Below are 128,980 nucleotides of genomic sequence, written 5' to 3'. Positions count from 1 at the left end.
TCAATAACATGCATGGCAAGTTCTAGACTAAGATGTAAAACATGGAATATATGTAAGAAATCTTCACCCCACATGTCACAAGTATCAATCAAGATGGATCAATTCTACTCTAGGACAGACATGATCACAGCGAGCGACAAAATAAGAATAAGCTATATACAGAGTCACAACCCTGAGCTTAGGTGTCAGAAAGTTTGTTATTTTATTCATTACTCAAGAACTCACAGGAAAGTACTTCCCAAGTTTAGGCCTAAATATTCTAGTATCAAACAAGTCACAAAGATTTTCCTTATCCCTCTTTTACTACTCCTAAAAAAATAATTCTAATCCTAAAAATAAAAAAAATTACTCGGTTCAATTTACATCCACTGAAAAAGAACCGATGCACAAAGAAAACCCAAGGGGGGTTATTATCTAACTAAAACTAACTAGAAAAAAAAAGAAAATATTTTTTGGAATTTTTTTCATTGGAACTTAGTCCCTCATGAAAGCTGTCTACAAAATCCATCATCGGGAAAATTCCAAATTTTCTAAATTTTTTTATCTTTTCATTTTTTTTCTATTTTGTTTTTTAACAAAATCCATTATATTACACTAAGAAAGAATACTACAACTAAGCTAGGTTAGCAAAGAAAATCACTCAGACAATCTCCTCATCCCTCACTTAAAATTGTGCAATGTCCTCAATGCATATAATAAATAACAAGAGGGTAAAAGAGACTCCCTGGTAGGGCAAAGGCCGAAGTATTAGCAGCTCACATGATACTCAGACTTCTCCCATGTACGATCCTTTGTGCGGGCACCTCACACTTAATTCCAACCATCTTCTCGATTTTTCATATGCCTATTGGCTTTGACTCCATGTTTCTACTCCTACAAAATACAAAAATAACACTACAAAAATAAACAAAAATAAAAAGGAGTAGAATGGGGTTGCCTCCCAATAAGCACTTGATTCAACGCTGCAACACGGCGACATCACTTTCAATACTTTTCCTTCTACTTTGAGGATATGAATTGCGCCCCCAATTATGCATCACTTTTTTCTGTCACATTCCTAGGGCGGTGGTACAAATACAAAGAACCAAACAATAGATATCACATCTTGTACTTCTTGGCCTTTAAGTGATGTATGTCATTTTGTCTTTTTGGTGTGGTAAACTTTACAATGTATGGGTCTTGTTTTTTTATCTATGCATCTCTCCAAAGGCTTGATCTCCATGCATCCATCCAAACATAATGTAGAAAAATGTTTAGAATGAGTACCAACACTCCCCAACTCCAAAACTGCATTATTTTTTACATCCTCAATAATATATACTCCTTCAACCTCAGCATCATCAACAAGAACATGGTCTAATGATTGGTATTCTCGTTTTATCTCCTCAAAGGTTGATTTTTCACCAATGTTGTTAGTAAACAACGTCATTTCACATATTCCCTTAATTGATAATATTTTTCACAATACCACCCCTTACTCCCGTATTCAAATTCAGACTTCCAAGAGGACATGTCATGACAAGCCCAAAAATACGGGCCATAAAAGTCTTCTGTCGACCAAGCTTCTTCATCAATCATCCTATTTCCAAATATTTCATCCCCAGATGTCATGATTAGAAAACTAGAAACGCACTAGAGAAAATATCAAATAATGATAAAAATAGAAAAAATTACAAACAAAAAAAACCTGTAAAGATAAAAGTAAAATTCTAATATAGATTTAGATTTTAGCTTTTCTCTCTTTTTAATAGCTAGTAGCTTCATGCAACTTCTATCTTGGTTTGGACATCTTGTAAGCTTTGGACCCATTTTGGGATTTTATTTATATATTAGCCACTAGGCAAGTGCTGTCGAGTGGTATAGTTGCTTAAAAATAATTCTAATCTAGAAAACAGCTAATTTCTAAGTCCCCGGCAACGGCACCAAAAACCTTGTTCCTTCAAAACGCACATGCAAGTATATGTGGTCGACAAGTAATATAGGATTATAAGTCCAGATATCATACCCACAGGGACTTGTGATTAACTATTTGATAAATTAAACTAGGACGATTAATCTATTCAAACACTTTTCTAAAGATTATTATCTACAACTAATCTAGAGTCGAAAACTAAGAAATTATAGAAAATACGTCGACAAGCTTAGATACAAATTCAATGGGAGAAAATATTCCAAAGCTATGGGTTAGTTAGCTAACCTGATTGAGTCTTCCACTTAAATTGTCCAATTAATTTATCTGGTTTATTAGTTTACATGGTTAATATTACTCGTAGTATTCTCCCGAAGTACTACTCACCTATTCAAACTAACCTAATGCCTATATTCCTATGGAATTAGGATTAACAAGAATACATTAAACGTTTCTGTATAGTAACCAAGAAAGACGATTAGGTATATCCCTATCCTAACTGCAAATCTGTTCCCGATACTCATGCTCAAGATCTCGCTCTACTCAATCTTATATGCAATCTAGAATTCCCTCTCCCGAGTTCAATCTTATATTCGTAGATAATATTCAATTGGTGATCAAGCAATCAAATAATTAAGTACAAAATTGAATAAATAAACCAATACGATAACATAATAAGAACACTTCAAGTTTCAAACTACAACGTTCATGTAGCACCCAAAACTCTAGAACTAATAAACTATGAGAGTAAAGGAAGAGAAGAGAAGAAAAACTAGTTGAAAGCCTCCTCCAAGCATGGCTTATGTTCTCCCCTCCAAAGTAGAGTGTTCTCCACCCAAAAATATATTAGCTCCTCTCCAAATTAGGTTTAGAACATCTTTTATACAAGTTGGTACGTGTAGAGTCAAAATAACATTGTCTCGGATAAAATAGGAAAATCTTGCAACCGCAGCGTCCAAACCAGCACGAAGCGCTGGCCCTGGAGCGGAAACAGGAAACGTTTTCAACTTTTTCTTTGCTTGCTAATTCTATTTCCTTATTTTTTCTTTTCTTCCACTAGGGAGTACAAACACCAAGGGGTGTCCCCCCTTTGTCTCCCTCATTTTCATTCTTTTTTCTTTTTTGTTCTTCCGCATTTTATATTAATTTTGCTCCAAATATCTTCATCTTCACATCACTTTATTCCCACACAATTAAAATATAATATTAAGCACAAAGTAATGTAATTAATATTCAAAGGATGATTTAAACTACTACAATGTGAGGTAATAATGGGTAAATATATATATTTTTTGTCGAATATCACTTATTAGTCGACTGAATGGTAAGAATAGAAAATATGTAAAGCCGAATAAAATTGAGGAATTAATGATACCAGGATTCTTATACTAGTTCGGATTCAATGTGCATCCTACGTCTAGTCTCTTTGAGTTACAAGGGTATTCGCGTTCAGTATTGAAGTTTCTTGATTACAAGAGAATTGATGTAGTTTTACACCAAATCACAATGTTACTTATTGCTTCTTCTTCTTGATACAATGTCACACTAGTATTTATCTTTTTTTCTTCTTTCACTAATTACACAACAGATCTAAAGTGAACTAAAATGCTTATTTGGAGTAGAATAAAAAGAGTGATAGTGATTCGTTCAAAGTATATTTTTCCAAAGCTGGTGAAGTATGTATTTATACTTCGTGAGGCCTTCATGTCTTGTAAATCTTTTGAGAGATTGCAAACCCAAGGGAGGTGTTCTCAAAAGGAATGGTAGATTGATTCTTTCCAAGAGTAATTCTTCTGTTGATTTTTCTTGACTCGTGGGCTTGATTTATTTATTCCTTTAATGAGAATATTCCCGTTATCAAATTCCTTGATTTTTGCTTTAATTGATGTCTTTATGTGGAAGAATCTTCAGCGAATGATTTTGTGCCCTTGACCTCATTTAATTAAGATCCTTCTTATAATATCCTCCTCATTGATTTTTCTAGCTCTTTGATTGATTTTTCCGCCCCTCTTTCCTTTTTCCTTTTTCCTTTTTCCTTTTGATTCATTTATGCCTCCATTCGATTCCTAAAAAATTATTCCTGCACATAAAGAGTAATTCATTATTTTGCATCATTAAAATCAACTTAGATCTAACAATCTCTCCCTTTTTTATGGTGACAAAATAACAAAGAAAATACTTCCATGTTGATTAGTTGGGTTGAGTGTGTTGTAGTCGACTCCCCCTCAATCTGTATTTCTTGTTAAATATGTCTAGTCGACTCTCCCTCAGCTGGACATTCTGTTATGCCTCAGTTGTAGTCGACTCCATCTCAATTATATACCGTATGATGTACCTGCAAGTTAAACATCTGTAGGAAAACAGAACACAGAACACAGAACAGGGAATACATAGAAATGCAGGCCCTTAAGCCTTGCTTACTATTTCTCCCCCTTTGTAATCAAAATAATAATAATAATGGCACGCAGGAAAGAAGTATTTGTCCTAATAGAATGACCCATGACTGAACCATCAATCTCAATACAAAGCAAAAATATAAGTGTCTTAAACATCCATGCATCATCAGCACAGAAAGTAAGTAAGGGTGTTGCAAACCGCCTCCTTAAGGCGATCAAACCTAGCATTCACTGTGATAGATACCCCATTAATTCTATCGTCCAATCTCTTGAAAGGCCTTTACTGCTTTTTCTATAGTCTTGAGAATCTACACTCGAATCTTGGACACGTCAGAACCTGTCTCCTTTGTTATTCCATGAACATATTCAATTTTGCCTTGCATGGAAATTAAGCAGTCCTTGATGACAGACAATTTTTCGTTGATAGAGACTAGCTTTTCTAAGAGGTCATGATCACTTGAACTGGGGTGAGACACAGAAGCTTTAGCTTTAGAGTCGGAGGGGACATTCTTGGTTTCACCTTATTATTTCTTGACCCAAGCTCCCTTTACATAAATAAAGTCCATGCTATCAAATCCCTTGGAATTGTAAGACTTGGTGACAGTGATATAGGGATAGTTGACAAGGGATATGTTGTTTGCTTCTAGCAGATGGGTGATGAGCATACCATAGGGAAGACTTGTGGGATCATCGGCATTCTCTATCATAAAATTGATGACCCAAGAAGACAACTTGACCTTGTGTTTAGTCAGAAGATAGTAAACTAGGAAGGTATCATGATAGGAGAAGGTAGAGAAGGATCATGTTCTTGGAAGAAGAGTGGTTGCCACAATATGTTCTAAGACACGAGTTTCTAAATAAACGTCACTAGGTCCTAGTTGACTGGGAAGGGAGTCAGAGGGTGATTCAGCTATACACCTTTTAGCTTGATCAAAAGAGATTTAAAAATCCTCAAGCCAGGTATTCTTAAAAATCATTAAAAAAAACCAGAACAACTACACTAAAAAATAGAATAAAACAGAGCACAATCCAGTATAATCCAATTTCCAAGAACTAAGGTTTCTAACTTGTCAGGTTTGCTAGAGTGAAGATTAGCATAGAACATTCTAACAATGGGTTCATATACCTTTGGATGAGGCAAGCAGAGAGTTTTTCCAACCCTGGAAGTGGAAGAGCTCCTTCACTTTGTAGTTGAGACTATCCATGACATTTCAATCAACAACTCTTTCATGGGCGACATGCTTGTCTTTGAAGGCAATGAAGGAATCTCGGTTGGATGTGTCCCAGAAAGTTAGATCACACTCAAGAGAACTAGAGATATCAATTTTGGGCTTTTGGGGAGTGAAAGTTTCAGGGGGATCTACCATGGGTCGTTTTCTTAGAGCTTTTTCATTGAGACTGCGCGCATCATTTGAGAGGTCTTGATAAGAGACAAAATCCTTAGAGTGGTTTGATCCTAGATTGACTAGTTTAGGAGGTTAAGAGGAGGGTTTTTCTCTTGAATGAGTGCTTTTGCAGGTTGAAGCAGGGGGGGTTTTGAAATTTTTCGCCATGGTAGGGTTTGGAACAGAGGAATGGAGATACAAACAATGTGAGAAGGATTGATGAAATTTGGACTTAAAAGGATGAGAAACGGCAGTTGAATACAAAAGAAAAGGTGTCAGTGATTCGACACTATGATTGACTGGTCTCTAAAAAGGTATGAAAAGGTGTGAAAAGGGAAAAGTAACAGACACACAATTAATGCAACTTACACACATAAAGAATTATTCAGATAAAGAGACGGTAACAATTAAAAAATTTCACAAAGGCCCTAAAATTATGAATTAATAGAAATAATGCCAAGAGAGTCTCGTAATACACAAATTTGTCTTTAAGCAAAGGTTTTGTAAAAATATCTGCCAATTGATAAGTGAAACTTACAAACAATAATTCTATGTTGCCTTTAAGAACATGATCTCGAATAAAATGATGATTAATATCTATATGCTTATCTCTAGAATGATGCACAAGATTTTCTGACAGATAAATAGCACTAGAATTATCATAGAATATTTGAACAGGTTTAAAAGATAATTCATAGTAACTCCATTGATGAGACATTCAGAGTAATTGACCACAATATTGTCCAATTGCAATGTATTCTACTTCAGTTGTGTAAAGAGCTATTGGTCCTTGTTTCTTACTGTTCCAGGAGATTAGTGCCTTTCCCAGTAATTGACAAGTCCCACTTGTGCTTTTAATGTCTTCCTTGTCACCTGCAAGATTAGCATCTGAAAATCCCTCAAGTTTAAAATTGTTATAGCGAGGATACCAAAGTCCGTAAGAAGTGGTTCTAATGAGATAGCGAATTATTCACTTTACTACAGTTAAGTGAGACTCCTTATGAGCTGACTGAAACCTGATACATATACAAACACTGAACATGATATCTGGTTGACTAGCCGTTAGATATAATAGAGATCCAATCATTCCACGATACTTGGTTTAGTCTATTGATTTTTCCTGTTCTTCCCTATCTAAACTTGTAGAGGGACTCATAGGAGTTCCAATTGATTTGGCATTACTCATTCCAAATTTTTGAATCAATTCCTTCATATACTTGGTTTGGCAAATTAATATTCCACTTTCTAATTGATGGATTTCAAGTCCAAGGAAGAATGTCAGCTCTCTCATCATACTTATTTCGAACTCACTTTGCGTGAGATTCGAGAAACCCTTGCACAAAAGAAGATAAGTACTACCAAATATGATATCATCTACATAAATTTGAATAATTAGATTACCTTTAGTAGATTTTTTGATAAATAAAGTAGTATCCACCTTACCTCTGATGAACCCATAATTGGTTAAAAAGGAACTCAATCTTTCATACCAAGCTCGAGGAGCTTGTTTGAGCCCATGGAGAGCTTTAGCTAACTTATACACATGGTAAGGAAATTGTGAGTTTTCAAAGCCAGGAGTTTGTTTTACATATACCTTCTCATCAATGAAACCGTTTAGAAAAGAACTTTTGACATCCATTTGAAATAGTTTAAAACCTTTAAAAGATGCATAGTCAAGAAGTATACGAATTTATTCTAACTGTGCTATCGGTGCAAAGGTTTCATCATAATTGACTCCTTCCTGTTGTGAGTAGCCTTGAGCTACTAGTCTGGCTTCGTTTATCACTACCTTTTCTTCTTTATTTAGCTTGATTCTGAATACCCACTTTGTTACGACTACAATAGCATTTGTTGGTTTAGGTACTAATTCCCAAACTTGATACTTGTTGAATTGATCAAGTTCGTCCTGCATAGCTTGTATCCAACTGGAGTCCTTTAGGGATTCATCTACTTTTTTGGTTCTACTTGAGAGATGAGTGCAATATTTGCTTTCTTTTTTAGAGATCCTCTAGTTTTCATCCCTTCATTTGGACCCCCTATGATAAAATTTTGAGGATATTCAGGTTTGCTTCTCCATTCATTTGGCCAGGTTCCAACTGTAGAAGTAATTGACTCCTTTTGTGGTTCAGCAGGATTATTCACAGGTTCACTAGTCGATTCTGTGACTAAGACTGTGTTATCAGTCGACTTTCGTGGATTGTTTGTTTGTGATACTTCTTGGCTGATATCTTCATCACCTACAATGATACCTTTCTCGGCCATAGTTTTATTTTCATCAAACATAACATGCACTGATTCTTTTACGGATAAAGTACGTTTGTTGTAAACTCTAAATGATCTATTATTAATTGAATAACCAAGAAAAATACCTTCGTCACTCCTTGGATCAAATTTTCCTAGGTTATCGTTACCATTATTGTGAATGAAACACTTACTTCCGAACGGATGAAAGTAGCCTATATTAGGAATATTACATTTTCATAATTCATATGGAGTCTTCTTCAAAATATGTCTTATGAGACAACTGTTGAGAATATGACATGATGTACTTACTGTTTCTGCCCAAAAATGATTTGGCAATGAATGTTCTAATATCATTGTTCTGTCCATATCTTGTAGAGTTCGATTCTTGTACTCAACTACCCCATTATGTTGGGGTGATCTTGGGGATGAGAAGTTGTGGGTATAACCTTGATCGTTACAGAATTCTTCAAAGGATCTGCATTCAAATTCTCCTCCATGGTCGCCTTGGATGGTTGTGATAAGATACCCTTTTTCTCCTTCAATTCTTTTGCAGAAAATCTAAAAATATTTCAATGCTTCATCTTTATGAGATGAAGAAAATTACCTATGTAAAACGTGAATAGTCATCAATAATAACAAAAGTATATCGTTTATCTCTTATGTTGGCAGTTCTAGTGGGCCCAAACAAGTCCATATGAAGAAATGGCAAAGGCTTGGTAGTAGACATAATGTCCTTAGTTTTGAAAGAGTTTCTAGTTTGTTTATTAATCTCACATGCATCACATACATGATTTCAAGAAAACTTTAGTTTGGGAAGACTAATAACTAAATCATGCTTGGAGAGGTTTTCAATTAGATGCATGCTTCCATGACCAAGTTTTGTATGCAAAACAAATGGATGACTATCTAGATTTTCATTTCCATCAAGAATATTGTTATACGCCATATTTTCGTACATGAAAGTACGCCATAAGTATATTGATGAAAGCTCGAAAATGAGATATTATATCCCGCATTTTCGTACGTTAAAGTTTCGTCGAAAGTTAATCGACGTAAGTTTGAGAATGAGATTATTTTGAGATTATAAGCATTATGCTATTTCAAATAAGTGACGAGTAAATTCGTGAAGATGAGAGGGTATGCAAATCGAAGAAAATAAATTTCGTCGAAATTTGACATTTTGGGATAAAATACGGCCCGAGCTAAAATACCTAGTATTTATGGACTAGTACCATACAAGGTACCACATGGCCATGATAGTAAGGTGTATAAGGTATGTTAAAAGTGAGTAGTATTTTAGGTAAGTTGAGATAATTCTTAATTATGTGGGTAATTGATTAATTATTGGGTAATGGGATATTACCTAATTAATTGGGGATATATTGGATAAGTATTAAAGAGCATGAGGTGACAGCCCCCATGCAAACCAAGTGACTCACAGCTTAAAATGGAAGGTGGCTATCTTAAATGTCATACACATGACACCTACGTGGGTATATTAAAAGTTTGGCATCTTTGGCTTCATTTGCCTTAAAATAATCAAGGTAAGCTTATAGCTTTCTTTATAAACTCAAACATGTGCAAGAACGAAAGTTAATCACACTCCAACAAGAACGGACATTAATCTTGAAACAAAACAATTCCAACGAGATTTCTTAGCAACATGAGATTTTGCGATTCTAAAGGAATACGATGCAACCTTTTTCAAGAATATCATACGGATTTTTCCCTAATCCAGGTATGTTAAGGCTAGCCCTTCTTTTCTTTTGGCATGATCTATACGACATGAACGAAATGAGCAAATCCATAATATCCATAAATGACTTTATTCATAGAAATATTATGGGTGTATATATTTTTGATTCCCCATGTGAATTATTATTATATCTTCTATTCATGAATCTCAGAAAAATACGTATTTGATCAAATTAATCCGACAGGCATATTATTTTTATGACCTTCCGAGAAAATCTTATTAACGTATTTCTTAAGGCATATTATTTTTATGACATTTTGAGAAAATATTATTAACGTATTTCTTATGCATTTCATGTATTTATACATATACATTGACCCATGACCATATGATGTTATATATGTGTATATATGTATATTATATGTATATGGAATATGGAAAAAGGTTATGGCGTTATATACCACCACCTGATCAGTTGGTATACGTTGATGATTTGCCCACAGTGGCTGAAATAATATGATGGGATGCCCTCAAAGGCTTGATGATGCTATGAACGCATATACATATGCATGGTATGATATTTATACGCATATGCATGACATTATAAAAATGAAATGACTCACAGAGCTATGCAGACGTACGTGTCGAGTCTTTTACTCTATGTTTCTCTCATGTCTATTATTTACTGTTTTTATTCCTTACATACTCGGTACATTATTTTACTGATGTCTCTTTTACCTGGGGACGCTGCGTTTCATGTCCGCAGGTCTCGATAGACAAGTTGAGAGTCCTCCAAGTAGGCGATCAGCTTAGTAGAAGATATTGGTGCACTCCATTTGCTCCGGAGTTGCTTGTTTGGTCAGTATGATTTAGATGTATATAGTTTGGTATGGCGAGGCTCTGTCCTGAACTTTATGACAATTATATGCTCTTAGAGGCTTTTAGACAAATGTCGTGTACGTGAAAGATTGTATGGCCTTGTCGGCCTATGTTTTGAATTTATAAATGATCATGTTGGCATATTAGGCCCGTATGTCACATGTATATGATGAAGTAATAAGAAAGATACGTTACATTGATACTCTGTTGAGTAAGAACGGGATATCAGAATCCAGCTGGGGTTAGAGTAACCCAAAATGGTGAATTGATTGTTTGCGTTAATTGACATTTCCGAAGGATATTGTAAATGTGCTAATAGGTCTCCTTATGAGACACCCAAATGGGGCACTCTAAAATAGTGCAGCTAGATGCGAGTGCTACAAAGATAGGCACTGGAAGCCTGAAAAGGATAAATATTATATTAGTATGGCTCCCGTCCCTAGTAGTGAGATAATGCTAGGCAACCCGAAGAGCCAGTGGATGGAGCAAAGGGGAGCTAAAAGCAAAAGAATATCTTGTTGAAGTTTTCAGAATAAAGTGATAGACAAAAATGTTAGTAGGAAATAAGAAGAGAGCTAATGAAGCATTAAGAGTAAGATATGATACATGGATGACAACGGTAGATCAAAAGATGACAGTATTACAGAATCTATAGTCAAGTGAAGGAAGAGACGAGAGGTGACAGGCCTTAAGACAACAAAAGAGTATAGCCATAAAGTCATATCCTCACTTCGAGATATAAGTTCGTGACTCCAACGCAACTACCTGAAGGAAAAGTTAGACCCCGGAATAATAGGAATTAGTATGGGCTGGTGAACAAGATAGACTAAACATAAATTAAGGACTGAGTGATTGGTTAATAGTCGGCATCATGAGAGTTTCAGATTTCGTTTCGGAGATAATAAAATGGACAACAGAAGAAGATTCATGAGAAATTCAGAGAATGGTCGTTCAGGAAGACGTTTCCCTAAAGCAAGCAATGTGAGAAAAGTTAAGCTTAAGGGAATGTATGTGCCAGTTATACTAGGTGCCTTCCTCGTGAGTAAGGAATTTATTTATCCTTGGTAAAGAAGGATTACCGCAAGGCGAGTAAGGGTCATCGATGATGTGAAAGGACGCCAAAGATGAAAAGGTAAAATATCTATAGGTAGATCGTCATAACTCCAACTCTTAGTACTCCCCTAAAGGGGGGAATATGGAGTGATGTGGCATTAAGTCAGAATTAAGTGGTTATAGTAATTATGGTATGGTAAAGGAAGAATGCGACAAAAATAAAAAAGGGATGAGATTGCACTTATTCAAAGACTACAGACAGGCTAAGATTCCAGAACATTATGCAAACACAATGTCAAGGAGAGGAAGTAAGGGTTCCTGCTCGAGATGTTATTGATAAATAAGGAGCCAGTACGAGACGTAAGTTAAAACAAAGAAAATAACCCAAGAAAGATTACGCGGAGTATTGATATTAGACTGGGCCAACAATTAGTTAGTAGGTGATTCAAGAAGATCCTAGTTATGGCTAGACAAGAGGATACAGAAAAATTAATAGATCGTGCAAGATAAACAGAGTGAACCCCAACATGGGGAATTCAGTCTCGTAGATATGACATCGCGACCTTGAGAAATATTCAGATAAGAGTTGGGGTAGTTAAAGATACCGTATGAGTGTTATGGAAATAAAAGAGAGTCTCACTGGGAAAATAATCAAAACATCAGTTCAGAAGATACTGTACGAGTACATGAGCGTGGAGGAAAGTAACTAAGGATAATTATATATGAGTACGTACATCAAATATTCTATCGGGTATATGATGTAATAAGCTCACAACTTTACAAGAGTCGGAGGGTCCTCCCTAAATACTATAATGAAAGACTAGTTGAGAAAGTAAGGAAGAAGGTTTCAACCTAAGCTCAGTGACCTAAGGAGGGAATGGTCTTATAACAACAGTCTCACAACAACATTGTATGCACTCCATAAGAAAATGGCACCTACCGTGGCTAATGAACGGGAAGTAAAATCAGAAGTCATATCCAAGATCATATGAGTTGTATGGAATTCCAATATGCGTGGGCACTAAGATAAGCTAAGTATGCACATGAAAGAAGGAAGAAAGACCAGGAAAAGTAAAAGCCTACGTTTAAAGAAAGCTGAGAAGGAACAAAAGGAATTATTAGATCAATGATCCGAAGTTAGTTACGTTATGGACACACTTAAGAGTTGGAGTTTTATACATGCAGCGTATATAGACGTGGAAGATTCAGGTATAAGTTAAAAGAAAGAATTGAGCCCAGGTCATAGATCAAATTGTTAAAAGATTATATCATGGATATTCCACAGCGCCCATGAAAGGCTAAACATAATAACTAATACCATGAACCGCAGATCAGGAGATAACTTAAGCCTACATAAAGGCTGATTAGAAAGAGGAGGAAACTAAAGAGTTACATCAATGAAATAAATCAGGAATCTGATTATTGGACCCGAAAAATTATAGAAATCTGATTGAGCACATTACAGGGTCACTCTTAATGTCAGAGGTACAAGAGTGATAGTATAACAACCGTATTCCATAACGGCTCTACGAGAAAATAGTTAGAAGAGTACCAACCTCATAAGAAGTCAGTATGAAGCTCCCACCGGATTGTGTATGCGCTAGAGGTACAAGTATTATAATAGAGCTACAAGTTGTGGATGTGAATCATACATATATGGAAGGGAGGTCATGAAGGAAATAAAACATGTGACGCGAGATTTTAAGGCAAGTAAGGTAAAGGTGAAGAACGTACGAGATACTCGGGTGCAGAAGATTGTGAATAATCTATAACTTCAAGATGAAGGTCTAGAAGCATTGGGATTCAGTATCCAGGAATGATAGCAGTGTCGTTAGTGGCATATCTTCCAGCCTATGGTTTCTAGGTATCGAGAAGCCTGATTAAGAGAATAAAGAAGAGTTAGAGACGATGTGATGTCTCGCTTGATGTTCCAGAATAACATAAGGAAATCTATAATGTGAACAAGTTTAAGGAAGGTTGCGAGCAGTATAAATGGATACGTGTAGGTCGCAAGCTAAAGTATGGTAAAGTGACAAAGTTTTAGGAAGACAGGAGTAAGGATAAGGAAGGGCGAGTGAGAAGGTGACGAGAATGGATAAGTCCCCGGGATTAAGCCCATGAAAACAAGAGAGCTGATGGTTTCTCTAAGTTATGGAAAGTTCAGTATAGCCTGAATGAACTCAAAGGAATCTAAGACTAGTAGCATTAAAAGAGATGGAATGTTGCCCTGGTAATAGAATAAGGGTGTAATTGTGATAGATAAAGGATGATATTTGGTCCTTCGATTGAGTAATGATTTGATGAATTGTAAAGGATTAAAATACCCTCATAAGGAGAATCACATTGGGATGCTACAAAATACGATTATGGAAGTATAGTATCGCCCCTAGGTGGATCAATCTAATTACTCCAGATGTCCCCGATAAGACGTGAACCCTAGCGGCAGTGTTACATAAGAAGTTTCAAGTTATTAGTGGTATATTGTAAATCAATATTGAGGTGAATCAATAATGGATGGACAAAAGTCACAAAGTATGAGATGCTATTAGGCTATCATTCTGAAGATGAACAGTAATAAGGAAGCATTAAAAGACCTGGATTTATATATATGGGATAAGCAACAAGAGTAAGCTGGAATTTGGTAGCAGACCTCAACAACGATAAGTCTAAGTAAGAGTTATGGTATAGTATGACCTACCTAGATGCAGTAAAGTCACACGTGTGGATAACTGGGACCATGAAGTAAGGTATAATAATATTCTTAAGTTCAACAAAGTACCAAGAAAAGAACTTCAGTACACCTATAGATGTCCAAAGGGACATCTTGTCAAGTTTTGTATATGTTCCCAAAATGAGGCTTAGATATTGGCTAAAAGTTGGAGGAAAAAGGAGAGAGGTGTCGCATAGGCGCACTTACAAGGTCAGTATAAAGTTGCATGATAGAAGGTAGCAACAGTTACGAAATTGGAAGGAAGCCATGGTGTGGGAAGGAGGCCGAAAGGGGGGAATGCCCTAGCCTTTGAATTTATTCGCAAAACAGTTACCTAAATGGCAAGAAGAGTATTAAAGTATTCGTGAGAGCTATGGATTATGAGAATGATAAATGCATCAGTCAACATTCGAGGACGAATGTCCCAAAGGGGGGAATGAAAGTACATCATAAGTAAATTAATGAAAGCTCGGAAATGAGATATTACATCCCGTATTTTTGTACGTTAAAGTTTGGTCGCAAGTTAATCGACATAAGTTAGGGAATGAGATTAATTTGAGATTATAAGCATTATGCTATTTCAAACAAGTGACGAGTAATTTCGTGAAGGTGAGAGGATAAGAAAATCGAAGAAAATAAATTTCGTCGAAATTTGACATTTTGGGATAAAATACGGCCCGAGCTAAAATACCTAGTATTTATGGACTAGTACCATACAAGGTACCACATGGCCATGATAGTAAGGTGTATAAGGTATGTTAAAAGTGAGTAGTATTTTAGGTAAGTTGAGATAATTCTTAATTATGTGGGTAATTGATTAATTATTGGGTAATGGGATATTACCTAATTAATTGGGGATATATTGGATAAGTATTAAAGAGCATGAGGTGACAGCCCCCATGCAAACCAAGTGACTCACAGCTTAAAATGGAAGGTGGCTATCTTAAATGTCATACACATGACACCTACGTGGGTATATTAAAAGTTTGGCATCTTTGGCTTCATTTGCCTTAAAATTATCAAGGTAAGCTTATAGCTTTCTTTATAAACTCAAACATTTGCAAGAACGAAAGTTAATCACACTCCAACAAGAACGGACATTAATCTTGAAACAAAACAATTCCAGCGAGATTTCTTAGCAACGTGAGATTTTGCGATTCTAAAGGAATACGATGCAACCTTTTCCAAGAATATCATACGAATTTTTTCCTAATCCAGGTATGTTAAGGCTATTCCTTATTTCCTTTTGGCATGATCTATACGACACGAATAAAATGAGCAAATGCACAATTTCCATAAATGACTCTATTCATAGAAATATTAGGGGTGTCTATATTCTTGATTCCCCATGTGAATTATTATTATATCTTCTGTTCATGCGTCTCAGAAAAATACGTATTTGATAAAATTTATCCGACAGGCATAAAATTTTTATGACCTTCAGAGAAAATCTTATTAACGTATTTCTTAAGGCATATTATTTTTATGACATTCCGAGAAAATATTATTAACGTATTTCTTATGCATTTCATGCATTTATACATATACATTGACCCATGACCAGAAGGCGTTATATACGCATATATATGTATATTATATGTATATGGAATATGAGAAAAGGTTATGACATTATATACGCACTACCACCTGATCAGTTAGTATACGTTGATGACTTGTCCACAGTGGCTGAAATGATATGATGGGATGCCCTTTGAGGCTTGATGATACTATGAACGCATATACCTATGTATGGTATGATATTTATATGCATATGCATGACATTATAAAAATAAAATGACTCACAAAGCTATACAGACGTACATATTGAGTCCTTTAATCTATGTTTATCTCATGTCTATTATTTACTGATTTTTATTCCTTACATACTAGGTACATTATTTGTACTGACATCCCTTTTTCCTAGGGACGTTGCGTTTCATGAACGCAGGTCTCGATAGACAGATCAAGAGTCCTCCAAGTTGGCGATCAGCTCAGCAGAAGATATTGGTGCACTCCATTTGCTCCGGAGTTGCTTGTTTGGTCAGTATGATTTAGATATGTATGGTTTTGTATGGTGGGGCTCTGTCCCGACCTTTATGACAATTATGTGCTCTTAGTGGCTTGTAGATAAATATCGTGTACGTGAAAGATTGTACGGCCTTTTCGGCCTATGTTTTGAATTTATAAATAATCATGTTGGCCTATTAGGCCCGTATGTCACGTGTATATGATGAAGTAATAAGAAAGATACGTTACGTTGGTACTTGGTTGAGTAAGGTACCGGGTGCCCGTCGCGGCCCATCGGTTTGGGTCGTGACAAATATAAATATTTTCATACTTTTTTCCTAGAAGAATGATTTTACATGACTCATCTTCAATGACACATCTTGTTTTCTTGAATTTTACTTCGTATCCCGAATCACATAGCTGACTTATACTCAAGAGATTATAGTTTAGTCCATCTACAAGATAAACCTCTAAGATATTACAATTATTTCTGAATGGAACAGTGTTGATACCAACTATCTTTCCTTTTGAATCATCACCAAATTTGACATTTTCTCCATGTATTTTTGTGACTTCTTTGAATAGATTTTTGTCACCTGTCATGTGACTGGAGCACGCACTGTCGAAATACCATTTTCTTTTGCAGCTCTTTCTGTGGTGTTCCTCGCTTGCTTCACCTCATGCCATGAAACATTTTTCAATGTCTTCTTTGCATTCATCGTCTGATGTATCTTCATTAGTACAGCATCCAGAATATTTGTTCATATCATTTTCCAAAATAATCATGAAGCACAGATTTTTTATTTCTTCATGTTCTGAGCTATCTTTATCACTTCAGCTTCCGAAAGATTTACTTTTATTGAATCCTCTAGAGACTTTTCTTTTAAGGTCTGGGCATGGAGACTTCTTTTAAGGTCTGGAAATTCATCTTGAACATGGCCATACCTTCCACACCCATAGCACTTCCCGTCATTCTTGTCTTGTTCATTGTATTGACAAGTTCGTCTCGATGACATTCTCCCCTTTTTTGTGTTTCTATACCTTCTCATCAATTCATTCATGTTTCTTGATATCAAGGTAATTTCCTCTTAAAGATCTTCTGGATCGTCAATAATATCATCTTCAGGTCCTTCAGTTGTTGTTTTGAAAGCAACTATTTTCTTCTTGACTTTTTTTCTTAAGATGAGTTTTATCGAATGCTATAAGATCTCCTTGTAGTTTGTCATATGAAAGTTTGTTTAGATCTTGAGATTCAAGTGTAACTACTTTAATCTGCCATGTGGTAGGCAAACTCCTAAGGATTTTTCGAACTTGATCACCACTTGAGTAGGGTTTACCAAAGGCTTTCAGATCACCAATGATTTTGCTGAAACGCAAATATTTCCTCAATGGATTCTCCTTCTTTCATATGGAAGAGATCATAATCATGAACCAACATGTTTATCCGAGTTTCTTTCACTTAGCTGGTTCCTTCATAAGTAAATTCCAATTTGTCCCACATTTCTTTGGCAGTATCATAGCTTGAAATGTTTTCATACTCTTCTCCACTAATAATATTATAGAACAAGTTTTGTGCCTTAGCGTTAACCTAAATAACAACCTATTTGCTCGTCTGTGTATTCATATATATCTTCAAGATCAGCGGGTGGTTGAGCAACTACTGGTAGTGGATAGTTCACCTTATTTATGACGCGCTATACTGTGACATTATAGGATTTCGCATAAATTTCCATGTGTATTTTTCAGTGGGAGAAGTATTGTCCATTGAAGTATGGTGACCTTACTTGTGATGTCCTTTCTTGAAAGAGTACTCCAATTTTCACTTGGTTTGACATGAACTTTTCTCGCTAGCTGTTAAGCAAAAGATAAAAAGTGGGAGACCTGCTCTGATACCAATTGTAAGTACAAGAGAGGGGTGAATTGTCGATTTTTTTTTCTTTTGTACCCTAGGTAGTTGACTAGTTTGCTTATTAGTCGACGGAATGATAAAAATAGAAAATAACTAAAGCAAAATAAAATGCAGGAATTAAAGACTCTAGGATTTTTATACTGGTTCGGATTCAATTTGAATCCTACGTCCAGTCCCCTTGGGTTGCAAGGGTGTTCTCTTTCAGTATTGAAGTTTCTTGATTACAAGAGAGTTGATGCAGCTTTACACCAACAGCTTAATCACAATGTCACTTATTGCTTCTTCTTCTTGATACAATGTCTCGCCAGTGTTTATCTCTTTTTCTTCTCTCACTAAATACACAATAGATCTAAAGTGAACTACAATGCTTGTTTAGAGTAGAACAAAAGGAGTGATAGTGGTTCGTTCAAAGTATGTTTTTCCAAACCTGGTGCAGTAGGTATTTATACTTCGTGAGGCATTCATGTCTTGTAAATATTTTGAGAGATTGCAAACCCAAGGGAGTTGTTCTTAGAAGGAATGGGAGATTGATTCTTTCCAAGAGTAATTCTTCTGTTGATTTGCCTTGACTGGGCTTGATTTATTTCTTTCTTTAATAAGAGAATATTCTCATTGTCAAATCCCTTGATTTATGCTTCTATTGATGTATTTATGTGGAAGAACCTTCAGCGGATGATTTTGTGCCCTTGACCTCCTTTAATTAAGTTCCTTCCTATAATATCCTCCTTGATTGATTTTTCCAGCTTCCTTGATTGATTTTCCGCTCCTCTTTCCTTTTTCGTTTTGATTATTTTATTCCCTCATTCCATTGCTCAAAAACTGTTCCTACGCATAAGGAGTAATTCATTATTTTGCATCATTAAAATCAACTTAGATCTAACATCTTTTTCAAGTTTAGTTCAAGATTCAGAATTTAATTGGTGATCAAGCAGTTTTTGCACCTAGTGAACACAACACTTTACAAGACAAGATTTATATGTTTTGCTCGCTTAGATTTTTGCCTCCTAACATGATTTTGACATTGTTTTCAACTGCATCATTTTGTTCCTAAAACATCAAATTATAACGCCCAACTTGTCGTTTCAACAATTAACGTCTCATTCAGCCACTTAAGGTCTCGAGCAGCTTCGTAATGTGTATTATGACTTGTGTGTCTTGGTTTTCAGATGATTCGGGATTAAACTGAAAGAACAATTCTTATTTTTGAAGCTTAAATGAAAAGAGTTGACCGAAGTTTGACCTCTGAGCAAAGGAATCTGGAATGGAATTTTTATAGTTTCAATAGCTTCGTATGGTGGTTTCAGACTTATATGTATGTCCGTATTTGGATTTGGAAGTCCGTAGAGAAATTCAGTGCATTTTGGCGAAATTGGAAAAGTTAGAGATTTGAAATATTTATAAGTTTGATCGAAGATTGACTTGATTGGTATCGGGTTCGGATTTCGATTCCGGGTATTGGAACAACTCCAATATGTCAACTATGCCTCGTGTGCAAAATTTGAAGTCACTCCAGATTGATTTGATACGTGTCATGACCCGAAATTCCCACCTTCGGGACTGTGATGGCGCCTAACATTTCACTTGATAGGCAAGTCAACGTTAGAATAATTTAAACCATTTTTATAATTCATTTTAATTAAATAATAAAGAAACCAACAAGTGAAATAATATCTGAATTTAAAAGTGCAAACCAAAAATAATACGATGTCTAAATACCATCCCAGAACTGGAGTCATAAATGCACGAGTTTCTAGAATAATACAAACAAGGGTCTAAATAAAATTAAAGCTATCTGAAAGAAAGCACACGGCCAAGATAAGGTAGAAGGGGACTTCAGAGTTGCGAACGTCGTGCAACTATACGTCCGAGCGAATCTACAGTACGCCACTGGGAGCAACTCTGGTATCTGCACAAGAAGTACAGAGTGTAGTATGAGTATGTAACGACCTGGCCGGTCGTTTTGAGTATTATAATCTCGTTCCCCCATTTACTGCTCAAGTTATTCTTTATAGTTGTTTTATTACTTACCGGGTTAGTTGGTTCGGGTCCGGAAGGATTTCGGAGTGAAACGAGACACTTCTCTTAATTGAAAACTTAAGTTGGAAAAGTTGACCGGATATTGACTTATGTTTAAACGACTTCGGAATTGAATTCTGATGATTCCAATAGCTCCGTATGGTGATTTTGGACTTAGGAGCGTGTCCGGTCCGTAGTGAAATTAGGCTTGAAATGGCGAAAGTCGAATTTTTGAAAAGTTTGACCGGGGGTTGACTTTTTGATATCGGGTTCCGAATCCGATTATGAAAATTGGAATACCTCTGTTATGTCATTTATGACTTGTGTGCAAAATTTGACATAAATCGGACGTGATTTGATAGGTTTCGGCGTTGTTTGTAGAAATTTGAAATTTCAAAGTTTATTAGGCTTGAATTGGTGTATGATTCAAGATTTTAGCGTTGTTTGAGGTGATTTTAGATGTTTTGGGAATTGATGGTATATTTAGTTGAGGTCCCGGGGGGCTCGGGTGAGTTTTGGGAGGTTAACGGATCATTTTTAGACTTGGCATATTGGCTGAAGACTGCTGGTGTGTTTTTCTGGTTTCCTTCTTCGCGTTCGCGAGTGGGCCCGCATGTTCGCGAAGGGGAATTTGAGGCAAACAAGATTTTCCCTTCGCGTTCACGAAGACGAGCTGGTGTTAAAGTTTCGCGTTGAAGAGAAGGCAGCTGGGGATCCCGTGCGTTTGGCCTTCACGTTCGCGTGGGGTGTGTCCCGTTCACGAAGTGAGGGGAGAGAAAAACTTCGCATTTACGAGGCTTGTGTCGCGTTCGCGAAGGGTTAATTCTGGGCAGTCGAGTTTGTGCTTCGCGAATGCGAGGCTCCTTCCGCGTTTGCGATGAAGGCATATCTGGGCAGAATTAAAGTCCCAAAACGGGGGTTTTGAGTTCATAACACAAAATTTAATTGGGAGCTCAGTAGAAGGCGATTTTTGGAGAGATTCTTGCGTGGGTGTTTGGGGTAAGTGATTCTTATCCAGTTTTGATTAATTTTCATGATTATGCCTTTGAATCCATCATTTAATGGGTGAATTAAGTTGAAATTTTGGAAAACCCTCTCGTTTAATTTGAAGATTTGAGGGTCGAGTTGAGGTCGGATTTTGGTAAAATTGGTATGGTTAGACTCGTGGTTGAATAGGCTTTTGGATTTTGTAACTTTTGTCGGGTTCCGAGACATGGGCCCCATGGGCAATATTTTGAGCTAAATTTCGAATTTTGTTGGAAAATTAGTACTTTCTTATGGAATTAATTCCAATAAATTTTATTGACCGAATCGAATTATTTGTGGCTAGATTCGAGGCGTTTGGAGGCCAATCCACGAGGCAAAGACATTGCAGAATAAATAATTGCACGGCTTGAGGTAAGTAACAGTTTTAAATTTGGTCCCGAGAATATGAAACCCCGGATTATGTGTTATGTGATTGGTTTTGAGGTGACACACATGCTAGGTGACGGGCATGTGGGCTTTCACCGTAGGAATTGTGACTTGGTCAAATTCCTTGGAACTACGTAGCTGAATTATTTATTGATATCCATACATTCTCTACGTGTTAGGGAAAATTGAGCTGAGACTCGTATTAAAAATCATGCTTAGAGATATGTTGTTATTATTGGTACCCACTGGGGTCGTTTCTGTGGTTGAATTATATGTTAAAATTATAATTTCATACTCAGTCATGTTTATTCATTTCATATCCTATCTCAGTCTCTGTTTCCATTTATTAAAACATCATATTATCAATTTTGGGCTAATTATCATGATTTTTGAGAGCCCGAGAGACTATAGAGGTTGATGACTGAGTAAGGCCGAGGGCCTAATTGTGAGGATATTTATGGAGCGGGCTGCACGCCGCAGCATATTTTATTGATTTATGCCATAATTGGATTGATATAGCGCTTGGGCTGAAGGAGCTCCTCTGGAGTCTGTACACACCCCTAGTGAGCGTAGGTACCTACTGAGTGCGAGTGTCGAGTGACGAGTGATAAGTAATTGTGAAGAATGAGCGATTGTTAGGAAAGAGTGATTGTGAGGTTGGAGCGAATGGGAGGACTAAGCGACTGTTACTCTGAGAGGATGCATTGATTGCATTATTTGCTGCATTTCAGCTATTATATATCACTATTTTGGAAATTTCGAAAAAACATTATTTTCTGTGTCAGTCAAATTTGATATGAAATTTCTGTGAAATTTTAAATACTAAACTTGAAAGCATGCATACCATTTTATATTGGAAAGTACTGTATTTGGACTTAGCTGAGAAGCTCGTCACTACTTCCAGTTCTTTATTTATTATTATTACTTACTGAGTTGGTTATACTCATACTACACCATGCACTTCGTGTACAGATCTAAGTGGTCCCGGATATAGTGGGTGTTGATTCTTTCACACCGTTGATTTTTCCAGAGATTCAGAGGTAGCTGCTATGTTTCACAGACCTTGTCTCTCCTTCCATATCCTTTTGTTTATTGTATTTGGTCTCGGATTATTATAGATCGGGTTTCCCAGACTCATAATGTATAGATGCTCATGTACTCAATGACACCAGGTTTTGGGAGTATATTTATATCAGCATGTGTGGGGTTTTATCTTAAATTTAATTATTATATTTTCCGCATTTAAAAAAAATTCTGGTTTATTGAGGTTGTCGGCTTGCCTAGTACTAAGATAGGCGTCATCACGACGAGTGTGATTTTGGGTCGTGACAGTACAACCAACCTCATGTACTCTGTAAGTGCCGAGCCTAACCTCGACGAAATAGTGACGAGGCTAAGGCATGTCGCTTACATTAACCTGTATGCAATAATACTAATAACAGAAAAAAAGCTAAGACTGCTAAATCATATCAATAATTGAAGTCAATTCAGCAGTCATAAACCTTCAATTAATTTTCGTTGCGGCGTAGAACCCACTCCAACAATATAAACATAGAATAAAATCTGTTGCGGCGTGCAACCCAATCCAACAATATAATCTTTCAAAATTATCTCTGATTCAAATTCAGTTTTTTATATGTGTATATATATATATATATATATATATATATATATATATATATATATATATATATATTTGTATTTGACTAATATAGTCAAATATAGAATAAAGTTACCATATACTATTGGCATTTATTAGCTTGCCACTTGGCTTAACTATAATGCCAATTATATATGGTAACTTTATTCCTTATATATATATATATATATATATATATATATATATATATATGAAACGCGATAATTCATTTCTTAAAAATAGTAAGATTAGATATATTGTCACGACCCAAACTCCCTCTGTATAACGTCGTGACGGCACCTAGTCTCTATGACTAGGTAAGCCTAACAAATTGCGAAAAATAACAAAACGAAAGTAAAACTTGGCAACTAACAGTAGTGGATAACTGAATAACTAGTAACAATATCGCTCGGCATGTACAATAACCAATACTCTATAAATACACAGTCTTCCCAAAATCCGGAACATCGTAAGTCACAAGCTACAGAAGGAAAATAGCATTTCTATACAATAGAATCAATTAAAGGAATACATGAAGTGTTTGACATATGGGAGAATAGAGGGGGAATCCTAGGTCTGCGGATGTAGCAGATGTACCTTGAAGTCTCCGTACAATAGCAAGCACTCTCAGCTAATAGCGGGGCTGATAAGAAGTACCTGGATCTGCACACAAAAAACATGTGCATAAGAGTAGCATGAGTACACCACAACGGTACCCACTAGGTGCCAAGCCTAACTTCGGTCGAGTAGTGACGAGGTTCGGTCAGGCCCACTGGTATTTAATAAATAAAGCAGGGGAATATAACAGTATATTAAGAAACTAGAATTTAACAAAAGGAAAACACAGCAAAAATAGCAGTACAACACAGGGGTAAACAGCAGGGGATCTCCCGAGATACCGTCTCGTAGTCCCGAAGTAAAAAAGCAAAAAGATCTCCCAAAGTACCGTCTCGTAGTCTCAAAGTAAATGTGCAGGGAGAACTCCCGAGGTACCGCCTCGTAGTCTCAAAAGTTAATATGCAGGGAGAACTCCCAAGGTACCGCCCTGGCGTCTTAAAAGTAAATGTGCAGGGAGAACTCCCGAGGAACCGCCTCGTACTTTTAAAAGTAAACACACAGCTTAACTGATAAATACGATAGTTAACAACAAGATTTCTACAGTTATACTGATAAAGAATAAGGAAAAGTAGGAAATTAACTAGGCATTCTTCACAGAATTCAAATAAGCAGTTAAAGCACGTAGACATGCGATATTAGACTAAAAAGGATAATTACACATATTGGAATAGCTCAATTAAGAATGAAAACAGACTAATACTCATGTAAATAGTATAACTCAAATTAAAGGAAAAACAGGTTACTACTCAGTAAAATTAATCGGGTTTTACAACAAATAGCTCGTGTACGTACTCGTCACCTCACGTACACGGCACTTACATATCACAACAGTACAAAATCCTAAGGGGATTTCCCCCACACAAGGTTTGGCATGCCACTTACCTCGAACCAAGCTCAATCAATCAGTAAGAATACCCTTTCCTCGATTATCTGACTCTGAATGGCCCAAATCTAGACAAAAACAATTTCATACAATAAATACCACTATAATAGACTAATTTATTAATAAAATCAAAACTTTAACAAGAATTACAAAAATCGCCCTAAAAATCCTCCCCGGGCCCACCTCTCTGAATCAGGTAAAAGTCACAAAAATATGAACACCCATTCACTCAAGAGTTCACTTGTACTAAAATTATCCAAATCCAATATCAAAATCTCAATCAAAACCCAAAATCTTAGTTGAAGAACTTCTTCCCATTTTCCCAAATTTTTCACCGAAATCCGAAATTAAAATATAAAATTAGTGATAGATTAGTGGGATATAACAAAAAATAAGTGAAGAATCATTACCCAATCGATGTCTCTGAAAATCTCTCAAAATCTCGTCCAAATCCGAGCTCTCTATCTCAAGTTTTGATAAAAATGGCTAACCCTCATTTTTATAAAAATGGCTAACTCTCTGAAAATCCCTCAAAATCTCATCCAAATCCACTTCCTCTACACGAACGCGTAGACCATTTGCCTTAGAACTTCTCGAACGTGAAGAAAGAAACCAGCAATTGGAAAACCAGGAAATTCTGCAATTCTTCACAAGTCCAAAATGATCTGTTAAGCATCCGAAACTCACCCGAGGCCCCCGGGACCTCAACCAAACATACCAACAAGTTCTAAAATGCCATACGAACTTAGTCGAGCCCTCCAACTATATCAAACAATGCTAAAAATATAAATCACCCTCAAATTCAAACTTAATAAAATTTGAAACTTCAAACTTCTACAACCGATGCCGAAACATACCAACCCTCGCCCGATTGACCTCAAATTTTACACACAAGTCATATTTGACATTATAGACCTACTTCAACTTTCAGAATCGGAATCGAAATTCGACCCCGATATCAAAAGGTCTACTTCCGGTCAAAATCTCCAAAATTTTGACTTTCACCATTTCAAGCCTAAATCAGCTACAGACCTCCAAAACACAATTCGGACATGCCCCAAAGTCCAAAATCACCCAACGGAGCTAATGGAACTTCATTCCGGAGTCGTCTTCACACAGTTCTGACTACGGTCAAAATTCTAAGGCTTAAGCTTCCGTTTAGGGACTAAGTGTCCTAAAACACTCTGAAACCAAAAAAAAAAAAAAACTCTCGGCAAGTCACATAAGCAGAAAAAGATATGGGAGAAGTAGTTAATAAGGGATCGGGACTATTACTCTCAAAACGACCGGTCGGATCGTTATATATATAGACTAATTTTATTTACTTTTACACCCAATAAATATTGAAGTAAATCAAAGGGGTGGAGAAAGCAAAGAAAGGAAAACCATCAAAAGTTATGGTTGGATGGATAGAATGTCTCCATCGTTAATCAAGAGTTATGAAAGGAAACAAAATAAACCTTTATTATAGGAGTAGATAATTATTTATTGGAAAGAATATCTAAATATTGGAAAGATAATTATACTTTTCAATATCAAAATATCGGAAAGAAAATTATACTTTCCAATATCAAAATATCGGAAAGAATATAATTATATACTCCTATATTCTTTTTCCCCTTTGTACACTAGCCATATTCCTGATGTTGCAAAAATTTAACGACTTTAATATCATGAAATATGGATTATGTACATCAAGATAAATAGCAACATTTAGCTAATAAATTAAAATATGATCAGCTAAATTTTATCCGTTTATTTTTGAAATCAAAGTAGATCAATATTTCGAACCAATAAACTCTAAATTTTTATAAATCTAGGAAAACGTGTATAAAGATATTTACTTTAGTAACTAAATGAATATAATTAACATGCTATACTTGTTTGGTGAAAACTCTTTCAAACTGAAAAAACAATTGGTTGGATGACTCATATCAACTCCTAATAATTTGTAATATGGTTGATTTTAGTTCTAAGTTAGATGATCTTGCTGCTGAAGTTTGTAGCAATTATTAGTTCTATGGCTTGAATTATTAGTTATGATATATGTTGTCCTTGTAACTGTACTGTGGTGCTTGTAAGGTAGATGTGGGAATAAAACGAAGAGAGTGAGAATTATCCTGTTGACGCATTATAAATCAATTGGCTAGGCTTGTAAAATAAAACTAGAAGAGTGAGCCTTAAGCATTTTTTTAATGTGCTGCTAAATACAACAATGTCTTTAAGTTCTTTCTACATGCTTGTTTCTTGGTAAGGACAGTACTATACATGAAGTGTATTTTTTGGTATTGTTACAAGGACAAAAAAGATGAAGTATGCATCACTTGATCAAACTTCAGAAGAATATCTTGATGTTATTGTCTGAGACTTTGGGAAGACTAAGAAGAAACTTTTAGCCAAAGCATGAGATGATAAACTGATCTATTCCAAAATATGGAGAAAATGAATGAGATGCATGCTGGACCACCTTCTTATCATATATACTTCACCAACCATTCCAAGCTCTGTCAAGTATGAACAATATGCCATCACAAAACTTCTTTGATCGATAGGATAAAAAGAATAACTTCATTAAACTAGTATCATAACTTAGATTATGCAAAATAAGAAAAGGAGTGACTTTAGAGTTGTATTAGTTGTCTGGCTCGAGTTTCTGCACAGAAACAGAAAGATGAGTTTAATATTGGTAGGTTGGCATATTGTACCTTTATGCAATCAGGTAAATCGTCGTCTTTTATTCTCGCATGAGTCTGCAAATGAAGAGATGAAGAAACATGTGGATTAGAGTTCAAATGCACTTCCTGTTTAACCAAAAATAGATTTCTCGTTCAAAGTCAATATCTAAAAGAAATCGGGTTACTGATAACTAAGATTTACTTCACTTTTCCAGCAATTTTGGAAGAATAGATTAAAGAATGGAAATGATTGATAAACGAAAATGAGAAATGAACTGATAATCACTCCCCAAAATCAAGGCTTAAAACTTAGAAAATAAAGTAAAGAATAATAGTGTGGATTTCAATAATAATCGTAACTTTCCCTTGAAATATGAGATTTCTGTCCATATATAGGAACATACAATTATAACGGTTCCCACACTTAATTTAGCTCACTAATGTATTAATCATATTGATTGTCCGTTACCATATGTTACCGTAACAGATATATTTATGACTAAAGATTTCTTGTAACTGTCCTGACTTCCCTTACTTTTATTGGGTCCTTACATTGATGTTCCACATGTCATTCCCCATCAGCTTGTTGATAATCTACGTGTCATATCTTTTTTCCACCAATAGGGATAGTCCCCCCACTTTCTAAATATCCTCAACTGAATATTCGAGAAGTGGTAATCTAATGACCTAATATGTCATCTTTAATTTTAAATATTCATTCTTGTGTTTTGAGATATCGAGAAGCACTATTCAATATTTCTCGACTTGCGTGCGCAGTCCGTAAACTTTTTCGGAAAATTTTTATATAAAAAATTGATTAAAATTTGAAATAGAGCTTTAAAACTCAACTGAGTTGACTTCGGTCAACGTTTTGAGCCAATGGACCCGGATCAGTATTTTGATAGTTTCAGTAGGTCTGTATCATGATTTGGGATTTGTGCGTATGCATGGAATTGAATTCGAAGATCCCTAACTCAAATTATTGGCATTTAACAGACACTAGAAATTTAAAGGTTTAAGAATTCCTAAATTTGGTCATAATTGGCTTTTTATTGATACCGGGTCTCGATTTAGATTCCGAAAGTTTGATCAGTTTCATAATAATATTTATGACTTATGTACAAAATTTGAAGTTATTCCGAGGTACGTAGGCACGTTTTTCGTTTTTGAAAAAAATAAAAAGTTTGATTTTATAAAACTTAAATTTCTAAAAGTTTGACCCGAGACTTGACTTTTGAGCAAACGATCCCGGAATAAAATTTGGATGATTCTAATAGTTTCGTATGGTGATTTCAGACTTAGAAGCATGTTCGGATTTGGATTTGAATGTCCGTAGGACAATTCGGCGCATTTTGGCGAAAGTTGAAAAATAGAAGATTTTTGGAAAGTTTGACCGGGAGTTGACTTTAAAAATATCGGGGTCGGAATTCGATTCTAGAAATTGGAACAGCTCCATTATGTCATTTATGACTTGCATGCAAAATTTGAGTTTATTCTGAATTGATTTGGCGTGTTTCGGCGCGAGTTTATAGAATTAAAAATTTCATAAACTCATAAATCTGAATCGACACGCGAAGTTTCACCATTGTTATGTGTGATTTGAGACCTCGAGTAGGTCCATAATATGTTTTGAGAGTTGGTCTGTTCGTACGGGCTCCCGAGTGGCTCATGTGAGTTTCGGAGTGGTTTCAGACCATTTTTAGGTCATTTTTAACTGCTAGTTTTTTACAGCAGTGTGCGAAATTTCTGATGCACAGAACTGACTTTGGAAGCTTATATCTCGCAATATATAAGAAATGTGGACATTATCAAAATATGAAAGTTGTAGCCCTTTGATTCTAGTTTCCAAAAAGATAAACCATTTATTATTTGGATATTTGTACATAAAGTTACGATCGATTGACTGAAGGCTGGTAATGCAATTTTTGCTTGCCTGACAGTGTGCTCTAGAAATTTCTGATGCGCAGAGCTCACTTTGGAAGCTTATATCTTGCAAAATCTGTAAGGAATATGGAAATTATCAAAACATGAAAGTTGTAGCCCTTTGATTCTAGTTTCCAGAAAGAAACCATTCATCATTTGGATATTTGTACATAAAGTTATACTCGATTGACTGAAGGCTGGTACCGCAAATTTTGGCTTGAAATTTTTTAGACAAGTCGCATCGCCTGGACAGAATATATATGTCCAGAGTCCGACATTTTTCTTCATTTTTAGAGTTTTAGACCTCGGTTTTGGGTGATTTGGAGGCATGTTTCACGAGTTTGAGTTGGGTAAGTATTCTTTATCCGAAATTAGTTATATTTCATGATTTCATACTCATTTACATCATGAATCCGTGAATTTATGGAAGAAAAATCAGATTTTTATAAGATCTTCCCAAAACAAAAAATTTAGATTTGAAAGCCAATCCGATGTCGGAATTCAATAATTTTTATATGGTTGAACTCGTATCGGAACGGATGTTCGGATTTTGTGAGTTTTTTTGGGATTCGAGACGTGGGTCCCACTGTCAGTTTTTAAATGAATTTTTGGTTTTAATCCGGAAAAGTAGTAATTTCATATGGAATTAATTCCTACAATTCGTGTTGAGAATATTGAATTGTTTGTGACTAAATTTAAAGCTTTCGTACATCAATTCGTGAGACAGAGATTTATTGGAATCTTGAATTTGGTTGCGAAGCGAGGTAAGTGTCGTGGTTAACCTTAACTTGAGGGAATAGAACCTTTGAATTATTGTTACGTGAATTTCATGTGTAACGACGTATAAGCGAGGTGATGAGTGCCTATACGTTGTCAAATTGATTGTTTGCACATTTATCTGGAAATCATAAATTATTTTAAATTATAAATTAATTATTATATTAATTATTTCTCTCATATTCCTTGCTCAATATTATGCCTTGAATCCATGCTATATTTGCTACATGCTTATTTAATTTATGTGACTTAATTGTTACTTGACATTTAGCATACTAAATATTAAATTGCCTATTTTCTCCTTAATTTCCAAAATTAATTGCTACTTGCCATCACCTGTTTCTAAATAAATCATAATTATAATATGCTTGTTGTCTTACAATTTCATACTAATTGTTGCATTTATTGGAATAATTACTTTTATAAGAATTGGTAAATTATATTATTGAGGAGCGGGTTGCACGCCGCAACAAAATTAATTGAAAGTGAATATATTAGAGGAGAGGGTTGCACGCCGCAACAGAATTGATTAAAAAGATATATTGAGGATCGGGTTGCACGCCGCATCGGAATTAAATGAAAATAAATATAGGATGGGATCGGGTTGCACGCAGCAAGGGAATTGAATATGAATATATTGTGGGGATCGGGTTGAACGTCGCAACAGAAAGTGATTTAAGAAATAATTGGTTATGACTGACAAGTTGCCTTGTTTGTTGATATGATTTACTGGTTTAATTTCTATTCATGTTCTCCTATATTGTTGTTATTATTATTGCGTACAGGTTAATGTAAGTGACTTGCCTTAGTCTCGTCACTACTTCGTCGAGGTTAGGCTCGACACTTACAGGGTACATGGGGTCGGTTGTACTCATACTACACTCTACACTTCTTGTGTAGATACCAGAGTTGGCCCCAGCGGCGTACAGTAGATTTGCTCGGATTCAGCTATCCACATGAGACTTGTGGTATAGCTGCATGTTGTTCACAACTATGAAGTCCCCATCTACTTTATTTTAGCTGTGTATTTCTGTCAGACAACATTATTTTCATTCAGACCCTTATTTGTATTATTCTAGTAGCTCGTGCACTTGTGACACCAGTTCTGGGATGGTATTTAGACATCGCTATTATTATGGTTTACTCACTTTATTTCAGATTTTATTCCAGTTATTAGTTGCTTTATTATTAATTAAATTAAATTGTTAAAATAAAAAAAATGGTTAAAATTATTCTAACGTTGGCTTGACTAGCAAGTGAAATGTTAGGCGCTATCACGGTCCCAAAAGTGGGAATTTCGGGTTGCGACAAATTGGTATCAGAGCACTAGGTTACATAGGTCTCATGAGTCACGAGCAAGCTTAGTAGAGTCTGAAGGATCGGTGCGGAGACGTTTGTACTTACATTCCAAAGGCTATGGAGTTTAGGAATAATTTCACTTCTATTCAACTCTGTTATGCGATTTTATTCTATCATTGACGATTGAACGCTTCTATTCTTAACCTCTCACAGACGGAAAGGAGCCAGAGCCCCCAGTGACAGCTATGACTAGGGGAAGAGGCCGAGGTCGAGGTCGCGCCATAGGCCGAGGTAGAGGCAGAGGCAGACCTCAATCTAGAGCTCGAGCAACAACACATGTTGTAGAAACTCAGGTGGATTTAGAAGCGGAGGTTCCAACTCAGACAGTACCTGTTGGACCAGTTCAGGTTCAGGAGGATTCATAGCTACTCCTGTACTTCAGGATACTCTAGACCATTTGGTGAGTCTTGTGGAGGGTGTGGCCTAAAATGGTACATTTCTAGTGGCACCAACCGTCTCACAAACTGGGGGAGGAGCACAAACTCCCACTATTCCCGCTTCGGGGCAGACAACTCCCCAGTAACTGGCTCCAATAGCCCATCCAGTTAGGGTAGTTCAACCAGTTGTTGCAGTACAGGCCGATGATAGGTCTTTTTTGTCTTCTGAGGATTTGTTGAGGTTGGACAAGTTTACCAAGCTATTTCCAATCCATTTCAGTGGTACACCTTCTAAGGACCCACGGGATTTTCTTGACCGCTTCTATGAAGTATTGCAGAACATGGGGATAGTCAAAAGCAATGGGGTTGATTTTTCTTTGTTTCAGATGATTGGTTCTGCCAAGAGGTGGTGGAAAGATTATGTATTTACTAAACCAGTTGGTTTACCTGCACTTACCTAGGAGCAGTTCTCGTAGCTTTTTCTAGAGAAGTTCCTTCCTATCACACTGAGGGAGAATTACCGCAAGCAGTTATAGCATCTCCAGCAGGGAAGTATGTCAATCACTCAGTATGAGACCCGTTTTGTAGATCTATCCCATCATGATTTTCTTTTGCTTCCTACCGATAGAGAGACAGAGGGGGGGATGAGGAGGTTCATTGATGGACTCGTTCAACCTATCAAGCTACAGATAGCCAAGGAGACCGGTGTGAGATTTATTTTCAGATGGCTGCTAATATCGCCAGGCGGATCGAGATGGATCTTTCACAAGAGAGACAACTAGTGTTAGATAAGAGGCCCCGTCATTCCGGTAATTTCAGAGGCGCCTTATCTGGAGGCAGGAGTACTTATGGTAGGGGTCATCCTCCTAGGTCATTTTATTCAGCACTTCAGACTTCTCACTATGCTTCAGGGAGTCAAGGTCCTTATGTTCCTTACCCTGGACAGCTAACATTTAGTGCGCATTCAGCTCCTATTAGTGCACCACCACTCTAGAGTCACTATGGCGGCTGTCTGACTCGTTCGGGTCAACTTCAGCCTTAGCAGCCACGACAGCAGGATGGGTATTATGAGAGTGGGAACATTGGTCACATCAGGAGGCATTGCCCTAGGTTGTTGAGCAACAGATCTAAGCAGAATTCACGTGCCATCATACCAGCAGTGGTTGCTCCACTGCCCGACCGACCAGCTAGGGGCAGGGGTACTGTTAGAGGTGGAGGTCAGACTACTAGAGGTGGATGTCGGACTATTAGAGGTGGAGGTCAACGAGCTATGTCCTGTCCCAGAGATGTAGTTCAGACTGGTGGGGCCCAGCCCCGATTCTATGCTTTCCCAACTAGGCCTGAGGCCGAGTTATCCAACGCCATGATCATAGGTATTGTTCCAGTTTTCCATAGAGATGCCTCAGTTTTATTTGATCTGGGATCTACTTACTCCTATGTGTCCTCCTACTTTGCTTCATATATGGTTATTCCTCGTGATTCTCTGAGTGTGTTTGTATATGTGTCCACGCCGGAGGGAGATTCTGTTATGGTAGATCATGTCTATTATTCGTGCGTGGTTATTATTGGGAGTCTTGAGACTAGTGTGGATCTTCTACTTCTCAACATGGTAGATTTGACCTCATACTGGGTATGGATTGGCTGTCACCTTATCATGCTAAATTGGATTGTCATGCCAAGATGATGACCTTAGCCATGCTAGTGTTACCTCGATTGGAGTGGAAAGGAACTCCTGGTCATTCTACCAGTAGGGTTATTTCTTATATGAAGGTTCGGCGTATGGTCGAGAAGGGGTGTCTATCCTATTTGGCTTATATTTGCGATCCCAGTGCGGATATAGACTCAGTACCAGTTGTTCATGAATTTTTAGAAGTATTTCATGCAGATTTGTTGGGGATGCCACCCGACAGAGATATTGACTTCTGTATTGATTTAGCTCTGGGCACTCAGCCCATTTCTATTCCACCATACCGTATTGCCCCACTAGAGTTGAAAGACTTGAAGGAACAGTTACAAGAATTGCTTGATCAGGGATTCATTAGACCTAGTGTCTGGCTCTGGGGTGCACCAGTGTTGTTTGTGAAGAAGAAAGATGGTTCAATATGGATGTGTATAGATTATTGGCAGTTGAACAGGGCTACTATCAAGAACAAGTATTTGTTGCCAAGAATTGATGACTTATTCTATCAGTTTTATGGTACTAAGATATTTTCGAAGATTGACTTGAGGTCTGGCTATCATCAGTTGAAGATTAGGGCATTTGATGTCCCTAAGACAGCTTTTCAGACTCGGTATGAGCATTATGAATTTTTAGTGATGTCATTTGGGCTGACAAATGCCCCAACAGCATTTATGAATTTGATGAACAGTGTGTTCAAGCCCTATCTGGATCACTTTATGGTTGTATTCATTCATGACATCTTGATTTACTCCAACAGTCGAGAAAAACATGAGAAACATCTTCGGATTGTGCTTCAGACATTGAGGGATAATCAATTATATGCCAAATTTTCAAAATGCAAGTTCTGGTTAGACTTAGTTGCCTTTTTGGGGCATGTTGCATCGCCAGAAGGCATAAAAGTGGACCCTATGAAGATTGAGGCAGTTTAGAACTGGCCTAGACCTACTTCAGCTACAGAGATTCAGAGTTTTCTAGGTCTGGCAGGTTATTATCACCGGTTTGTGGAAGTGTTTTCATCTATAGCAAACCTATTGACCAAAATGACCCATAAGGGTGCTCCATTCAGATGGTCAGACGAGTGTGAGTTAAGCTTTCAGAAGCTCAAGACTGCTTTGACTACAGAGCCAGTGTTGGTGTTGCCCACATGTTCAGGATCGTACATGGTGTATTGTGATGTATCTCGTATCGGATTCAGTGCAGTATTGATGCAAGATGTCAGGGTGATTGCATATGCATCATGACAGTTGAAAGTTCACGAGAAGAATTATCATGTTCATGACATAGAATTAGCAGCCATTGTTCATGTGCTGAAGATTTGGAGGCAGTACCATTACGGCGTGTCATGTGAAGTATCACAGATCATCATAGTCTACAGTATCTATTCAAACAAAAATATCTCAATTTGAGGTAGAGAAGATGGTTGGAGCTATTGAACGACTATGATATCACCATTTTGTATCACCCGAGAAAGGCCAATGTGGTGGCTGATGCTTTGAGTAGAAAGGTTGTGAGTATGGGCAGCCTTGCGTATATTCCAGTTGGTGAGAGGCCGCTAGCTGTAGATGTTCAGACTTTGGCCAATCAGTTTATGAGGTTAGATATTTCGGAGCCAGTTGGGTTCTAGCTTGCACAATTGCTCAGTCTTCTTTATATGAGCGCATAAGAGAGCGACAATATGATGATCCTCATTTGCTTGTCCTTAAGGACACGGTGCAGCCCGATGGTGCCAAGCAGGTTGTTGTGGGAGATGATGGAGTTTTGCAGATGCATGGTCGTATTTGTGTTCCTAATGTGGATGGGCTTCGTGAATTAATTCTTGAAGAGGCCCACAGTTCCTGGTATTCTATTCATCTGGGTGCCGGCAAAATTTATCAAGATTTGCGGCAATATTATTGGTGAAGAAGAATGAAAAAGGATATAATTTCATATGTAGCCCGGTGTTTGAATTGTCAGCAAGTTAAATACGAGCATCAGAGACCTGGTGGTTTGATTCAGAAGTTAGAAATTCCTGAGTGGAAGTCGGAGCATATCACTATGGATTTTGTTGTTGGACTCCCACAGACTCAGAAGAAGTTCGACGCAGTGTGCGTCATTGTGGACAGGTTGACCAAGTCAGCACATTTCATTCCAGTGGCAATTACCTATTCTTCAGAGCGGTTAGCTGAAATTTACATTCGTGAGATTGTCCGCCTTCACGGTGTGCCCGTGTCTATTATTTCAGATCGAGGTACGCAGTTCACCTCGCACTTTTGGAGGGTTGTACAGCGTGAGTTAGGAACGCAGGTTGAGTTGAGTACAACATTTCATCCACAGACAGACGGACAATCAGAGCGCACTATTCATATATTGGAAGATATGTTTCGCGCTTGTATTATAGATTTTGGAGGTTCTTGGGATCAGTTCTTTCCACTTGCAGAGTTTGCCTATAATAACAACTATCAGTCGAGCATTCAGATGGCTCTGTATAAAGTATTATACGGGAGGAGATGTCGTTCGCTAGTTAGCTGGTTTGAACCGGGAGAGGCTCGGTTGTTGGGTACTGATTTGGTACATGATGCCTTGGATAAGGTCAAGGTTATCAAGGATCGACTTCGCACAGCTCAGTCTAGGCAAAAGATTTATGCCAACCATGAGGTTCGTGATGTTGCATTCATGACTGGAGAAAGAGTATTCCTCCGGGTTTCACCTATGAAAGGTGAAATGAGATTCGGAAAGAATGAAAAGTTAAGCCCTAGGTATATCGGACACTTTGAAATTCTTGAAAGGGTGGGTGAAGTATCCTACAAGCTTGCACTACCACCTAGTTTATCAGCAGTTCATCCGTGTTCCATGTATCTATGCTCCGAAAATATCATGGTGATCTGTCCCATGTGTTAGAATTTAACTTAGTCCAATTGGACAAATATTTGACTTACGAGGAGCAGCCGGTAACTATCCTAGCCCGACAGGTCCAACAGTTAAGGTCTAAAAGCTATCCCTTGGTTCAGGTGCAATGGAAAGGTCAGCCAATTGAGGCAGCTGCCTAGGAGTCCGATCCGGACATGCGAAGTAGTTATCCCCACCTTTTCATCAGCTCAAGTATTTTTCTAACTTTGTTCGAGGATGAACGTTTGTTTTAGAGGTGGAGAATGTGATGACTCAATATGTCATCTTTAATTTTAAATAATCATTTATGTGTTCTAAGACCTCGAAAAGCACTATTCATCATTCCTCGACTTGCGTGCGCAATCCATAAATTTTTTCCGGAAAGTTTTTATATGAAAAAATGATTTAAATGTGAAATAGAGCTTTAAAACTAAACTGAGTTAACTTCGGTCAATGTTTTGAGCCAACGGATCCAGATCAGTTTTTTGACAGTTTCGGTAGGTCCATATCATGATTTAGGACTTAGGCGTATGCCTGAAATCAAATTCGAAGGTCTCTAACTCAAATTATTGGCATTTAACAGAAATTAGAAATTTAGAGGTTTAAGAATTCCTAAATTTGGTTATATTTGGGTTTTTGTTGATACCAAATCCCGATTTAGATTCCGAGAGTTTGATCAGCTTCGTAACAATATTTATGAGTTATGTACAAAATTTGAAGTTATTCCGAGGTACGTAGGCACGTTTTCCGTTAGTTTTTGAAACAAATAAAAGGTTTGATTTTATAAAGCTTAAATTTCTAAAGTTTGACCCGAGATTTGACATTTGAGCAAACGACCCCAGAATAGAATTTTGATAATTCCAATAGCTTCGTATGGTAATTTAGGACTTAGGAGCATGTTCGGATTTGGATTTGGATGTCCGTAGGACAATTCAACGCATTTTAGCGAAAGTTTGAAAATAGAAGATTTTTGGAAAGTTTGACTGGGAGTTGACTTTATTGATATCGGGGTCAGAATTAGATTATGGAAATTGGAACAGCTCCATTATGTCATTTATGACTTGTATGCAAAATTTTAGTTCATTCCGAATTGATTTGGCATGTTTCGGCGCGAATTATAGAATTGAAAAGTTCATAAACGCATAAGTCTGAATCGAAGCACGATTTGTAGTTTCGCCATTGTTATGTGTGATTTGAGACCTCGAGTAGGTCCATAATATATTTTGAGACTTGTTGGTGTGTTCGGACGGGTCCCGAGGAGCTCGGGTGAGTTTCAGAGTAGTTTCGGACCATTTTTAGGTCATTTTTAACTGCTGTTTTTTTACAACAATGTGCAAAATTTCTGATGCGCAGAACTCACTTTGGAAGCTTATATCTCGCAATATATAGGGAATCTGAAAATTATCAAAACATGAAAGTTGTAGCCCTTTGATTCTAGTTTCCAGAAAGACAAAATCATTCATCATTTGGACATTTGTACATAAAGTTACGTTCGATTGACTAAAGGCTGGTAATGCAGTTTTTGTTTGCCTGGCAGTGTACATCGCCAGAAATCTTTGATGCGCAGAGCTGACTTTGGAAGCTTATATCTCGCAATCAATAAGAAATCTCGCAATCTATAAGAAATCTCGAAATTGTCAAAACATTAAAGTTATAGCACTTTGATTCTAGTTTCCCGAAAGATAAACCATCATCATTTAGACATTTGGACAGAAAGATATGATCGATTGAATGAAGGCTGGTACTGTAATATTTGGCATGAAAGTTTTGAGACAAGTCGCATCTCAGAGATGCGACTTGCCTAGACAGAATATATATGTCTGGAGTCCGACATTGTTGCTCATTTTTAGAGTTTTAAACCTCGGCTTTGGGTGATTTCGGAGGTATTTTTCACGATTTTGAGCTGGGTAAGTATTCTTTATCCGAAATTAGTTATATTTCATAATTCCATACTCATTTACATCATGAATCCATGAATTTATGGAAGAAAAAATAGATTTTTATAAAATCTTCCAAAAATAAAAATTTAAGATTCGAAAGCCTATCTCGTGTCGAAATTCGATAATTTTTGTATGGTTGAACTCGTATCGGAATAGGTATTCAAATTTCGTGCATTTTTTTGGGATTCGAGACGTCGGTCCCACTGTTGGTTTTTGAAATGCGTTTCGGATTTTAATCCAGAAAAATAGTAATTTCATGTGAAATTAATTCCTATGAGTCGTGTTGAGAATATTAAATTGTTTGTGACTAGATTTGAAGCTTTCGAACATCAATTCGCGAGGTGAAGGTTTATTGGAACCTTGAATTTGGCTGCGAAGCGAGGTAAGTGTCATGGTTAACCTTGACTTGAGGGAATAGAACCCTTGAATTATTGTTACGTGCTTTTCATGTGTAACGATGTATAGGCGAGGTGACGAGTGCCTATACGTCGTCAAATTGATTGTTTGCACATTTATCTGGAAATCATAAATTATTTTAAATTATGAATTAATTATTATATTAATTATTTCTCTCATATTCCTTGCTCAATATTATGCCTTGAATCCATGTTATATTTGCTACATGCTTATTTGATTTATGTGACTTAATTGTTACTTGACATTTAGCATACTAAATATTAAATTGCCTATTTCCTCCTTAATTTCCACAATTAATTGCTACTTGCCATCACTTGTTTCTAAATAAATCATAATTATTATATGCTTGTTGTCTTACAATTTCATAATTATTATTGGTAAATTATATTATTGAGGAGCGGGTTGCACACCCAACAGAAATGAAAGTGAATATATTGGAGGAGTGGGTTACACTCCGCAATAAAATTAATTGAAGGTGAATATATTAGAAAAGCGGGTTGCACGCCTCAATAGAATTGATTGAAAAGATATATTAAGGATCGGGTTGCACGCCGCAACGAAATTAAATGAAAATAAATATAGGGTGGGATCGGGTTGCACGCAGCAACGGAATTGAATATGAATATATTGTGGGAATCGGGTTACACGCAGCAACGGAAACTGATTTAAGTAATAATTGGTTATGACTGTCGAGTTGGCTTGATTGTTGATATGATTTACCGGTTTAATTTCTATTCATGTTCTCCTATATTGTTGTTATTATTATTACTGCATACAAGTTAATATAAGTGACCTGCCTTAGCCTCGTCACTACTTCGTCGATGTTAGGCTCGGCACTTACTGGATACATGGGGTCGGTTGTACTCATACTACACTCTGCACTTCTTGTGTAGATACCAGAGTTGGTCACAGCAGCGTATAGTAGATTTGCTCGGATTCAGCTATTCACAGGAGACTTGAGGTATGGTTGCACGGCGTTCGCAGCTCTGAAATCCCCATCTACTTTAATTTAGCTATGTATTTCTGTCAGACAACTTTATTTTTATTCAGACCCTTATTTATATTATTCTAGTAGCTCGTGTACTTGTGACACCAGTTCTGCAATAGTATTTAAACATCGCTATTATTATGGTTTACTCTGGTCTACTCGCTTTATTTCAGATTTTATTCCAGTTATTAGTTTCTTTATTATTAATTAAATTAAATTGTTAAAATAAAAAAAATGGTTAAAATTATTCTAACATTGGCTTACCTAGCAAGTGAAATATTAGGCCCCATCACGATCCCGAAGGTGAGAATTTCGGGTCATGACAAGTAAGTTTTTATGGCAGGAATTCTTTGCCGTCATTTCTCGAGTATCATTATGCCTCCTTTAGAATCGATGCGACGTATGTCACATTCATGTAATGCACATTCCATGTGGCTTCTTATGATTGGATGTGCAATTTCTAAGTACTTTTTAGAGTTTTTCCTGCGGCTGCATTAGTCATGAAGTGACGGTTCCATTATGACGCTTCAAAATGACCAATTTTAACGACGGTTGTATCTCCTTATAAATACTTCATTCTTTTTTATTTTTTGAAACCTTCTTCCTTCTTTATCCATTAGCTTAGTCCTTATTCGTATCTCTGTAACTTTCTTCTCTATTTCCATTGTTAAACATGTCTTCATCAATACCATACCCTCGCAAAGTTGTGATCGCCGACGAACTTTCTCCTTCTACTGCTCCCACTAGAAGTAGGAGAGGTGGTAGGTTTTGTAGTCTCGGTTCGTTATCTAAACGTGGTTGCTCTTCTCAAATTAGTTCTGCCAGGCCATCTTCTTCTAGACCTAGGGTTCCACTAACCCCTAGATCTTTTTTCTAGAAATAGGGACCTAAATGAACCTGTGCGTGAACCTATAGTTGTTGAGATTGTTCCTCAAGAATTTTCTTTTGTAACAGACCGTGAGACCATGAGAAATCAAGTCTCTTCTATAGCTTCCCTTAACCCTGCTGAACTTTACCCAAGCTTAATCACTGACGGTCTTCTTTCCTTAATTCGACGAGAATGTCATTGGAAACCAGATTTTCCAGTTTTAATCCCTGGTGCCAACAAAAGGATCACCTCTTACCATGCCGGTTTTTCTTTTGTTTATACCTACCCCTTTACTATAGGGTTTAAGCCTCCCATTGATTCAATGATCATCGAGTTTTGTCGCTACTTTAATGTGTGCCTTGGCCAGATTGGCCCCATCGTGTGGAGGGCTGTAGCATGCTTTCGTTATTTGTCGGATTTGGTCTCCGCCCCTTTTACCTTTCGTCACTTACTTCACATTTACTCCCTCAAGTTGTTTCGTGAAGGAGTCTTTTCCCTTGTGGATAGAAGTAAAAGAGTGTTAGTTAGCCCGGAGGATGATCGGGACCGTGGCTGGTACGCCCGCTTTGTTGCTGCCCCCACTAGTGGGTTAGTGGGTAAAGAAAACATACCTTTTCTAGAAAAATGGAACTTTGCACGTAAACTTTCTTCTTTTTATTCTCTTTTTCTTTTTATTTGTATTGAATTCCTTTATGTAACTATATACCCATTTTCTTAGCGACCATGGATGTCTTTGAAGAAATTCCCGACTTCCGTGCTTGGGTAAAAAAAAGATGTTGACTGTTTCTCCTATGGACAAAAGATCTTGGAAATTTCTTTCTCAAAAATTCGGTTGGAAAGTGAAAACGCATTGTACTTTTCACCTTCATAATTCTTCTCCTTCTTTTACTTGTTCATATTAAAAATTTTCATCATCCCCTTTTTTTATTAGGGTTTCCTATTAGTGGAATTAGTCCCTCGTCTGTTTCATCAACCAGGCTTTTTGTAAGTCTTGCCTAGGTACGGATTTTGATTGCTTCTTCCTCCAAGAGGAAAACTGATGAAGCTCGTGGCTCTCATGATAAAGAGGAGGTAGAAGAAGGTTCTTTGGTAAGAAAAACGTGCGTCAGGAGAAGCGTGGTTTATCATGATGAAACCATTGTTTTTCATGACCATCCATCTAGTTCAATTCCTTTCAGACTCATCGACGAGCCAGAAAATACTCCTTTAAAAATTTCTGATGAAGATGTAGCTAATCCCCCACCCACTCCTGCTGATAGGTTGTTTGCCCGAGGTTTTGAGGGTGAAGAAGGCTCCGGTCCTATGAAGAATTACCTCTTTCTTCCCTTCCAATTTCATCTTCTGTTAACTCCCATATGTCTTTGCCTGATGTTACTCCGGTTGTTATTCCCATTGATGTTTCTCATGTAGAAGTCGAGCCTTCTAGCAACAGAAGAGAGATGAAAATAGTTGTGATGGAGGCCTCTGAGGGCGGAAATTTGTTGAGGATGTCTGATAAAGTTGATGTGTGGTTGAAGCCATTGTTAGGCCCCATAGAGAAGAAGTTAGAAAGCCATAGTTCACTGACCTTAATGAATGACATTGTTCATTCTTCTCTGAAGGTATAAGTTTACTTACATTTCCTTCCTTACTTACTTTTCCTCATTCATAATTGTTCTTCCCCTACCTTTTTGTAGATTAATTTGATTGGCACAGAGCTTATAAAAAGATTTTCTCAAACTGACCAACAAATTATTGAATTGCGTACCGAGAGTGACAACTAGAAAGAAAAATTTGAAGGTCTTCAGTTGGAAAAGGAAGTTATTGTAGAAGAGAATGGTGCTTTGGAGCACCAATGAGAATGGTTTCCGCTGAGTTAGCGGTTGAAAAAACTTCTTCCAGTCAAGTCGGGAAGGACAAGGATAGACTGGAATCCTCTTTTGTTGAACAACTTTCCAAGGCTACTAAAGAGATAAGGGGGTTGAAAAAGCTCCTTAACCAGAAAGAGGTTTATGCGAGTGAATTGGTTTAGACACTTACCCAAGTTCAGGAAGATCTCCGCACCTCTACTGATAAAATTCAGTTCTTAGAAAGTTCTCTTGCTCTTTTGAAAATAGCCTATGAAGCCTCGGAAGAAGAAAAAGAAGAGATGAGAGCTGAGATTGATCAGTGGGAAAAAGATTATGAGGCCTTCGAGGATAACTTATCGCTGGATGTTAGCTTGTATTTTCTGAATAGTCGTCTTTAGACTTTAATTGAAGCCAATTAGGATGGTTTTGACCTTAATGCTGAGATTGTTAGAGCTAAAGAAGGAATTGATAAAACTCAACAACATCAAAGCTTTTCCACACCTGAAGATGAAGGTTCTAAGGGTGATGGTGATGGACGTTTTCCTGGCGGGGCTGATGTTCAAGCCTCTTCTCCCCAATTTGATCCTTCTTCTCTCGTTGATGATGTTCCTTAGCTTTTCTCCTTTTCCTTACTCTTTTATTGGTTTTTATTTGGAACTCCCTTATGTTGCTTTTTTCTTAGTTTAACAACTTTTTGGAAGGTTTGTTTTAGTTGCCTCTGTCCTTTTGGGGTTAGATGACAAATTTATCACCCTTATTTTAGGGTTAATATATAATATTTCGGTTACTTTTGCCGCATATTATGCTCTTTCCCTTTAATATTTGAGCTTTCTCTTACATTTAAAAATACCTTAATAGTCAGTGACTTTGATTAACACGGATTTTTATAAGAGAGGACCCTTGTATGTTAACGACACCAATGAAGATGACGTCTCATCTTCGTATTGGTGCAAATATATGAAACGTGAAGTAGACATGAAAAGAGAAATAATTTGAGGAAGTTTTATCTTTTGAACTTTCAAAATAAATTACGAATGGGATTCGAAGATAATTATTTGGATGATGATTGCATAACCCTTTTTCCATCAGAAAAGTTGTAACCTAGACCGGGAATAACTCAGTATTCTGTGTGTCTTTCGGGTTTAATATCATCATTTGGTACGGGCGAGCTTTTTGCCTATCATCTAAAATGTTTAGTAAAATTCAAAAGAACAAAATAAAATTGAACTTGCATGATACCTAACCGCGGGTATTTTCCTCGTCTAGAAGTAATACTGGTTCAAATGAATTGCATTCCAGTTTGATGGTAGTACCTTGCCATCCATGGTTTCCAACTCGTATGCTCCTTTTCCGGCGATGCCTCGAACCCTATATGGGCCTTCCCAATTTGGGCTAAACTTTCCTACTTTGGCCCCTTTTGTTAACTGGAACACCTAGGCCCCTTTTGTTGACCGAAACACCTTTTTGAGGACGAAGTCCCCAATCTTGAAGTACCTCAATCTAGCTTTCTTGTTGTAATATCGTTCAATCATCTGTTTTTGAGCTGTCATTCGAATTAATGTTGCTTCTCTCCTCTCTTCTAATAAATTCGAATTTACCCGCAACTCCTACTTATTTTCATCTTCGGTAGCATGTGTGTACCTCGTACTTGGTTCACCTATCTCCACAGGAATTAAAGTTTCTGCACCATATACAAGTGAAAATGGAGTCTCACCCGTACTAATTTTTGTTGTCGTTCAATAAGCCCATAACACCCCCGGTAATATTTCTGGCCATTTGCCCTTTGATTCTTCTAATCTCTTCTTCAAGTTATTGATAATAACTTTATTTGTCGATTCACTTTGTCCGTTGACCGCATGGTGGTAAGGTGCGGATGTAATCTGTTTAATCTTCCAATTTTGAAAGAATTCTATGATTTTCGTGCCTATGAATTGCGGGCCATTGTCACATACGATTTCCTTTAGAACCCCAAATTGACATATAAAGTTTCGTTAAAAAAACCTCTGACTTCTTTTTCCCGCACCTGTTTGAAAGCACCTACTTCTACCCATTTTGAAAAATAATCTGTTAAAACTAGCAGATATTGTACCTTTCCTTTAGCTTGAGGCAACGACCCTACAATGTCCATGCCCCATTTCATGAAGGGCTATGGTGAAATAACTTAATGTAACAGCTCTGTCTGGCGGTGCATGTTATTGGCATATCGTTGACATTTATCGCACCTGGCTTCAAATTTTTCTGCTTCTTCTTCCATTTTTGACCAATAATATCCCACTCTTATTAATGTCTTCACCAACGATCTTCCCCATGCGTGATTGCCGCAATGCCACTCATGTACTTTTCTCATCACATACTCCGTTTGTGATGGACCGATGCACCGTGCTAAAGGTCCACCAAACATCTTTCGAAATAAATTTCCACAAATTAAGCAATACCAAGCGGTTTTTTACCAAAGCAATTGTGACTTCTTCTTGTCCTCAGGAAAGATACCATACTACAAAACGTTCACAAATTCGTTTCTCCAATCCCAAGTTAGATTATTAAAATTTACCTCACATCTTCCTTGGTCGAGTGTTGAATGAAACAAATGTATAACGATTGCATTTTTTACATCCACAACAGACGTGAGATTTGCCAACGCATCAGCTGCTGCATTCTCTTCCCCGGGTATCTGCACGGCCTTTCAAGTCTGGAATTGTCTAAGAAATTTTCGTACCTTTACCAGGCATTGCTGCATTCGCGTTTCTCTTGCCACCTAAGTCCCCTGCATTTGGTTAACCACCAATTACGAGTCACTTTCGATCACAATTTGTTCTATACCAAGTTCTCATGCTAATTCCAAGATTGCAATCACAACTTCATACTCTGCCTAATTGTTAGTGATTAGATAACATTTTATTGCTTGTCTTATGACTTCCCCTGAAGGTGGAATCAGAACAATTCCTAAAACTTCTCCTTTAACGTTTGAAGAACTATGGTAAATAGGGTCCAAGTCCCCGGATTAGCTCTGGTAAATACCTGTAGTTCCTTTTCTGCTTCAGGAACTATATTCTTGCTAAAATACGCTACAAAATCTATTAAAACCTACGATTTTATTGCAGTTCTGGGCTGATATATGATATCAAACTCACTGAGTTATATTGACTATTTAGCTAATCTACCTGATAATTTCTGTTTATGCAGTACATTCCTCAGGGGGAAAGCATTTATAACAGAAACTGGATGACATTGAAAATAAGGTCAACTTCCTAGATGCCATAATTAATGCTAAAGCAAGCCTTTCCAAGTGTGGATATCGTGTCTCATCATCTAGTAAAAATTTACTAACATAATAAATTAGGGATTGTTTACCTTTATTCTCTCGTACCAACACCACACTTACCGCCACTTCTGATATAACAAGGTAAATGAGCAGCAGTTCACTGTCTTTTGGTTTAGATAGCAAAGGCCGATTTGATAGATACGACTTTGTAGGGAAGCCTCTTCATCACTGGCGTCCACATCATCGTCAATAACCACAGTGGATGCGTCAGGATCAGGTGCGACTTTCTTCACTTTCTTATTCTTGCCCTCGGTCGCAGAAGAACGCCACATTTTTTGTTGTTTGTTCTCTGTCAGGGACTCCGAGAGAAAGCATTTGCACCAGAAGCAGATCTGTTGGCACCTGTTCGGGTGAGAGCCTCTTTCATCAACCTTGCAGCCTCTACGGGATCAACCAAAACGTCCTTCTCAGAAATGGTAATAGAACCCTGTGGGAGACCTAAATCCAACAAAAGAAAAAAGGGGTGAGGTTAACCAATCTTCCTACGTACAAAGATAAAATGAAGGCAAAATCAGTTTACCCTAATTCTTGGCCCTCCACCCATACTTGGGGGCTAGCTTTTTCCACCGGCGGATCTCAGGTGTGGTGATGTCTAGAATCTTCTGAACCCACTGGTCCAGGCCTTCAACCCTTGGTGGCGTGTAACGACCCGATCGGTCATTTTATATAATTGCACCATGTTACCCTTTTTATGCTTCACACATGTGTGTTTATGATTTTATGACTTGCGGGGTTGGTTAGTTTTGTTCCGAAAAGCTTTTGGGTTGATTTGGACCCTTTGATTCTTGGGTTAGAAGCCTATATTATAAATGTTGACCAAATATTGACTTTTGTGAAAAAGACCCCATAACTGTGTTTTGATGGCTCAGATAGCTTTGTATCATGATTTCAGACGTAGGCGTATGCCTTCAATTAATTTCGGAAGTCTGTAGGTCATTTTTTTGTTGATTTGCCGAAATTTGGCTATTTGAAGTTGAAACGTTTGACCGTATGTTGACTTTTAACTATCGAGCTAGGAATTTGATTTTGGAACTTGGAATAGGTCCGTTATAGTATTTAGAACTTGTCTCCAAAATTTGGTGTCCTTCGGAGTTGATCTTATAGGATTCAGACGTTTAGTTGTAATTTTAGAAATTCTTGGATTTTACTTTGAAATTCATGCGTTTTAGTGTTCGATTCATAGTTTAAGATGTTATTTTTGTGTTTTGATCGCGCGAGCGAGTTCGTATGATATTTTTAGATTTGTGTGGATGTTTGGGTTGGATCCCTGAGGGCTCGGATGAGTTTCAAACATGTTTCATAATGATTTTGAACTGAAATTGAACTGTTGGTGTTGTCGGTGCTTAGTTATCACAATTGCGAGAACCAACCTCGCAATTGCGAAGACGGTAGTGGGGGTAGAGATGTCGCAACTATGACTTCCTCTTCGCATTTGCGAAGGCATCAGGATTTTGGCTATGTTCGCATTTGCGAACAATTATTCGCTTTTGCGGTTAGGACCAGCTTCGCAACTGCGAAGCCTCTATCGCAATTGCGATGATTTCGGAGGCTTTCAGGGCTCGTAAATATGAGCCCCATTCCACAATTACGAGGGTTCGCAAATGCGAATCCTGTGTTGCAAATGCAACATCCAGCAGGTACAAAGGGCTAGGAGACGGGATTTTTGAAAATATTCTCTCATTTTTGAACTCTAGACTCGGTAGGGAGCAATTTGGAGAGGGGATTTTCACCTACAAACTTTGGGTAAGTGATTTTAATCTATTTCTAATCATATTCCATCAATATATCTTATATTTTAACATCAAAATTATGTGAATCAAAGTGAAAAATTGTGAAACCTTGCCAAGTTTTTAAAAAATAAGAATTTGAGTTTTGAGAGTCGATTTGGACTCGGATTTTGAAACTAATCACATATATGAACTCGAGGGGTCATGGATAGTCGGAATTTACCATTGGTCCCTGGTTTTGACTGGGCGTCCCCCAAGTTGACTTTTGTTGACTTTTTGGAAAAAGTGTAAAGATCTTAGCTTTATCTATTGTAATTGATTTACCTTACATTGGTTGATGATATTAAGTCGATTTTGATTAGATTTGAGCCGTGTGGAGGCAAATTTTAGGGGAAAAGCTATTTTCGAGAGTTAAATTGGCCTAGTTGAGGTAAGTATCTTACCTAACTTTGTGAGTGGGAACTACCCCTTAAGATTTGGGATTGATTGTGTCTTTTGTGCTATGTGAAAGCCGTATACGCAAGGTGACGAGTGGGTACACGGGTTGTATGTGGTATTTGACCGGTTTAGGCTACTTAGACTCTTTCCATGTTTTAATTGAATTGCCGTATCATGTTCTAGATTCTCATCATCAATCTATTCTTACTTGTATTAGTCTATCCTTACATGCCTTAAATAATTTCGTTAACACTTGTTCCACATTCTAATTGATAAATTTCTTTCATGCCTTAGTCGAACTTATTACCTCTATTATTGTTTCATGTTATCTCTTTCCTTGTTGGTTTTAATTATTTGAAATCATTGTTACCTGTTATTTCTTCCATTGTGAGTTATTCTTATTTAATATCATGGTTATACATTATCTCTCATTGTTGAGTTATTGGTGTTGAAGTTGTGAAAGTCGTTATCACATTGAGGCGAAATTATTATTGGTGTTGAAGTTATGAAAGTCGTTATCACGTTGAGGCGAAATGGTTATACATCTTCCTTCTTGAGCATTTTACATTCATTGTTATTATCGATATTCTTGTACACGTTGTGGTGGAGTCGTGGGCTATTGTTGTGGAAACATTGATATTGTTGATAGTTGGCAAGTTGTGATATATGTCACTTATGGTGCGAGTTGTTATTGTAATGTGATATTGACGCGCATGCAGCGGTATAAGGTAGGACTTATGTGTGTGTTGCTTGTAGGGGAACTATGTGAAGCCACGCGGCGTCATAAGGTGGGCTAAAGTGCGTGTAGCTATTTCGGGAAAACTATTTTCAAAACCTATTTCAAATATAAGGCTCACACGGCGGTATAAGGAAAAATTGAGATTGAGATTGTGAATTTTGAATACGAGGCGGTATCTCGGTTGTTATTCTTGATATATATACACGAGGTGGTACCTCGGTGGTGATTTTTATTGTACACGAGGCGGTACCTCGTTGTGACTCTTGTTGTTTATCTCACGTTGCAAGAGTTTGAGTGGGAACACTTCTTATTGTTTTGTTCTTCCTTAGTTTTGTCAGTTATTATCCGTATATGATTATTGTGGTTTTCTTTAACTGATTTCTTTATGTTATTTCCGTGCTTACAATTCTGGTATTAGTTCATGTTGTTAACTATTTTGTATCAGTTATTTCTCTACTTTCCATTATTTATCCTTATTACGTATTCATACTGTTTATTTATATTCTTGTAGGTGTCTTGGCCTGGCCTTGTCACTACTCTACTGAGGTTAGACTTGATACTTACTGGGTACCGTTGTGGTGTACTCATACTATGCTTCTGCACATCTTTTTGTGCAGATCCAAGTATGTCTGCTCGTGCCAGTCGTTAGTGATTATCTGTTAGCTACATTACGGAGACTTCAAGGTATGCATGCTCGGCGTCCGTAGGTCTCAGAGTCACCTTCCTTTACTTTTACTATTGTTGTATTTTTCATTCAGACAGTAATGTAGTAGGCACTCTAGTATAACTCTGTAGAGCTTATGATTCAGTTTCACCGGTCTTGGGAGTGTATTGTTGTTGATTCTGTCTTTGAAAGTTTACATTAGCAATTCAACCTTGTTTTAGTATTTTGTTAATTATTTCTGCCGGGTTAATTAACCATTAGGCTTACATAGTCGTAGCGACTAGGTGCCATCGCGACATTCTACGGAGGAAAATTAGGGTCGTGACATGATGTCCACCGAGTTGCTGAAATAATGATAGAGAAGGATCAACAATGACATAAAATAGAAGCTTTATTAAAAAATAAATGACCCCCCCCCCCAACGGAACCGCTCCATCCACCCACGATTAACCTCACCTCTGGTAGCAATGACGACAAACCGCTCCATCCACCCACGATTGTTGTCGTCATCCATGCTGGTGAGCAAAGCATGGGTGGCCACATTTGCTCAAATTTATTACCCCCTCCCCCCCCCCAACGGAAAATCTTGGGGGAGTAGAGGTTCATCATACGAGCCAAGGTGAGGTTCTCTTTCGTTTCCTGGCATAGCCACCGCAGACATGCCACTTTTTGCCATACCAAAGGGCCTACATGTGCCAAACAAACCAGGTATCGGTGGCACAACTCCAAAATCATGGGGTCAAGTCTCCCGCTCAAAGAAAACGCACCCAAAGTGAATAGGTACGTGTAAACGTACGTAAAGCCCTTCTTAGTGAAGGTTACTCGCTCCACCAGATAGGGAGCATTGATGTTCACGTAGTGGCAATCAGAGTCCTCCTTCACAACAGGAATGGTGGAAGGGTGAATAGAAGAGCGGTATTTGCCAACAACCCAAGTGTCGGAGTTTGAAGAAGGGAACTTCTCTTCAAAGTCCTTGGCTATGTTGAGATGTTTGGGGATGATGGTGCTTACCATGGGGGGGGGGAGGGGAGGTCAGCATCAAAGTCGATTTCTTTATCTTTGCTCGTCTTCGGGCTCCCGCCGAAGAGAAGATCGGAGTTCTTGGAAGAGTTAGTGAAAGAAGCCATGATCAGCAGAAGGTGATAAGAGTTCTTTGAAGAAGATTAAAAAAATGATGAAAGCAGAAAAGCGTTAAATGCAAAGAAGTTGAGAGAGTTTGTGAAACTGTTAAGTGTAAAAGAAGAAGAATGAGGCGTATAAGTAAAGGAATAGGCGGCTAAAATTGTGGCCATGATTACTTCGAGAACCGGCGAAGATATTGCTAAATCATGGAGTAACACGTATTCGAGGTATTAAATGCGAAGAGACGTGCGTCTTATCAAGCGTCAGAAACTTTTCAGAAGGGTTCAAAAAATTTCCCACCAAGAAATGAATCTTCACCAACTTCCCGGCGACACAAAGATATGCCACCGAAAATCAGGGGGACTATCTGTATAGGATAAAATTGGTTCATATTAAATGCTCGAAGGACGGAGTGACACGTGGAATCGGGAGGCAGACGGAAGATGAAGCGAGTGGAAACCAAGACCGAGGACAACAACTTCGGTTGGCATCGAGTAGGCCCCGAAGGGAACATTATCAATGAGAGCAAACAAATATTTGTTACCAGATGACATTCAATGAAGAATATTTCTCAATATTAAATACGCATTCGTTAGAGAGAATTTGGACATTCATGACCCGCTGTTACATAATCATCAATGACCCCCATTATTGTCATTTAAGAGAGGCTTGATCTTAGGACCTTGTTCCCTAGGTATAGCTATAAATAATTACTTCAACAACCATTGTAAGATGCGAAAATTCTAATAAACTTATGCTACACACTATCCCAAGATGAATAATACTTTATTTTCTGTCTAACGTTATTCTTATTGCTGCCTTGGGAAGCCTTGCTCCTGGAACCAAGTTGTCTGCTATTTTATCTCGAATTCAACGTTAAGTCTTGCATTTTATTTAATTTATTTATTATTTTGGGATCAAATCAATTCGCTTGTCTATAAACCACGCTATAAATTCAACTGTACCGTTTTATGGACAAACAGTAAGCAAATGAAAAAATTATGCTATTTGATGTACTAATATTCCCAAATTTTGGTTGTGGCATTTGACTATTTGTAATATCTACAAAATACATATGAATTTTGATTATCTTATTGTTTCCTGCAAAATTGACAGATAGTTAGGGTGTGCTTGGTATAAAGGAAATTATTTTAAAAAAAATATTTTTCAGCTTTTTCATATTTGGTTGACTTAAATATTTTGGAAAACATTCTCCTCGTAAACTCTTTTTTCTTCTATTAGAGAAAAATAACTTCCCTATCAAAAGGGAAAATATTTTTCAAAACTCTTTTTCAACCCTTCCTACTCTATTTCTCACCCACACCTCAACCACCAGCACCTCCTACCCCACCCCAACCCCAACCCCAACCCCCAACCCTCACCCTTACCCTACCGATCTCCATCCCGACCCCTAGACCCCAACTTACCACCTTTCCTCGCTCTTACCCATTTTGTCTCACATGGATTTTCTAAATTGTATATTCTTTTAAAAATACTTTTTGTTACCTAATTAAACACCAGAAAAATAAGTAAGAGAACCACTTATTTTTTAACCCTTAATTTCGGTTAAATTTTGTAGCTTAAGCTTTTTGCCTATAGAGATTGGAGTGTGGGTCAAAATACACGAGAAAACGACACTGTATGGTCATTCAAAGATTCTATTAGCCCATAGTTTCATTACTGACCAGAAATGGCCTTTCGGCCTAATTTATTTGCAACGTGTAGCCATTATCTATTTCCAATGCATTTAGTTTTCCAAGACAACATTTATTCCTAGCCTTTTTATCTTTCTCTCATTCTATCCAATGCACATATTTTTCTTCCCATTACTACTTTCATTTCTATCCTCTTCCTTTCTCACCCTCTTTCTCACCTCTTTCTTTGTATCTTTTTCGGCTTCCTTTTATCTTTCTTTGGTTATTTTTTTTTTTATTTTCCTTCCCTTCTCTATCTCCCATTTCATATTTATATATATATTTTTTTTTTTTACTTCACACTGGAAAACCCATACGAGTCATACCCAGCGAACCTAGAAAAATCACAATTTTTTTTAATTCAATTCTTAAAAAGATTTACTCAATTACGATACATGATACAAGAGTGGCAGCAAAAGTCGTGGGATTTTCTAGTCAAGCTTCTTCTTCTACTTCTTCTTCTTTGGTCATAATAGTGTTTTGTGAGTGAAGATCTTTTACAGTAAGTATCGATGGTGGGTCTGAATTTAATAGGGTTAGTTGGATGATACTTATATGTAACTTTGTATATATATATATATATATATATATATATATATATATATATATATATATATATATATATATATATATATATATATTAAATATTTTTTAGATACGTTGTATAAATTTTGTATATAAGTGTATCCTATATTTTTTAGTGTATATTATAAAAATTATATATAAAATATATAAAAATTATATATATACTATTACATTGTATAAAATTTCTATATAAAGTGTATCCTCTATATTTTAGTGTATCCCTAATGTATCATTAGTGTATATTCATGGCTCTGACTTCTTTGCAGCGACTTTACAAATGTATATATGGCATATAATAAGTGTATATATACAATTATATAATTTATATACACTGTTTATACAATGTAAATATTGTTGGTGGGTTGTCAGTGTTTTGCGAGATGTTTTGGAGGTTGGGGCTTCATGATTCTTTTGGGATGAATTTATGTGCATTTCCTGGGAAGAAGTAAAGGGTGAAGTGTATTTCTTCTTCTTCTTCTTCTTCTTTTTCTTCTTCTTCTACTTCCATGGATTCTAAAGGTCTTTGTATAGAGATGTATAATTAGTGTATTTCTTGTACAATAAATGTATATTTAGTGTATCTTTATGTATAATCCATGTATCTATATACACTTTGAGTTTTTATACAGTGTACATTGATTTTATATACACACACACACACACACACACACACACACATATATATATATATATATATATATATATATATATATATATATATATATATATATATATATATATATATATATTTTATACAAATTCAACTATGAGAAGTTTTTCAGTCTTTGGGTTATTTTTTATGAGAAAGAAAAAGAGAGATGAAATTGTATATACACTAATACATTGTATAGATTTTGTATATAAAGTGTATCCTATGTTTTTTGGTGTACCCCTAAAATATCTTTAGTGTATTCTAAGCGTTGTAGAGTATCCAAAGTATATATATATTGTTCTACGATGTATAAAAAGTGTATATATTATTCTGCAATGCATAAGAAGCGTATATATTATTCTATGATGTATAAAAAGTGTATATACAGTTCATACTAGCGTAAAATATGTATATTGTTTGTACAAGGTATACATCACCTTCTTCCTTTTCTTCTTATATCATGAGTATTTTTGTTTATGCAATATCATATATTTTTTTAGATTAGATCAATAAAAAATTTAGGCTCTTAGTAAAAGATAGTTTTTTTATAATTTATGTGTAATAGGAAGAGTTTGAAAGTTGCAAAGGTGAAAGTGCTCAAATTTTAACCACCCCCCCCCCCTCCCCCCCCCCAAAAAAAAGAAAAAGAAATCCGAAACATAAAAGGAGATGAAAGTGTTTGAAACTTAAAAAATTAATGATTTTTCCGTGTGTCATAACAAACTAACAAACAAAAAAATTAATCCTAAAATCTAAAAGGAACTTTTTTATAGACGTAAAAGGAATTGAAGATTAGGCGGCCGTTGGTTTTTTAGTTGCAATTGCTAGCCCTTGTAATTGGTTTTGAGCTGTAAATTGTATGGTGTATTTTGTGACTACTGATTGTCATTAATTTTTTCCGGATGGCTAGAAGTGATAATTGCTCAAAATACACGGTGGTAGCCAAGGATGGGCCGAAATAATAGTAAAGAGCCCAAACAAAGTGTAGCCCAACCTGCCTAGGGCTCTAATTCTATAATTTCGCTCACTTTGCCCTTATAAGTAAAGCCACCATGTCTCTGTATCTTTGCTCCTAATGTCAATCAACTCTCTTCTCAAATTGTGCAGCTTAAGCTTTCTTATAATTTTCTTATATGAAGTGGATCTTTGGTTTATAGTTATTTGTTTTTCTTTTATTTTGGTTGCTGTTATGAAATAAAGACCTCTTTTGTCTCTGATGATGAACAAAATATAACTTTCGTTCTTCTGAGATTAACTATGCGGAAAGTTTATGGAAACCTGAACTGAAGAGACAAAAGAGGCATTAATTTTATTTTGTTTTAAATTTTCATTGCTAAAACGAGGTTGCTATTTTTCATGTTATCAAAATTCTCCTATTTAACAAAACATGTTGAGGTTCATTTTGATGCTATATTAAATGTGATTCACTTTTAGTTATTATTATTACATATTTAAAAAGATGAAAATATATTTACTACATAATACCAAATTTATTTTATATATATTTTGGCAAGTGGTTAGGATAATCATTTTGGGTTAGGAAGGGATTTTCATCCTTTTATACAACATTAAAAAGTTTTTTTTTGTAAGTACTAGAGCTAATGGCCTACAATTCACATTTTGAACATATTCGAAATTGTAACATTATAGAGAAACGTTCCAAAGGTTGTCTGTTCAAGATTTGCTATGAAGCAATAAATAGATAAATATAATTAGCAAAAATAAAATATACGGACAAAACTAAGCAAAAATAAAATATACAGACAAAACTATGTACAGTATACTATTTTTAACTTGTGTACCAATTAATATTTGTGGAAGATTGAAGCAATTTTAGCAGTTCAATTATCTCCGAAAAAATTTGGACAGAGTAACCAGTGGACTTGTCGAGTGAAATTTATATGGTTTATATCATGACGAACTGCAAATTTGTCCAGTTTAATGTAGGAAACAATAATGTGAATTAGGTCAACGATCAAGTTATAACCTAACATACAAAAGTAGCCAGTTTTTGAGCTAACCTCAATATTCTAGTACGAATAAACTACAAATTGTTTCCCAAAAAGGAAAGGGTGACTTAACTTCATGAATCTCATGTTTTTATGGTTCGAATCCAATCGAAATTGAGTATAATAATCATATCATTACCTTTTAATTTGGAGGTCAATATCAATCTATTTGAAATCCAAAATCTGTTAGATATTTTAATTAGTTAGTTTCTGCTTTCCTAGTCTTATGAGTATATGGGGAGTTGTGTACTTAATGGACAAAGCGGGTTTGTTTTAACTGCCTTTATGGCTTAGTGCTTCAGATAATGTAGGAACTGTATTGCCTTTATAACAGACTTGTTCGTTGTTGAATTATGAAGCAGTAATTTTATCTCCCAAAATAGCTTTGTGTTTATCTAGTTTTCTTCCAAATTTCTAAAGTGGTATCAAGAGCTAGGTTAGACCTTTGAGGGAGGGAGAGTATACCCAGTACTTTGTTCATCTATGACTTAAGAGAACAACTTTGTGCAAGCATCCATTCCTCGTTTTGATGGTCATTATGATCATTGGAACATGCTCAAAAAGGTCCAAAGAGTTTTGGGCAGTCGTTGATGATGGGATTCAAGAACCTGGAGCGTATGTTGTTCTAACAAATGCTCAAAAGACAGAGCTTGAAGCACAAAAGTTGAGAGACTTGAAGGCAAATAAATATCTTTTCCAATCCATTGATCGTTGGATATTGGAAACAATTCTTTGCAAGGATACGTCAAAGCAAATCTGGGACTCCATGAAGAAGAAATACCAAGGGAATGCAACAGCAAAGCGAGCACAACTTCAAACTCTACGCGGTGAGTTTGAAACCCTGCGTATGAAGTCGGGAGAGTCGTCTCACGCACAATGGCAATTGCCGAATTCATGGAGAGAGGCTTGCAGATGTTACCATCGTCTAGAAGATCCATGTTGCCTAAATTTAATTTTGTTATCTGCTCCATTGAAGAGTCGAAAGATCTTGATACTCTTTCGCTTGATGAACTACAAAATTCTTTGATGGTTCATGAGCAGAAAATTGTTAAGCAAGATACGGAGGAGCAAGCCTTGCAAGCAGTGGAAGGGAAGAAACTCAAACAAAGCTGAAGAAGAAACTCACAAAAGAATGGTCAGCATGGTCGTGATCAACAACACTCATCAAATGGGAAGCCAAGGTCTGCAAATAAGTCCCACATTGAGTGTTATAGGTGTCACATGTATGGCCATTATCGTTCTGAATGTCGTACAAATTTGAAAAATGTACGTGGAGAACTCTAATTTTACAGAAGTAACTGAGACGTAGGAGGAGGTCTCTTTGTTGATGGTGTATCAATCCACAGAAGATCGCCACACGGATTTATGGTATTTAGATACAGGTTGTAGCAACCATATGTGTGGAGAAAAATCTGCATTTTCTGAATTAGATGAAACTTTTCGCACAACAGTCAAGTTAGGTGACAATTCCCGACTTGCTGCCAAAGGTAAAGGGAAGGTAAAAGTTCAAACAAAATCTTCATCTGTGCATATTATTTCTGATGTGTTCTTTGTACCGAATTTAAAGAAAAATCTTATTAGTGTGGGTCAACTTCAAGAGAACGGCTATGATGTGTCTATCAAGCATGGAATTTGCAGAATCCTAGATTCTAATCTTGGGTTGATTGCTGAAGCTAAGATGACTGCAAATAAACTTTTCCCACTTCATGTGCAAGATATTGGCTCTACCAATTTTTGTTTTTCGACGAAGTTGGATAGTCAAGCATGGCTCTGGCATTACAGATATGGACATCTAAATTATGGAGGACTAAAACTATTGCAGCAGAAGAAGATAGTTTCTGGTCTTCCTGATTTTGATATTCCAGCAGATATTTATGAATATTGTGTCGTTGGAAAGCAATCTTGCGATAGCTTTCCTAAGGGAAAAGCGTGGAGAGCTAAAGGCAGTTGGAACTAGTTCACTCAGATATTTGTGGACCAATAAATCCAATTTCCAATGGAGGAAAACGTTATTTTATAACGTTTATTGATGAATTTAGCAGGAAGAAATGGGTTCACTTTTTGCAAGAAAAATCTGAAGCTTTTATAGCTTTTAGAAGCTTCAGAGCTCTTGTTGAAAAGGAGACAGGATGTTCCATACATATTTTTCACACGAATCGTAGAGGGGAGTTTCCTTCACAAGAATTTATAAGTTTTTGTGAATCTCATGGGATACGTCGGCAACTTACAGCAGCTTATACTCCTCAACAAAATAGAGTATGTGAGAGGAAGAATCGGACAATCGTGAATGTTGTGCGGAGCCTTTTGCGAAAGAGTCATGTTCCTAGAGTTTTTTGGCCTGAAGCTGTTTTTCTGGAGTGTCTATGTTTTGAATAGAAGTCCTTCTCGTGCTATTCAAAACATGACCCGAGAAGAAGCTTGGAAAGGATAGCAACCAAATGTTCAACACTTTAAAGTGTTTGGTTGTGTTGCACTTGCTCATGTTTTAGATCAGAAAAGAACAAAGCTAGATGACAAAGCCAACAAGTGTGTTTTCCTTGGTGTTAGCAAGGAATCAAAAGCCTACAAGTTGTACAATCCAGTTAGCAAGAAGATAATTATCAGTCGCGATGTGGTGTTTGACGAAGATAATTTCTGGCCATGGGAAGAAAATCCAAGCAACCGACAACTTTCTTTAGATCTTGATGACGGAGTCAAGGAGCAAGAGCAACAAGTAACTGAAAATGAAGGTTCTTCTACCTTGGTAAATCAAGAAGGCATCAAATCCCAACCTCAACGAGATCGAAGAACACCATCATGGATGGCGGATTATGAGGTTAGTGGAATTCATCAATCTGAAAATGAAGATTCTCTTACCTATGTTGCTTTATTTTCTGATTGTGATCCAGTAAGATTTGAGGATGCCTATAAAGATTTGAAGTGGCAGAAAGCAATGGATGTTGAAATTGTATCAATCGAAAAGTATAATACTCGGGAGCTTATTGATCTTCCTAAAGGGAAAAAGTTGATTGGCACTCACTTGAGTGATTTTGATAGTTTTAAAATTCATTGATCGCTTTTTCGTCACGAGATCCTTCATAAACTTTGCATAATCGGGTATTTATTCCAAAGTTTCAAATAATGGCACATTGATTGAGAGACTCTTCGTCATTTTAATGAACTTTTTGAATTGATTCTCGCCATTTTGCTTGGCAAGTCTTTGAGGGTATGGAGGTGGAGGCTTAAGCAATGGTGCCTTAATCTTTTGCACTACCGCCTCCGGTATGTCAATAATGTGATTCCTAGACGGGTTCACCTCCTCTTAAGTATCTTCCACACTATCATCAATATCAATCCGAACTTCATCATTTGATTGCACCACATTGTTCAGGACCTCTTCATCTTGTACCACTTGTTCTCATCATCCACAAGTTGCTTGACTTGAGGTGGTGGGTGTATTCCCACCTCTTTCACTTCTTGTAGTTACGTCCATGGCATGCCCCGTGTTGTTTTCACCCTTTGGGTTTTACCACCGTGTCACTTGGTAGTGCCCCATTAGGACGAGAATTTAGAGCTTGAGAGATTTTCCCTATTTAAACTTTTAAGTTGCGGATTGATGTGTTGTGTGAGGCAAGTTGGGCATCCGAATCGGCATTCTTTTCCATCATTTGTTTGAACATATTTGTAATATGCCCCATATCGTTGTTTGAAGAACTTAAACCATGGGAAGGATAAAGAGGCCGATTGCTCGGTTGTTGATACATCGAGGGCCTTTGAAAACCCGACCCCCGATTGCCTTGATTTTTGTTCCATCCGCTTTGCTTGTTATCCCCCCCCCCCAATTTCCTTCATTATTTTTACTCTAATTTCCTTGATTGTTGTTGTTATGCCAATTTCCTTGATTGTTGTTTCCGCTCCAATTGCCTTGATTGTTAGAATTCCAATTCCTTTGATTGTTGTTTCCGCTCCAATTGCCTTGATTGTTTTGAGGTCACCATTATTGTTGGTTTGGGCCTTGGAAGGTTTTTCTTTGCCCTTGAAAGTTGTTCACATATTGCACTTCCTCCTCCTTTTCATTATAGGAAGCATCTTGCTCAAAACCACTATCTTTTTGCACATAATTCTTCACTCGATTTTGTACTTGTGGACCCTTGGTCCTCCTCTTGTTCATCATCATGTTCACTCCCTCCATGGCATTGACTTGCTTAGGATTTTGCACTTGATTTAGTTGGGCCTTTGCTAGCTGCGTCATGGTAGTTGTCAACTCGGAAATGGCTTGCCCATGGTCTTGCAACTCTTTGTGAAGGTGGATCATGTTTGGGTCACCTTGTGGAACATTGGCCCGGGATTGCCAAGCCGATGACGTTTCCTCCATTCAAAATCTCACACGCCTCCGCATAAGGCGTAGTCATGAAGTTCCCCATCAACAAGTTGATTCACTACACATTGGTTGGTTGTGTTAATCTCACGATAGAAAGTTTGTTGAATCATGTTCTCCATATCATATCGTTGTTGGTACATTCCTTAACCATTATTCTATAATATTCCCATATCTCGTGTAGTGCTCTCCCAAACTTAAAATATGGAAATTTACTTGAAAACTTGTCTTGCTCCTAATTTGATGTTTTGGTATTGTTTAAGGCTCCCATTGATTTTATGATTGTCCTTCCTTGTGTTATCATTTGTTCTCTTGAGAGGGTGTTTAGTCATTCATACTAGTACTATTCTATATGTACTAACGTCCCTTTTGCCGGGGGCGCTGCATCTTTAATGGATGCAAGTGGTTCCGCAGCAGGTGACAGTGATTATTGATACCAGTACACCCTCTTCTCAGCAGATTTGGTGAGCCCCACTTCATTCGGGTCGTGTATCTTTTGTTCCATATGTATTATATTTTGAGGTATAGTCGGGGCCTTGTTGCCGACATTACCATAGTATTTTGTATCCGTAGAGGCTCTGTAGACACAGTATGGATTGTATATGGGTGTTGGAAAAGTCTAACTAACCTTGTTGTATTTGAATCAATTTTGCACTTTAACTATGATTGTGTATGTATTTTGAGACTATAAAATGAAGTGACTAATGGTAATGGGATTAGCATTGTTCATGGAATCCACTAAATATTTAATTAATGATATAAATGTATCTTCTCTTTATTCATGGGTGAGTTGGGTAGAAGACATTGTAAAGGCTTGCTTGACCAGGGTATCTTGGTTGAGCACCGGTCGCGCTCCCCAAGGTCCGGGCATGACACAACATACTGCATTGAGTGACATGATATGTCTAGAAGCCTTTATTGATGGATGTACTTTGGTTGGAACAGGGGGCCGACCAACCCATAATATATATATACACACACACAATATATGCTCAAAACCCTTGACCCGACAACTCTGAAGGACGTGAAGCTTACCAATCAAGCTGAACTCGGACAACACCTACTAAGGAGGTATACCCGTCTATCTATCTGAACCTACATGCATGAAATGCAATATTCCCAGAAAAGGGAAGTCAGTACGAAATAATGTATCGAGTATGTAAGGCAATAGAATAACTTAAAGCTGAAACTGAACTGATAATATAATAACTGAAAGTAACTAGGATTCAAAGAAGATCTGGAGGTATACTTACCTTCTGACACTGACTCAACTCTCTCAATATAGTAAGTAAAATAGTTGTCTGACCCTATAAGGCTCGGTACGTGTAACTGCTCGGCTGTAGAAGGCTCGCTCATAGGCGATTGGCCATACTACGCTCGGTATCTCGACCATTCTGGGCTCGCTCATAGGCGCTCGGCCATAATAGGCTCGGTATATAAATTACCATCTTATTAGAGGTTGCCCAATAGGGGCCTGCCCACCGATTATAACTCGATGGTGGTGAAAATACTGTAATACTGTATATGTATATATAGACCCTCTGCTCTCTTGACTGGAAAAAGACAATAATTAATTGAATATAATGTTTTGATAAGGGAGAATACTGTACATAAATTCAGGAGTATGAACTTCTCTTTATGTCTCGTTATCAAACACATGTAGTTATGAGATCATGCCAAAATGAAGGAAGGATTTAGCCTTAACATACTTTATCACAATCATTCCAATAACCACGTTGAATGCGTCTCTCCACACCTTAATCCACAATGACGATAATACTACTATCATTAAGTTACGAAAGGTACAACTATCGTACAACGAACGACACGCGTAATTTATATTAAAACGGGCATCATATTCCTCCCAATTCGAGACAACACCAAAAACATAGGAACACAAAAATAACAATATATGCATCATTTTACAACCTTATATCCATCATAAAATACCACAAAACAGCCCAACATACCCCTATAATTTCATGCACAAAATGATAACCATAGTAGTGTCAAACAATTCAAAAATATTACGACGAATGACCAGCCCACCACCCCGACATTAAGTGGTGTTTCTTCACACCCTTTCTCCTCCAAAACTGCATAAAACAGTAGCAAAATATGGAAATTTGGTAAAGGTCTACTTTTCTTTGTTGCAATGATATGTGTACTTGTGTAGGCTGTTTGGTATATAAGCTAACAAATGAAATAATAAGAACCAAAGAAAATGATGATGATTCACCCAAAAATTGAGCAGCCAATCTTTGTTTCCGGAGAAGGGACAGTACTCTGATGCCAACTTCCTATGAGCATAAGTGAATAGCACAAATCGTATGGATAGCGCAAGAAGTTGATGCGCTATGCAGTCCCATATTCTGAGTATATCGCATATATTATATGCGCTATATCTTAACGAACAAATGTGTCGTTATATAATAGCGCGGTTATTTACTGCGCTATATATAAAGTGGTAGTCAGTTATTTTTTCACTTATTTTCATCGTTTGAGTCCAAAAATACCACACTTTAGTTCCTGACTCGTACGAGAAATCACCCTCCGCGAATGCACTATATAGGTTGCAAACGTGGAAGGCCAATTGTTGATCGCTTTCATGATAGCATATATAAGTATCTCGATCGCCATATATATCGACTGGTGAAAGGATAGATTGCATGAGCTAAACCGTGATAACAAAGGCCTCGTGACAACTGACAACAACTATTTTTGACAAACATGTGGATGGACCTGTCGATTTTGTTAGAAATCTGGAAGAAAACTAGATAAACACAAAGCTATTTTGGGAGATAAAATTACTGCTTTATAATTCAACAACGAACAAGTCTTTTATAAAGACAATACAGTTCCTACATTATTTGAAGCAGCAAGCCATAAAGGCAGTTAAAACAAACCCACTTAGTTAAGTACGTACACAACTCCCCATATACCCATAAGACGAGGAAAGCAGAAACTAACTAATTAAAATATCTAACAAACCCTCCCTTAAACTGAGAGTCTATGACTTTCAGCTTAATCACATCAATCACAAGAGCCCTCCCCTAACTTGCAAACTCCAAGTAGCTTCCTTAATTTTCTGAAAGTTGCTAGCTTGAGGGATTTGGTAAAGATATCAGCAGCTTGGTCCTCACTTCTGCAGTAGACAACATCAATGACTTTATCCTTTGTGAGATCTCTCAGAAAGTGAAATTTGACATCTATGTGTTTGCTCCTTCCGTGCAATACTGGATTCTTTGAAAGTTTAATAGCTGAACCATTGTCACAGTAAATTGGAATTGGTTCTTGCTGCGGGAAATGAAGTTCAGTAAGTACCTTCTTCAACCAAATTGCTTGAGTAGCACACACAGTTGCAGCAACAAACTCTGCTTCTGTGGTGGATGACGTAACAATTGGTTGCTTCTTGGAGCACCACGAAACAGCTCCTGATCCAAGCATAAACACATAACCCAGAGTGCTTTTTCTGTCTTCTTTATCTCCAGCAAAGTCACTATCTGTAAAGCCAATTAACTCTGACTTTCCTTCTTTCTTGTACAAAATACCATAATCAATGGTACCCTGCAAATACCTGAAAATTCTTTTAGCAGCCAACAAATGAGTCTCTTTTGGGTGCTCCATGTACCTGCTAACAAGACTAACAGAATACATTATCTCAGGTCTAGTGACTGTTGCATACATTAAACATCCCACGATCTGCTTATAAAGAGTGTTGTCAATTTGCTTTCCTGCAGAATTCTTCTCCAATTTCAGTCCCAATTCTTCTGGTGTAGTGACAGAATTGCAACTTTGCAATCTGAACCTCTCTAAAGTTTCTTGGACATATTTCTTTTGTGAAATAAAAAATCCACTGGCAGATTGCTTAACTTCACTACCGAGAAAATAGTGCATCAAGCCAAGATCAGACATATCAAACTCAGTCATCATTGATTGCTTAAACTTTTCAAGTAATGCAGAATCATTCCCGGCATAAATCAAATCATCTACATATAAACATACAATAACAAGCTTTTCATCTTCAATTTTTGTATAAAGTGTATGCTCATATGGACATTTAGTAAAACTTTCCATATTGAAATTTATCTTTCCCCTAACTTGACACCTTGATACTGATTGAATCTCTTATTGATTTCATGTTTTATTCTCTTATTGATTTCATGTTTTATTCTCCGTCTATTGTTGCTCGTTCTATTGAGAGGGTGTTTAGTTTTACATACTAGTACTATTATATATGTACTAACGTCCCTTTTGAGCGCTGCATCTTTAATGGATGCAGGTGGTTCCATAGCAAGTGGCATTGACCAGTGATAGCAGTATACCCTCTCCTCTTTTTATCCTTTATACATAGCATTTTGAGGTATAGTTGGGGCCTTGTTGCCGGCACTGTCAAAACTCATTCGCACCGGTCATGTTTGCACAAGGGTTTCTCGACTTTAAAGTCATCTGCAATTTAGCAGCCCCCGATTGAGAATTAGTCACGTTCCCCGAGGTCGAGGCGTGACACACCCGGGAACTAAAGCCTCTCTTGGGCTTGCGGAGCACCCGCTTCTTCGATTTCTTCACCTCAGAGCTCGAGGAGCCTGGTTTTATTTTCCTCTTTTTTTCCCCTCTGTGGCAGCAACGTAGGGATCAACGGGCGGGAGCACATCTTCATCCCCTTCTGAAGGCCTAAGTTCAGTGGTCTTAGGCAAACCTGCAATAACCAAGAAGGAAGAGGAGTTAGTATAAGAGAAGGTAAATAAATAGTGTTGGCTACTCGAAAATAGGCCTTACCATGAGAATGAGCCTCTCATCAGCCTTTCGAGAGTCTGCGCCATGTGCGCTCGAAGTAGGACATCTGAGTACAGATGTCCTCGATCCACTCCTTTAACCGGGGATCCGCATTCGGAACCCGGGTGACATCTGCACAGCCACAAGCATAAATGAGAAGATAGAAATTAAAGGAGAAGAATTATTTATGTTGAGAGAGGGAGTTGCACTTACGAGATGCATTCCACTTCTCAGGGAATGACATGTATTCCGGAGGGATCAAATCCTCGGTCTTCACTCGGACAAAGCGTCCCTGCCAACCCCGGTCTCGGTCTTCGTCGATATTGGAGAAGGACACCTTGCTGGCCCGATGAGTAAGCTTGATCAGTCCACCTCGAAACATCCGGGGATTGTATAGTCGAAGCATGTGGTTGATCGTGAACCGACAAAACTCGGTCTTATTCACCAAGTAACGAAGGAGGGTCACGATCCTTCACAATGATGGGTGGATTTGCCCGATGCACACCTCACACCTCTTGCAAAAATCTAGAACGATCGGATCCATCAGGCCCAACCTGAAGGGATAAGTGTAAATACTTAAGTACCCCTCCACGTGGGTAGTAACGGCGTCCTCGGGCCCGGGGACTACTACATTCTTTCCTTCCCAATTGTAGTTCTTACGAACTATGGGAAGAACTTCTTCGGTCACAAAACACATATATCTCTAGACTCCTTCGCCTCGATCATGTTTGCGCAAGGGTTTCTCGACTTTAAAGTCATCTCCAATTTAGCAGCCCCCGGTTGAGCGTTGGTCGCGCTCCCCGAGGTCGGGGCGTGACACACCCGGGAACTAAAGCCCCTCTTGGGCTTGCGGAGCACCCGCTTCTTCGGTTTCTTCGCCTCAGAGCTCGGGGAGCCCGAGGGTTTTATTTTCCTCTTTTTTTCCCCTTTGTGGTAGCAACGGAGTGATCAACGGGCGGGAGCACATCTTCATCCCCTTTTGAAGGCCTAAGTTCGGTGGTCTTAGGCAAACCTGCAATAACCAAGAAGGAAGAGGAGTTAGTATAAGAGAAGGTAAATAAATAGTATTGGCTACTCGAAAATAGGCCTTACCATGAGAATAAGCCTCTCATCGGCCCTTCGAGAGTCTGCGCCATGTGCGCTCGAAGTAGGACATCTGAGTACAGATGCCCTCGATCCACTCCTTTAACCGGGGATCCGCATTCGGAACCCGGGTGACATCTGCACAGCCACAAGCATAAATAAGAAGATAGAAATGAAAGGAGAAGAATTATTTATGTTGAGAGAGGGAATTGCACTTACGAGACGCATTCCACTTCTCAGGGAATGACATGTATTCCGGAGGGATCAAATCCTCGGTCTTTACTCGGACAAAGCGTCCCTGCTAACCCCGGTCTCGGTCTTCGTCGATACTGGAGAAAGAGACCTTGCTGGCCCGACGAGTAAGCTTGATCAGTCCCCATCGAAACATCCGGGGATTGTATAATCGAAGCATGTGGTTGATCGTGAACCGACGAAACTCGATCTTGTTTACGAAGTAACGAATGAGGGTCACGATCCTCCACAAGTGGATTTGCCCGATGCACACCTCGTACCTCTTGCAAAAATCTAGAACGATCGGATCCATCAGGTCCAACGTGAAGGGATAAGTGTAAATACTTAAGTACCCCTCCACGTGGGTAGTAACGGTGTCCTCGGGCCCGGGGACTACTACATTCTTGCCTTCCCAATTGTAGTTCTTACGAACTGTGGGAAGAACGTCTTCGGTCACACAACACATATATCTCTAGACTCCTTCGCCCCGGTCATGTTTGCGCAAGGGTTTCTCGACTCTAAAGTCATCTGCAATTTAGCAGCTCCCGCTTGAGCGTTGGCGCGCTTCCCGAGGTCGGGGCGTGACTGTCGCGACCCAAAACTAACCCTCTGTCGTGATGGTGCCTATCGTGGAACTAGGCAAGCCGATTCATTTCCAAAACAAAATGATATTTTCATTTCAAGGTTATCTAACATAAAAACCTCCATTTAAATAGTTCAAATCAAAGAAAAACAGAAGTGCGGAAAAGAAAAGCCCGACATCGGGGTGTCACTAGTCATGAGCATCTACTATAATCCATCTAATAATATCAAGGCTAACTCAGCCTGGAAGAATAGTTAAATATTACTAGAGGAAGATAAGAGGGAGAAGAGCAGGGGGCTGCGATCGCCAAACAGCTACCTTGCTATCTCCAAGAAAATCTGCAACCAGAACACTCAATAACCGCTACCGTGTCCAGCCACACCTGGATCTGCACACAAGGTGCAGGGAGTAACATGAGTATGCCAACTCAGTAAGTAACAACAATAAATAAAGACTGAGCAGTAGTGACGAGCAATAAAGCATATAACGTTCATATCAGGAAATCTAAGTAAAATACCACATGCCCTTAAAAATCAGGATTTGAATCAAACATCTCGTTTAAACCCATTTCCAATAAAAATCATTTTTTTATTTTCCAATAGTTTTTCAAACAAAGGATCAATGAAAAGGTGATAAAAAAAAATGATGAAATCATAAACATCCACTCGGGCAGACCTCACAGTCACTCGTGCTACTCGGGCATATCTCACAATCACTCTTGCCACTCGGGCATACCTCACAATCACACTTGCCTCCCAGTCACTCAGCACTCGGCACTCGGCACTCAGTAGGTACCTGCGCTCACTGGGGGTGTGTACAAACTCCGGAGGGGCTCCTTCAGCCCAAGCGCTATAATCTGCACGGACAACTCACGTGCGATAATAATAAAGTATGTTGCAGGCGGGCAGCCCCGATCCACACTCATTCTCACAAATCAGGCCCTCGGCCTCACTCAGTCATAAGTAACTCAAGCCTCTCGGGCATTTCAGTAAAACAGGGCATTCGGCCCAAAACATTTATATACATCAAAATAGAGTCATTAAACTGAGTTATGCGGTAAACAAGTATAAACATGACTGAGTATAAATTTTCAATCGAAAACAATGAGAGGATGGTAAGAAACAGCCCCTAAGGGTCCAAATAGCATTAGCGCAAGGCCCAAACATGGCATTCAGCCCAATTTACAAAAAATCTTTCTAAATCATATAAGTACCAATGGTTTCAACAAAGTATGCAACTTTACAGTAGCTACGGGATGGACCAAGTCACAAATCCCCAACAGTGCACGCCCACACGCCCGTCACCTAGCATGTGCGTTACTAAAAATAGTAGAATAATACAAAATCCGGGGTTTCATACCCTCAGGACTAGATTTACAATCGTTACTTACCTCAAACCGGCCAAATCTCTACCCCGCAATGCTCTTGCCTCTGGACTCGGCCTCCAAATGCTCCAAATCTATTCACAATCAGTATAATACCATCAATATATGCTAATGGAATGAATTCCACAAGAAAAGCTTCAAAATTAGACCAAAACCCGAAATTGGCTCAAATATCGCCTGTGGGGCCCACATCTCGGAACCCGACAAAAGTTATAAAATCCGAAAGCCCATTCAACCACGAGTCTACCCATACCAATTTTACCAAAATCCGACCTTAACTCGACCCTCAACTATACAAATCAAAATTCCAAATTTCTAAGTTTCAATCTCTGATTTACACCTCAAAATCATGTAATCTAGTCGGATTACTCGATGATAATTCACTATTATGGAGTAGAAATGATCACAAGGGGCTTACCTCAAGTTTTCCTTGAAAATATAACAAAAATCGCCTCTCCCCAAGCTCCAATTTGTCAGAAATAGCAAATGGGACGAAGCCCCCGTTTTTATAATTCTGCCCAGACATCCTCGGTTCTGCCTCGATCTTGGCCTTCGATCGAGGTCCTCAATCCTGGTTCTCGGTCCTGGCCCTCAATTATGTCTTCTTCCCAGCCTTCGAACGTGACCCTCGACCCTGGGCTCGATCGTGGCCCTCGACCTTGAGTTCGATCTGGGCTTCGATCGTGGCCATCGACCATGAGCTCGATCTGGGCTCGATTTTGGGCAGAAGCAAATTTCCAACAGAAGGAAATTGCAGCAGCTGTTCTAGTTCAAATTTTGATCTGTTAACCATCCGAAACTCACCCGAGGCCCTCGGGACCTCAACCAAATATACCAACAAGTCCTAAAACATCATACGAACTTAGTCGAATCCTCAAATCACCTCAAACAACGCTAAAACCATGAATTACACCCCAATTCAAGCCTAATGAACTTTGAAATTTCTAATTTCTACAAACAACTCCGGAACCTATCAAATCACATACGATTGACCTCAAATTTTGCACACAAATCCTAAATGACATAACAGAGGTATTCCAATTTTTAGAATCAGATTCCGACCCCGATATCAAAAAATCAACCCCCCGGTAAAACTTCTCAAAATAAAACTTTCGGCATTTCAAGCCTAATTCCTCTACGGACTTCTAAATAATATTCCGGACACGCTCCTAAGCCCAAAATCACCATACGGAGCTATTGGATTCATCAAAATTCAAATCCGAGGTCGTTTACATATAGGTCCATATCCGGTCCACTTTTCTAACTTAAAGATTTTCAATTATGAGACTAAGTGTCTCATTTCACCCCGAGTTTTTTTTGGACTCGAACAACTAACCCGATATAACATAATATAGCTGAATAGCACAAAAAGAAATAGGAATGGGGAAAACAGGGTTATAACTCTCGAAACGACCGGCCGGGTCGTTACAGTGACACACCCGGGAACTAAAGCCCCTCTTGGGCTTGCGGAGCACTCGCTTCTTCGGTTTCTTCGTCTCAGAGCTCGGGGAGCCCGAGGGTTTTATTTTCCTCTTTTTTTCCCCTCTGTGGTAGAAACGGAGGGATACGGGCGGGAGCACATCTTCATCCCCTTCTGAAGGCCTAAGTTCGGTGGTCTTAGGCAAACCTGCAATAACCAAGAAGGAAGAGGAGTTATTATAAGAGAAGGTAAATAAATACTGTTGGCTACTCGAAAAGAGGCCTTACCATGAGAATAAACCTCTCATCGGCCCTTTGAGAGTCTGTGCCATGTGTGCTCGAAGTAGGCTATCTGAATACAGATGCCCTCGATCCACTTCTTTAACCGGGGATCCGCATTCGGAACCCGGGTGACATCTGCATAGCCACAAGCATAAATGAGAAGATATAAATGAAAGGAGAAGAATTATTTATGTTGAGAGATGGAGTTGCACTTAAGAGACGCATTCCACTTCTCAGGGAATGACATGTATTCCGAAGGGATCAAATCCTCGGTCTTCAATCGGACAAAGTGTCCCTGCCAACCCCGGTCTCGGTCTTCGTCGATACTGGAGAAGACGACCTTGCTGGCCCGACGAGTAAGCTTGATCAGTCCCCATCGAAACATCCGGGGATTGAATAATCGAAGCATGTGGTTGATCGTGAACCGACGAAACTCGGTCTTGTTCACGAAGTAACGAAGGAGGGTCACGATCCTCCACAATGATGGGTGGATTTGCCCGATACACACCTCGTACCTCTTGTAAAAATCTAGAACGATCGGATCCATCAGGCCCAACGTGAAGGGATAAGTGTAAACACTTAAGTACCCCTCCACGTGGGTAGTAACGGCGTCCTCGGGCCCGGGGACTACTACATTCTTGCCTTCCCAATTGTAGTTCTTACGAACTATGGAAAGAACGTCATCTGCATTTTAGCAGCCCCGGTCATGTCTGCGCAAGGGTCTCTCGACTTTAAAGTCATCTGCAATTTAGCAGCCCCCAGGGATGAACGCTGACAAGGGAGGCTCGACGGCCGGTTCGTTAGCAGCCATGACGGGGGAAGCTGTTTCGAGGGCAACCACCTCAGGGTTAACCGGTTCAGTACCAGCGGCCGGTTGAGAAGATAAAAAGGCAACTTGTTAAGGAACAGTTTTCGATGTTTTGCCATTGTCATGTGGGGGAGTGTTTAAAAATTTGAGAAATCTGGAGATTGCTATGGAAATTGAAGAACAAGGATGAAGATATGAAGGTTTGAAGAAGGTTTGATGATGGCTAGAAAGCTCGAAGGTAGTGATTTGTTCGAAAAGTAGAAAAAGGATAAAAGGAGGAAGCTTTTATAGGGAAATAGCCGACACTTCGTATTCGGATGCAACTTGCCGGTAAGCGACACGTGTCCGAAGTTAGAACGACGTGATTGATGGGACGTTTCGGCTCCTCGTCATAACGTACGAAGGAAGGAACCAGAGTCATCTGTCGTTTCCCATCGTTTCGGCAAACCTACTCTCTGAGAAACGGGGGGACTATCTGTATACGGGTAAAATAGGACCCGTTGAACACCTCGATCTCCCGGTAAACCAAACGGAGCAGGAACGTGACCGTAATGAATCGGAGTCAGAGCGAGGAGCCCTTGTATCGGGTCTCGGGCAAAACATCTGCCCTTGGGGGTATCAGGGCTATGTCTTCCGGGTCCGGTTTGAGGATTAAGACTTCGGAGGGCATTATCAAATAGCTGCACATAACTAACAGAAGAACGTGATGTCCATGCCCAACCGGATATCACGGCATGAATCTCGGCCCGTATCGGCAGAAAATCAGTAATTAGCGAAATCGAAGATTTTTACCTTCTTAGAATTGTACTTATGGTAAAACTCCTCTACTATATAAAGGGAAAAGATTATTATTCAGGGGACACATTGTAACACGCATATCAAGATAATTTATTTCAATTCTCTTTGTTGTTCAAAGTTCTTATTATTGTTCTTAAGTTCTTCATAAGTATAAGCTTGGAATCGAGGGCAGGTTCTTCATCGAGCCATCAAACGAGCTCGGAATCACCCCTATCATTGGTTTGGTCATCTAGTACATTTTTCATTTGCTTAATCTAACGACATTAATCACTCGTATTGAATTAATCCACATATCATTAAAACCACATATAAATTCAATTGTTATCTATTTTTTAGGGTAAACACGCAAATAGTTTATTGGCACTGATGATGAAATTAGATGATCGATATAACAAATAAATAAACAACAAGAATATTAATTGCGCCTCAATTTCAAGTAAGTTGAAATTGGCCGTATGAATCTTCACTGTTCATATTGCTCCGTTTAAGCCTATCAAACTCCAATAATATCAAAAGACTTATTTGAAGGGAGAGACAAAATTTACAAAACAAAGCTTCTAATAAGCATTGTGTATTTAAGTTAAGCTTTCAATTCAAAATACATTGCAACTCGCACTCTAGTTGATGTGGTATATTTCTTACTCATTATATGCTAGCTCTTAAAAGGGCAAACGATGCACAAAATATTATGCATTCACGTAGGGACCACAAGAGAATCAGGAGAAGCAGAGCTAAAAGTATTATCTACTGGGAGGCTATCTATTAAATAATATTAACAGCAAGTCAAGGTAGCCAACATCCAATTTACTGGTCCAGTTCATCCTCCCCAACTCTAACATTTGTCAACGGATACTGATGTAGAAACAGTTTGATCATCAAACTTGAGGAATAGCAAATTTTCCAACTCTTGGAGATAGAATAGATTGCACATCCACTATGGTCAAAATCTTGGGTACAGACATGCCTCCAGAGATAACAATTTCTGCAACATTTAAAAGTAAAGGTGACCACTACATATATCATCCTGAGATATAATTGAACTGTTTGGTATGACATAAGTTATTTTCTAAGAAAATAATTTTTAGAAAATAATATTTTCTGGTGTTTAGTTAAAGGGCAATCCGATGCACAAGACATCTCATATTTTTTCAAGGTTCAGGGAAGGCCCGCACTCCAAGGAATATGATATAAACAACCTACCATAATACAAGCACTAATGACTGCTTTCACTGTTCTAACCTGCGACTTATATGTCACACGGAGCCAACTTTACCGTTGCACCAAGGCTCCCCTTCCATTTTGTGGTGTTTGGTTATTAGAAAATATTTTCTACATGGGCGCAAGTCATTTTGCTTACAATTTATTTTAACTTTTAACTTCTTAATATTAGTTATAACTAATATCTAGACATTATTGTTAATACTCAAAAATTCCATCAAAAAATTGGTAAATTCTTTCGAAAGTATTTTGCACTCACCAACGAAAAGCCTAATATGTTTCCAAAAATTAAATTTTACAAATAAAAAATGACTTTTGTTTTACCAAACAGACTTCACGAGAAAGTTGAAGTTTAAACTCTTACCTATCCCCTCCCTAACAGAGAGATTGGGCCTCATAATATCCTTAGAATTGACAAGGAATATATCTCCAAGGTAAAGGTGATTAGTGGGAACATAAACACAGCAAACTTCCTCTGCACCTGTACTCTTACGAAGAATAATAGTTGAAGTAATGAAGCCAAATGCATAGTCCCCAAGTCGTGGATGCCTTATGATAGCCACTTCTTTAAAGGCACGTGAATCCTCATCTGAAACAATTTATTTACTGCATTCTGTTTAATATAATTTGGAATATTCAAAATCAACTTTTAATTAAAAAAATTGGTTTAATTACCTGGTGAAATTGCTCGACTAATTTGCTTTGAAGCAGTGTAGATATAACTCATAAGGGGCATTTTTTTGATGAACCATTCTCCTAAACTAAGAAGAGAAGAACCTAACCATGAGGACATGGACACCCCAACCAAGAATATGAAAATTAAGGAGGTCAAAAATCCAAGACCTGTGAATAGAAATAGTTATGTGAGATACAGCACTTGTTCATAAAAAAAAAAAAACTCAAACTATTCAAAGTATTGAACAAACTGGCAAGGGTGTACAAAGCATCTCGTGTTCACGCAAGGTGCGGAGAAGGACCTCACCGCACCGCAAGGGGTGTGATGTAGATAGTCTCCCCTAATACAAGCATTAGAGGTTGCTTCCACGGTTAGAACTCGTGACCCATAGGTCACACGGAGACAACTTTATTGTTACTCCAAGGTTTCCCTTTGACTTGACCCGTGACCTTGTGACCTATGGGTAAACTGAACTATTTTCCCTCAAAATTAAACAAGTTAAATACTCCATTCATTCAAATTTATGTATCACTATTTTTTTTATTGGTCTGTCCTAAAATGATATTAAAACAATTTAACTTTAACTTCACGTTTTATGCTTAATAAGTAGTTTTTATAGTTATGCAAATATTATAACATGTTTTAGATCTTAAATTTCTAAAAAGAATAGGGAAGTAGTACTGACCAAATACATCAATTCCAAGATGATTATAGATTGGAGAAAAGAAGCCATCCACAAAATTAATGAGTTTCCAAGTGAGGTAGAAGGTTATGGCTATGGGAAATAAGATGACACTGCAAAAGACAATAAAAGACAAAATAAGATTTTTAAGAGTTTATATTTCTTATTCATGAAAGAAGTTAAACATAAGACAATAATACAGCATTTATCAAAATTATGTCAATATTTCAAGAATGGAAATCTGTACAATATTCTATCAGTATAGAGAAGATTAGGTGATAAGAGATAAGAGAATTCACATTATAAAATGTGGCCTACCTCATTTTACCTATCCTACTGCTATTTATTTATTTTCCCCTAACTCAATTCATGTCTAACATGCTCCTACCTGAATCCCTCATAATTTGATAACTTCCAAATATTGTGGTATTTGCTATGAATAGTAAGAAAAATAAAAGAATGTTTCTTCACTTTCCCAATTCTCTCCATGTAGCAATAATGCAACATCTACAAAGTAATACATTATGCGAGTATGCACAAACAAAACCAAAAAAAAAAAAAGAGGCTTTAAGGAATTAAAGAGATATTTTAGCAGAATTAGGGAACTAACCATCCGCTAATAAATTTTTTTGAAATCCAGCTATGAATTACTTTGCCAAATGCCTGCCAAGAAAAACAATTTAGAGGAAAATTAAACACAAAAAACAAACTTAACGGAAGGGTCCCATGCATATCATACCAATCCATGATTAATATTTATAATCCAACAACACATAATTATAGTAGCTTACACTATTTTCGATAGGAATATTCAGACTTATGAAGATTTATGAACAAAAGCTAATCGGAGCTAAATCCGACCCACAAACCCCCCAAAATGGTATCAGAGCCATAACAAATAAATACAATATACCAATTATAATTGATAAAAATAATAAAAAATTAACAAGTAAAAATCCTAAAAAAGAAAAGAAAACAATAACAAAATTACAGGAATTATATAAAGAATATAAAACCACGAAAAAGGATAAATTAATAAACAAAATGTCAAAACTAGAATATAAGTATATCTTACAACTTAAGATTAAACATAAAATATGAATAAAGAAGAATTTGCGGTAGACGAAAAAACATACGAAAATTTGGATGGATTAAAAATAAAAATAATAACTTCAAATATAGGAAGAAGATATAAGAAAGTAGGAGAAAACATATATTTAATGTTAGAAAAAGAAACTGCAAGATTAGAAGATAGTTTAACAGCAATGACAAGAATAATAAAAGAAAATGAAGAAATTGATAGGAAAAATGAAATTGAAAAAATTAGGCAACAAGCTAAAAAAGAATTACAGCAAGTGGAAGAAAACAAAAACACCAGGATAATGGAATTAGAAAAAGAATTAGCAATATTAAAAGAATTGTATGAAAACAAACAGAGAGAAAGAGAAAAGAAAAAAGAATTAGAGCAAGAAGAAAGATTGAAGGAAGAAATAGAAAAATTTAGGGAAAAATTAAAAGAGGACATAGAAGTAAAACTTGAAGAAATAAATGAAACTAATAATGAAAATGAACAGAATACAGAAAGTTCAGAAGATTCAGAAATAAGTGAAACATATACAGAACTTATAACTAAAACAAATAACATAATAAATCCAGAAATATATGCCGGAGATATAAGCGAAAAACCAAGTACATCAAAAGAAAGAAAATACAAACAAACAATACCAACATATTACAATAATAATTATGAACGAAGTGACAGAAGTAAAGTATTATGGGATAAAAGATTAAACAGAAAATGGACACCAAAAACAATAAATGAACAATATAACTTTTTGGACTTAGATTGCGTAGAAGACGTTAATAAAATAATACAACTATGGGTAGGATATATATCAAAACAATTAATAGATAATAAAATACCAATTCCAGAAGCACCAGGATATATAGAAAGGACAATAATAGGAACAGTAAAATTATGGATACAAAATCTAAATGATGAAAGTATAAAAGCATTAAGAAGTAATAAAAAATTCGATGGTGAATCAGCTACAACAACTATAGACATATTAATAAAATATGAATTAGCTATAAGAAATGAATTTAGTAGTATGACAACAGAAATAGAAGAGCAACAAAAAGAAAAAACAGTAAGTAGAAATCTAATGAACAAACTAGCTATATGTAACATGTGTTACATAGACGAATATACGTGTGCATTTAAAGAATATTACTATAAAGGAACATATAGTGTTGAAGAAGGAAAAGAAATCAGAAAAATATACTTTACAAAATTACCAGAACCTTTTAGTTCTAAAATAATAAGAGATTGGGAAAAAGCAGGATTAGAAGATACCTTAGGAGCTAGAATTAGATATTTAAAGAATTGGTTTATAGAATTATGTGAAAAACATAAAGAAGAAATTAAAATGGAAAAAACACTGATAAAAAACCTTACATGTTGTAAAATTAAAACTGCACCCCAGTTTGGATGTACAGATAATTATTATAAAAAGAAAAATTATAAAAGAAAATATAAAAAATATAGAAGAAATAAGTTAAAATATAAGTATAAAAACCCGAGGAAAAGATATTATATAAAAGATTACAAAAGAAAAAGACCATATAGAATTAAGAAAAAATTATCCGAATGTACTTGTTACAATTGTGGAAAATTAGGACACCTAGCCAAAGATTGTAAATTACCTAGAGACCCTAAAAAGAAACAAATAACAGAAATTAACACTGATAATGAAGAATACATGCAACTAGACTATATAGATTATGAATTAGATAGTGAAGATAGTATTTATGAATTAGAACCTGAATTAGAAACAGAAATAGAATCAGAAAAAGAACTATCAGATATAGAGGAAAATGACTGAAAACGATATACAAATAATAAGCAGAGAAGAATATAAGGATGAAGAATCAAGTGAACAAAAAGTAATATTTGATAATGATATTTTTGAAAAAATAAAAGGAAAAGATTTAGATTTAAGCATCGGTAAAATATTAGAAGTACCAACAATAAAAAACTGGTTCAAAATTAAAAAAGAAGAATATTATGTAATAAGTCAAAAAGAACATATAATAGATTGTAAATATACTAGAGGAAAAGCTAAAATACCTATAATAAATAAAAGAACAATAAATAAAGAAATTCAGAATATAAAAGCAAAAAATCCGATCAAATATGTACACTTAGGAGGAACAGAAATACTTATAAAAGCCTGTTTTAGAGAAGGGATAGATACACCAATAGAAATATATTTAGCAGATGATAGAATAGTACAACCTATAGAAAAGAGTATAATTTGTGCAATAAAAGGAAATTTGATATACCAAAAATTTAAATTTATAATTAGTGCTAACTATACAGTAGCATTAAAAGATGCTAATATAGATAAATCACTAGTATTGTACTGGAAAATGTCAGGAATAGAGCTGGCACCAGGAAGTAAAATATTTACAGCAAAATGTAAAAATTTATATATATTAACAACCAATCACAAAATAACAGCACGAAATAAGATTGAAAAAATAAAGATAGAAAACCCATTTGATAGTATAATATCAGTCATAGACAATAATGATTATAGTTACAAAGATATAGATATGGAAGGAGATTTAGAAATAGTAAGAGAAAGACTAAGCACATCTAAAAGAATAAATTATGAATCCCCACAAACTACATCTTCAAGAGCAAGTACCTCGAGAAGATTAGAATATACAAACCCACAAAGATTAATAAAAGAACCGGAGTTACACAACTATTATATAACAGGAGTAATAGATCAAAGAAAATACCTAATAATGATAAATACTGGACAAGAAGACAATTATATAACTAAAGAACTAGTTAAAGAAAGTGAAATAATAACTACAGAAACAATATGCCCAGGATTACCTAAAAATTTGGTAGGAACAGAAGAAATAACAAAGAAGGAACTAATTATTGGAGGAATCCCAGTAGAAATAGAATTTAATATTTACCAAGGAAATGAAAATATTACCTTAGGAATAAAATGGTTAGAAACAGTTAAACCATATAACCTAGGAGATAGACATCTTATAATAACATATAAAAATAAGAAAATAACAATTGAAAGAACCTTAACATGACAAAAATATATATACTAGCAAAAATAATAATAGAAGGATATTACAGCAGATATTATACACCCATGATAGATACAGGAGCAGGAGTAAATGTATGCAGACATAACTGTTTACCTGAAGATAAATGGGAAAAATTATTAACACCTATTGTGGTAACAGGATTTAACAATGAAGGAAGCTTGATAACGCAAAAAGCAAAAAATATAAAAATACAAATATGGGATAAAATACTAACTATGGATGAAATATATAGTTATGAATTTACAAATAAAGATATATTAATAGGAATGCCCTTTTTAGATAAATTATACCCACATATAATAACAAAAACTCATTGGTGGTTTACTACACCATGCAAACAAAAAATAGGAGCAAAAAGAGTAAGAAATAAAATAAGAAAAACAACACCGTGGATTAAAGGAAGTGAAAAGGTAACCCAAAAATTAGAAAATGAAAAAATAAATGAGCAACAAATAGAATTAATAATATTTGCTATAAATAAGATAAAAATAATTCAAGACAAATTAGAATCATTATATAATGAAAATCCCCTTCAAGGATGGGATAAACATAAAACGAAAGTAAAAATAGAATTAATAGATGAAAATAGTATAATAACACAGAAACCATTAAAATATAATTTTAATGATCTAGAAGAATTCAAAATGCATATAAAAGAACTATTAAAAAATAATTATATACAGGAAAGTAATAGTAAACATAATAGCCCAGCATTTATAGTAAATAAACATAATGAGCAAAAAAGAGGTAAAAGTAGAATGGTAATAGATTATAGGAATTTAAATGCAAAAACAAAAACATATAATTACCCGATACCAAATAAAATATTAAAAATAAGGCAAGTACAAGGATATAATTACTTCAGTAAATTCGATTGTAAATCAGGATTTTATCACCTAAAATTAGAAGAAGAATCTAAAAAATTAACAGCTTTTACAGTACCACAAGGATTTTATGAATGGAACGTTTTACCATTTGGATATAAAAATGCACCAGGAAGATACCAACATTTTATGGATAGCTATTTTAATCAATTAGAAAACTGTATAATCTACATAGACGATATACTACTATACTCAAGGACACAAGATCAACATATAAAATTATTAGAAAAATTCATACATATAATAGAATCTTCAGGAATTAGCCTTAGTAAAAATAAGGCAGAAATACTTAAAAATCAGGTGGAATTCTTAGGAATTCAAATAGATAAAAATGGAATTAAAATGCAAACACATATAGTACAAAAAATAATAAATTTAAATGAAACCCTAGATACAAAAAAGAAATTACAATCATTCTTAGGATTAGTTAACCAAGTTAGAGAATATATACCTAAATTGGCAGAAAATTTAAAACCTTTACAGAAAAAATTAAAGAAAGATATAGAATATCACTTTGATGAAAAAGACAAAACATATATACAAAAAATAAAAGATATGTGTAAAAAATTACCAAAACTATATTTTCCAGATGAAAATAGAGAATTTATATATATAGTAGAGACAGACTCAAGTAACCATAGTTATGGAGGAGTACTTAAATACAAATATAAGGATGAAAAAATAGAACATCACTGTAGATATTATTCAGGATCATTTACGGAACCACAGTTAAAATGGGAAATAAATAGAAAAGAATTATTAGCTTTATATAAGTGTTTATTATCGTTTGAACCATATATAGTATATAACAAATTTATTGTTAGAACAGATAACACACAAGTTAAATGGTGGATAACCAAAAAGGTACAAGACTCAGTTACAACGAAAGAAATACGAAGACTCGTATTAAATATACTAAATTTCACATTTACAATAGAAATAATTCCTACTGACAAGAATGTGATTGCAGATTACTTATCAAGACAAAAGTACACAAACAAATGAAGAAGAAACTACACAAGACCTATTTTCAATACTTACTACACTATCACTACAAATGACGGAAGTAGAAAAGAGGTTGCAGATTATAGAAGCAAAAAACCTAAGCCAGCAGCATGGCTCAAAACATGCGGAACTAAGCCAGCAGCATGGCTCAAAACATGCGGACCTAGGAGGTGACGTTGGGAAACACCTAAAAACCCAAAACCTACAAACTAACACTATTTTACATACAGCTGCAGGTACATCAACATCAGCAATAAGAAAAGGAAAACATACAAATACAAATATGAACGCCATGTTCAACAAGCCATATACCCCAAAATCCCAAAATCCTTTGACACCATCACCACAAACAACTAGCTATAGAGAAAGCTTAAACCAGGAAAAACAAACCTACGATTATATTACCAACAGCTATATACAAAATATCCACAAGATTCAAACCTTTTTAAACCTAAATCCGAGATCAAAAACAATCCAAAACCCAAAAACAGACTATATAACACAACCATTACAAGGATACAACCGACTGATTGCCCAACCAGGGACGAATGCAAATTTAGTTAAAACATGTTACAATTACGGACTATTAAGTACAGTGTACACACAAACCGGACAAGAAATAGCTACAATACCAGAGCTATATAGTGCCTTTACTACCTACAAGAGAATCACCAAAGGAGACCTATTTTATATAAAATTTTATGTAGCACCAGCAGAGATACTCTATAACGAGATAAAACCAATAATCCAAGTTATTAAATTAGGACTAACTAGAGAAATGATTATCCCAGAAAATGTACAAATACAACCAGAAATACCCAAACCTGATATACCAGCATTCTACTCAAACAAAAGAATTATAGGACTATCAACCATTCTAAGTGAACTAGTCAACAATTATGTAGAAGAAAAACCTATTTGGGGATACCAATCCCGAGAACACACGATGATCTACACCCATTCAAAAAACCTAAGGGAAAACGACATGGAAGAGATACGGAGATGGATTAAAACATTAATCCAACCAGAAGAAGCACCCATTACAAGAGCTATTAGAGGAGAATTTATTTCTCAAAACTTAATGACAAGATACTGCAAACAAATTAGTCCAATCTACTCAGAGCACATATGTTCGAAATGTCAAGGAGAGAAAAACATAGTTCCAGAAATCAAATTTGAAGAAGAAGAAAACTAAAAAGATACGCAACAAAATATCAAGAAAGAGACAAAGGAATCTTACAACAAAAGCTACAAGACAAAAACAAAAGGACAGCTAGCAGGATCGGCAGGACCCAAGAAGAAGCAGAAAATGACATAAAGAAAAAAGCTATGTAATTATTAAAGCAACTTTTGACTTTATGTAAATTATTTTCCGTCTTTTAGTTTTTAAGTTGTTGTTGTGAGTCCCACTTTATCACTACCACTGTCAGTGGAAAAACTGTTGGGAACGCGTCTTTTACTTTAATTTTAGACCGTCCAAGTGTAAAGTTAGGAGGACGATGTTTGGATTAGTTTCCGTTATAAATAGACAGCCCTTAAGGCTTAGAGGGACACACCTTACCTTACCCCTTTCACATCCTTCTGAAAAAACTCTCTTGTAACCTCTCTTGTAAAAAATCTATTCAGTGAAATAAATTAACATCTTTAATCTATGGAGCAATCCAAACCTATGAAAGAAGAAATCCCCGATATACAGTATCAAGTAAGTTTTTTTTTAAATATGTATAGCTAAATACATATATTCCTGAAATCTCTAGATTATCATAATTGTTATCATGTTATAACTGTTATTTAGAATAATTTTAGTAAGTTTGCCATGAATAATTATGCTGAGAGTAGTTTAAGCCCAGACTATGCCATCCTAAGGGTGAAACCAGTAAGGCAGAAGGCCGTGGTAGGGAAGTAACCAGAGTTGAGGCGCTGTTAGGGTAAAACGATTGAAGCAAAAAATCATGGTAGTGACTAAAAGAATTGTTCTTAATAACTTGTTATAGGATGACGATAAACATGATAAACGAAGAGATTAAAGGAATATTTTTAGCCAAAACATCAAACAAAAATGGATCATCCTTACATCTTAGATAACACTGATGAATATAAAATAACCATTTTACACATACTTAGATCACTAAATAATGATATCAAAAATATAATATTTGACAAATTACTTATGAACGAAATACTAGAACTAATGACCCAACAATGGTATGATTTAGCAGAATTATCTGACTTAGAAGAAGAGAATACAATAAGCCTATCTGAATTTGATATACTTACAGAGGATATATATTCAGACTAGATGAACCTAACAGAAACCCGAAAAATAATAGAATTACAAAAACATAGATTACATCAAAATATGCAATTATATCAAGAATCTAAAGATCTAATCTTTTTAGAACATATAAGAGATAATATAAAACAATTAAAAGAACTACATAATAAGGATAAACTAGAAAAACTAAATATAAACAAATTAATAACATTCTTCCAACTCCAAAAAATTAATATAAACGAATATATAGAAACAGGAGAAATAGAATATGTAGAATATATAACAAATTGTAAAATAGAAATATCAAAATTAGAATCTATAATAAGAGAATATTATGATTAAGCATGATAAATCAAGAATATTTACCATACTGGATAGAAATTACGGAAAAAATAGAAGCTTTAGAACAACAACTAAAATTAACAATCAATACTTACTTAATAACAAAGGATATAGACCTTCTGATAAATATACAACAAGACATAACGGAAATATTAAAAATAAAACCGTTACAAACAGAATATTACAATAAAATATTTACAATATAAAAATAGTCATAAATACAACAAATCCACTAAAGACTAAACAAAAATATAATCTGAACCACTTTTAAAGAATGATAGAAAAATACAGAATAACTACTTACATGACAAAAAGAATGCTAGAAAAATATAAAATACTAGTCCTATATTTTATCAAAGAATTAAAACCTACTGACATAAAAATAGATATTTGGGAAAAAATACTTAAATACGAAAAAGAAGTAGAAGACCCACAAAATACATACGATTTGGTAGAAGAATATTCAGACTTATGAAGATTTATGAACAAAAGCTAATCGGAGCTAAATCCGACCCACAAACCCCCCAAAATGGTATCAGAATAACTACTTACATGACAAAAAGAATGCTAGAAAAATATAAAATACTAGTCCTATATTTTATCAAAGAATTAAAACCTACTGACATAAAAATAGATATTTGGGAAAAAATACTTAAATACGAAAAAGAAGTAGAAGACCCACAAAATACATACGATTTGGTAGAAGAATATTCAGACTTATGAAGATTTATGAACAAAAGCTAATCGGAGCTAAATCCGACCCACAAACCCCCCAAAATGGTATCAGAGCAAGTGGAAGAAAACAGAATTACAGCTCCGATTTAGCTCTACCAATTTAGCTCTCCGATTTATTGTTTCTGATACCATTTTGGGGGGTTTGTGGGTCGGATTTAGCTCCGATTAGCTTTTGTTCATAAATCTTCATAAGTCTGAATATTCTTCTACCAAATCGTATGTATTTTGTGGGTCTTCTACTTCTTTTTCGTATTTAAGTATTTTTTCCCAAATATCTATTTTTATGTCAGTAGGTTTTAATTCTTTGATAAAATATAGGACTAGTATTTTATATTTTTCTAGCATTCTTTTTGTCATGTAAGTAGTTATTCTGTATTTTTCTATCATTCTTTAAAAGTGGTTCAGATTATATTTTTGTTTAGTCTTTAGTGGATTTGTTGTATTTATGACTATTTTTATATTGTAAATATTTTATTGTAATATTCTGTTTGTAACGGTTTTATTTTTAATATTTCCGTTATGTCTTGTTGTATATTTATCAGAAGGTCTATATCCTTTGTTATTAAGTAAGTATTGATTGTTAATTTTAGTTGTTGTTCTAAAGCTTCTATTTTTTCCGTAATTTCTATCCAGTATGATAAATATTCTTGATTTATCATGCTTAATCATAATATTCTCTTATTATAGATTCTAATTTTGATATTTCTATTTTACAATTTGTTATATATTCTACATATTCTATTTCTCCTGTTTCTATATATTCGTTTATATTAATTTTTTGGAGTTGGAAGAATGTTATTAATTTGTTTATATTTAGTTTTTCTAGTTTATCCTTATTATGTAGTTCTTTTAATTGTTTTATATTATCTCTTATATGTTCTAAAAAGATTAGATCTTTAGATTCTTGATATAATTGCATATTTTGATGTAATCTATGTTCTTGTAATTCTATTATTTTTCGGGTTTCTGTTAGGTTCATCTAGTCTGAATATATATCCTCTGTAAGTATATCAAATTCAGATAGGCTTATTGTATTCTCTTCTTCTAAGTCAGATAATTCTGCTAAATCATACCATTGTTGGGTCATTAGTTCTAGTATTTCGTTCATAAGTAATTTGTCAAATATTATATTTTTGATATCATTATTTAGTGATCTAAGTATGTGTAAAATGGTTATTTTATATTCATCAGTGTTATCTAAGATGTAAGGATGATCCATTTTTGTTTGATGTTTTGGCTAAAAATATTCCTTTAATCTCTTCGTTTATCATGTTTATCGTCATCCTATAACAAGTTATTAAGAACAATTCTTTTAGTCACTACCATGATTTTTTGCTTCAATCGTTTTACCCTAACAGCGCCTCAACTCTGGTTACTTCCCTACCACGGCCTTCTGCCTTACTGGTTTCACCCTTAGGATGGCATAGTCTGGGCTTAAACTACTCTCAGCATAATTATTCATGGCAAACTTACTAAAATTATTCTAAATAACAGTTATAACATGATAACAATTATGATAATCTAGAGATTTCAGGAATATATGTATTTAGCTATACATATTTTAAAAAAAACTTACTTGATACTGTATATCGGGGATTTCTTCTTTCATAGGTTTGGATTGCTCCATAGATTAAAGATGTTAATTTATTTCACTGAATAGATTTTTACAAGAGAGGTTACAAGAGAGTTTTTTCAGAAGGATGTGAAAGGGGTAAGGTAAGGTGTGTCCCTCTAAGCCTTAAGGGCTGTCTATTTATAACGGAAACTAATCCAAACATCGTCCTCCTAACTTTACACTTGGACGGTCTAAAATTAAAGTAAAAGACGCGTTCCCAACAGTTTTTCCACTGACAGTGGTAGTGATAAAGTGGGACTCACAACAACAACTTAAAAACTAAAAGACGGAAAATAATTTACATAAAGTCAAAAGTTGCTTTAATAATTACATAGCTTTTTTCTTTATGTCATTTTCTGCTTCTTCTTGGGTCCTGCCGATCCTGCTAGCTGTCCTTTTGTTTTTGTCTTGTAGCTTTTGTTGTAAGATTCCTTTGTCTCTTTCTTGATATTTTGTTGCGTATCTTTTTAGTTTTCTTCTTCTTCAAATTTGATTTCTGGAACTATGTTTTTCTCTCCTTGACATTTCGAACATATGTGCTCTGAGTAGATTGGACTAATTTGTTTGCAGTATCTTGTCATTAAGTTTTGAGAAATAAATTCTCCTCTAATAGCTCTTGTAATGGGTGCTTCTTCTGGTTGGATTAATGTTTTAATCCATCTCCGTATCTCTTCCATGTCGTTTTCCCTTAGGTTTTTTGAATGGGTGTAGATCATCGTGTGTTCTCGGGATTGGTATCCCCAAATAGGTTTTTCTTCTACATAATTGTTGACTAGTTCACTTAGAATGGTTGATAGTCCTATAATTCTTTTGTTTGAGTAGAATGCTGGTATATCAGGTTTGGGTATTTCTGGTTGTATTTGTACATTTTCTGGGATAATCATTTCTCTAGTTAGTCCTAATTTAATAACTTGGATTATTGGTTTTATCTCGTTATAGAGTATCTCTGCTGGTGCTACATAAAATTTTATATAAAATAGGTCTCCTTTGGTGATTCTCTTGTAGGTAGTAAAGGCACTATATAGCTCTGGTATTGTAGCTATTTCTTGTCCGGTTTGTGTGTACACTGTACTTAATAGTCCGTAATTGTAACATGTTTTAACTAAATTTGCATTCGTCCCTGGTTGGGCAATCAGTCGGTTGTATCCTTGTAATGGTTGTGTTATATAGTCTGTTTTTGGGTTTTGGATTGTTTTTGATCTCGGATTTAGGTTTAAAAAGGTTTGAATCTTGTGGATATTTTGTATATAGCTGTTGGTAATATAATCGTAGGTTTGTTTTTCCTGGTTTAAGCTTTCTCTATAGCTAGTTGTTTGTGGTGATGGTGTCAAAGGATTTTGGGATTTTGGGGTATATGGCTTGTTGAACATGGCGTTCATATTTGTATTTGTATGTTTTCCTTTTCTTATTGCTGATGTTGATGTACCTGCAGCTGTATGTAAAATAGTGTTAGTTTGTAGGTTTTGGGTTTTTAGGTGTTTCCCAACGTCACCTCCTAGGTCCGCATGTTTTGAGCCATGCTGCTGGCTTAGTTCCGCATGTTTTGAGCCATGCTGCTGGCTTAGGTTTTTTGCTTCTATAATCTGCAACCTCTTTTCTACTTCCGTCATTTGTAGTGATAGTGTAGTAAGTATTGAAAATAGGTCTTGTGTAGTTTCTTCTTCATTTGTTTGTGTACTTTTGTCTTGATAAGTAATCTGCAATCACATTCTTGTCAGTAGGAATTATTTCTATTGTAAATGTGAAATTTAGTATATTTAATACGAGTCTTCGTATTTCTTTCGTTGTAACTGAGTCTTGTACCTTTTTGGTTATCCACCATTTAACTTGTGTGTTATCTGTTCTAACAATAAATTTGTTATATACTATATATGGTTCAAACGATAATAAACACTTATATAAAGCTAATAATTCTTTTCTATTTATTTCCCATTTTAACTGTGGTTCCGTAAATGATCCTGAATAATATCTACAGTGATGTTCTATTTTTTCATCCTTATATTTGTATTTAAGTACTCCTCCATAACTATGGTTACTTGAGTCTGTCTCTACTATATATATAAATTCTCTATTTTCATCTGGAAAATATAGTTTTGGTAATTTTTTACACATATCTTTTATTTTTTGTATATATGTTTTGTCTTTTTCATCAAAGTGATATTCTATATCTTTCTTTAATTTTTTCTGTAAAGGTTTTAAATTTTCTGCCAATTTAGGTATATATTCTCTAACTTGGTTAACTAATCCTAAGAATGATTGTAATTTCTTTTTTGTATCTAGGGTTTCATTTAAATTTATTATTTTTTGTACTATATGTGTTTGCATTTTAATTCCATTTTTATCTATTTGAATTCCTAAGAATTCCACCTGATTTTTAAGTATTTCTGCCTTATTTTTACTAAGGCTAATTCCTGAAGATTCTATTATATGTATGAATTTTTCTAATAATTTTATATGTTGATCTTGTGTCCTTGAGTATAGTAGTATATCGTCTATGTAGATTATACAGTTTTCTAATTGATTAAAATAGCTATCCATAAAATGTTGGTATCTTCCTGGTGCATTTTTATATCCAAATGGTAAAACGTTCCATTCATAAAATCCTTGTGGTACTGTAAAAGCTGTTAATTTTTTAGATTCTTCTTCTAATTTTAGGTGATAAAATCCTGATTTACAATCGAATTTACTGAAGTAATTATATCCTTGTACTTGCCTTATTTTTAATATTTTATTTGGTATCGGGTAATTATATGTTTTTGTTTTTGCATTTAAATTCCTATAATCTATTACCATTCTACTTTTACCTCTTTTTTGCTCATTATGTTTATTTACTATAAATGCTGGGCTATTATGTTTACTATTACTTTCCTGTATATAATTATTTTTTAATAGTTCTTTTATATGCATTTTGAATTCTTCTAGATCATTAAAATTATATTTTAATGGTTTCTGTGTTATTATACTATTTTCATCTATTAATTCTATTTTTACTTTCGTTTTATGTTTATCCCATCCTTGAAGGGGATTTTCATTATATAATGATTCTAATTTGTCTTGAATTATTTTTATCTTATTTATAGCAAATATTATTAATTCTATTTGTTGCTCATTTATTTTTTCATTTTCTAATTTTTGGGTTACCTTTTCACTTCCTTTAATCCACGGTGTTGTTTTTCTTATTTTATTTCTTACTCTTTTTGCTCCTATTTTTTGTTTGCATGGTGTAGTAAACCACCAATGAGTTTTTGTTATTATATGTGGGTATAATTTATCTAAAAAGGGCATTCCTATTAATATATCTTTATTTGTAAATTCATAACTATATATTTCATCCATAGTTAGTATTTTATCCCATATTTGTATTTTTATATTTTTTGCTTTTTGCGTTATCAAGCTTCCTTCATTGTTAAATCCTGTTACCACAATAGGTGTTAATAATTTTTCCCATTTATCTTCAGGTAAACAGTTATGTCTGCATACATTTACTCCTGCTCCTGTATCTATCATGGGTGTATAATATCTGCTGTAATATCCTTCTATTATTATTTTTGCTAGTATATATATTTTTGTCATGTTAAGGTTCTTTCAATTGTTATTTTCTTATTTTTATATGTTATTATAAGATGTCTATCTCCTAGGTTATATGGTTTAACTGTTTCTAACCATTTTATTCCTAAGGTAATATTTTCATTTCCTTGGTAAATATTAAATTCTATTTCTACTGGGATTCCTCCAATAATTAGTTCCTTCTTTGTTATTTCTTCTGTTCCTACCAAATTTTTAGGTAATCCTGGGCATATTGTTTCTGTAGTTATTATTTCACTTTCTTTAACTAGTTCTTTAGTTATATAATTGTCTTCTTGTCCAGTATTTATCATTATTAGGTATTTTCTTTGATCTATTACTCCTGTTATATAATAGTTGTGTAACTCCGGTTCTTTTATTAATCTTTGTGGGTTTGTATATTCTAATCTTCTCGAGGTACTTGCTCTTGAAGATGTAGTTTGTGGGGATTCATAATTTATTCTTTTAGATGTGCTTAGTCTTTCTCTTACTATTTCTAAATCTCCTTCCATATCTATATCTTTGTAACTATAATCATTATTGTCTATGACTGATATTATACTATCAAATGGGTTTTCTATCTTTATTTTTTCAATCTTATTTCGTGCTGTTATTTTGTGATTGGTTGTTAATATATATAAATTTTTACATTTTGCTGTAAATATTTTACTTCCTGGTGCCAGCTCTATTCCTGACATTTTCCAGTACAATACTAGTGATTTATCTATATTAGCATCTTTTAATGCTACTGTATAGTTAGCACTAATTATAAATTTAAATTTTTGGTATATCAAATTTCCTTTTATTGCACAAATTATACTCTTTTCTATAGGTTGTACTATTCTATCATCTGCTAAATATATTTCTATTGGTGTATCTATCCCTTCTCTAAAACAGGCTTTTATAAGTATTTCTGTTCCTCCTAAGTGTACATATTTGATCGGATTTTTTGCTTTTATATTCTGAATTTCTTTATTTATTGTTCTTTTATTTATTATAGGTATTTTAGCTTTTCCTCTAGTATATTTACAATCTATTATATGTTCTTTTTGACTTATTACATAATATTCTTCTTTTTTAATTTTGAACCAGTTTTTTATTGTTGGTACTTCTAATATTTTACCGATGCTTAAATCTAAATCTTTTCCTTTTATTTTTTCAAAAATATCATTATCAAATATTACTTTTTGTTCACTTGATTCTTCATCCTTATATTCTTCTCTGCTTATTATTTGTATATCGTTTTCAGTCATTTTCCTCTATATCTGATAGTTCTTTTTCTGATTCTATTTCTGTTTCTAATTCAGGTTCTAATTCATAAATACTATCTTCACTATCTAATTCATAATCTATATAGTCTAGTTGCATGTATTCTTCATTATCAGTGTTAATTTCTGTTATTTGTTTCTTTTTAGGGTCTCTAGGTAATTTACAATCTTTGGCTAGGTGTCCTAATTTTCCACAATTGTAACAAGTACATTCGGATAATTTTTTCTTAATTCTATATGGTCTTTTTCTTTTGTAATCTTTTATATAATATCTTTTCCTCGGGTTTTTATACTTATATTTTAACTTATTTCTTCTATATTTTTTATATTTTCTTTTATAATTTTTCTTTTTATAATAATTATCTGTACATCCAAACTGGGGTGCAGTTTTAATTTTACAACATGTAAGGTTTTTTATCAGTGTTTTTTCCATTTTAATTTCTTCTTTATGTTTTTCACATAATTCTATAAACCAATTCTTTAAATATCTAATTCTAGCTCCTAAGGTATCTTCTAATCCTGCTTTTTCCCAATCTCTTATTATTTTAGAACTAAAAGGTTCTGGTAATTTTGTAAAGTATATTTTTCTGATTTCTTTTCCTTCTTCAACACTATATGTTCCTTTATAGTAATATTCTTTAAATGCACACGTATATTCGTCTATGTAACACATGTTACATATAGCTAGTTTGTTCATTAGATTTCTACTTACTGTTTTTTCTTTTTGTTGCTCTTCTATTTCTGTTGTCATACTACTAAATTCATTTCTTATAGCTAATTCATATTTTATTAATATGTCTATAGTTGTTGTAGCTGATTCACCATCGAATTTTTTATTACTTCTTAATGCTTTTATACTTTCATCATTTAGATTTTGTATCCATAATTTTACTGTTCCTATTATTGTCCTTTCTATATATCCTGGTGCTTCTGGAATTGGTATTTTATTATCTATTAATTGTTTTGATATATATCCTACCCATAGTTGTATTATTTTATTAACGTCTTCTACGCAATCTAAGTCCAAAAAGTTATATTGTTCATTTATTGTTTTTGGTGTCCATTTTCTGTTTAATCTTTTATCCCATAATACTTTACTTCTGTCACTTCGTTCATAATTATTATTGTAATATGTTGGTATTGTTTGTTTGTATTTTCTTTCTTTTGATGTACTTGGTTTTTCGCTTATATCTCCGGCATATATTTCTGGATTTATTATGTTATTTGTTTTAGTTATAAGTTCTGTATATGTTTCACTTATTTCTGAATCTTCTGAACTTTCTGTATTCTGTTCATTTTCATTATTAGTTTCATTTATTTCTTCAAGTTTTACTTCTATGTCCTCTTTTAATTTTTCCCTAAATTTTTCTATTTCTTCCTTCAATCTTTCTTCTTGCTCTAATTCTTTTTTCTTTTCTCTTTCTCTCTGTTTGTTTTCATACAATTCTTTTAATATTGCTAATTCTTTTTCTAATTCCATTATCCTGGTGTTTTTGTTTTCTTCCACTTGCTGTAATTCTTTTTTAGCTTGTTGCCTAATTTTTTCAATTTCATTTTTCCTATCAATTTCTTCATTTTCTTTTATTATTCTTGTCATTGCTGTTAAACTATCTTCTAATCTTGCAGTTTCTTTTTCTAACATTAAATATATGTTTTCTCCTACTTTCTTATATCTTCTTCCTATATTTGAAGTTATTATTTTTATTTTTAATCCATCCAAATTTTCGTATGTTTTTTCGTCTACCGCAAATTCTTCTTTATTCATATTTTATGTTTAATCTTAAGTTGTAAGATATACTTATATTCTAGTTTTGACATTTTGTTTATTAATTTGTCCTTTTTCGTGGTTTTATATTCTTTATATAATTCCTGTAATTTTGTTATTGTTTTCTTTTCTTTTTTAGGATTTTTACTTGTTAATTTTTTATTATTTTTATCAATTATAATTGGTATATTGTATTTATTTGTTATGGCTCTGATACCATTTTGGGGGGTTTGTGGGTCGGATTTAGCTCCGATTAGCTTTTGTTCATAAATCTTCATAAGTCTGAATATTCTTCTACCAAATCGTATGTATTTTGTGGGTCTTCTACTTCTTTTTCGTATTTAAGTATTTTTTCCCAAATATCTATTTTTATGTCAGTAGGTTTTAATTCTTTGATAAAATATAGGACTAGTATTTTATATTTTTCTAGCATTCTTTTTGTCATGTAAGTAGTTATTCTGTATTTTTCTATCATTCTTTAAAAGTGGTTCAGATTATATTTTTGTTTAGTCTTTAGTGGATTTGTTGTATTTATGACTATTTTTATATTGTAAATATTTTATTGTAATATTCTGTTTGTAACGGTTTTATTTTTAATATTTCCGTTATGTCTTGTTGTATATTTATCAGAAGGTCTATATCCTTTGTTATTAAGTAAGTATTGATTGTTAATTTTAGTTGTTGTTCTAAAGCTTCTATTTTTTCCGTAATTTCTATCCAGTATGGTAAATATTCTTGATTTATCATGCTTAATCATAATATTCTCTTATTATAGATTCTAATTTTGATATTTCTATTTTACAATTTGTTATATATTCTACATATTCTATTTCTCCTGTTTCTATATATTCGTTTATATTAATTTTTTGGAGTTGGAAGAATGTTATTAATTTGTTTATATTTAGTTTTTCTAGTTTATCCTTATTATGTAGTTCTTTTAATTGTTTTATATTATCTCTTATATGTTCTAAAAAGATTAGATCTTTAGATTCTTGATATAATTGCATATTTTGATGTAATCTATGTTTTTGTAATTCTATTATTTTTCGGGTTTCTGTTAGGTTCATCTAGTCTGAATATATATCCTCTGTAAGTATATCAAATTCAGATAGGCTTATTGTATTCTCTTCTTCTAAGTCAGATAATTCTGCTAAATCATACCATTGTTGGGTCATTAGTTCTAGTATTTCGTTCATAAGTAATTTGTCAAATATTATATTTTTGATATCATTATTTAGTGATCTAAGTATGTGTAAAATGGTTATTTTATATTCATCAGTGTTATCTAAGATGTAAGGATGATCCATTTTTGTTTGATGTTTTGGCTAAAAATATTCCTTTAATCTCTTCGTTTATCATGTTTATCGTCATCCTATAACAAGTTATTAAGAACAATTCTTTTAGTCACTACCATGATTTTTTGCTTCAATCGTTTTACCCTAACAGCGCCTCAACTCTGGTTACTTCCCTACCACGGCCTTCTGCCTTACTGGTTTCACCCTTAGGATGGCATAGTCTGGGCTTAAACTACTCTCAGCATAATTATTCATGGCAAACTTACTAAAATTATTCTAAATAACAGTTATAACATGATAACAATTATGATAATCTAGAGATTTCAGGAATATATGTATTTAGCTATACATATTTAAAAAAAAACTTACTTGATACTGTATATCGGGGATTTCTTCTTTCATAGGTTTGGATTGCTCCATAGATTAAAGATGTTAATTTATTTCACTGAATAGATTTTTACAAGAGAGGTTACAAGAGAGTTTTTTCAGAAGGATGTGAAAGGGGTAAGGTAAGGTGTGTCCCTCTAAGCCTTAAGGGCTGTCTATTTATAACGGAAACTAATCCAAACATCGTCCTCCTAACTTTACACTTGGACGGTCTAAAATTAAAGTAAAAGACGCGTTCCCAACAGTTTTTCCACTGACAGTGGTAGTGATAAAGTGGGACTCACAACAACAACTTAAAAACTAAAAGACGGAAAATAATTTACATAAAGTCAAAAGTTGCTTTAATAATTACATAGCTTTTTTCTTTATGTCATTTTCTGCTTCTTCTTGGGTCCTGCCGATCCTGCTAGCTGTCCTTTTGTTTTTGTCTTGTAGCTTTTGTTGTAAGATTCCTTTGTCTCTTTCTTGATATTTTGTTGCGTATCTTTTTAGTTTTCTTCTTCTTCAAATTTGATTTCTGGAACTATGTTTTTCTCTCCTTGACATTTCGAACATATGTGCTCTGAGTAGATTGGACTAATTTGTTTGCAGTATCTTGTCATTAAGTTTTGAGAAATAAATTCTCCTCTAATAGCTCTTGTAATGGGTGCTTCTTCTGGTTGGATTAATGTTTTAATCCATCTCCGTATCTCTTCCATGTCGTTTTCCCTTAGGTTTTTTGAATGGGTGTAGATCATCGTGTGTTCTCGGGATTGGTATCCCCAAATAGGTTTTTCTTCTACATAATTGTTGACTAGTTCACTTAGAATGGTTGATAGTCCTATAATTCTTTTGTTTGAGTAGAATGCTGGTATATCAGGTTTGGGTATTTCTGGTTGTATTTGTACATTTTCTGGGATAATCATTTCTCTAGTTAGTCCTAATTTAATAACTTGGATTATTGGTTTTATCTCGTTATAGAGTATCTCTGCTGGTGCTACATAAAATTTTATATAAAATAGGTCTCCTTTGGTGATTCTCTTGTAGGTAGTAAAGGCACTATATAGCTCTGGTATTGTAGCTATTTCTTGTCCGGTTTGTGTGTACACTGTACTTAATAGTCCGTAATTGTAACATGTTTTAACTAAATTTGCATTCGTCCCTGGTTGGGCAATCAGTCGGTTGTATCCTTGTAATGGTTGTGTTATATAGTCTGTTTTTGGGTTTTGGATTGTTTTTGATCTCGGATTTAGGTTTAAAAAGGTTTGAATCTTGTGGATATTTTGTATATAGCTGTTGGTAATATAATCGTAGGTTTGTTTTTCCTGGTTTAAGCTTTCTCTATAGCTAGTTGTTTGTGGTGATGGTGTCAAAGGATTTTGGGATTTTGGGGTATATGGCTTGTTGAACATGGCGTTCATATTTGTATTTGTATGTTTTCCTTTTCTTATTGCTGATGTTGATGTACCTGCAGCTGTATGTAAAATAGTGTTAGTTTGTAGGTTTTGGGTTTTTAGGTGTTTCCCAACGTCACCTCCTAGGTCCGCATGTTTTGAGCCATGCTGCTGGCTTAGTTCCGCATGTTTTGAGCCATGCTGCTGGCTTAGGTTTTTTGCTTCTATAATCTGCAACCTCTTTTCTACTTCCGTCATTTGTAGTGATAGTGTAGTAAGTATTGAAAATAGGTCTTGTGTAGTTTCTTCTTCATTTGTTTGTGTACTTTTGTCTTGATAAGTAATCTGCAATCACATTCTTGTCAGTAGGAATTATTTCTATTGTAAATGTGAAATTTAGTATATTTAATACGAGTCTTCGTATTTCTTTCGTTGTAACTGAGTCTTGTACCTTTTTGGTTATCCACCATTTAACTTGTGTGTTATCTGTTCTAACAATAAATTTGTTATATACTATATATGGTTCAAACGATAATAAACACTTATATAAAGCTAATAATTCTTTTCTATTTATTTCCCATTTTAACTGTGGTTCCGTAAATGATCCTGAATAATATCTACAGTGATGTTCTATTTTTTCATCCTTATATTTGTATTTAAGTACTCCTCCATAACTATGGTTACTTGAGTCTGTCTCTACTATATATATAAATTCTCTATTTTCATCTGGAAAATATAGTTTTGGTAATTTTTTACACATATCTTTTATTTTTTGTATATATGTTTTGTCTTTTTCATCAAAGTGATATTCTATATCTTTCTTTAATTTTTTCTGTAAAGGTTTTAAATTTTCTGCCAATTTAGGTATATATTCTCTAACTTGGTTAACTAATCCTAAGAATGATTGTAATTTCTTTTTTGTATCTAGGGTTTCATTTAAATTTATTATTTTTTGTACTATATGTGTTTGCATTTTAATTCCATTTTTATCTATTTGAATTCCTAAGAATTCCACCTGATTTTTAAGTATTTCTGCCTTATTTTTACTAAGGCTAATTCCTGAAGATTCTATTATATGTATGAATTTTTCTAATAATTTTATATGTTGATCTTGTGTCCTTGAGTATAGTAGTATATCGTCTATGTAGATTATACAGTTTTCTAATTGATTAAAATAGCTATCCATAAAATGTTGGTATCTTCCTGGTGCATTTTTATATCCAAATGGTAAAACGTTCCATTCATAAAATCCTTGTGGTACTGTAAAAGCTGTTAATTTTTTAGATTCTTCTTCTAATTTTAGGTGATAAAATCCTGATTTACAATCGAATTTACTGAAGTAATTATATCCTTGTACTTGCCTTATTTTTAATATTTTATTTGGTATCGGGTAATTATATGTTTTTGTTTTTGCATTTAAATTCCTATAATCTATTACCATTCTACTTTTACCTCTTTTTTGCTCATTATGTTTATTTACTATAAATGCTGGGCTATTATGTTTACTATTACTTTCCTGTATATAATTATTTTTTAATAGTTCTTTTATATGCATTTTGAATTCTTCTAGATCATTAAAATTATATTTTAATGGTTTCTGTGTTATTATACTATTTTCATCTATTAATTCTATTTTTACTTTCGTTTTATGTTTATCCCATCCTTGAAGGGGATTTTCATTATATAATGATTCTAATTTGTCTTGAATTATTTTTATCTTATTTATAGCAAATATTATTAATTCTATTTGTTGCTCATTTATTTTTTCATTTTCTAATTTTTGGGTTACCTTTTCACTTCCTTTAATCCACGGTGTTGTTTTTCTTATTTTATTTCTTACTCTTTTTGCTCCTATTTTTTGTTTGCATGGTGTAGTAAACCACCAATGAGTTTTTGTTATTATATGTGGGTATAATTTATCTAAAAAGGGCATTCCTATTAATATATCTTTATTTGTAAATTCATAACTATATATTTCATCCATAGTTAGTATTTTATCCCATATTTGTATTTTTATATTTTTTGCTTTTTGCGTTATCAAGCTTCCTTCATTGTTAAATCCTGTTACCACAATAGGTGTTAATAATTTTTCCCATTTATCTTCAGGTAAACAGTTATGTCTGCATACATTTACTCCTGCTCCTGTATCTATCATGGGTGTATAATATCTGCTGTAATATCCTTCTATTATTATTTTTGCTAGTATATATATTTTTGTCATGTTAAGGTTCTTTCAATTGTTATTTTCTTATTTTTATATGTTATTATAAGATGTCTATCTCCTAGGTTATATGGTTTAACTGTTTCTAACCATTTTATTCCTAAGGTAATATTTTCATTTCCTTGGTAAATATTAAATTCTATTTCTACTGGGATTCCTCCAATAATTAGTTCCTTCTTTGTTATTTCTTCTGTTCCTACCAAATTTTTAGGTAATCCTGGGCATATTGTTTCTGTAGTTATTATTTCACTTTCTTTAACTAGTTCTTTAGTTATATAATTGTCTTCTTGTCCAGTATTTATCATTATTAGGTATTTTCTTTGATCTATTACTCCTGTTATATAATAGTTGTGTAACTCCGGTTCTTTTATTAATCTTTGTGGGTTTGTATATTCTAATCTTCTCGAGGTACTTGCTCTTGAAGATGTAGTTTGTGGGGATTCATAATTTATTCTTTTAGATGTGCTTAGTCTTTCTCTTACTATTTCTAAATCTCCTTCCATATCTATATCTTTGTAACTATAATCATTATTGTCTATGACTGATATTATACTATCAAATGGGTTTTCTATCTTTATTTTTTCAATCTTATTTCGTGCTGTTATTTTGTGATTGGTTGTTAATATATATAAATTTTTACATTTTGCTGTAAATATTTTACTTCCTGGTGCCAGCTCTATTCCTGACATTTTCCAGTACAATACTAGTGATTTATCTATATTAGCATCTTTTAATGCTACTGTATAGTTAGCACTAATTATAAATTTAAATTTTTGGTATATCAAATTTCCTTTTATTGCACAAATTATACTCTTTTCTATAGGTTGTACTATTCTATCATCTGCTAAATATATTTCTATTGGTGTATCTATCCCTTCTCTAAAACAGGCTTTTATAAGTATTTCTGTTCCTCCTAAGTGTACATATTTGATCGGATTTTTTGCTTTTATATTCTGAATTTCTTTATTTATTGTTCTTTTATTTATTATAGGTATTTTAGCTTTTCCTCTAGTATATTTACAATCTATTATATGTTCTTTTTGACTTATTACATAATATTCTTCTTTTTTAATTTTGAACCAGTTTTTTATTGTTGGTACTTCTAATATTTTACCGATGCTTAAATCTAAATCTTTTCCTTTTATTTTTTCAAAAATATCATTATCAAATATTACTTTTTGTTCACTTGATTCTTCATCCTTATATTCTTCTCTGCTTATTATTTGTATATCGTTTTCAGTCATTTTCCTCTATATCTGATAGTTCTTTTTCTGATTCTATTTCTGTTTCTAATTCAGGTTCTAATTCATAAATACTATCTTCACTATCTAATTCATAATCTATATAGTCTAGTTGCATGTATTCTTCATTATCAGTGTTAATTTCTGTTATTTGTTTCTTTTTAGGGTCTCTAGGTAATTTACAATCTTTGGCTAGGTGTCCTAATTTTCCACAATTGTAACAAGTACATTCGGATAATTTTTTCTTAATTCTATATGGTCTTTTTCTTTTGTAATCTTTTATATAATATCTTTTCCTCGGGTTTTTATACTTATATTTTAACTTATTTCTTCTATATTTTTTATATTTTCTTTTATAATTTTTCTTTTTATAATAATTATCTGTACATCCAAACTGGGGTGCAGTTTTAATTTTACAACATGTAAGGTTTTTTATCAGTGTTTTTTCCATTTTAATTTCTTCTTTATGTTTTTCACATAATTCTATAAACCAATTCTTTAAATATCTAATTCTAGCTCCTAAGGTATCTTCTAATCCTGCTTTTTCCCAATCTCTTATTATTTTAGAACTAAAAGGTTCTGGTAATTTTGTAAAGTATATTTTTCTGATTTCTTTTCCTTCTTCAACACTATATGTTCCTTTATAGTAATATTCTTTAAATGCACACGTATATTCGTCTATGTAACACATGTTACATATAGCTAGTTTGTTCATTAGATTTCTACTTACTGTTTTTTCTTTTTGTTGCTCTTCTATTTCTGTTGTCATACTACTAAATTCATTTCTTATAGTTGTCATATTTTATCTAATTCGATGGTGAATCAGCTACAACAACTATAGACATATTAATAAAATATGAATTTGCTATAAGAAATGAATTTAGTAGTATGACAACAGAAATAGAAGAGCAACAAAAAGAAAAAACAGTAAGTAGAAATCTAATGAACAAACTAGCTATATGTAACATGTGTTACATAGACGAATATACGTGTGCATTTAAAGAATATTACTATAAAGGAACATATAGTGTTGAAGAAGGAAAAGAAATCAGAAAAATATACTTTACAAAATTACCAGAACCTTTTAGTTCTAAAATAATAAGAGATTGGGAAAAAGCAGGATTAGAAGATACCTTAGGAGCTAGAATTAGATATTTAAAGAATTGGTTTATAGAATTATGTGAAAAACATAAAGAAGAAATTAAAATGGAAAAAACACTGATAAAAAACCTTACATGTTGTAAAATTAAAACTGCACCCCAGTTTGGATGTACAGATAATTATTATAAAAAGAAAAATTATAAAAGAAAATATAAAAAATATAGAAGAAATAAGTTAAAATATAAGTATAAAAACCCGAGGAAAAGATATTATATAAAAGATTACAAAAGAAAAAGACCATATAGAATTAAGAAAAAATTATCCGAATGTACTTGTTACAATTGTGGAAAATTAGGACACCTAGCCAAAGATTGTAAATTACCTAGAGACCCTAAAAAGAAACAAATAACAGAAATTAACACTGATAATGAAGAATACATGCAACTAGACTATATAGATTATGAATTAGATAGTGAAGATAGTATTTATGAATTAGAACCTGAATTAGAAACAGAAATAGAATCAGAAAAAGAACTATCAGATATAGAGGAAAATGACTGAAAACGATATACAAATAATAAGCAGAGAAGAATATAAGGATGAAGAATCAAGTGAACAAAAAGTAATATTTGATAATGATATTTTTGAAAAAATAAAAGGAAAAGATTTAGATTTAAGCATCGGTAAAATATTAGAAGTACCAACAATAAAAAACTGGTTCAAAATTAAAAAAGAAGAATATTATGTAATAAGTCAAAAAGAACATATAATAGATTGTAAATATACTAGAGGAAAAGCTAAAATACCTATAATAAATAAAAGAACAATAAATAAAGAAATTCAGAATATAAAAGCAAAAAATCCGATCAAATATGTACACTTAGGAGGAACAGAAATACTTATAAAAGCCTGTTTTAGAGAAGGGATAGATACACCAATAGAAATATATTTAGCAGATGATAGAATAGTACAACCTATAGAAAAGAGTATAATTTGTGCAATAAAAGGAAATTTGATATACCAAAAATTTAAATTTATAATTAGTGCTAACTATACAGTAGCATTAAAAGATGCTAATATAGATAAATCACTAGTATTGTACTGGAAAATGTCAGGAATAGAGCTGGCACCAGGAAGTAAAATATTTACAGCAAAATGTAAAAATTTATATATATTAACAACCAATCACAAAATAACAGCACGAAATAAGATTGAAAAAATAAAGATAGAAAACCCATTTGATAGTATAATATCAGTCATAGACAATAATGATTATAGTTACAAAGATATAGATATGGAAGGAGATTTAGAAATAGTAAGAGAAAGACTAAGCACATCTAAAAGAATAAATTATGAATCCCCACAAACTACATCTTCAAGAGCAAGTACCTCGAGAAGATTAGAATATACAAACCCACAAAGATTAATAAAAGAACCGGAGTTACACAACTATTATATAACAGGAGTAATAGATCAAAGAAAATACCTAATAATGATAAATACTGGACAAGAAGACAATTATATAACTAAAGAACTAGTTAAAGAAAGTGAAATAATAACTACAGAAACAATATGCCCAGGATTACCTAAAAATTTGGTAGGAACAGAAGAAATAACAAAGAAGGAACTAATTATTGGAGGAATCCCAGTAGAAATAGAATTTAATATTTACCAAGGAAATGAAAATATTACCTTAGGAATAAAATGGTTAGAAACAGTTAAACCATATAACCTAGGAGATAGACATCTTATAATAACATATAAAAATAAGAAAATAACAATTGAAAGAACCTTAACATGACAAAAATATATATACTAGCAAAAATAATAATAGAAGGATATTACAGCAGATATTATACACCCATGATAGATACAGGAGCAGGAGTAAATGTATGCAGACATAACTGTTTACCTGAAGATAAATGGGAAAAATTATTAACACCTATTGTGGTAACAGGATTTAACAATGAAGGAAGCTTGATAACGCAAAAAGCAAAAAATATAAAAATACAAATATGGGATAAAATACTAACTATGGATGAAATATATAGTTATGAATTTACAAATAAAGATATATTAATAGGAATGCCCTTTTTAGATAAATTATACCCACATATAATAACAAAAACTCATTGGTGGTTTACTACACCATGCAAACAAAAAATAGGAGCAAAAAGAGTAAGAAATAAAATAAGAAAAACAACACCGTGGATTAAAGGAAGTGAAAAGGTAACCCAAAAATTAGAAAATGAAAAAATAAATGAGCAACAAATAGAATTAATAATATTTGCTATAAATAAGATAAAAATAATTCAAGACAAATTAGAATCATTATATAATGAAAATCCCCTTCAAGGATGGGATAAACATAAAACGAAAGTAAAAATAGAATTAATAGATGAAAATAGTATAATAACACAGAAACCATTAAAATATAATTTTAATGATCTAGAAGAATTCAAAATGCATATAAAAGAACTATTAAAAAATAATTATATACAGGAAAGTAATAGTAAACATAATAGCCCAGCATTTATAGTAAATAAACATAATGAGCAAAAAAGAGGTAAAAGTAGAATGGTAATAGATTATAGGAATTTAAATGCAAAAACAAAAACATATAATTACCCGATACCAAATAAAATATTAAAAATAAGGCAAGTACAAGGATATAATTACTTCAGTAAATTCGATTGTAAATCAGGATTTTATCACCTAAAATTAGAAGAAGAATCTAAAAAAATTAACAGCTTTTACAGTACCACAAGGATTTTATGAATGGAACGTTTTACCATTTGGATATAAAAATGCACCAGGAAGATACCAACATTTTATGGATAGCTATTTTAATCAATTAGAAAACTGTATAATCTACATAGACGATATACTACTATACTCAAGGACACAAGATCAACATATAAAATTATTAGAAAAATTCATACATATAATAGAATCTTCAGGAATTAGCCTTAGTAAAAATAAGGCAGAAATACTTAAAAATCAGGTGGAATTCTTAGGAATTCAAATAGATAAAAATGGAATTAAAATGCAAACACATATAGTACAAAAAATAATAAATTTAAATGAAACCCTAGATACAAAAAAGAAATTACAATCATTCTTAGGATTAGTTAACCAAGTTAGAGAATATATACCTAAATTGGCAGAAAATTTAAAACCTTTACAGAAAAAATTAAAGAAAGATATAGAATATCACTTTGATGAAAAAGACAAAACATATATACAAAAAATAAAAGATATGTGTAAAAAATTACCAAAACTATATTTTCCAGATGAAAATAGAGAATTTATATATATAGTAGAGACAGACTCAAGTAACCATAGTTATGGAGGAGTACTTAAATACAAATATAAGGATGAAAAAATAGAACATCACTGTAGATATTATTCAGGATCATTTACGGAACCACAGTTAAAATGGGAAATAAATAGAAAAGAATTATTAGCTTTATATAAGTGTTTATTATCGTTTGAACCATATATAGTATATAACAAATTTATTGTTAGAACAGATAACACACAAGTTAAATGGTGGATAACCAAAAAGGTACAAGACTCAGTTACAACGAAAGAAATACGAAGACTCGTATTAAATATACTAAATTTCACATTTACAATAGAAATAATTCCTACTGACAAGAATGTGATTGCAGATTACTTATCAAGACAAAAGTACACAAACAAATGAAGAAGAAACTACACAAGACCTATTTTCAATACTTACTACACTATCACTACAAATGACGGAAGTAGAAAAGAGGTTGCAGATTATAGAAGCAAAAAACCTAAGCCAGCAGCATGGCTCAAAACATGCGGAACTAAGCCAGCAGCATGGCTCAAAACATGCGGACCTAGGAGGTGACGTTGGGAAACACCTAAAAACCCAAAACCTACAAACTAACACTATTTTACATACAGCTGCAGGTACATCAACATCAGCAATAAGAAAAGGAAAACATACAAATACAAATATGAACGCCATGTTCAACAAGCCATATACCCCAAAATCCCAAAATCCTTTGACACCATCACCACAAACAACTAGCTATAGAGAAAGCTTAAACCAGGAAAAACAAACCTACGATTATATTACCAACAGCTATATACAAAATATCCACAAGATTCAAACCTTTTTAAACCTAAATCCGAGATCAAAAATAATCCAAAACCCAAAAACAGACTATATAACACAACCATTACAAGGATACAACCGACTGATTGCCCAACCAGGGACGAATGCAAATTTAGTTAAAACATGTTACAATTACGGACTATTAAGTACAGTGTACACACAAATCGGACAAGAAATAGCTACAATACCAGAGCTATATAGTGCCTTTACTACCTACAAGAGAATCACCAAAGGAGACCTATTTTATATAAAATTTTATGTAGCACCAGCAGAGATACTCTATAACGAGATAAAACCAATAATCCAAGTTATTAAATTAGGACTAACTAGAGAAATGATTATCCCAGAAAATGTACAAATACAACCAGAAATACCCAAACCTGATATACCAGCATTCTACTCAAACAAAAGAATTATAGGACTATCAACCATTCTAAGTGAACTAGTCAACAATTATGTAGAAGAAAAACCTATTTGGGGATACCAATCCCGAGAACACACGATGATCTACACCCATTCAAAAAACCTAAGGGAAAACGACATGGAAGAGATACGGAGATGGATTAAAACATTAATCCAACCAGAAGAAGCACCCATTACAAGAGCTATTAGAGGAGAATTTATTTCTCAAAACTTAATGACAAGATACTGCAAACAAATTAGTCCAATCTACTCAGAGCACATATGTTCGAAATGTCAAGGAGAGAAAAACATAGTTCCAGAAATCAAATTTGAAGAAGAAGAAAACTAAAAAGATACGCAACAAAATATCAAGAAAGAGACAAAGGAATCTTACAACAAAAGCTACAAGACAAAAACAAAAGGACAGCTAGCAGGATCGGCAGGACCCAAGAAGAAGCAGAAAATGACATAAAGAAAAAAGCTATGTAATTATTAAAGCAACTTTTGACTTTATGTAAATTATTTTCCGTCTTTTAGTTTTTAAGTTGTTGTTGTGAGTCCCACTTTATCACTACCACTGTCAGTGGAAAAACTGTTGGGAACGCGTCTTTTACTTTAATTTTAGACCGTCCAAGTGTAAAGTTAGGAGGACGATGTTTGGATTAGTTTCCGTTATAAATAGACAGCCCTTAAGGCTTAGAGGGACACACCTTACCTTACCCCTTTCACATCCTTCTGAAAAAACTCTCTTGTAACCTCTCTTGTAAAAAATCTATTCAGTGAAATAAATTAACATCTTTAATCTATGGAGCAATCCAAACCTATGAAAGAAGAAATCCCCGATATACAGTATCAAGTAAGTTTTTTTTTAAATATGTATAGCTAAATACATATATTCCTGAAATCTCTAGATTATCATAATTGTTATCATGTTATAACTGTTATTTAGAATAATTTTAGTAAGTTTGCCATGAATAATTATGCTGAGAGTAGTTTAAGCCCAGACTATGCCATCCTAAGGGTGAAACCAGTAAGGCAGAAGGCCGTGGTAGGGAAGTAACCAGAGTTGAGGCGCTGTTAGGGTAAAACGATTGAAGCAAAAAATCATGGTAGTGACTAAAAGAATTGTTCTTAATAACTTGTTATAGGATGACGATAAACATGATAAACGAAGAGATTAAAGGAATATTTTTAGCCAAAACATCAAACAAAAATGGATCATCCTTACATCTTAGATAACACTGATGAATATAAAATAACCATTTTACACATACTTAGATCACTAAATAATGATATCAAAAATATAATATTTGACAAATTACTTATGAACGAAATACTAGAACTAATGACCCAACAATGGTATGATTTAGCAGAATTATCTGACTTAGAAGAAGAGAATACAATAAGCCTATCTGAATTTGATATACTTACAGAGGATATATATTCAGACTAGATGAACCTAACAGAAACCCGAAAAATAATAGAATTACAAAAACATAGATTACATCAAAATATGCAATTATATCAAGAATCTAAAGATCTAATCTTTTTAGAACATATAAGAGATAATATAAAACAATTAAAAGAACTACATAATAAGGATAAACTAGAAAAACTAAATATAAACAAATTAATAACATTCTTCCAACTCCAAAAAATTAATATAAACGAATATATAGAAACAGGAGAAATAGAATATGTAGAATATATAACAAATTGTAAAATAGAAATATCAAAATTAGAATCTATAATAAGAGAATATTATGATTAAGCATGATAAATCAAGAATATTTACCATACTGGATAGAAATTACGGAAAAAATAGAAGCTTTAGAACAACAACTAAAATTAACAATCAATACTTACTTAATAACAAAGGATATAGACCTTCTGATAAATATACAACAAGACATAACGGAAATATTAAAAATAAAACCGTTACAAACAGAATATTACAATAAAATATTTACAATATAAAAATAGTCATAAATACAACAAATCCACTAAAGACTAAACAAAAATATAATCTGAACCACTTTTAAAGAATGATAGAAAAATACAGAATAACTACTTACATGACAAAAAGAATGCTAGAAAAATATAAAATACTAGTCCTATATTTTATCAAAGAATTAAAACCTACTGACATAAAAATAGATATTTGGGAAAAAATACTTAAATACGAAAAAGAAGTAGAAGACCCACAAAATACATACGATTTGGTAGAAGAATATTCAGACTTATGAAGATTTATGAACAAAAGCTAATCGGAGCTAAATCCGACCCACAAACCCCCCAAAATGCGGACCGCATACGTGTTATGCGATCGTAAATCTGCGTCAGGGTTTCAATTCTTTCTAATTTTTTACCCGACCCAACTTCGATTTATAGCCCTTGAAACTCATTTTGGAGCAAAAAACTGACATTTTTAGAGAGAAGGGAGAGTGTTCTAGAGAGTGAAAGAAGCTCAAGTGCTTTGTTCATTAAGATCTTGTTCAAACTTTGAAATTCAACAAGGAAATATCACAAGATCTTCACCCAAGAGATAAGGTTTTAATCCCTAGTCTTCAATTTTGAGTTTGGGTAAAGATGGGTGATTAAGAGTATGATTCTTGGGTGTAAGAGTATTATTTATACGTATCAATAAGGTTTATAAAAAGATTGTTGAGTTCAAATGGGTAAAGATTGGGTTGAAAATGGTAGAAATCTTCAAAGACTTTAATTAAAGATTTGATGGTCGAGTTGATATAGAAATTTGGTGAAATTTGAATGGTTGGACTTGTGGTTGGATGGGCGTTCATATTTTATAACTTTTGTCGGGTTCCGAGATGTGGGCCCCACGGGCGATTTTTGAGTTAATTTCAAATTTTTATTGGAAAATTAGTATTTCCTTATGGAATTAATTACAATAATTGGTATTGACTGAATCAGATTAATTGTGGCTAGATACGAGGCTTTCGGAGACCAATTTTCGTGGCAAGGGCATAGCGGAATAAAGAATTACACGGTTTTAGGTAAGTAACAGTTCTAAATTTGGTCATGAAGGTATGAAATTCCAGATTTTTGTGTTATGTGATTGGTTTTGAGGTGAAGCACATGCTAGGTGACGGGCGTGTGGGCGTGCACCGTAGAAAATTATGACTTGGTCAAATTTCATAGAACTGTGTAGTTGAATAATCTGTTGTTATCTGTACATTCTCCATGTAGTAGAGAAATTGAACCACAAATCATGTTTAGATTATGTGTTGGCACTGTAGAGATCCACAGATGTCGTGTACATATTGAACTATCTGCTTAATTGTTGTTTTGTACTCAGTCACAATTTACTTGTTTATTTTATTTCAGTCTCTATTGTTCATTATTGATGTATCATATCATTGTTGTTTGGGTTGATTCCATGATTATTGAGAGCCCGAGAGACTAGAGAGATTTATGACTGAGTGAGGCCGAGGGCCGAATTGTGAGATATTATATTATAGCACGTGAGTTGTCCGTGCAGCACGTGCGGATTCAGATATTTATACTATAGCACATGAGTTGTCCGTGTAGCATAGAGTTATCCGTGCGAATTATAGCGCTTGGGCTGTAGGAGCCCCTCCTGAGTCTGTACACCCTCAATGAGCGCAGGTACCTACTGAGTGGGAATATGAGTGCTGAGTGAATGAAATGACTGAGTGACTGTGGTCCTGAGAGGATGCATATGATTTCATGCTTATTGCACTACAATTGTCATATATTACTGTGTTGAAAATTTCTGAAAGATATTATCTTCTTTTTCAATCGAACTTGATATGAAATTACTGTTGAGGGTTAAATATTGAACATGAAAGCATGCCCTAAATCTTATGTTGGAAATTACTGTAATTGGACTCAGCTGTGAAGCTCTTCACTATCTTCAGCTCTTTATTTAGTTTTGTTACTTCCTGAGTTGGTTGTACTCATACTACACCTTGCACCTCGTGTGCAGATCCAAGTACCTCCGGACACGGAGGTTGCTAGTTTTTTTTTTGGAGCTTTATTTGTGGAGACTATCGAGGTAGCTGCTTGGCGTCTGCAGACCTTGACTCTCTTCTTTTCAGTTGTTCTACTGTTCTACTTTTTTTCTCAGATAGCATTTTTATCAGTTAGTCTTTGTTATCATTTAGATGCTCATGTATTAAGTGACACCGAGTTTTGGGAATGTATTTTATGTCAATGATTTGTGTGGTTTTCTAGGAAATTCAAATATTATGTTTTCAAACTTAAGAGAAAATGTGGCTTACTGAGGTTGTCAGCTTGCCTAGTATTGAGATAAGCGCCAATTGCATAGCTATTCAAATTACTTAGGGTACTTCTTCTTAATTTCTTCCTCGGCCTCCCAGGTGGCCTCTTCGGTACCACAAAATCTCGGGTTTTTAGGCAAAATTTTACGGGGCCTTACAAGGTGCCAGCCTCCGACTCCCTTCTCCGGCTTAGGGACGAGCCACTGGAGGATGAATCTATTTTCGTAACCCACAGGACGACCTGTCACGGGGATTGGGATTCATCCAAGGGGAGAAACGTGAGATCGACCCCCCTCAATCTCAAAAAGCCATCATGGATACCCGGGGTGAAACTTTCCAGGATGCCGGTTATGCACAAAGGAAGTGCCTAGCGTAATTGAGATCTCAGGGATGTCCTCTTACACCAAGTCTATGCTCGAAGAGGCCTAAGAAAAGAAGGAGAAATTAAACGATAGGGGCCAGGGTGCGGAAGATCCCCTTCATTCCTTTTTTCGATGGAGTGGATTCGTCCGCTTTGGAAGACTTCTTCGGTCTGGGTGACCTGGAAGTTCCGAAGAAATATACTTCATCGGAAGCTGGAGGGTCGAGCTCGAGCCCAAAATTAGTCAATCAATTCCCTGCTCCAAGCGTGGACCCTGATTGCAAGAGGTCGATTATACTGACCGTCCCGGAGGATGCCCGGGTTTTGTCCCCTCCTGTGGGGGTAGCTAGCTACCTCCGATGCCTAGTGACCGAGGAGGACCAGGCAAAAATAAATGCAGTGAACGTGCCATGCCTTTTCAATGATGTACATCAGGCGCGGAACCGGGTAAGGAATTGTTTTCTTTTATCTGTCTATAGTTATCTGTGCTTGATGTTTCTCACGTTTTCTTTGTCTTTTTGCAGGCCTCGGCACTTCACCACGAGAGTTTCCTCTGATAACGGGTTGAAGCCAATCAACTCGAGCTCGAGATGAAGGAGCTTGCCCAAAAAAGTGATATGTACAAGCTTCTTAGCGAGTAGCAGAAGGGGGTCGCCAAGAACCTCCAGGACAAGCTGGACGTGGCTCAGAAAGAGACATCGACCCTAAGGCAGGAGTATGACGACTTGGTGGAAAAGGTAAATATTTTCGAAGTTAGAAATGAAGGTCCGCTCGTAGAAGCTAACAACAATACTTCGCAGGTCCAGCAGAAGATCGACTAGATCGACCAATTCCGCAAGGAGATAGATGAGATCCAAGTGATGGCCGACGGGTGGAAAAATAAGATGGACTTGCTGCCCTCGGAGAAGGAGACTGCCCAGGCCCAGCTGTCTTCGATGAAAGTTTAGCTTTGGGTGGCGAAGGAGAAGGCCGATGCACATGCTCGACAAAATGAGGACCTCCAAGCTCAATTGGGCTCGGTCATCGCTGAACGGGATGCCCTTGGCAGGGAGCTCAAAATAATAAGGTCCAAGTTGGAAGTAACCTCGACTGATGCTGACGAGATGGTGGCCCAATATAAGGCCGATGTTGAAGAGTCCGAGGCTCACCTGAAGACTACTGTTGAGTATGCGAGGCAGCTTTCCTGAAAGGAGACCCTCGAAGATATACATGCCCGAGGCTTCGATCTATCTGCCGAGACCGAAGAGGCAAAAAGAATCGAGGTCGAGGCTAAGGGGCTAGCTGAACCCCGAGGTGAAGAGGGCTCTGAGGGTTCTAAAGAATTCGAAGGCCCGACGGTTCTAGTGATGAGTCGGGCTCCGGTGAAGACCAGACGAAGATGCCTTAGGATTGTTTTTTTGTATCCTGTACATATATTTTGTTGAGGCCGTTATTATTGGCCTTTGTAAAGATATTCTGGAATATATAAAGTTTTCCCTTTTGGCAATTTTCAAGTCTATTATCTTCAACATCTTTTTACAATTGCAAATATTTCTAATGCCTTAGCACAAAATCAAACATAGTAATAAGTCATTTTTCGGAGGTCCGAACAAGACCTGTCCTCGATGCAATTTTCATTTGAACTTATAGAAGCTCGGAGTGACCAGAAGTTTCCCCAAGATGCTTGTTTAAATGTTTTTAGACTATATCTTTGCCGAGGATAAACTTTGAACATGTTTAGAATTTTGTTGAAGGCCTTATGTTTTGATTATGGGCTTTGGACGTCTCTGAACTATTTTTAGGGTGACCGTATCCTTTTAGGTTTAGGAACTGCCTAATAGGTTTTGTGCCTTCAGGTTTCGATAACCCGAGCCGCCCGAACTTGTCTCGGATGACAGTCCCCGAGTGGGGGTAGCCCTTTGGTTTCGGATAAGGGTGGCCCTTGGGCTCGATAGTTCCCAGGTAGGAATAGCCCTTAGGCTCGATGCTTTTAAGAAGCAAAAAGAAAATGTTTGTTAGCAAGGTAGAAACTTTCTTTCATTTCGGTGTGTAACGTACAAGATTGTAAGCTTGTAAAAGCTCGTATTATGGCTGAGGTGGCCTACGCGGGCACAGTTCATTTGACCATTTGGCCCTTATAATAAATCCTATCCACCGAGCCTAGACTGTTCAAACACAAAGTTTCCTTCCTTGCTAAAAATCTTGACCCGAAGGTGATGGCCCCTAGTATTCGAGGTCGATCTTCGAGAGGGCTCAGATACTATTGATGTGACTATTGACTCCGAATTAAAACCGGTCTTCGACTCTAAGTTAGTACAATTTATTGTTTCCTTGTTAAAAACCTTTCCAAAAAATCCATTTGGGACAAAATTGGTTTAATGGAAAAATAGTGCAACGCGTGCTTTCAGGCCTAACAACTACGTTCTTCTTTGGCTGTTGCCTTCAAGTGTTAGCCTAATTCGTAATGTAAAAACAAAGAAAGTGAATGAAGTCGTACCTTAGCAGTAGTATCGTTTTAAGTGAGTCACATTCCAGTTATTTGGTAGCTGTGCACCATTTCCTGCTTCGGGTTTATATGAACCTTTACTGGTAATACCGATGACTCGATATGGTCCTTCCCAATTCGGTCCCAGCTTCCCTTCGTTCGGGTTTCGTGTGTTCAGCTACTCTTCTTAAACTAAGTCCCCGATTTAAAGTGTCGGAGGTTGGCTCTTTGATTATAATATCTTTATATCTGCTGCTTCTGGGTGGCCAGCCGGACTAGGATGGCCTCACCTCTCATCCAGTAGTTCCAGGCTCGTGCTCATGGCCTCACCGTTTGATTCATCGGTTGCATATCGAAACCTGAGGCTCGGTTCTCCCACCTCAACCGGTATTAGTGCTTCGGCACCGTAGACCAACAAAAATGGAGTGGCCCCGGTATTGGATTTTGAGGTCATGCAGTATGCCCACAAGATTTCTGGCAGAATTTCCTTCCATTTTCCTTTGGCATCTTTCAACCTTTTCCTAAGGTTTGGCATGATGGTTTTGTTCGTCAACTCCGCCTGTCCGTTCCCACTAGGGTGATAGGGTGTTGACAAGATTATTTTGATCTTATGGTCCTCGAAAAATTTGCTTACCTTGATGCCGATGAACTGCTTCCCGTTATCACATACTATCTCGGCCGGTAAACTAAACCGACATATTATGTGGTCCCAAACAAAGTCGATGACTTCTTTTTCCAGGACCTTCTCGAACGGTTGAGTTTTGACCTATTTAGAGAAATAGTCAGTTATAAATAGTATAAATTGAGCCTTACTGGGTGCCCATAGTAGTGGACCGACGATGTCCATTCCCCATTTCATGAACGACCAAGGCAACATGATCGAATGTAGTAACTCCTCAGGTTGATGGATCATTGGTGCGTGCCTCTGACAGCCGTCACATTTTTGCACAAAGTCCTTCGCATCTTTCTCCATGTCGATCCAGTAATAGCCGGCTTTGATTATCTTACGAACCAACGACTCTGCCCCCGAATGGTTTTCGCAGGTGCCTTATGAACTTCCCTCAAAACATATTAGGTGTCTCCCATCCCCAAGCATATGGCGAGTGGGCCATCGAACGTTCTTTCGAACAAAGTATCTTCGGACAGGCTAAACCTGGCTACCTTCATGTGCAGAGCTCTCAATATTTTGGGATCCGAGGGCAACTTCCCAGTTTTTAAGTAGTTTATATACTTGTTTCTCCAGTCCCAAGTTAAACTCATTGAGTTTATCTCGGCATGGCCTTTTTTCACTACTGATTTCATGAGTTGTAATACCGTTCTTGCGCTAAATTCATCGTCATCAACCGATGACCCCAAGTTAGCCAGAGCATCGGCTTTGTATTTTGATCCCGAGGCACGTGTTGTAGGGTCCATTGCTTGAACCGATGCAACGTTACATGTAGTTTATCCAAGTATCTTCGCATTCGTTCCTCCCGGCCGCAAGCATATGGCGAGTGGGCCATCGAACGTTCTTCTGAACAGAGTATCTCCGGACAGGCTAAACCTAGCTGCCTTCGTGCGCAGAGCTCTCGATTTTTTGGGATCTGAGGGCAACTTCCTAGTTTTCAAGTAGTCTATATACTTGTTTCTCCAGTTCCAAGTTAAACTCGTTGAGTTTATCTCGGCATGGCCTTCTTCCACTACTGATTTCATGAGTTGTATGATTGTTCCCGAGCTGAATTCATCGTAATCAACCGATCACCCCAAGTTAGCTAGAGCATCGGCTTTACTATTTTGATCACGGGGCACGTGTTGTAGGGTCCATTCCTTGAATCGATATAGCGTTACCTGTAGTTTATCCAAGTATCTTCGCATTTGTTCCTCTTTCACTTCCAATGTCCCATTGACTTGATTTACCACAAGGAGGGAATCACATTTCGCTTCGATCACTTCGGCCCCCAGGCTTTTAGCCAATTGGAGACATGCAATCATGGCCTCATACTCAACTTCATTGTTAGTTAATTTCATAGTTCTTATAGATTGCCTAACTACGTTACCCGTAGGCGGCTTCAACATGATGCCGAGTTCAAAACCATTTGCATTCGAGGCACCGCCTGTAAAGAGGGTCCATATTCCCGATGAGGTCCCCGAGGTTAACAATAATTCCTTTTCGACTTCGGGTATTAAGCCGGCGTGAAGTCGACCATGAAGTCTGCCAAAATTTGAGATTTGATGGCGGTTCAGGATCAATATTCGATATCGTACCCGCTAATTTCCACGGCCCATTTGGCCAATCGTTCTCAGAGCTTGGGTTTGTGCATTATGTTCCTTAATGGGTAAGTAGTTACGACACATATGAGATGGCATTGTGAATATGGCTTTAACTTCCTGGAGGCGCTTAGCAAAGCGAGCACCAATTTCTCTAGGTGAGGGTACCTTGTTTCGGCGTTGCCTAGAGTCCTGCTAACATAATAAATATAAAATTGCGTACCCTCCTCCTCCCGAACTAAGACTCCACTTACCGCTATCTCGGATACCGCTAAGTACAGGTACAACTACTCGTCTGCCTTAGGAGTATGAAGCAAATGTGGACTCGAAAGGTACCGTTTGAGTTCTTCCAAAGCTTGCTGGCACTCCGGGGTCCACGAAATGTTATTCTTCTTCTCCAATAATGAGAGAAGAACCTATGGCACTTATCGGAGGACCTTGATATAAACCGACCCAGGGCGACTAGGCGTCCGGTTAGCCTTTGAATGACCTTGATATTGTCCACCACGGTGATGTCTTCTATAACTTTGATTTTGTCAGGATTGATCTCGATTCCCCAGTTGGACACCATGAATACAAGAAACTTCCCAGACCCGACCCGAATACGCAATTCTCCTGGTTTAACTTCATATTGTATTTCCTCAGTATGTTGAAGGTGTCCTGCAAATGTTCCAAATGGTCCTCTGCTCGTAGGGACTTAACTAGCATGCCGTCAATGTAAACCACTATTGATTTTCCTATTTTTTCTTCGAACATCTGGTTTACTAGGCATTGGTAAGTGGCACCAATATTTTTTAGTCCGAATGGAATTACGTTATAACAATAGGTGTCGAATTTAGTGATGAAGAAAGTTTTTTCTTGATTGCTCGGGTCCATCCCCAAAGGAAAAGTGTCTTTAGGGCATGCCTTGTTCAAGTCTTTGTAATCTACGCACATTCTTAATTTATTTCCCTTTTTAGGCACTACCACTATGTTAGCTAACTAATTCAGGTACTTAACTTCCCGAATGGAACCTATTTTAAGGAGTTTAGATACCTCGTCTTTGATGAATACATGCTTGACTTCAGACTAAGGCCTCATCTTCTGTTTAACCGAGCAGAACTTCGGATCCAAGCTCAACTTATGAATAGTTATTTCTGGCGGGATCCCTGTCATATCAAGTTGGGACCGAGCGAAACAATCTATGTTAGCTATAAGGAATTCAATGAGTTTTTTTTTCTGAGCTAGGGAGTTAACCTCCTGCCTAGGTATACCTTCCAATAGGGCAAGTGTTCGATCAATATGACTTACTCCAGCTCCTCGATCATTGACTTGGTGGCATCAGAATCGTCAGGGGCGATGAATGACCTGGGAACTCTGTAATCATCATCCTCGCCTGCTTTTTGCCTCTCCGATTCGATTGGGGCCCGTGTCGGTGATTGCTATTTAGTTTCTTCCTTCCTAACTGACTCTGAGTTCTTTGATTTCGAGAGGGCGGACATTGGGATCACCTCATCGACCGTAAATATTTCTTTTGCGCCAACTGTTCTCAGTAAACTTTTTTAATCCTTCCTGATGTGGGGAACTTCAACGCCTGGTGCAGTGTCAAGGGTATCGCCCTCATGTTGTGGATCCATGGCCTTCCGAATAGAGCATTGTACCTCATATCCCCCTCGATGATGTAGAACTTCATTTCTTGAATGGTTCCGGCAGTGTTCACCAGCAAGGTTATCTCCCTTTTAGTAGTTTCACATGTCATGTTGAATCAGTTTAAGACCAGGACCACGAGCACTATTTGGTCTTGTAGACCCAGCTGCTCTATGACCCTCGATCTGATGATATTGGCCGAGCTACCTAGATCAATCAACACACGCTTAACTTGAGATTTATTTATGAGTACAGAAATTACCAGGGCATCATTATGCAGTTGCATGATGACTTCAACGTCTTCATCGTTGAAAGAGATGGTCCCTTCCGGTATGTAATCTCGAGTTTTCTTTTCCCTTGTAATGGACACATTAGTACGCTTCAACATTGGCCCCTGGGGGATGCCGAATCCACCGATGATCATGTTGATGACGTGCTGAGGTTCCTCTTGCTCGGTCTGCTTGTTGGAGTCCCTATTCCTGAAGTGGTTTTTGACTCGATCACTTAGAAATTCCCAGAGGTGTTCGTTATTGAATAACCGAACCACTTCTTCCCTTAGCTGTCGCCAGTCTTCGGTCCTGTGGACATGGGTGCCATGATACTTACACATCAGGTTGGGGTCTCTTTGGGCAGGATCAAACTACAATGGTCGGTCACTTGATATCTTCGATGCGTCCGATAACTGATACGATGCTGACATCATCGACGCTAAAATTGTACTCTGATAACCTCGGTGCCTCCGTGGCCCCGATTGGCCTGTCGAAACCGTTTTTGCTCATAAATCCCCAGTTATTATGACCTCGATCGCTCATCACATCATTTCCCTTGATGGCACACGTGTATGAGGTCACGTGTTTATTCGGATCCGTGGTCTCGTTATACTTTAGAATTTTTGGGGATAAGAAAATTCTTTGGGATCGGTTTTAGAGTTGCGCTCGGAGGGAAAGGTTTTTGGAAGAACTTCTTGGAATCCAAACCTTTCAATACCGGGGTTCCTCCTGGGATTTGATCAACCATGGATTTATAAGTCTCCACTTTTTTGTCATTGGCTTCTATTTTCGTTTCTATAGATTCCACCCGTTTTGTCAGTTCCTCAAGCATCTTTATTATCTCGGGGTTGGTCTCGGGTTCAACTTCACCCGGCCTTTCTGTGGCCGGTACATTTTTGTGAGTGTTTTCCCGGGATGGTTCAGGCTCAACTCTGCTAGGGGCGCAACTTTGGTTCTGCAACTGGGCTATCACTGCGTGTTGATCCTGTAACATTTCGAAGATCACCCGCAAATCGATCCCATCACCTTCGCCGTCGTGTGTACTTCGGGCCATCGATCGGGCTCCCCGATGAATGTTATTTTCGCGGTCGGTAGACAAGTTTTCGTCAATAGATACATGTGAGTTTGCATCGATCGAGTCCACGACTGGAACTCTGTTGGGGTCAATAGGGGACACCTCGTTGCTGGGCACTGCATTGTTGTTCTCGCCATGGTGGCCAGACTCAGCATCAACGTTCAAATGGGTAGATTGAGAGTTCGACATTTTTAATTTGACCAGAAACTAAAATCTCAAAGAACAAGTGTAAAATAGAGTGCGTTATGGAAATTTGTATCAAATTACTAGTATTATCCCTAGCCCCACGGTGGGCGCCAAACTGCTTACCCTAAAAAATGGATAACAATTGAATTTATATGTAATTTTGAGGATATGTGGATTAATTTATTACGAGTGATTAGTGACGTTAGATTAAGCAAATGAAAAATATAATAGATGACCAAACCAATGATAAGTGTGATTCCGAGCTCGGTTGATGGCTCGATGAAGAACCTGCCCTCGATTCCAAGCTTATACTTATGAAGAACTTAAGAACAAGAATAAGAACTTTAAACAACAAAGAGAATTGAAATAAATTGCCTTGATATACGTGTTACAATGTGTCCCCTGAATAATAATATTTCCCCTTTATATAGTAGTGGAGTTTTCCCATAAGTAGAATTCTAAGAAAGGTAAAAATTCTTTGTTTCACTAATCACTGATTTTTTGCCGATGTGGGCCGAGATTCATGCCGTGATATCCGGTTGGGCACGGACATCACGACCTTCTGTTAGTCGTGTGTAGCTGTTTGATAATACCCTCCGAAGTCTTAATCCTCGAATCGGACCCGGAGGACATGGCCCTGATACCCCTGAGGGAAGATGTTTTGCCCGAGACCCGATACGAGGGCTCCTCGCTCTAACTCCGATTCATTACGGTCACGTTCCTGCTCCGTTTGGCTTACCGAAAAATCGAGGTGTTCAGTGGGCCCGATTTTACCCGTATACATTGTGCACATCCAGTTTTTGTTCTCTTAACTTGGCATCCCCGTTGGATGATCATACTAAAGTTTGCAAGATAGAACAATTCATGTATAGACTAAAGCAAGCTTCTTATAAAAGTTGCAATTTCGCATATTTAACGATTCTATATCATATAGTAGCTCCTTGAAGATGTCATAATGGAATAGAAAACATAATGTCTAGTGTACCAATTTCATAAATCTAAGCAAGTAGTATAGTGAAACAATCAGAATGAGCTCATCATTTCTTTTTCTACTATCGTCTCATTCATAGTGGCATACATATGATTTTGCTTAAGTGATTTCGGTCTATTATCTCAATTTACTGCATCTAAATTTGAGTATGGGGCTTTAGAGGGTCTAACACTTATTTTCAAGATTTTGCCTTTTGGGTTCCAAATTGATATGTAATTTATACTATTTAGAAATGATATGGATCTATTTACTATATATACGAAAGCGCATGTTCTAACTTTACAGGTTTGGATATATTTCTTTGTGGTGGCAAGTTCTATCCAATACTCATCTAGAGTTATATATGCATTGTTATTAGTTGCAACAATGATCCGTTATCGTCCAGCGGTAAGGATATCTGGCTTTCACCCAGGAGACCCGGGTTCGATTCCCGGTAACGGAATCCATTTTACTTTTCTTCTTTTTTCCTACTCGAAGTTAGATAGTAATTGAGATTAATTGTTGATAGCTGCTTGCGAATGTTAGATTAATCCGAGTTCAAACCAATAAGAAAGCTTAGGGATATTATACTCCTTTTATATCTTGATTTATTTTTTATTAGCACCTTACTTTACTTGGATTGTTTAATAGTTATTATAAACTACACCATAATCATCGCTTTGTCGAGCGAGTACAGAGTGATCCAAAACCATTACTGCACGAAGAACTACTTAGCTTGGGCAGCCGTCGCTTCCATCCTTAATTAAAAGTCTTGAGTTCGAGTCATAAAAGTTGAATCGCGTTTGGTGAGGAGCACTTTACTTCCAAAATGTAACTTTTCGGCTCGAATCCAGATTAGTCAGGACCCAAAATGGGTATCGAAAACAAGTAGAAAGACTTAAAAAATAAAAACACTTCCATGGCTGCCGGTGGCATTCGCCATTCAGGGTCGAAACTATGTATGGCCAAGGGTGGTCAACTGAATACCCTAGGCCGAAAAATTATATTATGTATACGGTAAACTATTACTTGTTATTGATTAAAAAATAAACTTTGAACACCCTTACATAGCCTACTAACAGAGAGTGTTCAATTTTAAACACCCTTATTGAATTTCCTACCTTCGCCACGGGTGGAATTAATTGTTCTTGTCATAGGACTAATTGCTTTTGGTTCGGACTATACATATGCTAAAAATATTTAACTTCACATTCATTTTGAACCCACTAACTTTTACCTTGAATTTGCTTTGATTCGAAGTACAGTCTCAAATCACATGTTTGCAGTTCTCTCATGTTGATAAGGAAAAAGAAGCAGAGCAATAAATGTCAAAGTCATATATAGTAAGTTTTTAACATTTGATAAAATCCTCATTTTCTTTAAGTAATAAGTTATGATACATAGATTTCATCTTTCATTAGTCTTCCCTACAAATGTAAAAAAATAAAACTTATGTCTTTTTTTTTTTGCATAACGTGCATATGTTTAAGATAACCATATGCTCATTAGAGTCTTATAGAAGTATATATCTATATAACATACTCTTTTAGAACAATATAACTGAAACTAAATCAGTCATATTTCACTAACTTGAGCCTCCTTTTTCAATAAATTATTTTCATTTTGTTTGCTTTTGGTGGCCTCCTGAATAACCGTACTCAGAACTGAATTCACTGCTTGAGGAAGAAGGATTGAGTCCATAATCACTTGTAGCTCCATATTCACTGCTGTTGAAGTCTTGGCTTGTCATTACCATTTGCCTAAACTTCATCATATCAGCATTGTATGCACGAGTATCGTAAATATCAGAGGCCGCCCCATTGCCAAAGTTAGCTGTATTTTTGCCAGTTTTTTCATTCAAGTCCTCCAATGAGGAATCACCATCCAAGGCACGTACTATCTGATCATAATAATAAAGAATTAACCTAAATAACCGTATATAATCCGTGTATGGAAAAGTAAATAGTGAATTCGACATGCTATTTATAGGAAGATCCCCATAATAATTTGTGTGTAAGTAAAAGTATTATCTCTCAATTTTACTCATAGGAAGAAATACTGATAACTAATTTCATGTATGATTACCTGAACGTTATCCACTGTAATAGTAAACTTACGATAATTTTTCATCATATTAAAGAAATTGAATTATGTGTATAGCGCTCAGAAAATAGAATAACAGGAAGGTCAAATTTCTGGCTTAGAAATAAAAAATGACGAAAAAATAAATCACTATGTTAAAATTAATTACCCATATTTTATAAATCAAAAGACAATTGAAAAAGCATATAAATAAAGAAGAAAAAGAAAAAGATATTTACTGTGAGCAGAAAATTTGACCTTCTGGCCATTTATATTTTTTGAGCAATTCATATATAGTTCAATTACTTTTATGTGACAAAAATAGTTATGTGATTTTACTAATACATAGTTAAGTTTCGTTAATTTAATATGACAAATTTTGCCTTTTTTTTTACATCATATTATAGGGTAGATCTTGAAAGACATGAAAGATCTCCCTACAAGGCGTACATACGACTTTCATCGAATACATCTTTGTAGAATTCTATATATATCTATGAGATGGAGTATGGAATTATATTTACTCGCGTTAAATTGAGTATCCCAAAACATAATTTGATAATTTTACTGTTATATAATAGATAGAGTTTAGAGGACTTGCCTGGCTCATTCTTGGACGTCTTTTGGCAGAATGGCGAACGCTAGCAGCAGCACAAGCTACCATCCGATGCAGCTCATCGGAATCAAATTTTCCTTCCATTCGCGCGTCAACCAATTCATCGTATTGATTCTCTTCCAATGCTTTTGCAAGAAAGGGTCTAGCCTAAGGAAATAGTACAAAATTACCAGTTACAATTTTTTTTAAATTTTTTATATCATCAATCTCCTACGTCTAATAGAAAGATTTCCTATGAAATGGGATAATACAACTTAAAACACATTTATAATGGGCGCATAACCACCAAACCCTCGAATATACTAAGATCAATGAGAGGAAAAAAAGATGAAACTCTAAGGACACTTTAAAAGCTTGATAATAAAGGAATTTTTTCATTTTTGTTCCGGCTGCAAAAAATAATTACAAGTAGTAGCTCAAATATACAAAACATATACACTGACTATATATGATACGTATATAAAATGTATATTATATGCATATTTGTACTTGATATACAAAATATATACAATTACTGACTATTATTTTTTGTACGGCCCAAAAATATAATTATTCCTATAAAATATGATCATTTATAATGCAGGGGAATTAGGAAGTTAATATAAAGAACAAATTACCCAGTCTACTAGGCAGTCTTCCATGAGTTTATTGGTAGTATCCAGAGGTCTCCTCCCTGTTATGAGTTCCAATAGCATGACTCCAAATGAAAACACATCTGATTTCTCTGTTAGCTTACCACTTGATGCATATTCTGGCGCTAAGTACCTGTTACAAAACAAAATGATCTTCTTGCTTAGATATTCTAGTCTGCAACTTTCATTTTATGTGATGGTGTTTGACAAAAGTTTAAGATACAAAGAAATATATATACATTCAAACTTCTTTATAATAATCGTCCTCTATAACAACATTTCACTATAATGACCAAGTCTCCTTTCGAATCGATTTTTTATGTTATACCATATTATATATTCTATATAACAATATTTCGCTATAGCAATCAAATTTATTTTTAACAAATAGTAGAGGTTTGACTTTACCTTTGACACAAACTAAATACATGTAAAGTATCAAAATTGCTCTTATACTATTAACAATTTAATGAGTGATGTTAAGAGTTCCATATGTCGTTTTATATGTCTCTCTTCTCATAAAAAAGTAAACTTTTATATGAAGTGGGTCCCAGCAACTCATGTTATTAAGGGTGAATGAAGAAAGATATAAGATATAAGAAAATACGAGAAAGTAAAATGTGACAGGAGTATAATTTTTCCAAAAATGCTTATGTTTCTGAGGGATGGAATGGATTCTACTAGCTTTTCACAAAGAATCTCCTAGAAAATTAAAATCAAACTGATTTTAAACACACTCAAGATTGCTCAAATTTAGCATTGTAATAAGACTTTAAATTATTAACCTGGCAAATGACGAAATTCTTATGAATAACAAGTTATGGAAAAATTTTAAGCAGTATTATTTGAGGTTAAGTTAGATCCAAAGTTTACTTTTTTTAATAAAATTCATTCCTAGCTTAATCTGGCCTATCAACAAATAGAGAAAAGTAAATCTGGACTCACCCAAAGGTTCCCATAACACGGGTCGACACATGAGTATTGGTGTCTTCTGTAAGTTTAGCCAATCCAAAATCTGCCACCTGATAAACCATAAAATCATTCTTCTAAATCTCAGTTCAATATTATTAAGGTCTAATCAACTCTTTAAACATAACTATAATGGAGGTCATACTAAAAGAAAACTATTAAAGAAGGCTGTCTGGTATACAAAATATTTCGTGTTTATGCAGGATTCGAGAAAGGACAACATCTCAAGGGGTGATGTAGGCAGCCTACCCTGATGTAAGTATCACTGGCTGATTCCACGGCTTACCCGTGAGCTATAGGTCACGCGAATACAATTTTACCATTGGTTCAAGGCTTTCCTTCAACTAAAAAAACTATTCCCCTAATATTTTTGGCATATTCAAAAAGCTAATATCTCATTTTACCATGGCTTCATAATTGTTATCAAGTAGAATGTTTGCAGCCTTAATGTCACGGTGGATAATGCGAGGATGACCTGCATGTACAAAGCAAAGAGAGAGAAAATTAGAAAGAAAGAAGCTATTTATATAATTTTTCTATTATACAGTCAACCCTCTCTATAACAGTCTTGTTTGTTCCAATATTTTTTGGTTTTTATAGTGAATGGCTGTTATACACCTATAACAACATTTGACATTTAAATATTTTTTTGGATGTTATAGATAAAAATTATCCAAAAATCAATAATTTTTTCTTTTTTAATGTTACATATAAAAGATAAGAAAATTATTCAAATTTAAAATCTCAAAAGATATGTTTATTTCACTAGTTAAATATTGAAGAAAATTAATACATTATTAATAAATTCGTAACTAAAAGTATAATGATTAAAACTCTAAGGCAGATATTTTAAAGTTGGCTAAAAGAATAAAATATTTCAAGATTGATGGAAGAACTTTATACTTGTAGCTTGTTTCATAAATTTCATTCTCTTACTAGCGATATAACGGTTGAATTGGTGAAGATTCGTATCCAAATTTTCCGCAAAAAGATATCCAATAGATTTTTCTTGAATATAATCTAATAACTTAATAGTTAAATTTTCTATCTAAATATTTTTTGAAATTTGTTCGATGGAAAAGATATCATGTGAAAATTTTCAAATCTTATATCTTATGCAAGATAGAAACTTTGTTTAATGGAAAAGATTGTATGCATATTTTAGAATTATTATTAGTAATCTTGAAGCTTCTATATAGCTGTTATAGAGGGGTAATTTTACAAATAGCGTTCTGCTATAAATATGGTTATTGATGTTATAGGTAAAAAGCTGTTATAGAGGTAAAATATAACTTAAAAAATTAATTCTAAGCAAAATTTGACTTTTATAGTGAATGACTGTTATATATGGATGATATTATAGAGAGGTCTGACTTAGTAGATGAAATTTAACTATATCAATACGAAAAATAATAATTATGCGACATTACTTTCACATGGGTAATATTCAGTTATTTTATAAATGGAAAAGAAAGGGTAGAAAAACCATACAATCTTCGTGGAGGTAAGCCAGTCCCTTGGCTGATCCCAACGCAATTTTAAGCCTTGTTTCCCAATCCATGACAGGTCGACCTTTGCCTGCAATGGTACATTTCCATTAGCAAGAATTTGATTTCACAGTTTAAAGTTAAGGAATTTTTATACGTAAGAATATATCATTCGTTTTTTAACGAACTAAAAAAAAGAATATTATATGATATACTCCCGCCGTGATCACAAGGATTCTTTAAATTATTTTTTGAAATAAAATATTTATATTTAAAAATTAAATGAATCTACAATTATAAGTTAAAATAGTTAATAATACAAAATACGTATTTAAACTATGGTCCAAGAGAAGTCTTTTTGACTCTCCAAAAACAGTAATAATAGAGGGAAAGTACCATGAAGATGAAACTCCAAGGTTCCATTTGGAACAAATTCATAGACCAACATTCTCTGTCCATCAGCAATGCAAAATCCAACAAGAGAAACAAGATGCCTATGATGAACTCTGCTAATAATCTCAACTTCAGCTTGAAATTCTCTTTCACCTTGTCCACTCCCAGATTTCAAACTCTTTACCGCAACAATAATTCCATCAGTCAAAACACCTTTGTGTACAAACCCAAATCCTCCTTGTCCTAACAAATTGGCTTGAGAAAATCCACCTGTAGCTGTTGCTAAGTCCTCATAAGTGAATTGAATTTTTGCAAGTCCACCAAGATTAGGTGATTTTGGTGGGATTGTCCCCCCAGGTACATGGCTTGAATAACCTGAGCTAAATTCACTGCTCGTGTTGGCGGCCGGAGGCGGCGGTGGCGGGGCCCACCCGCGTGGTCCTTCTAGAGGAGTTCCCATTACACCTGGTGGTGGAGCTAGCTTAACAATGTGGTCAGTATTTGGTTGAGGACTGGTTGAATAATTGGCGGTATTGTAATAGGGATCACCACCTACACTAATGCCAACAATATACAGTTGTTATTCAGAATAGAAATTGATTTACCTTAAATACACTAACAGTGTAAACGATGACTTACTTTGGTAATAGTAAGAAAAGCAATATATATAAATGCTTGTAGCAACAACTAATTAATTATATGAAAATGGAAAGACCGAGCTAATAATTCAACGTACCATGAGGTGGACGTGCAGGATCCACATAGTAAGGTTGTTTCTTCTTCTTTCTATTGCATAATAGGCAGACAATTACAAGTGCAAGAATCAATAAACCTGCCACAGCTATTGCAGCTACTATTACCACATTTGAGGTAGATGAGGAATTATTAGATGGTGGCGAGTTATTGCTTCCTGAGGAACCATGTGATTTATTCGATGGTGCATCTCGCGAAGGTGGAGAAAGTGGAGGAGGAGTTAACTTTTCAGGAGGAGGTAGAGGTGATTGTGGAGAAACAGGAGGTGGTGGAGAGAATATAGGTGATGGAGGAGAATTAGGTTGAGTAGTTGAGGCATTTTTGGGAGGAGGGGGTGTTGTGTTCGTGGTAGGTGGTGGCGGTGAGGGTGAGGGTGATGAGGGTGGTGGTGATTCCGTAGGTGTGTCAGAAGGAGGAGGAGGAGAATCAGATTTCGGTGGTGGAGGAGACTCTGTGGGTGGTGGCGAAGGAGATTCTGTAGGACGTGGTGGTGATGCAGGAGGAGGAGAATCAGATTTCGGTGGTGGTGTTTCGGGGGATGGAGGGGGAGGAGAATTGTCAGATTTCGACGGTGGCGCTTCAGGAGATGGGGGCGGTGGTGAAGAGGGAGGAGGTGAAGAGGGAGGAGGCGAAGATTCAGGAGGAGGAAGAGAAGATGAAGGAGGAGGCGAAGACGGAGGAGGAGAGGACTCTGGAGGAGGAGGAGGAGGAGGAGAAGACGAAGAAGGCGAAGGAGGAGAAGATGAAGGAGAATTGTCCATATTCACCGACGATGAACTTCCGGCCAAGATTGAGCGTGAAGATACACGCAACCGCCGGAATATCAACCTTTCCCGTTAACTATTTGTCTCAACAACTCCCACAATGCCCTTAATAGATTGCCATGCAAAGAAAGAAAAACGATTACCTTGGCATTGTCAAAGAAAAAAGTGGCAGCTGCATCATTTATTTGCATGTAAAAAGAACAAATCAGGGCTATACATTCTTTAAACTCTGAAATTAATTTGTTATGGAGTTTTGTAGTAAAGAAAAAGAAAATGAAACACAAAAATAGAAAACATGTACCTGAATGAAGACCGAGAAAGAAGGGTTCTCAAAGGGGAAAAGAGAGAGAAATCTTTATTGGGGCAATGTGATTTTTCCCGTCATAGGGAGAACGTCTCTTACCCCCCTCTCTCTTCCTCTCACTCGAAAATCTTTGGCTTTTAAACACCTCTAATTTGGGAGAATGTGAGGTGATCTTATTCTCTTATGACCTGACAATTGTCAATAATTTCTAGTTAGACTAAGGTTGTTTTACTTGTAACTCTAGTTTATCCTCACTCCATGGTGAAGTCGGCATATTTGGAAGGAGAAAAAAGAATTAGGAATAGTCAAAAACAAGTTTTAAAAAATGATAGTCTAGTACACAAGGTATCCCGCATTTACATAAGGTCCGGAGAAGGGCTGCATCCAAGGGGTGTGATGCAGACAGTCTACCGTAATATAAGTATTAATGACTACTTCCACGGTTCGAACCTGTAACCTATAGGTCACACGCAGACAACTTTAAGTGTTTTATACAGCCTCTAGTTTTCGATATAAAATCGTGCATAATTAATTATAATCTCCATATAACTAATATAATATTTGGTTTTCAATATTAAACTCCATAGTTATGCAGGGTATGATACTTGAATCTAAATGTTGTATTACTAATTTCGGTGTGACTTATATGAGAATCTATATTTATTTTATACGGAATAAAATACGTGGATATATACAAGTGTCTAAAGAGAAAATTTCCTTAAATTAGACAATCCCTTACATGATGATCCATGTATATTATTCACTGCTTAATAATCTTCGCATTCTTATTAATTACATATATTCTTCTTCTTCTTCTTATTATTATTCTTCTTCTTCTTCTTATTATTATTATTATTTACCTCATAAACATTTTTGTCAATTATAATCTTGTATACCTAGAATAACTTTTTATAAAGGCGAAATTCGTTACAATGTGTTTCAGGTCTATCAGAGATTTAAATGCAAGCAAAATTAAAGTGCAGACTTTAGTTTAAAAGGCGCAACAAATACAAAATAAAAATATAAAAAAGTAACAATTTCATTCATAATAATTTTCTCAGGAATTAATATATATTTTTGTCAATCATATTCCTAAATCCTAAACCCTCAACTAATAAAGTTCCTATTTTTCAACATGTTATTTTTTGAAGGATTGAAATATCCCAAGAATAATTTAGGCACAAGCAAAAAATTCAACAAAGACTATATAGAAGAAATTTATTAAACTAGGAAGAGAACGTGGTAGGAGATTTTTTCACAACTCATAAACTCTTGAATCTCTCTACATTGTAGCTACCTCTCCACAATAGAAAATATGTAGTAGCACCCCTATTTATAATACTACAAACCAAATTTGACTAGACTAACAAAATCTATTCCAATATGAATTTGGTAAATAAAACTTAACAAGACATGAATTAAGTAAACTAGTAAATACCAAATCCTAGACAACTTAGAAATACTAATTAATCTTGGTTTAATTTCCAACCGCCTCCCTTAAACCAAGATATTCAAACTTGAGCATGTCATGAGTAACATCAAGCCTTGTAGAAGTCAAGTACCTTAGACTTTCCGCCAATTCCCTAAAATATGTTGAACCAACAAAGTCGCGAGTATCGTCTTTAGTTAACATCAATTCCCCTTCAATATTGGCCATATATAATTTATCTTTAACTATGATAAATTCCTTCAAAATATCATTAATATATTTTTCCTTTACTTTGAAACCATCTACTTCTCCAACTACTTTGTGGGTAGTCTTGTACACCCAATCAACTCCAATTGGCAATTTATAGGTTGTAGAATAATGTCGTTAACGAACACTTCGTCATGCTCCTTGAGACATGTAATTTCGAACAATGGCACGAAATTGATTGCATCTTCAATATCTATTGTTATGCGTTGTTGTGGTTCTGGATCCCAAGCTATTTTTGCCTCAAACTTGGGTGGATCATTAGAAACTTTCTCTTGATGAACTATCTTGCTTCTTTCATTACTCGGTTCATCTTCAATACCACCTATTAGTATTCCTAGTATTCCTAGACAACTTAGGAATACTAATTAATCTTGGTTTAATTTCCAACCGCCTCCCTTAAACCAAGATATTCAAACTTGAGCATGTCATGAGTAACATCAAGCCTTGTAGAAGTCAAGTACCTTAGACTTTCCGCCAATTCCCTAAAATATGTTGAACCAACAAAGTCGCGAGTATCGTCTTTAGTTAACATCAATTCCCCTTCAATATTGGCCATATATGATTTATCTTTAACTATGATAAATTCCTTCAAAATATCATTAATATATTTTTCCTTTACTTTGAAACCATCTACTTCTCCAACTACTTTGTGGGTAGTCTTATACACTCAATCAACTCCAATTGGCAATTTTATAGGTTGTAGAATAATGTCGTTAACGAACACTTCGTCATGCTCCTTGAGACATGTAATTTCGAACAATGGCACGAAATTGATTGCATCTTCAATATCTATTGTTATGCGTTGTTGTGGTTCTGGATCCCAAGCTATTTTTACCTCAAACTTGGGTGGATCATTAGAAACTTTCTCTTGATGAACTATCTTGCTTCTTTCATTACTCGGTTCATCTTCAATACCATCAAATAATTTTTCTTGTGAAATACCAACTTCTTTTGGACTGGCATCCCTTGCAACTAAATCATCCTTTTTATCAATCACATGAATTTTTGAAAGATCAATTTGAATATTATTTAACTTTCCTTTGCATTCAATATAATCTCTATCATAACAAAAAATACATGTACCTTTTCTTATTTTCTCCTCTATTTCTGAATTTTGGCCTTCTTGATTTATTTTCACCATTATTGGTGTTCCTTTGTTTTTCTTTTGATTAATCATCTTTTTCTTGTGATGCCTCCTCCAATGTCTCATCTTTTTGTTGATTCAATGATCTCTCATATGTCACCAATTTACCTTCTAAATCATCAAGTCCGAGAGTGCTAAGATCTTTGGTAGCCTCAATAATAACTTTCTTGTTGCTAAACTTTAAAATTAGAGACTGCAATTATTTTTTAACCATTTACTATTTCTTCAATTCTTGTAAAAAATTCTTTGACAGACTCTGTTGGTCTCATATAAGCCAACTCAAATTGACTCCTAAACTCTTGTAGTTTCTCCTTCTTTATGTCAGCAACTTTTCGATATGACTTCACCAAGATTGTCCAAGCCTTTTTTGATGACTTTGCATGCAAATATTTTTTAGATACATACAATTCGATCTTGATGGCGAGATAGCAGTGTGCCTTATAATCTAAATATCTTTTCTTCTCCAATTTCGTAGCTATATCACCCGTCAACATTGTACCTTCCGGGGGTTTCTCAAATTCTTCATCAATAGTGGACCATAATCTAATAGCCTTAAAAAAAATTTTATCTGTTGATACCAAGTTTCAAAATTATTTTTGCCATCAAATACAAAAACGGGACAATTAGAAAATAGAGTATCCATATTTTTATGTTGGATCTCACATAGGCTCTAATACCAATTTGAAGGATTGAAATACCCAATGAATAATTTGGGTACAAGCAAAAAATTTAACAAAGACTATATAAAAGAAATTTATTAAACTAGGGAGAGAACGTGGTAGGAGGCTTTTTTCAACTCATAAACTCTTGAATATCTCTACATTGTAGCTACCTCTCCATAATAGAAAATATGTAGTAGCACCCATATTTATAATACTACAAACTAAATTTGACTAGACTAACAAAACCTATTCCAATATAAATTTGGTAAATAAAACCTAACAAGACATGAATTAAGTAAACTAGTAGATACCAAATCCTAGACAACTTAGGAATACTAATTTATCTTGGTTTAATTTCTAACATTTTTGATAAAAATATTTTTTCTTACACTCATTCCAATGAAATGTCCATACAAGAAAATTTAGAAATCGCGACATTTTCATATTCAGATGCAGGGAGAAAGAGAGAGATTGCCTTCAAAATTTAAAAAGGGAGTGCACCACAATCAAAAGATACTAAAGAAATAGATATACATTTAGATTA

The 128,980-nt window shown here is 35.3% G+C and overlaps 3 protein-coding genes, 1 long non-coding RNA gene, 2 other non-coding genes and 2 pseudogenes across 7 annotated transcripts; 3 read left to right on the top strand and 5 right to left on the bottom strand.

Moving 5' to 3' along the window:
- Positions 1–26,925: 26,925 nt before the first annotated feature.
- LOC104092423 (uncharacterized) lies at positions 26,926–44,689 on the bottom strand. The gene is made up of 3 exons (XR_685435.3): positions 43,770–44,689; positions 27,463–27,507; positions 26,926–27,261 (listed from the first exon to the last, which is right to left on the bottom strand). It is a non-coding gene; the product is annotated as an uncharacterized lncRNA (long non-coding RNA).
- Positions 44,690–54,608: 9,919 nt separating this feature from the next.
- LOC117277571 (small nucleolar RNA Z159/U59) lies at positions 54,609–54,692 on the top strand. Its single transcript, XR_004507871.1, has one exon. It is a non-coding gene; the product is annotated as a small nucleolar RNA Z159/U59 (small nucleolar RNA).
- Positions 54,693–62,798: 8,106 nt separating this feature from the next.
- On the bottom strand, positions 62,799–63,842 carry LOC138899174 (uncharacterized mitochondrial protein AtMg00810-like). The gene has a single exon (XM_070185303.1). The coding sequence runs from the start codon at positions 63,840–63,842 to the stop codon at positions 62,799–62,801; it is 1,044 nt and encodes a 347-aa protein (XP_070041404.1).
- A 7,827-nt stretch (positions 63,843–71,669) lies between these two features.
- Positions 71,670–74,467, bottom strand: LOC104093646 (protein LIKE COV 3-like). Its single transcript, XM_009599423.2, has 5 exons — positions 74,316–74,467; positions 73,709–73,818; positions 73,023–73,190; positions 72,712–72,936; positions 71,670–72,111 (listed from the first exon to the last, which is right to left on the bottom strand). Exons 1-5 carry the CDS (start codon positions 74,450–74,452, stop codon positions 72,005–72,007), a joined length of 747 nt encoding a protein of 248 aa, XP_009597718.2. The 5' UTR covers positions 74,453–74,467; the 3' UTR covers positions 71,670–72,004.
- A 228-nt stretch (positions 74,468–74,695) lies between these two features.
- On the top strand, positions 74,696–76,074 carry LOC138899416 (uncharacterized; annotated as a pseudogene).
- Positions 76,075–90,029: 13,955 nt separating this feature from the next.
- On the bottom strand, positions 90,030–91,441 carry LOC138899415 (uncharacterized; annotated as a pseudogene).
- Positions 91,442–117,325: 25,884 nt separating this feature from the next.
- On the top strand, positions 117,326–117,397 carry TRNAE-UUC (transfer RNA glutamic acid (anticodon UUC)). The gene has a single exon. It is a non-coding gene; the product is annotated as a tRNA-Glu (tRNA).
- An 885-nt stretch (positions 117,398–118,282) lies between these two features.
- LOC104092254 (proline-rich receptor-like protein kinase PERK1) lies at positions 118,283–125,088 on the bottom strand. 2 transcript variants are annotated; one of them, XM_070185734.1, is made up of 9 exons: positions 124,932–125,088; positions 123,850–124,735; positions 123,117–123,665; positions 122,725–122,811; positions 121,638–121,708; positions 121,210–121,286; positions 120,250–120,397; positions 119,614–119,779; positions 118,283–118,830 (listed from the first exon to the last, which is right to left on the bottom strand). In XM_070185734.1, exons 2-9 carry the CDS (start codon positions 124,625–124,627, stop codon positions 118,553–118,555), a joined length of 2,154 nt encoding a protein of 717 aa, XP_070041835.1. In that variant the 5' UTR covers positions 124,628–124,735; positions 124,932–125,088; the 3' UTR covers positions 118,283–118,552. The 2 variants fall into 2 exon arrangements, with proteins under 2 accessions (XP_070041835.1, XP_070041836.1); XM_070185735.1 differs by having other exon boundaries at positions 123,850–124,802; positions 124,932–125,083.
- Positions 125,089–128,980: the final 3,892 nt, after the last annotated feature.

Source organism: Nicotiana tomentosiformis, chromosome 9 (assembly GCF_000390325.3).
Source record: "Nicotiana tomentosiformis chromosome 9, ASM39032v3, whole genome shotgun sequence".
NCBI classification, from domain to species: Eukaryota; Viridiplantae; Streptophyta; class Magnoliopsida; order Solanales; family Solanaceae; genus Nicotiana; species Nicotiana tomentosiformis.
This window is presented reverse-complemented; position numbering and strand designations above follow the sequence as displayed.

Bases quoted from the DNA above. Each gene is read 5' to 3' on its own strand.
- LOC138899174 (XM_070185303.1), bottom strand. From the start codon at position 63,842: ATGGAAAGTTTTACTAAATGTCCATATGAGCATACACTTTATACAAAA.
- LOC104093646 (XM_009599423.2), bottom strand. From the start codon at position 74,452: ATGGATTGGTATGATATGCATGGGACCCTTCCGTTAAGTTTGTTTTTT. The intron at 73,191-73,708 runs GTCAGTACTACT...TTCTATTCACAG, and splicing joins TCTTGGAATTGATGTATTTG to GTCTTGGATTTTTGACCTCC. The intron at 72,937-73,022 runs GTAATTAAACCA...AAATTGTTTCAG, and splicing joins TAGTCGAGCAATTTCACCAG to ATGAGGATTCACGTGCCTTT.
- LOC104092254 (XM_070185734.1), bottom strand. From the start codon at position 124,627: ATGGACAATTCTCCTTCATCTTCTCCTCCTTCGCCTTCTTCGTCTTCT. The intron at 121,287-121,637 runs GTAAAATGAGAT...ATGGTTTATCAG, and splicing joins ATAACAATTATGAAGCCATG to GTGGCAGATTTTGGATTGGC. The intron at 119,780-120,249 runs GTAATTTGTTCT...CTATTTCCTTAG, and splicing joins AAGACTGCCTAGTAGACTGG to GCTAGACCCTTTCTTGCAAA.